Consider the following 114,273-nt stretch of genomic DNA (forward strand, 5'->3'; position numbering starts at 1 on the left):
ATATATTCACATAGCATACAATCATCCGTGGTGTACAATCAGCCATTCACATCACCATCATATAGTCATGCATTCATCACCCCAATCCATTTCTGAGCATTTTCCTTACATCAGAAAGAATCAGAATAAGAATAAAAAATAAAAGTAAAAAAAGACACCCAAATCATTCCCTCCATCCCACCCTATTTTTCAGTTAGTTTCTGTCCCGATATTTCTACTCATCCTTCCATACGTTAGATAAAGGGAGTGTGATCCAACAATATTCAGTTTTAATGTTGATATTTAATATTCAACATTTAATAGAGCTGCTTTGTAGTCAATATTTGATATTGATACCATGATAATAAAAACAACATTTCTGAGTGCTTATTAAATGTCAGGCTCAAAGCCTTTGCACACGGCAGCTCCATAAATTAGAGATAGACTGTTTTTTCATGACTAATATGTTACCGGGACTCAGCACAGAACCTGGCACTGGAAGACAATAAATATCTGGTATACCTTTTGTCAACCCTAGGGGTGCTATCATCTCCCCCACTTTACACGTGAGAAATCCAGGAGCCCAGAGAGGTGAAGCCCCTGGCTTGGAATCACTCTAAGAATCGTGCTGAAATCAATGCTATTTATTGTGTTAAAAATAATTGTGCTGTTGTTAATAATGAATAATGGTGGGTTTACTAATGAGCCAGTGAGCCAATCAGGTGGATATCCACACTGATGTCATGATTTGGGTATTAATAAACTTTGCTATTTTTCCATTATGAATGATTCTGTTGGGGGCAGGTGGGGGTGTCAGGCCTCCTGGTTAGAAAGGAGAGGAATCAGGAATTTTTTCCAGGTCTGCCTGATCCCAGAGAATGTGCCGCTCCCGGCCTGGGGAGGGAGATCCCCCCAAACAGAAATTCCACACCCATTTAGCACTAACTCCCCAATCCTCGCACCCCCAGCCCCTGTAATCTCGAATCTGCTTTCCGTCTCTATGAATTTGCACAGTCTCCTTATTTTATAAGTGAAGTCAGACGGTATCTGTCCTTTTGTGTCTGGCTTCTTTCACTCAACATCACATGTTCAAGGCTCATCTATGTTGTTGTGTGTTCAGAGCTCCATTCCTTTTTTATGGCTGAATAATATTCCATCGTCTGGATGGAGCACATTTTGTTGATTCCTTCTTCTGGCAATGGACACTTCGGTTGCTTCCACCTTTTGGCTATTAGGAATCACAGCGCAACAAACGTGGGTATTCAAACATCCATCCAAGTCCCTGCTTTCAATTCTTAGGTGTGGGATCAGGCTGGGTGGTGTGGTAATTCTATGTTTAACTCTTTTTTTTTTCTCCCCTTGGGCCCAAAGTGTCTGGAGGACTTTTCTTTTTAATCATATTTTTTTATTTTAGAATATAACATATATTCATAAAAGTGATAACTTTCCAAGTGCAACTTAACAAGTAGTTAAAGAGCAAATTTCAAAGAATATTATAGGTTACATTTCCATAGTTCCAGTTATTTCCTTATTATAAGACATATCATATGTACAAAAAGGTACTATCTTCCAAAACATGATTTAACTGGTAGATATATCGGAAATTTGCAAAGTTATCATGAGTTACAGTACCACAGTTTCAGTCCTTTCCTTATTGTGAAATCTAACATATATACAAAAAGGTAGAGCTTTCAAATTACAGTTTAACAAGTAGCAATAAAGCAAATTTCAAAAGATATTATCGGCTGCAGTTCCACCATTCCTATTTTTTCCCTTCCAACTATTCTAATACCCTATATGTTTAACTCTTTGAGGAACGGCCAAATTGTCTTTCCCAGAGGCTGACATGCTTGGGTTTTGTCTTGAGATTCCTTGAGAATTCCCAGCAACCAGAAAGCCGGGGCAAGTCACAATTGGAAAGATGTGTCTGCAACACGCTCCATCAAAACAAGGAAGCAAGTCTAGGAAGGAGAAGTCATCAGGTACAGGACCCAGGGGAGGGCAGAGGGAACCCCCAGATTGTCTGTGAAAGATGATTCTGGAAGACAGCTGGATGGGGAATAGAGGGTGCCCAGACAAAAGGGACTAATCCAGAGACTCCAGGGAGAGTTCTTTGGGAAAGCGAAATGGATGGAACTCTTGCGCCATCTTGAATTGCCTTGAGAGGAAAGTTAGACCAGAGGTCCTCAAACCAGGGTCCCTCCGGCAGCAGCAGCATCACCCACAAGCTTGTTAGAAATGTCGATTGTCCCATCCAACCACCCCAGACCCCCTGAGTCAGAAATCTGTGGGTGCAGCCCCCAAATGTGGCTTTTAATGGGATCGCCCCACATCCCACCAGGAGATTCCAGTGCCCCCTGGAGTTTGAGAACCAGCGACTTGGACAACTGGAGAAGGGCTGGGGGTGTGGGTGGATGAGGACAATGAAAATGAAGCCACGGTGGGGACAAAGAACCATCTTCAGGGTTGATTCCGAATCTCTCCTGGTGGGAACTCCATGCTGAAACGAGAACATTAAGAAATGGTGGGAAAGGGCACGTTGTTTGGAGACGTGGAAGTAAATGTCAAAATAATCAGCTACAGGAAGGGAGTGAACAAATGAATGAATGAATGAATGAATGGACTTGGGAAAACGGGAGTTGATGTCACTCTACTGATTTTTCTCCTCTCTGAAAGGCATGCAGGTTGAACTTTAATAAAAAGTGGGGACTTAAAAGAAAGAGCTGGTGGTGGTGTTGGGCGGCAGGGGGATGGGGCCGGGAGGAAAGGAGGGGGGGCGTCTCCTTGTCCCCCTCGCTCCATCCCCCGTTCCGGGGATCGAACCCGCGGCGTTGTCTGGTTTCCGGCGCCCCCTGGTGGCCAGAGCGGCCGCTACCGCCGGCGCAGGTGCAGCCCGCGGGTGGGCGGGGTTTGGCGCGTTTTGTCCCCGCCCCTCCCCATAGTCCAGCCTTTCATTCATTCTTTCATTCTTTCGTTCGTTGGTTCATTAATTCGCTTCTTCATTCCATGAGAGTTTATGAAGCGCCTACTGTGTACCTGGCACGACAAGAGAAAATCCCTGATCTCAACCAGGTTACCTTTCAGAAGGGGAAACAAATGGCAAGCAAACGCCCTAAGACATACCTAAAATATATGTGTGTATATATATGTATGTATATATATATAAAATATATATATTTATAAATATCTTATATACATATATACATATATTATATAATATATGGTATGTAGTATATAGTATACAGTATATAATATATGATATATAATATATAATATAAAACAAAATATATACAATCTAATATATAATTATATATATTATAATATATAATATTATATAATACATAGAACATATAAGGCAGTTTCCACGGCTAATAAACACTTACAAAAATAAGACAAATATTGTGAAGGTAACTAATGTCCCACTAATTAATTTGTAATTAACTGCGCACTTAAAATGATTAGAATGATGAATTTCAAGTTATGTGTATTTTAACACAGTTAAAGAAATAAAGACTAATGTGATAGAAAAAGGCAGGGCTCAGGGGGTAATATGTATCGAATGTCTACTCCATCGCCTCCAATAGCACAATAGCCTATAATGTAAGACACAGATATCATTAAAATTTTTTCTAGTAGCTATCATAAAAAAAAAACTAAACAAAACACACACACACACAAGTGAAGTCAACTTTAATACCATTTCATTTAACCCAATAGGTCCAAAATACTATCATTTCATCGTGAAATCCATATTAAATAAATCAGTGAGCTATTTTATGTTCTTTTTTGCATGCTAAGCTTTCAAACTCCATTGTGTATTTGCCACTCACAGAACGTCTCGTTTATTCGGACCAGCCACGGTGGGTAGTAGCTACCTTACCCTACGGAGCGGGCCTACTGCGTGCCCAGCACAAATTCTAAGCACTTTATAGCTATTCATTCATTTAGTGCCTGAAACAACCCTAGGAAGTAGGTACTAATATTTTGTTTTGTTTCGTTTTACTTTTTCCAATGAGGCAACTGAAGCCCAGAGAGGCTGAGTGATTTACCCAAAGTCACACAGCTTGGAAGGGGTAGAAAGTTCTTGATGCAGGAATCTGTCTTTTCCCGGCAGAGCAGCAGGATGCGAGTTCAGCTCTGGAAGCGGAAGGAGCCAACTCTGCCAAGATGGGAGCGGAGAACATACCTGGGGGAAGACGCAGCAAGTGCCAAAGCTTGGCCACCCAAGGACAAGGGGAACAGTGAGGGCAGTGGAAGCCAGGAGAGACATGAACCATTCATCCCATCATCGATTCAACAAATGTCCCCTGAGTACCTACTATGCACCAGGCTTTTGGTTGACACCGAGGGCCTGGCTGTGAGCACCAGGGCTTAGTGTTCCTGGCCTCTGGGCAAGCAGGGGTTAAGGCCAGCTGCTCCCAGGTTGCGACAGAGCCACACACCCAATGGGCCAGCTCACTCACTCACTGGCCTGCTCTCCTGCGCCAGGCCCCCTCCTGCCTGGTGCCTCCACAAGGGAGGAGAAAGTGGCAAACAGGTGGGACGTCAGAGCGGAGGCCTCGGGTCACCAACCCACCCCTCGTGCCAAGCGGACATCTGGGCCCTGGCTCCTGCCACGTGCCCAGAGGCCGCCCAGCTCCCCAGCCAGGTAAGACCCCCTCGATCTGCCTACCGTCTCCCCAGCCGGGTCCTGGGACATCCACCCCCCCCACCCCCAATCACCTCCCCCACCCAGCTCCCCGGAAAGCAGGAAGCTGACACTGCTGTGTGGGCATCTGACATAGTTTCCAAAGGATTATCTGGCTGGCGGTGGCAGCCCCTGGCAGCCTGCCCAGGCCCCGCAGCCAGAGACGTGAAAGACTCATTGTTGTCCCAGGTGGGCACAGGTAGGCCTCTGACCCCGCAAGCTGGGGGAAGTGATAGTGCCCCCCACCTGCCAAGGCCCAAGTTGGCCTCCTGCTGCACCCCAAAGCCACAGTGGGGACGTAGGATGGCTCCTGGAACTTCTCAAAGAGGTCCCCAAGCTTTCAGAAAATCTCATCTCCTCTTTCCTTGCTTTGGAAACCTCCAGGACTTGGAGGGGTGCCGGGGGTGGGGGTGGGTGGATTATCTCGACCCCTTTCTCGAGGCAAAGTCTCCAAACTCAGAAATGTGGGCTGGCATTCACATCTGTCCCCTCTGCAGACAAGGAGCTGGTATTTTCTCTGGGCATTAGGGAGGGGGAAGAGAGAAGGAAGCACAAAGCCTAGAGAACAGCGGGGTCCACAGGCGACAGTTTTCTGGGTCATTTGCTCCCGATCGGGCAGGACAAAGGAACCTTCCCGGTGAGCTGAGTATCCGATGGCAGCTTCCAGGCTCTGTGTCCCCCTGGGGCCCCGGGAGGCCTGGGTGTCTGAGCCAAGGGTCACAGATTATCTGAGCCAAGCAAGGGTGACAGAGTCAACTCACTGGTCAGGGACATCCCGGGGAGCGGGCAAGCTTTCAGTTCTGGGGGGATGCACCAGGGAATGAGGGACACACAGTTGTCAGATCCCACCCTGCCTGGGAGTTGGAGACAAAAGTCATGACTCCCTGCATCTCAGTTTTTGTTTTTTGCTCTGAAAATGTCACCAAGTTCTAGGGTGTTGAGAGCAGCAAATGATAGGGTGGGTGACGGGTTCTCCATCAGGAAGGGGACAGGATAAAGCCTCCCACTCAACCTCAGAACTCCAAACCAGAGGCTGGTGGCACTTCCCATTTTATTAAAGAACCCGGGCTCAGAGAGGGTGGGCGCTGGCCCAGGGCTGCACAGCAATTTGGGAGGCAAAATGCAAGAAGGAGGGTGTGTGTTGGGGGGGCTGCCCCTACTTGGTGCCCAGACTCAGGCTCGAACCTGGGCCAGGACTGGGGCCAGGGCCTGGGAGCTTCCGCGAGGCCCCAGATCAGGGGAAAGTCCACGGTGAGGGGATTTGGGGCCCTTTCTTCCGCCTCGGGCCTGGCGGGGCGCCACGGGGAGCAGTGTTTGCCCAGGGCGGTGTGTGACATCCTTTGGAATGAGCTGAGGTCAGGGGGAGCCATGGCCGGGAGGAGGGGCTGGTGGGGGGCTGCATTTATTGAGCGCCTACTGTGTACGTGGTACTTTTCTAGCCCTTGGGTGAGGGTGTGTGTGAATTCAGCCCGGGATGGGATAGAGAAAGATTCCTACCCGTGGAGAGCTTCTATGTTTTGGGGAAGGCAGACCTGAAACAATAAACAGAATAAGCTGTATTGTAAATTGTATCCTGGGTAAGAGGGTGGTAGGTGTGACAGAGGAAAGAAAAAGAAATGCAAGAGGTAAGAGAGAATGGGGGTGTCCAAGACAGGTTGGGAGCAGAGGAGGAACTTTACAGTTTTAAACAGAAACATCAATGAGAAGGTGGCATTGGAGCAAAGACTTGAATGAAGTGAGTTCTCAGCAAACTGATCTCTGGGGAAAGAGCTTTCCAGGCAGAGGACACTGATGTGTGCAAAGGCCCTGAGGCAGGATCTATCAGATGTGTTGGAGGAACCATGGGGAAACCTGTGGGGCTGGAGCGGAGGGAGCGAGGGGGAGAGCGGGAGGAGGGGAGGGCAGGGAGGGGACGGGGCAGGGTGTGCAGGGCCTGGTGGGCCGCGGGGAGGACTTGGCTTTTTCCCCTGAGGAAGGTGGGAGCCACGGAGGGTTGTAGGCAGAGGAGGGACGGGCCCTGACTCAGTTTCACAGGCACCCTCTGGCGGCTGCAGGGAGGACAGACTGTGAGGGTGAGGATGGGGACTGGGAGCACATGGAGGCAGAGGAGGGGGAAGAAGTGGTCAGATACTGGCAAGATTTTGGTGGAACTAACAACATTTGCTGATGTATGAGAACTAGAAAGAGGGCAGGAAAATGAAGTGGGAGGAATATTCTGGGATCTGGAGATTACAGTGGGTGGAGGGACAGGTAGCTGGGAGGTCAGCTGAGACCAGCTGAAGGAGAATGAGGCATTTTGGTTTTGTGATATTAAAGGATAATTTTGCCCCAAAAGGTAAAACCATGTCTGTCATACAAATATAAAACAGATAGGTATCTTAGGAGTTTATTTAACTCATTCATTGTTGTGGGAACCAGTAAGATTAAACACACTCAACAGAGGCAATCAAGAATGAGGAAATGAATTTACAAACAGATGCAACACTATAGCAACTGTGCAATAATCAATTACGCCTTCTCCACAGCACAGAGTCCATTTTTATTTCTATGGAAATTTGCAAGATTCCTTTGCTATAGCATCACTTGCCTACAATTTACGGAGTTGTAAAATCATTCAAAGACAATGAGAAACATTGATAACCTGCAAGAGTGTGGCCAGAGCCTAGCAGGGAGCGTTGAAGAAATGCTGGGGAGCTATTGAGTGTTCTTGAGCTGAAGCCACTGCTTGTTCACCGTATATTTTTTTTGGGTGGGACTATTTGTTTAATGTCTGTTCCCTCTGTCGGACTGTGAACTCCAGAAGGGCAGCACCTGCAGTGCTGAGAGCAGTGTTTGTAAACAGCAGGTGCATAATAAATACATAAATAACTCATGGGGGGGGTCACCTAACATTCTGAACGGAGAGTAGGAAGACCAGAGCTGTGTGTTTTGTATTGGGGGGTCGGCAGTGGGGGCATCCTGGGGGCGATTTAGGGAGATGTAGGAAACTGAGGCTATAGCAAAGGAATCTTGCAAATTTCCATAGAAATGAAAATGGATTCTGTGCTATGGAGGGCTGTCTCCACTCCTTTCCTCCTCCATCTCCCCCAGGACCCCCGCATTGCCACCCCTCAGTCTTCATCTGCTTGGTGGTTGAGCCGCCGCACCCAGAATCTGTCCTTGAAACTCTTTATTTGGCTCCAAGGACTTTATCCTTCGCCTCGGCCCTCCACCGTCTGCTCTGGCTCATCCTCTCCCCACACTCGCCTTGAAACCTTGCAGGACCCCTGCTCACCCTGAGCGCTCCCTCTTGTCTACACTGCTGGCTGTGGGGCCCCCTCCTGTCTACACTGCTCACCCTGAGCCCTCCCTCTTGTCTACACTGCTTACCCTGGGTCGTCCCCCACCCCCCGTCTACACTGCTTGCCCTATCCCCGCTCCTGTCTACACTGCTCTGGACCAACTCCACTCCTGACTACACTGCTCCCCCTGGCCCATTTCAACTCCTGTCTGCACTGCTCACTCTGCCCCCCTCCTTCCTGTCCACACTGCTTGCTGCGGGTAGGCCTTCCCTCCTATCTATATGGCTCGCTGTGCGGGCCCCTCCTGTCTACACTGCTCACCCTGGGTTCCCCTCTCTGTCTATACTGCTTGCCCTGCGCCCCCTCCTGTCTACACTGCTCGCCCTGGCCCATCCCAACTCCTGTCTACACTGCTCACTCTGCCCCCCTCCTTCCTGTCTACACTGCTTGCCATGGGTAGGCCCTCCCTCCTGTCTACATGGCTCACTGTGGGGGCCCCTCCTGTCTACACTGCTCACCTGGGTCCCCCCTCTGTTGACATTGCTTGCCCGGCCCCCTCTTCCTGTCTACACTGCTTGCCCTGGCCCATCCCAACTCCTGTCTACACTGCTTGCCCTGCCTCCTCGCCCCCCCCCCACCCCCCACTCCCTTTTACATTGCTCACCCTGGCCCATCTCAACTCCTGCCTGTCTACACTGTTCACCCTGGCCTCCACCCTGTCTACACTGCTTGACCTGGCGCATCTCAACTTCTGTCTCCACTACTCACCCTGTCCCACCTCCCCTCCTGTCGACACTGCTCGCCCTGGCTACCCCTTCGTGTCTACACCCACTCCCCTGGTGACCTCACCGTCCCGTGACTGAAATCACCCGCCAATGCTGGGTGACTCAGGAACTTCTGGGTCCAGCCCCGCGGCACCAGCAGCCTCCTCCCATCTCCTGCCCACTCCTCCTTCCCCCACCCGTCCCCATCCCAAAAAGCATCAGCTCCCCCCTGCAGAGGCCCAGGCCGAACCTACAACCTGCCGGTGGGCTTGACTCCTCCCCTCCAGCCCCACTTCATGTCTTTCAGCCAGTCCCGGAGGCTGCGAATTCAAATGTTTTCGGAATCTGCCCACTTATTCTCCCAGGCCTGGACCGGGGCGATCGCCTCCGCCCTCGCCCCTGGCTCCGCCCTCGCCCCTGGCCCCGCCCCGTCGCCCGACCCCGCCTCAACCCCAAGCCCCGCCCACCACTGGCTCTGCCCCCGCCCCAAAGCCCCACCCTGTTCCCCTGACACCGCCCCACCCAAACCCCTCCCACTTTCCCTGGCTCCGCCCCCGCGCTAAGCCCCGCCCTGTTCCCGGGCACCGCCCTGGTTCCAAACCCTGCCTTTGTCCCCAGCTCTGCCCTCGTCCCAAGCTCCGCCCTGTTCCCTGGCTCCGCCCTCACCCACCTACAGTGAGTTCTCCCCATAGCAGCCAGAGGGCGCCTGTGAGCACCGAGTCAGGGCCTGTCCCTCCTCTGCCCACAGCCCTCCATGGCTCCCACCTTCCTCAGGGGAAAAGCCCAAGTCCTCCCCGCGGCCCACCAGGCCCTGCACGCCCTGCCCCGTCCCCTCCCTGCCCTCCCCTCCTCCCGCTCTCCCCCTCGCTCCCTCCGCTCCAGCCCCACGGGCCTCCTCGCTGCTCCTCCAGCACCCCAGGTCCGTCCTGCTTCAGGTTTGCACTGGCTGTTCCCCTGCCCAGAAAGTTCTTCCCCTAGATATCAACATAGCTTCTCCCTCAGCTCCCTCAGGTTTTTAGGACCCGTCTTCACCCCAGTCACCCCTCTTCAAACTCAGTTCTTATGTCTAGGGTCACCTCCTCAGGGAAGCCCTTCCTGAGCCCCCAGCCCTGGTGGCATCTTCTACGTGGAGGCTCCTGGAACTCGGTTGTCCCTTTTACTGACGTGTGTGATTGTTGGATTACTGTCGGTCTCCCCAGAGGACCCCAGCTTCATGAGGGCAGGGATGGGGTCCATCTCATCAGTCCCGCGACCCCTCCACTGTGTACACACTGGGCGCTTAGTAAATGCTGAGCAAACGAGCCAATGTGCCCAGCCTTGGCCATGGGGTGGCTGCAGTGCATTCCTGGGTTCCGGTCAGACCTGTTAGGCCAGCCCCACAGAGCCCAGGTCCCTCCTGGCCCTCCCCTGACACCCCCTCCCCCAGACCAGCAAAGTTTCTGGCAGGGAGCCCCCAAGCCCCCCCAGGTGGCCAGGACTCCCTGGGTGACTTCAGCCCAGTCCCTGATGCTCTGGGCCTCAGTTTCCCCACAGGGTCACCACCCTGGAGGGGGCTTCTGGATCTCGCGTTCTGAAAGACCGCCCTTTCCCTTCATCCTCCTTCCCCCCACCCCTCCTGCCCCACCCAGACTGACCCCGTCCAGCTGAGGTTGGCTTTGCAAGCCCAGGAAGTCTGTCTTTCCCTCATCTCATCCCACTATGAGCCTGGCACACACAGCAGGTGCTTAAAACATTTTGTGTTGAGCGAATGAATGGTTGGAAAGATGGCTGCATGGAGGAAGTGGACTGAGGAACACAAAGTCCTGGCTTTGAGAACAAAGTTGTTCGACGGGTACTAGGGAGCCATTGAATGTTCTTGAGCAGGGCAAGAATATGTGAGAGCAGAGTCGTGGGTGGCTGGAGGAAGACAGTGTGTTTTGGGGTCCTGGGACAGGTGCCCCCATTCCTCTCTTAGGAAGGGCTTGGTATGGGATTTCTCTGCTTCCAAGTATTGACATTTGGGGCCAGTAGCCGGGGGCTGTCACTGAGCAGCAGGCCCGGTCTCTACCCACTTGATGCCAAATAAATTCCTGTCTCCTAGGGGTTGGGGAGCACTGATTTAGGGTGAAGCCATGGGGCCAGAGCTCTACGGTCTCGAGCTTACCCGTCAATCCCTCTGGCCTCGGTATTCCCACCTGCAAAATGGGCATGTGGATATCGTGTGTTGCAGTGCCTGGCACGAAGTAAATGCTCAGTAAACATTAACCAGGCACGTTGTTACCACGGGTTCAACCCCTTATTCGGTTGGTGTTGAGGTCCCAGCCCCGAGTGTAGGAAAGCTGGATTTTTGCCAGACCTGCTCCCTCCACCAGCAGTCCTTTAAATGTGCAGGCCAGTGGGGACTCTAATTTTCTCTGCAACTCATTAAGACAAGTACACAGCCACTCAAAAAACATTTGACCGTGTTTTACCCAAAACCGCTTTGTGTGGGGTGTCATATGGATATACAGGGTATACAGAAAGCACCCAACAAGCCTTTTTCTGAGTTAATGGTGTTTCTACTTGGGGATATCATGGGGTCCTGGGGCTGTTAGGCACCAAACTTGCTGTGTGACCCCCAGTAGGTTCAGGCTCTCTCTGGACCTCATTTCATTTATAAAACACTTGTCAGATTTGCTGATAACAAGAATAGGATTAAGTGGCCAACATTTAGTGGGTGCTTTCTAAGCAACTTGTGATGAGTATCTACTCATTTAATCCTTGAAGGGTTATCTCCATTTATATATTATCCCCATTTACAGATTGGGAAACTGAGGCATAGAGAGGGAATGCAACTTGCACAGGATCACATAGCTGGAAAGGAGCAGCAGCTCATATTTACATTGTATTCTAGGCCCCCTATTAAGCCTTCTGACCACTTGGTGATATAAGGGCTATTTCCCCCATTTACAGATGGGGAAACTGAGGCACAGAGAGGGGAAGTGACTTGTCTGAGGCCACACAGCAAACAGGTGACAGAGCTGGGCTTTGAACCCTCCCAGCTCTGATGTTCCAAGTGGGTGGACTAGAAGGGGCTTCAGAAAAGGTTTTTTGTCTTGGGAGGAGTTAGCTGTCTTTGGGGGCCCTTGAGGAGTCAACTCTGCCTGGCTATGGCCTCCAGACTACTGTTTTGAGCACAATTGCAGTGGCAAGAGGTGAGGAATCATCTTTGTGAGCTTCAGAGATGTTGATGATTCTATCTGCTTTGCTTCCTTGGCAAACTCTTATTCAACCTTCAAAGCCCCAGCTGCATTGCCCCCTCCTTTGGGAAGCCTTCCTTAACCCCCCAGAGTTTCTTCTGTGCCCCACCCTCTCCTGCTGGGCTGGGGTTTCCTCTTTTTGACCAGCTCTGATGACTGGAGGTTGGGAAAGGGTGTTGGCCCCTAATCTTGGGGGCCAGGTAGTGCAGATACCGTTGGGCCTCAGAGCGTATTTTTTAAAAGCTTGAAGGAATGTGTGAGTGGAGCCACTGCTAGCTCCACCCATCCAGGTGACTTCCTCTCCCCACCCCAGTAGAGGATTTCCTTTCCTGTATCTTACCTGCTGACAGGGCTGGGTGGGAGGGGGAAGCCCGACCTTTAACCCTCAGCAGACTAAAGAATTTTCTCCTCCCAGTCCCTCCCTTCCTGGGCTGGGGCCCAGCCCAGGGCTGGGTGTGAAGACAGAGCCCGGGTCCCCGGGTTCTGGTAAGGGCTGGGCCGCAGTGGCAGCAGCTATGAGTCTTTAGAAAGTCCAGGCGTCTTTCTGGGCCTCAGTTTCCCCTGAGTGAAATAAAAGTTGATCTCCCAGAGTTGGGGTGTATCTGAGAAGGAGCAACTTCATGCTCCGGGTGTCTTGCCCCTCCACCAGCTCCTGATCCAAGAGGCTTCCTCGCTGAACCTCGGAACGTTCCCATTTCTCGGATGGAAAAATCTTACCACTCGCGGACTCCGTTCCGACAGCGGCTGTGATACTTGCCGGGTCTTCTCTGCAACCCAGCTTGGCCGGTCTCCGGCCCCGGCCGCCGGCAGGTGCCTGGCTGGGAGGAAAACGCGGCGTGGATTTTTCCGTCCCGGAGCCTGGATCCTGTGGTGGGGGCGCGGCGAGGGCGGCCTTCGCGGCGTCCCCGAAGGCGTGTCGGGGCGAGGGCGGGCCCAGGCGGGGAGGAGGAGGAGGAGGAAGAGGGGCAGGTGCAGCGGAGAGGCGGAGTAGGCGGGAAGAGGCCGAGAGCCGAGGGGTCCCCCACCCCTCACCCCGCTTCGACCCTCTTCAGCCTCCTCCCAGGCTCCGGATTGAGGGTTTCCAGGCCCCCCTCGGGCCGGGGCGCTGGGAGAGCCCCGGGGTGGGCCATGGCGGTGAGATTCCAGGCGAGTAGCTGGCCGCGGGCGGCAGGGGGAGGGGATCGGGCTGGATGGGCGGGGGCTGGAAGTCAGACCCGAGACCTCCTAACAAAAGGGGAAACTGAGGCCCAGAGCGGCGCGGTGGCTAGCCCGAGGCTGCCCAGCCAGGCCCGTCTGCTCCCCCCGGACCCCAAAAGCTGCTCCCCGGGGGCTCCCTCTGATTCAAATTCTGACTTTTCTCTGCCAAGGGTGCTATGCAACTTTTGAGCCAGTGTCCCCAGACCTCTCCGTCTCCGCAGCTCATCTGTGAAATGGGTGGTCGTCATTTTAAAGGAAGGTGTAGGGAGGATTCCAAGAGAAAAATGGGTTTTCAGCGCCCCAAGCCCAGCAAAGGTGTTCACTGCCTCTTCCCAGGAGGCTTGGGACGGGTCAAGCTCGAGTGCTAATGGAGGAACGGGGGGTGGGATGTTCGGTGAGGCCGCGGGAGAGGGCATCGGAATCGCCACTTATTGGGCGCCTACTGTGTACCGAGCAGAAACACGCGTTACCCGGCCCAGGTAGGGGGTCGGGAGCCCCCCCCCCCCACAATCACTGTGTCCCCGCTTGGAGAGACTTTCACTGTCCAGGAATGGAGCCCGAAGGGGCCCTTTCACGGCCTAAGCCACCCGGGGGCTGAGATCCGACCCTGGAAGGACAGACTGAGGCCGCCAGGGCGGGTCCCCTGCCCCAGGCCACCCGCCAGAGGCCCCAGGGCCAGGCAGTTCCAGTTGCCGCCGCCTGCTTCCTCCCCAATCCCCACCCTGACTCCAGCATTTGTATCCCTGAGTTTCCCCAGAGGTGGTGGTGGGGAGGGAGCCAGGTGCCCCGGGTTCTGTGCGACCTGGTACGGCCAGTCCCCTCTGGGCCGCCTCCTTCGACGTTTGCGCCCCGCGCGTGGCAGGGGGCGGGCATCGGGCCAAGGCCCCGCCCTCTGAGCGCACCTTGAAGGGGGCGGGGCTCCGAAGGCTAGAAACTCAGGTGGCACCTTGGTGAAGCCACCGCCAGCTCGGCCTTTCATTCTGCAATTCCTCAAACTCTCCCTGGGGGCCTGGGCCTGTGGGGCCCCAAGCCCTGTCTCCCAAGGGGCCCCCAGGCTCTAGGGGGGTGGGGGAGACAGTGGGATGCAGACCTCCAGGCCCCAGTAATCACGTTTGGGCCAGGAGAGGTGGGAGGAAGGGGCAGTGGCTCTGGGGTTCTAAGGGGTGAATAGGAGTTTGCCAGCGACTACAGCATGTGCAAAAGTGTAGTAAGGAGGCTGCATTGGAGCACCCGGAAGGTGCCAATGGCTGATCACCAGGGCCTTGAGTGTCCAGATAGATGCGGCGTCACCTTCAAAGCCTAACAGGAAAGACCAGAAACTCACAAACCAATGATTAAATAGGATAATTCCAGATGATTCTAAATGCCGGGGAAAAGAAATAAAATAAAACAGGGAGGAGTGCTGGGGTGGAGGAAGATTGGTTAGCCAAGCTAGTAAAGGAGGGCCTCCTGAGGAGGTGGCCTTTGAGCTGAGACCTGATTGACAGGGGCCAGCCATGCGGAAACCCTAGGGAAAGGTGTCCCAGGCAGAAGGAACAGCATGGCAAAGGTTCAGAGGCAGACTGGGCTCAGGTGGGCTGTGGGATTAAGCTGGAGCCCCAGGGCCTTGGGGAGCTCCTGAGGGTTTTAGACAAAGCTTCTGGTATCCATGGAGACACACAAGCTGGGGCAAGCCTGGGCCACCTGCATCCCTGCCTCCCCAGGGGCTGTTTCTTAAAATAAGGCCAGGAAGTCAAAATTCCAGGGGCCATCTAAGGATGCAAAGTATAAAATCAAAGCCAGTAAAAAAGGACATCGTTTTGAAAAAATAAGCACAGAAGGAGAAAGCAAAATAAGGAAAAGGCAGTAAGCTGTAGCCTCAGTGCTGAGTGACCTCAGGAAGGTTCCTGAACCTCTCTGGGCCTCTGCTTCCTCTTCTGTAAAATGGGAATGGTAGTGGGGCCACTTTTGAAGGTTGTTCTGAGGCTTAAATGAGTAGGCATGCATACAGCAAGCGCTCACTCATAGCCAGCATGGAGGAAGTGTTTTTTAGGAATATTATGTGAAGAAGAAAAATCGTTATTATTGTTATATTTCTAACAACAGCAATTACCATCTCTGGAGGCTGGCTCTGCTTTTCGGGTATCCAGGAGGCTATCTGCGCCCCCTCCCATACCACAGCCAAGGAAGACAGGGCGGGGTGTCCGTTTTACAGATGGGGAAACTGAGGCTGGGGGCAATACTGCCCTTCTCCCCCCAGTGAACAAGTGGCAGAGGCACGATTCGAGGGTTGACCCTGAGCACTGGACTTGCCTCCCTGGTAACCGTGGAGTGGGGAGTGGGGTCTGGGTCCATGTCCCCCACTCCCGCCCCCTGAGCCCCCTGGAGCCTGATGTTCTCATCCTTACCCTGGATGTGAAAATCCCCATGTACTGCAGAACTTGCAGCCAGACCTCCCTGGCTCCACCCACCACCCGCTCTAGCCAGTGACTTCGTCACTCCGTGCCTCAGTTTCCCCCTCTGTAGCACGGGATCGACAGAAACGCCCCCTTCGCTGAGTGGATGAAATGAGATGGTGTGTGTGAAGTGCCTGGCACAAAGGCAGCACTGCATTCATTCATTCATTCATTCATGCGTGCAGCAAATCTTTATTGAGCAGCCACTGTGACACCTACAAGTACCCGCTGTGGGCGCTGGGTACTTGGCCATGAACAAGACAGACAAAAATTCCTGCCCTCCAGAGCTGTTTTTCTGGAGGGAGGTAAAAAAAAATTTAGAGCATGTGAAATGGTCACATGTTTTACGAAAGGAAACGGAGCAGAAGAAGGTGGATGAAAGGGACTGTGGAGGGGTGGGGGGTGAGTTGCAGTTTTGAATTGGATGTTCAAGGGAGGACTCGCTGAGGAGGTGACGTTTGAGCAAAGACCTGAAGGAGAGGAGGGAATGAACTGGGTGGAGATGGGGGAAGGGCTTTCCAGGCAGAGGGAACAGCCCGTGCAAAGGCCCTGAGGCAGGCCCGGGCCTGGTGAGTTGCAGGAGCAGCGAGGAGGCCCATGGGGCTGGAGTGGAGGGAGCGAGGGGGAGAGCCGGAAGAGGGGAGGGTGGGGAGGGGACGGGGCAGGGCGTGCAGGGCCTGGTGGGCCTCGGGGAGGACTTGGGCTTTTCCCCCGAGGAAGGTGGGAGCCATGGAGGGTTGTAGGCAGAGGAGGACAGTACTCACAGGCGCCTTCTTGTGGCTACAGGGAGGACAGACTGCAGAGGTTGAGGGTGGGAGCCCGGGGCCTCCCATGGGACCAAACTGGCCGTGATGGGGACAAAGGACCAGCTGCTGTCATTACCTGGGCCTTGATTTCCCCATTGGTCCCACAGCCTGATGTGCCTTCTCCCGGCTCTCAGTGAGGGTCAGGCAGGGGCCTCATTTGGAGAATGGACAGAAGTCCCCCGCCTAGGCCGCGCGGCCCTCTTACATCCAATCAGCACCCGCCTGGGCCTTCCCTGGGGAGGAAACTCTCTGACCCCAGGACGAAGGTGGGATTTGGATCTACTTTCCCCTTTCCCCCTGCCTGCCTGGATGCTCCCCAGGGGCCTGAACTGGACTTTCAGGAGGATGTGGACTAAGAACTCGCCTCTTCTCTTCTCCCCCACAGTTTGGTCCCCTAAGGCCACAGATTTTCAGCTTCAGTACTGTTCACATCGAGGCCGGGTTGTTCTCTGGGGTGAGGGCTGTCCTGGGCACTGGGGGGTGCTGGGCAGCCTCCCCGGGCTTCCCCCACTCAATGCCAAGAGCACCCCCTTCCCCAGTCATGACAACTGAAAATGTCCCCAACATCACCCAGAGTCCCCTGGGAGCAGAATCTCCCTCGGGTGAGAACCTCTGGTTTTAGACCCATTTTGCAGACGGACAAACCAAGGTCCTGAGAGAGGTAACAACTCGCCTGCAAGCTCGGACCACAGGGGACTCAGCGCTGGGTTTCCCACCTCAAAGACACTTTTAGAACCTGCTATGGTCTCACGTCACCTTCCCTGTCCCCTCCAACCAGGTGGCGGACATGGAGGAGCTGACCATCTGGGAACAGCACACGGCCACACTGAGCAAGGTGAGACTGACTTCTCTCTGTGCCCACCAGGAGGGGAAACCCTGTGTCTTGGGGGGAACCCAGAGCTCTTCCTGTCTCCTTTCCCGTTAGGACCCCCGCCGGGGCTTCGGGATCGCCATCTCCGGAGGCCGAGACCGGCCTGGTGGGTCTGTGGTGGTGTCTGATGTCGTGCCTGGGGGGCCGGCGGAGGGCAGGCTACAGTGAGTAACAGGGTGGCATGGTGGGCCCAGCTGGGGGTGGGAGGCCCCCATGTAGGCCAAAACTGGCAGGCTGGAAAAAGCCCGGCACCTTCCAGCTCTGTCAACATGTGGCTCTGTGCTGGCAGCAGGATCAAGTGCAGGATGTATTCCTCGCTCTCCCAGAGGCACTTCCTGGTCTCTTGAAGAGGATCTTGGGGTCATAGTGGCCCCAGTACCCTCATGGAACATGAAGTCTCAGAAATGTCTTTTGAGTAGGACCCAGTGTTCTCAACTCCTGTTGGTAATAAGGTTCTGGGCCCCGAGGGGTTGCCGGGTGAGAGAGAGAAAGAAAGAGTGAATTTAAACAGAATCAGGGAGAGAAAAGCAAAAACGGATGAGGGGGATTTGGAGCGAAAAGCAAGGGGGTTATGTAGAGACCAGGTGCCATTTTATTTTCTGTTCTATGATTGCATTTTATTATTCTGGTGGGTTCTCCAACTGGCCCCGTTCTACCTCTGACTCCGTCCTCTTCCCTCAGGACAGGGGATCACATTGTCATGGTGAACGGGGTCTCCGTGGAAAATGTCACCTCCTCCTTCGCCATCCAGATCCTCAAGACTTGCACCAAGTTGGCGAACGTTGTGAGTTGGGAGTGGGCCACACCTCTGACCTCCAGCTGAGGCCCCAACCTCGGACCTGCTGCCCGTGCAAATTATAAGCATAAACTTCGACGACCAAGTGGAATCTTATTCCCATCTCACAGCTCAGACGTGGAAGCCAAGAGAGGGGCCAGGGGCTCGGGCCCCCTGCCTCGCACCGACCCCCCTCTCTGCCTCCCCTCACAGACGGTGAAGCGGCCCCGGAAGATCCAGCTGCCCGCCACCAAGGCCAGCCCCCCGGGCCGGGGACGCCAGGACTCGGATGATGACGAAGACCCCCAGCCGCTTGAGGAGGCTGACCACGGCCGGGGCTATGAGGGTGACTCGTCCAGCGGCTCCGGCCGCTCCTGGGGTGAGCCCTCCCGCCGGCCGCGGGCTGGCCGCAGGAGCCGGGCAGGCAGCCACGGGCGCAGGAGCCTGGGTGGCGGCTCTGAGGCCAACGGGCTGGCCCTGGTGTCCGGCTTCAAGCGGCTGCCACAGCAAGACGTACAGATGCGGCCGGTGAAGTCGGTGCTGGTGCGGCGGACGGAGAGCGAAGGTGAGTGGGGACAGGGGACAGTGCGGTGGCCTGGCCTCCAGAACCTTCTCCCGTGTGGCAGGAAGGATATCGGTCCCCCAGTGACATCCTGGGACCCGTGACGGGGGATTTTCCAGATGAGATTAGGTTAAGGGTCTTGAGATGGGAAAATTATCTTGGATTATCCAACGTTCCATGGCACTGGAAGTCCGTCACCTCCCTGTCGCCCATCGGAATTCACGATCGACTCGAACCGTGACTTCATCAGTGGTGTGATGTTGTCAGCCCGCTCACTGTGATGTCAGTGAATGGCCCGGGGTCTGAGACCCCCCGCCACGGTGATGTCACTCACACCATTGGACCCCAGACCCACGGCGTGACGTCATTAACAGCGAGGACAGCCTTCTGTGTCCTGGGGCAGCTGTGGCAAAGAACCATAAACCGGGGGACTTAAAATGACAGATATGTGTTGTCTCATGGTTGCCAAGGATGGAAAGTCCAAAGTCAAGGAGCCATCAGGGACTCGCTCCTTCCAGAAGCTTTTAGGGGCGGCTCCTTCCCGGCCTCTTCCGGCTTGTGGGAGTGGCTATCCCGGGCTTGGAGATGTAGCCCTGAGCCTCCACTTACCCTGTTGTCACTTGGCCTTCTCACTTCTGGGTGTCCCTGGGTCCAGGCCTTGCCTTCTTGTAAGGACACCTGTCATATTGGATTAAAGGCCCAGCCTGCTCCAGAAAGATGTCATCTTAGATTTAACTCACTCCGTCTGCAACCATCCTATTTTCAAATCAGGTTGCAGCCCCAGGGTGATTTGGAGGGACCCTCGCTCACCCCCTCCCCATGGGGCAGCAGCCGGGAAGGCGGAAAGGGAGAAGACAGGACAGGCAACAAGGCTGAGCTCCCTGAAGTCTGACAGGGGGTTGGCAGCCCAGACCCCAGGCCCTGCCTCAGTTTCCCTCTTGCCCCCACAGAGTTCGGGGTGAAACTGGGCAGTCAGATCTTCATCAAGCACATCACAGATTCGAGCCTAGCTGCCCAGAATCGCGGACTGCAGGAGGGAGACCTCATCTTACAGGTGAGTCCAGGCTGAGCCCTTGGGTAGACAGGGAAACTGAGGCTGGGAGGGTACGTAGCACAAAGTCACAGCTCAGTCAGCTGAGCTTCTGTGTTGTCTGTCCTCCAAAGATGGGAGATGGCCATGCATAATGCCCTCACCCCCATTCCCGCCCCAAATCTGCTGCTAATCCATTGCTGAATGTCAGTTTCTAGTATCCCCTTGGGGTTGTCGGTTTCTAGTGTCCCCAGACCTTGCATTAGACTTGTGTTGAGTTGACAATAGACCTCATTCCTGGGCCCTCCCTAATGGTTCTGATGCTAATAGCTCAGTGACTGGTCTCTGAGGAGCTGCCCTGCCTGAAGGAGAAAGGAAACTTTCTTTCTAGACTCTTCCCCCAGAAGTCTATTTCTAGTGATTCCTGATGTTAGTTTCCAAATCATTTCCAGTTAATTTATTTTCTAATGTCTCTCGGGAATTATCTGTTTCTAGTGACCCTGAGGGATTTTTTGTTTCTAGTGGCCCAGGGCAGTGTTTTGGGGAAGACTGCTGGAAACACAGATTCCCCAGGGGTTGCTGAAAACAGATACTCTCTAGGAAAAATGTTTGGAATGGATTCTGGCCGTGAATGGTGACATCCATCCTAGGAAATGTCTGTTTCGAATCCACCCACAGATTCTGTTTTAGTGCCTCCTGGGGACTGTCTTTTTCTAGTATCTTTAAAATATCTCATCGGCCTCTGCCCCAGTTAGATCTAATATCCCCTTAGATCTGTTCCTGTATCTGTTTCCTTCTAGAGAGAAGGAAGAGTCAATCTGTTTCTATCTTTTCCCCAGTGACCCCCACCTTCTCAGAAAATTGTTTGTTTCTAGAATTCTTGTGGAGAGTCACTTCTTAGCATGGGCTCCACTCAGCAGGGATTCATTGCTAACATTTTTCCCTAGGGAGTGTCTTGTTTTTAGTAACCCCTGGGGATTGTGTGTTTCTAGTCCCCCTACTCCCCACCAAGCTATCAGTTTCTAGTGTCCCCATTGTCTCATTAACTCTCTACTTTTTCTTCCTGGCCTCGTCAGATCAACGGGGTGTCCAGCAAGAATCTGTCACTGAGCGACACGCGACGGCTGATTGAGAAGTCGAAAGGGAGGCTGACCCTGCTGGTACTCAGGGATCGGGGGCAGTTTTTGGTGAACATCCCGCCGGCGGTCAGCGACAGTGACAGCTCCCTGCTGGAGGGTGAGGGGCTAGGAGGCCAGCCCTTGCAGGGGGTTGGATGGAGGGCAGGGGAGGTGGGAAAGCGAGTCAGGGCCGAGTGGAACTGGTGAGCCTGGCCCGTGGGGGAATAGGTCTCTTTGTCTCCGAGGAGCTCAGAGAGGGACGGGAACTTGCTCAGGGCCACACAGCAAGCCAGGGCCAGAGCCTCCCAAAGCTGTCTCCTCACTGAGCCCCTGATTTGGGTCCTGGCTCTTTTGCTTAAAGGGGCCTTGATCTTCCCCTCTGTAAAATGGGTCCAGTCTAGAGGGTTCGACCACAGCTGAGACACTCTTTTCCTCACAGACATCTCAGACCTCGGCTCAGAATTGTCGCAGGCACCGCCCTCCCACATCCCGCCACCGCCCCAGCAAGGACATCAAAGTCCGGATGGCAGCCAAACCGACTCCCCTGAGTATGTACCCCTGTCGGCCTGAATAGGCAGAGTGAGAAGGCTCGGAGGCATATCATCCCAGATGGGGTGCAGTCCCGGCAGCCTGCCTGGAAGAGGTCCTCCCTGGTTTAGACAGGCTTTATTGCTCCCCCCTTCCAACCCAGTATAGTATTTGCGTTGGGTTTTTAGGCTCTGAGAGAATCTAATAAGGATCTGCTTAAATCAGAAGGGGTTGAATTTTTACAACACACCCCAGAAGACTTCAAAATGCATACACCCTTTGGCCCAGCCAGGCCCCATTTAGGAATTTATCTTGACAGGGGAAATAGCTATGGATTTGTACAGAGATTTAGCTCGGGGGAAATCTGTTCATCACAGTGATGCTTATAAAAGGGAAAAATTGTTCAAAATGTAGGGCCCAACATTTGGGAATCGGATAACAGGCATTTTGCTTAGGTAAGGGGTTGTATCAGACAGCTATTGCTGCGTAACAAATTATCCCAACACCTACCAGCTGAAAACAACAGTAAGCGTTTTTTATCATACACATTTATGATCTTACATTTTCTTGAGGTCATGAATCTGGGGGTAGCTCAGCTGGGTGGCTCTTTCTCAGGGGCTCACATGAGGTTGCAGCTAAGACATTGTCTGAGTTTGAAGGCTCGTCAGGGGCTGGAGGATTCTCTTGCAAACTCTTGTGCCTGGCCGTGGATGGGAGGCCTCAGTTCCTCGCTGCTTAGGGGGTCCCCAGAGGGCATGAGCTGGGGGAGATGGAGCATATGCAATGCCAGAGAGTCAATAAGGCAGGAGCCATAATCTTTTTTTAGAATCTAATCTCAGACACAACCAACCATCACTCCCACCATACTCTTTTGGTCACACAGACCAATCCTGGTATAATACGAGGGGACCAGCCAAGGTTGGGACTACCAGGAGGTGGCAGTCAGGGGGGCCTGCTCGGAAGCTGGTGACACCGTCACTGAGCTATTTTCTTGGGAACGCCCACCCCAAACTCCAACTCTTAGGCCTTCCTCTTTTGCTTCTTTTGGGAACTAATAATTGACACGGACGGAAGACAGTGTGGCAGTGACCTGTTATCCCATAGCAAGTGCACGTGATGCAAGTTTCTGTTTCTTTTTATTATGATCATTATAATACATCTTTGTTCTGGAATACTATACAGCCATGAAAAAGGAGGCCCTGAAGCGTATATTTCAAAGGCCTGGGAAAACGCATCTGGCATCGTGGGAGGTGAACAAAGTGGGTGGTGGCATTTTGTGGGATTTTCCATGCTCTCACTGGGCATCCCGTCACCCGGAAGGATTCCGTAGGCTGAGAAGTTCAAGTCGCTTGACGGTTCTCTCTAATAAGAGCCTTTTCCTCTACTCACCTGCTCAAAGCGGGATGGAGCCGGGGGTGTAGTAGTTTCAAATTCCTTTCTTTACTCCCAACTCACCCAACACTAGAGTTTTCCAAGATAAACTTCGGAAATGCTAATATATGGCCCAATCCTGATTTTCATTCGAAAGTATATGTTTATGCCCGTGTTGATTTCAGACACACACGAGAACGTCTGGAAGGAAATGCCTTCCTGCTAACAGTGGGTTGATTTTGTGGGTTACTTTCTTTCCTTGTTTATCTGTACAACTTTTTTAGTTTTTGTGTGCTTTTAAAATTTTGGTAACATCTACAGAACACAGTTTGCCATTTTAACCATTTTTAAGCCAACAGTTCAGTGGCATCAGTTACTTTTACAATGCTGTGCTTTCATCACCATCATCTGGTACCAAATCTTTGTCGTCACTTCCAACAGAAACCCCACCCTTGGAGCACATTCCCTTTTCCCCCAGGCCCCTAGGAACCTCAGATCTATTTTCTGTCTCTCCAAGTTTGCTTATTTTAGGTATTTCATATAGGAGGAATCAATCAGACAATAAGTGGCCTTTGTATCTGACTTTTCTCACTGAGCAACATGTTTTTCCAAGCTCATCCGTGTTGTAGCATGGATAAGAACTTCATTCCTTTTTATAGCTGAATAATATTCCATTGTCTGGTGGACCACATTTTGTTTCTCCATTTGTCTGTCAATGGACCCTTGGGTTGCTTTCACCTTTTGGCGACTGTGAATAATTCTGCGATAAACATCGGGGAACAAGTGTCTGTCCGAGTCTCTGCTTTCAGTCCTTTGGGGTCTCTACCTAGGAGCGAGATGGCTGAGTCTTATGGTAATTCTACTTTTAAGTTTTTGAGCCACTGCCAAGCTCTTTCTCTGCCAACTTGTTGATAATATTAAAATAAACATTGCCGTGTGCCATGGGCTCATCGCATTTTGAGCCAGGCCTAATCGGGGTGGACTCGACTCCACCACCCTGGGGGTCAGGGCCCCGGCTGGACCCCACTGTACGGACAAGGAGACAGAGGCTCAGAGAGGGTGAGTCATTTGCCTGTGGTCACACAGCTAGAGAGGGGCAGAATCAGGCCTTGGCTCGGAGTGCAGATAAATTGAGATTATTTATAAAACCTCTCCCTGTCCCCCAACATCTGCTCCCACTTGACCCTGAATCTTATTTCCACCAGTGAGAGGCCCCAGCTTTGGCAGGAGAGGTCAGTGGACTTGACAACTCTCTCGGAACCAGGTGAGCGACGAGTGAGTAGGGCCCCCGGGACCCCTGTCTCTCCCACTGCTAATTCCACCTGGCGAAGCTGTGCAGGGCAGATGGTGGGGGGACAGGTTGGCTTGTGATGACTTCATTCCAGGGGGTGGGACCCCCCAAAAGGAAAGTTCCAGAGGCCAGACAGAGCTGGTGTGCTCGGGAAATCCACAGTGTTTCCCTTTCAGACTCCCCCGGGAGAGGCAGCTACGATGTCCACCGGGTGCCGAGCCGTCAGAGCCTGGGGGACCGTGGGTATGTCTCCCAGAAAGGAGCCCCCCAACTCGGGACACTCCCCTCCCTCAACCGGGCACGATCTTGCCTTCTCGTCCTGGTGTGTTGAATGTGACGGCCGTGCGGAGCTGTTGGGGAAACTGAGGCCCGGGGCAGCAGGGGCTCTTGCAGGGACACCTGGTGCCACCTGACTGTGGCCCCATTTCCTCTCCAGGTACAGCCCGGACACACGGGTGGTTTGTTTCCCCAAGGGCGCCAGCATCGGGCTGCGGCTGGCGGGGGGCAACGACGTGGGCATCTTCGTGTCGGGGGTGCAGGCGGGCAGCCCGGCGGATGGACAGGGCATCCAGGAGGGAGACGAGATCCTGCAGGTGACGGGGGGGGCTGCCAAGTTTGGTTTTATTCATGCAATTTTATTTTTATTGAGATACATGCACCCACCATGCAATCCATCCAGAGTACACAATCGCTGGCTCCCAGTATCATCGGAGCTGTGCATTCATCACCACAACCAATTTTAGAACATTCCCATTACTCCAAAAAGAAAAAGAGAATCCAAAACATCCCATACCCCATATCCCCACCCTGTGATTGTCCCCTTGCATTGGTGTGGGACGTTTGTGACTTTTGAAGAAAGAATATTAAGATACTACCGTTAACTCTAGTTCACGGTTTACACTAGGTACATTTTTTCCCGTAACCCCCTCTCTTATTAATTCCTTGTAATAGTGTCGTGCATTTGTTCTAGTTCATGAAGTAACTCTTTTGTATTTGTACAGTTAATCACAGTCATCATCCACCCCAAGGTTCACTTGTTATACGTCCCCGTGTTTTAACCTCCAGCTTTCCTTCTGGTGACATCCGTGACTCTAAACTTCCCCTTTCCACCACACTCACCTACAATTAAGCACAGTTAATTATACGCACAATAACGTGCTACCCTCACCTCTATCCGCTTCTAAACGTTTAAGTTCACCTAGTTAAACATTCCGCACATATTAAGCAACCGCTCCCCATTCTCTAGCCTCATTCTATCTCCTGGTAATCTGCATTCTAGATTCTGTGTCTATGAGTTGATATGTTATAATTAGTTCATCTCAGTGAGATCTTACAATGTTTGTCCTTTTGTGTCTGACTTATTTCACTCAACGTAATGTCCTCAAGTCTCGTCCATGTTGCCACGTGCTTCAGGACTTTGTTCCTTCTTAACAGCTGAGTAATATTCCATCGTATGTATACACCAGGTTTTGTTTCTCCATTCATCGGTTGATGGACTCTTGGGTTGTTTACATCTCTTGGCAGTTGTGGATAATGCCGCTACGAACATCTGTGTACAAATGTCTGTTTGCGTCCCTGCTGTCAGATCCTCTGGGTATAAACCTAGTAGTGGGATTTCTGGATCATTCAGCAGCTGTATACTGAGCTTCCTGAGGAACCTCCAAACCATCTTCCACAGCGGCTGCACCATCTTACACTCCCACTGGCAGTGAATAGCATTCCAATTTCTCTGCATCCTCCCGACACATGTAGTTACCTGTTTTTTAAATAGCGGACATTCTGGAAGATGTGAAGTGGTATTTTCACTGTGGTTTTGATTTGTGTTTCCCCAGTAGCCAGTGATGTTGAGCATCTTTTCATGTGCTTTTTAGCTATTTGTATTTCCTCTTTGGAAAAATGTCTGTTCAATTCTTCTGCCCATTTTTTGCATTGGCTTTTTCGTCTTTATATTGTTGTGTTGCAGGATTTCTTTATGTATTTCTGGCGATCAAACCCTTATCTGATATGTGGTTTCCAAATATTTTCTCCCACTGAGTCGACTGCCTTTTCACCTTTTTGACGAAGCTCTTTGAGGCACTAAAGACTTCAGTTTTGAGGAGGTCCCGTTTATCTATTTTTTCTTTTGCTGCTTATGCTCACGGTCATTTTAAACATGTTAATGTCTTGTGGTCTGGGTTGTGACCTTGTGGTCTGGGTCATGGCCTTCTGGTCTGGGTCATGACCTTGCTGTCCAGGTCACAACCTCTCTGTCTGGGTCATGACCTCACTTTCCATGTCATGACCTTGTTGTCAAGGTCATGACCTCTCTGTCTGGGTCATGACCTTGCTGTCCAGGTCATGACCTTATTGTCCAGGTCACGACCTTGTTGTCCAGGTCACGACCTTATTGTCCAGGTCATGACCTCACTGGGGCATGACCTCACTTTCCATGGCATGACCTTATTGTCCAGGTCACGACCTCTCTGTCTGGGTCATGACCTTGCTCTCCTAGTCCAGCCTTGGCATCAGTGTCGTGATCCCCGTTCACCTCCCAGTCAGCGTAGACCCCGTCGTGGCCTCGTGTGCGGCCCATGGCTGCGCTGTCCCTGGTTCCCCTCTGCTTCCGGTTGTCATCCCACCTTGACATCCACACCTGGCCCAGGTGGGGGATGCCCGAGACCCCTGTCCCTGCTCCTCTGAGCTGTCCCTGTGCCGACACAGCCACCGGAGAATTTGCAGAATTCCCACCACGGCCCCGAGCTGGCTCCCGCTCGGGGTTGTGACCTCCGGCCCAGGTCCCGAGGTTGGTGACCCTTCCCGACGTGGGGTCAGGGCCCGGGTCCTGTGTCCCGGCCTCCGGGTGTCTTTGTTCGCCGGGGGTGCTGTGACGAGTGCAGCACTGTGGGTCGGCTTAAACCTTGGGAACCCACCGTCTCCCCGTTCCGGAGGCCGGATGCCCCCCCGTGGCCTGCGTCTCTGTGCCCTCACGTGGCCACCTGCCTCCCCTTCTCTCCTCCTCGGCTTTTCCTCCCGCTCGGTCCTGTGTGTCTGTCTAGACGTCATCCACTTACGAGGACCACGGTCACAGTGGGCGAAGCCCCCCGGTGCGGTGTGGCCTCATCTTCACAGGGTCCACGAAGGGCATGTCCACACCCACAGGACCAAGTCAGGACTCCAACATCCTCGGGGGCACAATTCAGCCCCTGGACCCTCGGATCTCCACAATGCCGACAGCTGCCCCAAGCGGCCATCCCCAAGCCCCGTCCTGACTCCCTCGGGGGCCTCGACAGCAGCTCCGTGAACAGTGGGGGGTGGGCTACACTCAGAGGCAGGGCTGGGATCTCCTGCCCAGCTGGGGGTGAGAGCGGGTGTTACCCGGACCCCCGTCCCATCACTGCTCCCAATTCCCGGCAGGTGAATGACGTGCCCTTCCGGAACCTGACGCGGGAGGAGGCTGTGCAGTTTCTGCTGGGGCTGCCGCCAGGGGAGGACGTGGAGCTAGTGACACAGCGGAAGCAGGACAGTGAGTGTGTGTCTATGTGTGTGCACGTGTGCACGTGAGGGCCACAGTGTGAGCACACCCAGCAGTGAGCATGGAAGGAGTGTGAGCCTGTGTGGGTGCCTCTGCACACCCCCTCCCTCTCCCCGAGCACCCCATACAGGCTCCCCAGGCTCTGGGTCCCAGGGCCGCTCCCGGAGCCTCCCTCTCCACCCACAGTCTTCCGGAAGATGGTGCAGTCCCACGTGGGCGACTCCTTCTACATCCGCACACACTTCGAGCTGGAGCCCAGCCCCCCGTCCGGCCTGGGCTTCACCCGCGGTGACGTCTTCCACGTGCTGGACACGCTGTACCAGGGCCCGGGGCTGAGCCCTGCCCGCCGGGGCCACTGGCTGGTGGCACGCGTCGGCCGCGACTTCCGGGAGCAGGAGCGGGGGATCATCCCCAACCAGAGCAGGTGGGGACCGTCCGCCTGCTGCCCGGCCTTGCCCCCACCTCCAGCCTCAGTTTCCCCATCTGACACAGGCACCATGTCAACACTTAGCAGTGTTGACAAGGTGCGATTGGGGGAGCGCAGGGTGGTATACAGTCGGCGCTTTAATGAATGACTGCGGGTGCTGTAACAAATCACACAATCCCGGTGGCTTCGATAGATAACAGATTTATTCTCTGATGATCCTGGAGGCCAGAAGTCCTAAATGAGTTTTGCTGGGCTGGAGGCAAGAAGCCAGCAGGGTTGGTTCCCTCCGGAAGCTTCTGGAAGAATCTGTTTCTTTGCCTCTTCTAGAGACGGCTGCATTCCTTGGCTTGTGGCCCCTTGTGGCCCCTTCCTCCATTTGCAAAGTGATGGAGATTCTCCCCATCACTTACCCCCACCTGCAAACTCCCTTTTGTCATGTGAGGTCCTGTAGTCACGGGCTCTGGGATTGGGACGCGGGCGTCTTTTGGGGGCCTTTATGCTGACCCCCACCCCGATCCTCCTTTCTCCCCAGGGCCGAGCAGCTGGCAAGCCTGGAGGCCGCCCAGCGGGCCGTGGGGGCCGGACCCAGCTCCTCCGCCAGCTCCCGCGCACGGGCCGAGTTCTGGCGGCTCCGGGGCCTTCGTCGGGGAGCCAAGAAGTCCAGCCACCGGAGCCGCGAGGACCTGTCCACGCTGACCAGTCAGGGTCACTACCCACCCTACGAGCGGGTGGTCCTGAGAGAAGGTGGGGCCATGGGTGGAGGGATCCCGCCCCGCCTCAAAACCCACCATCCTTACATCCGTCCTTCAACCCCAAATATCCACTTATTTTAAGGGGCGGGGGACAAGAACGGGGCTAATCCCTTAATATTAATTCCTATTTCCCAAAGAAAAATAATGTGAGCTACGATATCACGTTTTTTTTTCAAAATTGTGGGAAAACATATATGACATGAAATTTGTCATTTAACCATCTCTAAGTGTATGTAGTTCAGTGGCGTGAATTACATTTGCCATATTGGGCCACCATCACCACCATCTGTGACCAAAACTTTTCCACCACCCCAAAAAGAAACTTTCGAGAAAGAACTTTCCCTTCTCCCAGCCCCTGATAACCACAAATCTACTTTCTGTCTCTATGGATTTGTTTATTCTAGATGTTTCTCTAAGTGGAATCATACAATATGTGTCCTTTTGTGTCTGGCTTATTTCACCGAGCATCATGTCTTCACGTCCATCTTGTTGCAGCATGTTTCAGAGCTTTGTTCCTTTTCATGGCTGAATAATATTCCTTTGTCTGGTTGGACCACATTTAGTTTCTCCATCCATCTGTCAAAGGCTATTTTGAATTTTTTAGCTATTGTGAATCAAGCTGCAGGAAACATCAGTGTGCACATATCTCTCCGAGTCCCTGTTTTCAATTCTTCCGGATATATAACTTAGGAGTGGAATTGTCGGCTCACAGGACAATTCTATTGTTAACTTTTTAAGAACCATCAGACCGTCCCACACACAGCGGCCGCACCATTTTGCACTCCCGCCAGCAACGCGCAAGCATTCCTGTTTCTCTGTGTCCTCACCCACACTTTCTGATTTCACATACGTAATCTTCAAAAAAGGAAGAAGAAACAGCTGAAATCAATTTTAACAATTTATTGAACACACTAAAACCAATATTTTAATAGATAATCAATTTAAAAATGAATAATGAGGTATTTGATGTTCTTTTTTTTTTTTTTTTTTTTTTACCAAGTCTTTGAGATCTGGGGGTGGTTGTTTTGCCCTTACAGCCAACCTCAGTTTGGATCGGCCACGTTTTGTGTGTCCCACAGCCCCACGTCGCCAGTGGCTCGTGTAGTGAGAGGGTCACACATTCAGCGAGTGATGCTCTTTCTAGGCTGTTACTCGAGGTAAAGCAGGTATCTTTAAAAACCCATGCGTACTGAAAACAGGTTCAAGCAGAAACCCATACGTGAGGGTTCATAGCAGCACAATTCACAATAGCCAAGAGCTGGGGACGATCCGAATGTCCATCAAAAGATGAATGGAAAAACAAACTGTATCTACATGTGATGGAATATTATTCAGCCGTAAAAAGGAAAGAAGTAGCGATACATGCGACAACATGGATGAACCTCGAAAGCAGGATGCTGGGTGAAAGAAGGCTCACATATTGGCATGGTTCCATTGCTACAGAATGTCCAGAATAGGCAAATCCAGAGAGAGAGGAAGTCGATTAGTGATCGCCAGGGGTTGGGGGAGAGAAGATGAGAACGAGGCTAAGGGTTTCTTTTGAAAAAGTTCTAGAACTGGTATGGGTGCTGGTTGCCTAACTTTGTGAATGTAATTAATGTCACTGAGTTGTCTCCTTTAAAATGGCTAAAATGGTAAATTTTATGTTATGTGTATTTTACCACAATTAAACAAACAGACAAATGTGCATACAAAACCCAGCACATAAATCTTTTTCCTGTCTGAGAACTGGGAAGGGAGTGGGGGAACCACTTCCTCCAGTTTTCAGGAAGAGAAGAAATTAAGCGCTTGACAACAGTCTCCGGGGCAAAGGGATTAAAAAGCAGGTGCAGAGGCTTTAGAAAACCACAGAAATGATAGGAAAGCAGATCGCCCCAGACCAGAATGGGCTGAACTAGAAGAAACCCTGGAAAGCTGGCGTCCTGCTGCAGACAAGAGAGATTTAAGACATAAAATGCTGCCATGCTTAATTTCTACTCCTAGGCAATGAACGGGCAGACTTTGGAACATATCTAGCTTTTAAGAGAGGGAGAGAGGCTTGGAAGGAAGAAGGAAAAAGAGAAGGTTAGGGTGTGAAGAGGGGACTGGAATCTGTTTTCCTCCTGCCAAGATGCCTTCCACATCTGGACAGGTGTTTGCAAACTTTCCCTGTAAAAGGCCAGCGGTAAATGTTTTCAGTTTTGCAGGCCACGGCTTTGCATGTCTCTGTCGCAACCATGCAACTCTGTGTGCAAACAGCCGTAGGCGGTGTGTAAACAACCGGACGTGGCCGTGTGCCAATAAAACTATTTACAACAGGCAGGGGGCTGGGTTTGGCCTGTGTGATTGTAGTTGACTGACTCCTGGGTTAGGAGGTTCAAGGACTGTAGGAGAGACCCAAAATAACAGCGGCCAAAGCAAAAAATAAGTTTCTTTTTCAAGTAACAGGCTCTAGGGTGAGTTGCTTCATGGTTTTGGGGGTCCAGACACCTGCCATCTTGTTTTTCTACCTTGGATGAGTGGTTCAAGATGGTGCCCTCGTGTCCTCATTCCATTCAGGGGAAACGGGAAAGAAGGGGATGGTACACCCCTTCCTTTGAAGGACACAGCTCAGAATTGCACACAGCTATTCTGTGTACATCCCACCAGTCAGAACTTAGCCACATACAAGACCTAGCCGCAAGGGAGGCTGAGAGATGTAGTCCTCAGTCACATGGCTATGCCTAGCTGCAAGGGAGGCTGGGAAATGTAGTCCTTAGTTACATGGCTATGCCTAGCTGCAAGGGAAGCTGAGAGATGTAGTCCTTAGTTACATGGCCATGCCTAGCTGCAAGGGACGCTGGGATACGCAGTCCTTAGATAGCCTAGCAGTCTCTGCTGCAAATGGGACCCTGATTTTCTCCTCCGTTTTCTCTGCCCTTCAGCCAGTTTCAAGCGCCCGGTGGTGATCCTGGGACCTGTGGCCGACATCGCTATGCAGAAGCTTACTGCCGACATGCCTGACCAGTTTGAGATCGCAGGTGAGAACCCAGGTCCCAGAGGAAACTCATTTGTTGATCATTTCACAACTCTTTCCCAAACCCCAGGGGCTGAGGGAGCTTGACAAGGGGGCAGCTAATGATGCTGTTTTGAGGGAAGAGAGTTAGAATAAGGATGACAAGCCTGAGGCAGGTGGCACCAGTCCCCACTCCATTGCCTGAGCCACATATCACCAGTCAATCTTGGCACTCCTTCTGCCTGGACACAGCCTCAGAATCCTTCTTAACACAGCTCACCAGGCAGCTGTTGTCAATGGAACAAAAGGTGCAACCTGATCATTTATTGAAGAGATGTTCATTGAGCAAGGGCTGCTGTAACAAAGTGTCAAAAACTGGGTGGGTTAAAACAACAAAAATTTATTGTCTCCAAATTCCAGAAGCTAGAAGACTGAAATCAGGATGTCAGCAGGGCCACGCTTCCTCTGAGGTCCGTAGGGAAGAATCTGTTCTGCGTCTCTCTTGGTTTTCTGGCCATCCATGGTGTTCTCTGCCTCACTTGCCACGTGGCCCTCTCCCCTCCATCCCTAAGACCTAGCCTCAAGGGAGGCTGGGAGACGTAGTCCTTAGTCACATGGCAATGCCTAGCTGCAAGGGAGGCTGGGGAATGTAGTCCTTAGTTACATGGCAATGCCTGGCTGCAAGGGAGGCTGGGAGATGTAGTCTTTAGTCACATGGCAATGCCTGGCTGCAAGGGAGGCTGGGAGATGTAGTCCTTAGTCACATGGCAATGCCTAGCTTCAAGGGAGGCTGGGAAATGTAGTCCCTTATCAGGACGTCAGTCAGATTGGGCCAGGGCCCACCCTTTCCAAATGAGGTCACACACACAGGACTGGGGGTTCAGATGTGAGCACATCTCTTTGGGGGACACAGTTCCACCCAGAACAGCAGGGGTCAGCAAACTATGACCCGTGGCATAGTTTTTGCACAGGCCGTGAGCTAAAAATGGTTTTTACATTTCTAAATGGTTGCAAAGAAATTGAAACGATCATAGTTGGCAACATGTGAAAATGAAATTCAAATTTCAGCATCTAGAAATAAAGCGTTATGGGCCCACAGCCATGCCCGTCCATCAACATGTCGTCTACGGCTGCTTTTGCGCTGAGTGGTTGTGACAGTAGTGCAAAGCTGTGGGGCCCGCAAAGCCGAAAACATTTACCATTTGCCCTCTACAGGAAAAGTTTGCCAACCCCCAAGCCAGAGGAAAATGGGCGAGCCCTGAAAAAAACCCTCTGAGAAGGAAAATAAAATGGACTTAGGAGGCATTTAGCTGGTCAGGGAGGGCTTCTTGGAGGAGGTGACATTTCAGCTGGGCCTTCGAGTCTGGGAAGGAGCCCAGGAAAAGGGTTCCAGGCAGAGGAAGTGGCAAATGTTAAGGCCCCGAGGGTGGGATGAGCTCATGGGTTCCAGGGACAGAAAGGTGGGAGAAGACGGACAAAGGGACAATGGGATCGGGTTGGGCAGCACCTTGGGATTTCTACTAAGTGGGAGATTTTGATTCTGAGGTGTGATGGGGAGCCATAGAGGGTTGTATTCTGGAGAAGGAGGGAGCTGCTAGTCACCAAGCGAATGCAGTTAACAAATGAAGGTCAGATAGAAGCTCCAAGGCGTCGAGCTCTTGGTCAGGTAGCCCCAAAAGGTGGGGACTTTTTCAGGAGCCACATCTACTTGCCAAAGTGTCCCCCACCCTGTGGTTTTTCAAGTGAGGCCACTCTGTGGGCTGTCTCTCCCTCCTCACACCACCCTAGGGCAGGGCTTTGTCTCCTCCCTCAGACTCCAAGCTCTCCAGGAGGGCTTCCTGGAGGAGGCAGTGCTTCATCGAAGTTCCTAAAGGACAGATGGGGAGGGCTGGAGAGGCTCTTCCTGGGGGGACCACAGCCCGAGCAAAGGCCCCGAGGGAGCGAGCAGCTGAGAGCACGGCCCCTGCCCCTCGTTGGCCGAGACCCTGAGCCAGTGGCCTTGTGTCTCTGCAGCCTGCTCTTCCCATCAGGCGGAGATGAGGGCTGAGGTCAGGCAGGGACACCCCACAAAGCCTCAGGCACGGGGCCAATGGGTGCTGCTGCTGCTGTTCGGATTTCTTTCCAGGGCACTGGGGAGCCATGGGGGGTTCCTGAGCAGGGGAGGTTTGGGCAGATGTGAATTTGATGGCCTGGGGGACTGTCCCCTGAGGCTGCTGGTCACCCTTCCCTCCCCAACAGAGAGCGTGACAAGGACCGAAGGCCCCTCCAAGATTATCAAACTGGACACCGTGCGGGTGATTGCCGAGAAGGTAAGCCGGGCCCCGCCACAGGTCCCATGTCACAAATGAGGAAACTGAGGCCTGGGCAGCCAACCACATGGTCTGGTCTGTCCCACCCATGGCAGCAAGCACCATTTCCCAAAGACACCCCCTACTCTTCCAGGCTCTGTGATGTGGGGGGCCCGAGAGGGTCAGAGGTTACCCAGAGTCCCACACAGCAACGTGACCTGGGCAGAGGCGGAGAAACTAAAACTTGGTGCCCAAGACACCAGGGCCTGGGCTTGTCCTACCCTCACCCCTAACATGCTGGCCTGTGGATGAGAGGCTGGGGTCCACTCTGACCTCAGACTCTTCTTCTCTCCATCCTTTTCTCTCTGGTCCTCCCTCCCTGTCTCCCTTCCCCACTGTCCCAGAACAAGCATGCGCTTCTGGACGTGACCCCCTCGGCAGTCGAGCGCCTCAACTACGTGCAGTACTACCCCATCGTGGTCTTCTGCACCCCCGAGAGCCGGGCGGCCCTCAAGGCCCTGCGCCAGTGGCTGGCGCCTGCCTCCCGCCGCAGCTCCCGCCGCCTCTACGCGCAGGCCCAGAAGCTGCGGAAGCACAGCGACCACCTCTTCACAGGTAGGGCGAGAGCCGGGGCTCCTAGCGGGGGGACGGGGGTGGCACGGAGGGTCCCGGCCACGCTGATGCCCACCCCGTCCCCGCAGCCACCATCCCTCTCCACGGCACGAGCGACGCCTGGTATCAGGAACTCAAGTCTGTCATTCAAGAGCAGCAGCTGCAGCCCATCTGGACAGCTGAGGACCAGGTACCGCCATGTTGGGGGGCAGGAGCCTCTGTCTGAAGTTGGGGTCTGGGGCGTGGCCAGAGGGCAAGTTTCAACCTGAGATTCTGGTTCTGACCCGGGTTTGGTTCACCAGGGCTGTTGGGACAAACGCCGCCCAACGGATTGGCTTAAACCACAGGAATTTATCGTCTCACGGTTTTGGGGGTCGGAGGTCCAATGTTGGGGTCTCATCGGGGCCGGCTTTGCGTAAGGGCTGACGCATTCTGGTGGTGGCTTCCCGGCAATTCCCTTGTCACATGGCACGGCCCTTGATTTTCTGTGGCTTTCTCGGACTTCTGTCTTTTACTGAGTATCCGAATTTCCTCTTTTTATAAATCCTCATGTGGGTTAAGACCCACCCGGTTCGATTTGTCTACACCTTAACTGACAGTTACAAATGGGTCCACACCCTGGGGGACGTCAATCAACACTTGGGCATGGCTTTTGTGGGGGACACATTCAACCCCCAACAAATGTGGCACAGGGGGTGAGGTGGGATTGGGGAACTCAGTTTTGGGGTTCGGAGTCTCCTCAGATCTAAGGGCTCAGCTTGGGGTCAGGGGTCAGCTTAGGGTCAAGGCTCAAGACTCCCCCAGGGGGGTCAAAGGACAGGGGTCTTTGCCTGGACTGGGGCCTTAGACTGGGGTAGAGGGTTCATTTGAGACTTGGGTCAAGGTCAAGGGTTTTGGCCTCGGTTCAGGGGTCAGAGGACTCAGCTCAGGTTTGCAGACTCAGCTTCGGGTCAAGGGTCAGTGCCCATGACCCAACCTGGGGTTAAAGGTCAGGAGTCTTTGTCTGGCTTGGGACGGGAGTTTGAAGGCTGGCGTCACCAGAGGTGGGCATTGGTCTGGGGCTGGGGATGGCCCTCGGCTCGGCCAGGGGTCAGTGTGTCCTGCCCCACAGCTGGACAATTCCTCGGAAGACAACCTGGACCTCCCGCTCCGAGACCTGGCCGACAGCTCCGCCGACCTGAGCTGCGACAGCCGGGCCAACAGCGACTACGAGACGGACGGCGAGGGCTACACGGACGGCGAGGGCGGGCCCCACACAGACGTGGAAGAGGGGCCCCCGGCGCCAGCCCTGGCCCGGTCCTCAGAGCCCGCGCTAGCAGACGAGCCCCAGAGCCTGGGGGATTATGGGAGATCCTCCACTCCCCGGAGGGCCCAGGTGAGCAGGACGAGGGGGTGGCCCGGGCAAGGGTCTGGGGACACCAGTGCAGGGCAGAGAACACACCCCGGGGAGCCTCTGGGCTGAGGATTGGAAAGGCTGCCAGAAGGAAGGGACATCGGAGCTGGGGCTTTGAAGAATGCATAGGAGTTCATGGGATAGACACTTCGCTGATCGGGTAACAACAGTCCTTGGGACTCAGACCTGGGGTATTTGAACCACTGAGTCACAGAGCAACTTCAAGCGAATGTTTAACCTCTTTTGTACATCAGTTTCCTCATCTGGGACATGGAGATAGATGATAATAGTTCAATGTGATGGTGTGTTAGAAGGTACCCCTTCCTCCAGGCACTTTCCTAACCTCACTAGGAAAATGCTATGACAAATGCACAAATCTAGGATGCCTCTAATTGGAATAGACTGTTGTTGGGGTTGTCCAGTGCTCAACCTGCTCAACTGTCCCTGGCAGCCTGCGTGAACTCACTGATTAACTCGCTGGAAAATTTTAAACTGATGAGAAACTGGATTTCCCCTTTGCTGCCAGGCTACAAGATCTCAGTCAAGTCCTTCCCTTATCCCAGTTTCCTCATTTAACTTTGGGGATGCCCTGCAGACTGGGGGTGAAGAAAGCTTGTGGGTGCTACTGCCTGGGTGCAGGTGGGGAGGTGGGGTGAGGGTAGCCAGCCCCCTTTTTTGTACTTCGAGGGGAAGCATTAAAAACTCCTGACCTCTCTCTCCCAAGGTGGACAGCCGGCACCCCCAGGGTCAGTGGCGACAGGACAGCATGAGGTAAATGCCCCCACAGTCCAGACTGGGGCCTCTTGTCCCTTTCTCTGGGACTCATACTTTGTGGGGTGTGGAAGAGACCTAGAATCGAGCTGTGCTTTCGTGGCAGTGTTAGACTATGGACAAGATGAATCCTTGTCTTGGGAGAAGTGGGAAGGCTTCCTGAAGGAGGAGACATTGGAGCTGGGGCTTTGAAGGATGCGTAGGAGTTCATCCACAAGAACTTGTTCCTGGAATGCTTGGTCTTTCCTCTCCCCAACCCCATTCTCCATAGCAGAATCAGCCGGACATAATGGTAGGTAAATCCCACAGCCGCCCCACTTGCAGACTCTAGTCCGTCTCCCCATCCCAGGACATACGAGCGGGAGGCCCTGAGGAAGAAGTTTACACGAGCCCGAGACATGGAGTCCTCTGATGAAGACGGCTACGACTGGGGCCCGGCCACTGACCTGTGACCCCTGCACTGCTGACAGCTGGCCCGTCCTCTCTTTTCCCTCCCTGGAGCCAGGACTCGGTTTCCCCTAGGGAACCCAAAACCCTGCCTCCTTCCCCCTGGGCTTTCATAAACAGTATTTTCACACTTTGGCTTCTAGTAGCTTCTAGAAAGGACAGGGTGTGAGAGGGCTGGGTTCTGTCTGTCCTCTCTCAGCTCCACTGACATCATTCTGAGACCTCGGCCCCAGTCGATAAAATTTTTTAATTTTGTACATTAGAAAATAACAAGGGGCTGAGGACGCTTGGGGGCCCCTGGCCGGCCGAGGAGGGGCCGGTGGGGACCAAGGCACAGCGGCGGGCGGCGAGGGCCACGGTGGCCGATCACAGGTACACGGGCTGCTCCTGGCCCGTGAGCAGGCGGTACGTGGCGGCCGGCATCGTCTTGATGTGGACCTGGCGGTGGGAGAGGAGACGGGCGGCTCCGGCCAGGCTGGGGCAGGCGGACGGGCCTCCCCCGACCCCACTGCCCCCCCGTGAGCCCCCCATACCTCACTGTGGGCCTCGGTGAGCAGCTCGATGATGCGGGCATGGGGCATGGCTACCACGCTCTGCCCGTTGATCTCGATGATGCGGTGTCCCACGCGGACGCCCCCACGCTCGGCAATGCCGCCACGGAGCAGGCTGCAGATCTGGGGCCGCAGAGGAGAGGGGGACCGTGCTGTTTATGGGGGGCTCTGCTCGAGCTGCCCGCTCCCCCTCCCCGCCCGGCAAGCCCCCATCGCCGGGGCCTCACCACACCGTCCTCCACGCAGAAGCCCAGCTGCTCGTGGGCATGGGGCCGGCGGATGATGGCTGTGGTCACCGGCGGGCAGTGGACGATGCTAAGGGTCACTGACGTCTGAGACTTCACTTCCTGCACAGACGGATGCCCAGGGGGTGGTGGGGAAAAGCTTGGACCCCTGGGCGAGTGGATGCCCCCTCCGGGCCTCAGTTTCCCCGCCTGTTAAGTGGAGGGCTGGAACCAAGTGCCCAGGTTCTAGAAGAGCCCTCACGAAGCGGTTAAGAACACTCATGAGTGGTGGGCCTCGGTTTCCAGCCGTGCCCCCCACCCAGGGTTGTGAACATTCAATAAAATGCCACCCAGAACGGGCCAGACCGGCCCCTCCAAATGGGGCAGGTCCCTCCGCCCTTCTCAGGACCTCAGTTTCCCCATCTGGGCAACAAGTGTTACAACTTGGAAACCTTTCCCCGCTCCAAGCCTCAGTTTCCCCAGGAGGGATCTACCTTCCCAGGAGGCCCCAGATCAGCAGGCCCCCCATGCCCCCCGCCGCCCCAGACACTCACGCGGACGGCGGCCTGGCAGGCGGCCAGTGGCAGCCCCACCAGGCTGGCGCCATTGACGGCGGTGAGGCGGTCCCCGATGCTCAGGGTCCCCGAGCGCTCGGCCGGGCCGCCGTGCAGCAGGTTGGCGATGACGGCCGTGGGCAGCAGGGAGCCCCAGCCCGACTCCACCAGGGCCACACCCAGGCCCTCACCACGGCGCTTCTCGATGCATACCTGGGTGTCGGGGAAGGAGACGGGGGGGACGGGGCGTGAGAGCCACTGGGCGAGGACGGGGGCGGCCATGTGGGCTGGGGTGCAGCAGCCCTGGCCTCACTCACGTCCCTGCAGTTCTCGCTGTTGGAGAAGTGGTCCAGGTCGCCATTGTGGAGGTGGCCGGGGGTCTCCTGGTTCTGCCGAGCGGCCACCTGGCTGGGGTCAATGCCGCTGTCCTGCAGGAACTGGCTGTAGGCTGCGGCAAAGGCCTGACCGATGGCCTGGGCGATGAGCTGGGCCTGTGGGGGGAAAGGGGGAAGTGGCCTCTTTCTGGGGGTCCCCCGTCTGTCTCCTCAGAGTCCTCTGACACCCCCAGAGCAGGTCCTGAGCCCTCCAGCCTCCACCCAAGATAGGATTTCCAGGAGGCGGCCTCCTGTGGAAAGAAATGGGGTTTTCGGGAAAGACTCGGGGAGTCAGCTCCCTGCACCAAAGGCTCATGGGAAAACGGGATAACAGATGCTAGACGGGCAGGTGGGAGGTCAGCCCAGCGCAGGGGAGGTTTGAGTTCATGGGAAGTACTAGAATATACAGGAGGCAGCTCTGAGAAATGGTAGAAAGAAAAGGGGGGTTCCGTCCCCTGCCCCCCACCAGGACGCCCGCTCACGTCGTCCGCGTAGAACACGTGGCAGATCATCTTGTACAGCCGGCGTGCCCTGTCCCTGGCCGCAGGCCTCCGCGCCGGGGGTCCCCGGGCCATCAGAACCAGCACGCAGCCAATGTCTGCGATGTAGGAGATGGTCTGGAGGGCGTGGTCCATCATGGCCTCCTGGGGGTGGGGGGACACCGGGCTGGGTGGGCCGCGGGGGGCCGAGGCTGCCTGTGCCCATGGGCCCCCTGGGAACTGGAGCCCGATGCCATACCTGGTTGTCCGCTGTCAGCACCTTGATCCTCTTGGTGGATATGAAGAGGTCCACGTCGGTCATGGGTTGGGTCTCCCCGTCGGGTGCCTGGGGTGGCAGTGGTGGTGGGGGGAGGTGGAGACCCCCAAACACCCAGGTTGAACCCGTCTGCACCCCCGACCCTTTGCCTCCCACCACCCTGGCCCTGGCTTCACCTTAACGCGGTCCATCGCCTCCCGGGCCTGCGCCATGCGTGTGCTGGGGGCTGGGTTCCGTTCTGATACCAGCTGGGTAGAGCCCAAGTACTTGGCCCCGAAAATGATACCATCGAGGAGGTCTTCGTGATCACAAGGCCCGGGCGCTGGGGGGCAAGAGCGGGGAGCAGGCTCAGCCCTCGGGGACCCCACCCCACCCCCATCAAGCTTGCCCTCACATGACTTAGTGCTCTAGAGCCACCCCCAGCTCTGCCCACTACAGATCTAGAGCTCTGTTCATGGCTCGAGGACTCCAGCAGAGTGCCCGGTTCTAGAAGCCCCCTGTGAGGCAAAAACCATGGCCAAAGTCAACCACAGCTCTACCACTCACGGGCGTGTCACCCTGGGTTTCTAGAACTCTGTGATCCGGCTACAATCAGATAGCTCCCACACATGTTTCTAAAACCTGCAGTGTTCTAGAACCATTATCCACCCTGCTTGACGATTCTGGAAACACCTTCCCCTACCATCTATCTAGAACCAGACAACTATGCCCTTTGTTCTAGAATTCTCCCCACTAAGCCCAGGACCACAGGAGACTACTCTGTGGTCACAGAACTGCCCAAAGCCAATAGAGACAATGTCCTCATATCTAAAACTCTCAGATCATCTAGAAGCCCAGATGGCTTCTCCTCATGGTTCTAGAACTTCCTGACGCATCTCAACCTACAGAACTCTGTCAACAATTCTGGAAACTCCTCATTACACATCCTCTCCCTGGTTCTAGAGCTTCTTAATTATGATAGCTTCGGGTCTAGAATCCCCAGAAATATAGCTCATGGCCCCAGCTGCACCCTGAGAGTCTAAGAATTATTGGAACGGTCTAGAAACAAACAGCTCTGCACACGGTTCTATATTCCCCCAATCCACCCCAGAACCACATGAAGCTTCATCCCATGGTTCTAGAATTCCCTGTGCAACTCAAACCAGATATGCCTGTCAGCAGTTCTAGAATGTTCTAATCAATAGCTATTGCTCTTTGGTTTAGAATCAGAAGCACCAGTTCTAGATTCACCTAATGAATTCAAAGCAAGCCAGTTCTGCTCATTGTCTTTCATGATCGAATCATTCCAGAACCACAGACAAAGACCCGCTCCTGGGTTCTAGAACTACGTAGTCCAATGTGGTAGCTGCCAGCCATAGGTAGCTATTGTGCACCTGACATGTAGCTGGTCCAAACTGAGACACGCTTAAGTACAAAATACACACTGGGGCTTCAAAGACTTAGTGTGGAAAACAGTAAACTAATTTTAAAACATTGATTTCATGTTGAAGTAACAGTGTTTTAGATAGACTGATTTAATTACAATATATTAAAATTAATTTTACCTGTTTCTTTACCTTTTAAGTGGACAACAAGAAAATTTAAAAGCAAACATGGCTCACGTTATATTTCTATGGTGTAGCACTGCTCTAGAACTGATTTTACTAGGAAGGGATAGGTCTGCACACGGTTCTACAATACTCTCTTATCAGTCTAGAACTAGGGATAAAGTCTATTTGTCCCGTTGTTCTAGAATTCCCCAGTCTGAGTAGAACCAAATAGCTCTGTTCAACATTCCAGAACATTCTCACCAGCCCAGTTTCCTTTATTCGAGAACCAGAGGCAAAGTACCAAGTTCTGGAACTTCCTAAGTGAGTCATGGACAGCCCTAGCCATGATTCCGGAACCTTCTTGGACCTACAGGTCCAAACCAGCTCCCCTCAATTATGGAACTTGCTCTTTGATCTAGAACCTCAAGTAATTTGGGAAAATTCTAGAACAACCTATGCGGCTAAAAATCGTTCTCTCTGTGCCTCTAGATCAGGGGTAGGCAAACAGATAGTAAATAATTTCGGCTTTGTGAGCCAGTATCTATTGCAACCACTCAACTTTGCCATACAATTAAGTAAACAAATGGGGTGATTGTGTTCCGATACAACCTTACTTATGGACACTGAAATTTAAATTTCACGGCATTTTCATGCATCATGAAATACCACTCTTTCGATTTTTTCCAACTGCTTGGGAGTGCAAAAGCCATCCTTAGCTTACAAGACAGACAGGAGCCAGATTTGGGGGGCTGGATTCGGACTTCCAACGGTCATTTGCCAACCCCTGCTCCAGAACCCGGAGCGCTACAAAATGTCAAGCTGCTCTACCACCACCTACTCATTCTAGAACATTCTCAAGACTGCCTCCCCTCTCCCAGGCCATCCGAATCAACTCAAAACCAATCTCTGATCCTCTCTAGAACCTTCTTCCTTACTCGCAAAGTTCGTGGCAGATTTGGGGAGCCTGATTCTGGCTGTTCTGGAGAACCCTACATCCCCGGGGGCAGGGTAGGTGGGACACTCACCCTCCTGGAGGGCAGGGTATGAAGCCAGGGTCTTGGGGTTCTGGAAGGAGATAGAAGAGGGCCACGACTGAGTCCCCCTGTTGGCCGCTGGGCCATGGAGGAAACCTGGGAGGAGGCACAGGTGCTCACCTGGGCACTGGCAGGGGGCTCTCCAGGCCCAATCAGGGGCACCGTCTCCAGCCAGGGCTCGGGGGAGCTGCTGGAGCTCCTGCTGCCGCCCTGCTCGGCGGAGGCACCCTCTGCCCATTCTGGGGGGTCCGTATCCCCGTCTGGGTCCTCGGGGGGCTGCAACAGGCGGGGAGCAGGCTCCGGAGACTCCTCGGGACACGGCTGTGATGACAGGCAGCTCTTGCTGTGCAAAAGACTAAGCAGATCATCCCGTCCAGCCTCGGCGGATAAGAGCCCATGGGCATCGGCGATGTCCTGGGCAGCCAGGCCGTGGCCCGTGGCAATGTGCAAGGGGCAGGGGGGTCCGTCTGGGGACGGGCCCACCAGATTGCCCGGCAGAGTGTCGAACTCTTGCACCAGATCCTGGATACTTGGCCCGTCCTGTTCCATCTGACTCGGGCTGCTGGGGCCTCCTGACACAGGGTCCCACTGGTGGGCAGGGACAAGGTGCGGAGAAGGGGTGCGAGTGTCCCTGGGCTCCTCCAGATCCATGGCTGGAGGCCCTGGGGGGTTTCGGGGGGTCGTCAGGAAATCTATACCCAGATGCCAGGCTCAGACCAGCACCTTCTTGTGGCTAAAAGAGAGAAATTCAAAGATGAGATTTCCTGGGTACCAGACTTGGTCCACACTCCAGCTAGATAGATGCTGTTCATACATAACACAATTTAATCCCTACCAAGGAAGGTAAGATCTGTCATGATCCCATTTTACAGATGAGAACACGGGCTCAGAGCAGGAAGTTGTGAGGCCATAGCTTCCTGGGCTCAAACCCCCAGGTATTCTCCTTTACCTGCCACCGGAGACCTTTCCCCCTCTGGAACCCTGTTCTCTCCAGCTCTGGTTCTTCCAAGTCCTCCCCCACCAAGGCGGGAGTTCAAGCTCAAGTTAGACACTCAAGACCCCAAACCCACGACTGGAAGAAGCCATACGGCAGACGCTTATCTTGGAACTTCCGGGGCCACACTCAGGACTAAATTCCAGACCCAGACTCAGAACCCAGCCTCAGACTCGATCCCACATCCGGACTCGGAACCCAGCCTTCAAGACCCGATCCCGGATCCGGACTTGGAACCCAGCCTCAGACCCGATCCCGGATCCGGACTCGGAACCCAGCCTTCAAGACCCGATCCCGGATCCGGACTCGGAACCCAGCCTCAGACCCGATCCCACATCCGGACTCGGAACCCAGACTTCAAGACCCGATCCCGGATCCGGACTTGGAACCCAGCCTCAGACCCGATCCCGGATCCGGACTCGGAACCCAGCCTTCAAGACCCGATCCCAGATCCGGACTCGGAACCCAGCCTCAGACCCGATCCCAAATCCGGACTCGGAACCCAGCCTTCAAGACCTGACCCCGGATCCGGACTAGGAACCCAGCCTCAGACCCGATCCCGGATCCGGACTCGGAACCCAGCCTCAGACCCGATCCCAGATCCGGACTCGGAACCCAGCCTTCAAGACCTGACCCCGGATCCGGACTAGGAACCCAGCCTCAGACCCGACCCCGGATCCGGACTAGGAACCCAGCCTCAGACCCGATCCCGGATCCGGACTCGGAACCCAGCCTCAGACCCGATCCCAGATCCGGACTCGGAACCCAGCCTTCAAGACCCGACCCCAGCCCCAGACCCGACCCCAGACCCGGACTCGGACCCCAGCCTCAAGTTTTAACTCAAGCCTAAAGCTAAGAGGTGACACCCCAGTTTGCCCTCAGATCCCAGACTCAAGACCTCAGACCTCTGACCTCAGGCGCCGGCCCCAGACCCGCCCTGTCCCACGGGACACTCACTTCCCAAACCGAGGTCGCCGGAGCCCCGCACGGGGTCCCGGGACCCCGCGCCCCCGGGCCGCCCTCCGCATATCCGAGGCCGCCCTCCCAGCAGCGGTGGCCGGCTGATTCCAGCCAGGACGAGGGCTGATCTGTCCGAGCCCTGCTCCTGGCACAGCGCGCATGCGTACTCTTGCGGGCCTTCCTGGGAAATGTAGTTCTCCCGGCGGGCGTGGCCTCGCGGGGGCGCTAGGGCTGAGGCAGGTGTCGGAAGCGCGGGTTCGAATCCCGGGCCTCCGTTCACTCCGCGTGGGAGCCCGGGGCGCCCTCTGGGAATGTTTCCTCAACTGCAAACGGGGCTAATGCAAACTGCCTGCTTCCTACAGCTGTGATCATTATTCCAGGGAACGGCAGATGGGAAGAAATCGGGGCTGGTGGTGATGGGGACCCTTTTGAAGGTGCACTTCCTGTTTGACTCTCAGCAGTGAGGCGTGATGGTGCGTCCCAGCTTTGGAACCAGCTTCCCTTAGTTGCTGGGTGACTGAGTTTCCCCAGTTGAGGCTCCTAATTATGAGGATTCAACGAGCCCGAGCGGGTTAAGGATTTAGCAATGGGGCTGGAATACAGCAAAAGTTCAATCATAGCTTCTCTTACTTTGAATAGAATCAGGAATATGTAAAGTGTCATCTTTAAAGTAAATAACGGATCGACAAAGGGCAAGAAGTCAAGGAAATACCCTTTGAAAATCCCCTTCAGACATGTTTGAATAAATGACAATGAATGGGTGTCTAAGCCTAGGAATACTACATTTCCCAGAAATCGCTAAGAGCTTAGAACTCCCAAGCACCCCCTGGGCTGTGACGTCTCCCGGAAACGTGCACGTGCAGGCAACCGGCGTACGTCATGGCGGCCAGACGCCTCTTTGGGGCTACGCGGATCTGGGCCGGCTGGCGGGTCCGTGAGCTCCTGGACCCTGCTGCCCTCGGAAGACTTCTGGTCCGGGATTATGCCAAGAAGCCGGGTGAGCTGGTTTAAGAAGAACCAAGATCGGGACGATGAGGATACCGGGGAGCTTGTAGTGCGCAAGCGCTGGTTCGGGACGCAAGCGTAGAGCTACACTTGCGCAAGCGCAATTTGAGGGACGTAGCGCCGCTTCGGGCGCGCGTGCCAGTCTCCCGAAACGCTTCGGGCAGTGGTTTGACTCGGTGCGCAGGCGCGCGCCTTGCCCCCCGATCTCTGCTAGTGCGCAGGCGCCAGCGTGGAACCCTTGGGTCCAGTGACAGAGGGCGGAGGGGAGGGGAAGCGGGAACAAGCGCGTTTCACTGCGCAGGCGCGAGTTGGTTGGCTATGGGGGTGGAGTGGGGTAATGAACTTGGGTTCCGAATCTGTTTCTGCCTCCCAGTTTCTGTGTGACCTTGGGCAAGTCACCACCAGAAACTCGAGGACGAGATGGCGTTCATCTGGGGACTGATCATTTAATGAAAAACAAAAACAATGTGATTAAACTTTAGCTGGATACAGCCTTTCCTGATCTCCTTTCCTGAAAGGGGGAAATTGGCACATTGTAGATCTTAAGGACACATAGCAGCCAGTGGAGACTTTCTCCATGAGATAAACAGAAGAGATAAAGTAGAACTTAAAAGGGAGTGATGTCAATATTATTTATGCTTTATTCATGTCCCACTTAAAAACTTTGTAAAAGGAGTATTGTGGTGGTATATATATAGCATAGAATTTGCCCTTCTAATTGGTTTTAGGTGACAGTTCATTTGCAGTGTTGTGCAGCCCTCACCACTGTACCCAAACTGTTTTATCACCTGTACCCATAAAGCAGTAACTCCCCATTTCCGCTCTCCCAGCTCCTGATCACCTTGGATCTACTTCTGGTCTCTATGAATCTTCTTATTCTGGGTATTTCATGTGAAGGGGGTCATACAATATCCGCCTTTCCACACCTGGTTTCTTTCACTCAGCGTAGCGTTTCCAGTGTTCATCCACGTTGTAGCAGGAATTGGAATGGTGGTCCTTTTTCACAGCTGAATAATACTCCATGCATGGATGGACCACATTTTGTGTATCTATCTTCTGTCAGAGGACACTTGTGGCTGCAAGTGTCCACCTATCCACCACGATCCCTGGGGTACCAGGATCTGTTTGAGCCCCTGATTTCAGTTCTTTGGGGTCTGTACCCAGGAGTGGCCACTCAGAATCATTTTGGGTGCAGCAGACAAAGCCCGGCCAGGGCCTGAGGCCAGGTGAGGAGGAAAGGGGCAAGGGGGATGTTGGTCTCCTGGGGCGAGCTGAGCCAACACTTCTCTCCTGCTCCCCACCCCCACCCCCCAGGTATGAAGGGCGGCCGAGCCGGCAAAGGAGCTGTGGCCGGCGAGGCCCTAAGGGACCCCGATGTGTGCACAGATCCTGTCCGGCTCACCACACATGCCATGGGCGTCAACATCTACAAGGAAGGCCAAGATGTGGTCCTGAAGCCGGACGCCGAGTACCCCGAGTGGTGAGTGGCCCGGGCCCGAGGGGGGGACGTCAGAGACGCCTTCGGGGGAGGTGGGTTGCCACGGCTGCGTTCCTGTTGCAGAGCTAGCTGGTGACCCCACGACCCACGTGCCTCGGTTGCCCCATCTGTAAATGGGGAACGTGGTAATGGCCCTCCCTCAGTGGCTGTATGCTTAATGGTGAGTGTTTCAAGTGATGCCTTTTTACCCTTAACAAATGTTTATTGAGCACTGACTGTATACCAGGCCCTGTACTATGCTCTGGTGATGCCACAGGGCGTACGCACAAAAAAAACTGGCAAAAATTCCCACCCTTCAGAGCGGGTCGGGGAGGCAAACAATAAATAAATCACCAGGAAAATTGCTGGTGGCGCTCCCAGTTAGCGCTGAGGAGCCAGGAGAGTGAGTGACGGGGTGAGGGGTGATGGGCTGATGGGGTCTGAGTTTGAAGCAGAGCTTCCCCCACCCTGACCCTTCCCCAGCTTTGAGGATCAGCACCCAACACTGACTTCCGCGTGCTGCCACTGTCCTCGGGGAGAAGAGCAAAACCCTCCCCAGTGCCCGCCAGCCCGTGTGGTCTGGGCCCCCTCACTCCCTGCCCCCTCTCCCCAGCCCTGACTCTCCTCCTCCAGCCCCACAGGCCTCCTTGCTGCTCCTCCAAAATCCCAGGCACACTCCAGCCTCAGGGCCTTTGCACATGCTGTTCCCTCTGCCTGCAAAGCCCCTTCCACGCCCTCGGGGCTGGGCTCACGAGTCATCCCCCCAGGGCGACTCCCCAGCCTTGCTGACATGTCCGCCCAAGGTGCCTGGGGTGCGAGCGCCAGGGAGCCGGGGTGGGGGTTGCTGAGCCACCCTGATGCTTGCCCCCCACCCCTCCAGGCTGTTCCAGATGAACGTGGGTCCCCCCAAGACGCTGGAGGAGCTGAACCCCGAGACACGGGAATACTGGAGGCTGCTGCGGAAACAGAACATCTGGCGCCACAACAGGCTGAGCAAGGACAAGAAGTTCTAGCCCACGGAGCACCCCGACCCTCGCCTCGCTTCGCCCATGCTGAGGGCTTTTGATCTTCCTGGATAATGGACGTTTCCGGAAGCCAAGCAGCCCCCTGGTCTGGGTGTCTGTGCCCCCATGGCAAGGCTGCACCGGGGCCCTGGGGGCAATAAAGACTTTGGGGCTGTGGCTGGCAGCCCCCGTGTGCCGCTGGTGGTGTCTGAGGTCAGGGCCGGGAGGTGGCCACCCCTTCTCCACCCCAGCAATTGGCAGCTCCGCTTCCCCTCCAGGCCTCCCTGATTTCCAGAATTCCCTAGCACAGCCTGAGAGGCCCAATCCTAGACCTCCAGGGGGACAAGGCTCTCATGGTTGCCGGGGCCTCAAACCCAACCTGAGCCTCGTGAAGCAGGAGAGCCTTTGCGAGCTTTGGGAGCTGAGCCGTACAAGGGTAGGGAGTGGCTTCAGGCGCGGCTGGATCCAGGCGCTTCAGTCTACCGTCAGCTGTGTGGCTCTGTTTGTCTCTGGGTCCTTCTCTCCCCCAGTGAGTGGCACTTCCTGGCAGGGAGAGCTCCAGCAGCCCACCACGCAGCCCAGCAAGCCCACCAGACGGAAGGGACTTCCCTGTCCTGCCTGCCTTCCAGGGTCGCTGGAAGGTTCTCACTGGCCTGTCCCCGAGCCGGTCACCTATCTCAGTAGTCCTTGGCCCGGCAGGCAGAAAGAGCATGTGCTGCTGCCTCCCGTCCCCTACCCCCTGGGAAGTCCTCCCTCTCATCTACCCCCCTGCCAGCCCATAGCCCGTGTCACCCCCAGGGAAAGCTGATCCACAGCCTGAGCGAGGACCCGGGTCTAACCAGGCAGACTGGGCTGTGAGGGAGGGGTGCTGGGGCAAGGCCATAGCCCACCAAGATTGGAGGAAGCTGAGGGGGCTGGGGGTCCCTTTCTGGAGTGATGAGGACTGGGGCGGCTGGGGGCAAGGCCTCTTGGGAGCAGGGAGCCACCCAGGCCTGCAGGCTTTGGGCCGGGCCCATCTGCCCTCCATGTGCTCCTCTCTGCCCGTGGAGTCCTGCCTCAGGGCCTTGGCACGGGCTGTTCCCTCTGCCTGGAACTCTCTTCCCCCGGGAGTCCCCGTGGCTCCCCCATCGCCCCTTTCTCATCTCTGCTCAGTGTCACCAAGGGGCCTCCCGACAGCTGTTAAAATTGCAGTCCCTGCCATGCACCTCCTGTCACCCTTCCCAGCCTGGTTTTCCTCCCTAACAAATAACCAGCACTTGACGTTCCAGGTTTTTGTTTTTATAAAATCTCGTTCCTTGTCTTTCTCTCTCACTGGAATGTCAATTCCATGAGAAAGATTTTTGTCCTCTTTTTCATGGCTGCTTTCCCAGTACTTGCCAAACAGTGGGTGCTCTGGTAGTTTATTGGGGGGATGGGATGGATGGATGGATAGCGTGTGGATGAGTGGGCCCCAGGCCCCGCACAGAGGCTGCTCCCCTGATTTGGGCAACTGTGCACGTGTGTGTGCATTGCACTGGGGGGGAGGAGTTGTGAGCACAGGTGTGAAGCTCAGGTGTACACAGGACATGGGGTGCAGGGCACGGGTGTGAGGTGCCCCCGTGGGCAGGTGGCCGGGTGGGCCCCCAAATATGGTCGCCCAGGAGGGAGCCCCCGGGGGTGTGGTTCCTTGGGCATTTGCAGCTTCTGCCCTTGCCCCACCCCCTGTGCTGGAGGTGGGGGACAGATAGCAGACACCCAGGTGTAGGCCACCCATCCCCTGGCGAGGTGCCCCCCTCATCGGCATTGGGGCACCCGAGCCCTGGGGAGGCCTGACCCAGGTCATCTGAGCAGACAGCGGCCTCGTCACCAGCTTCGCTGGCCTGGGAGACGCACACGGGGCCTGGGGACAGCGGGGACGGACATCAGGCAGCCCCCAGCACCAGCCTGCCTCAGCTGGGGGCCTCCTGTCACCCCACCCTGCCTGGGCGACCGCAGGAAACTGGCTTCCCGGCCCCGGGTCTCTGTTTCCGGCCCTGAGAGGGGCGAGCCGGCAACGAGAGGAAGCCATGCTGTCTGTACTGCAGCCACAGCTCCTCCTGGGGGGCAGGAGGGAGGTTAGGAGGAGGGAAGGAGATTAGATGCCTCAACTCACAGAATTAATGTCTGGGGGGCTCCTGATGGCAGCCATGTGGTCCAGGAACCCCTGAATGCAGCCCTTCCCTGCCCATTTGACAGATGGGGAAACTGAGGCCTCGAGGGCCTGGGAGTTCTTGGGCCACCTCCTCAAGATGGGGCCTCAGTTTCCCTGTTGTTAGAGGTGGGGACTGGGGTGTGGGTGGACAGGGAGGGGCCGGGGTCCCCAGCAGCCTTGGCCTTTGGCTTATTCCCCGGTGACCCTGGGTCAGGGGTCAGGCCAGGGAGGGAGGGGCAGGCGGGCACCCGGCTCAGGCTGGCGGCCAGGGCCTGTCCAGGGCCTGTGCGTGCTCCTTGGCCAGAAGCCGCAGGGACGCCTGGTCTAGGGTGAAGGCGTCGGGGAAGGCGGGACCCAAAGCGTGTGGCCCGAAGGGGGGCTGCAGCCCGGGGCCCAGGAGGCACGGGAGGCCCGGCATGGCGGGGGGCCCCGGGCCCAGCCAGGGCTCCAGGGGCAGCGGCATGGCCGGAGGGCGGGCAAAAGGGGCCTCGGGGAGCCTCGGAGCTGCCACCGCCCCCGAGCCCGACTCCACGCGCTCCTGGCGACGCCACTTGGCCCGACGGTTCTGGAACCACACCTGGAGGGCAGCAAGAGGGAGCTCAGGGCACGGTGGCTGGGAAAGAGGCCGGCCCACTCCTCCATTCTCTGGGCCTCCCAGCCTCCCACGGTTCTGCCTGTTGTCTGACCTGACTCCTGCTTGCTGCAGTGCTGGTGTGCTTTATTGTTCTGCTTCAGGGAGATGGCTGTCTGAAGAGACGATCGCTAGTCTCGGGGCCCCCCTGTCATATCAGCCCTGAAGTCTTTTTGAATTAATTCCCGCCTTGCTGGCCCCCAACCCCCTTCCTGTTCTCCCTTTGCGTTAGTATGAAAGGCGAAGCTGCCCAACTGGGTATCCCAGGCCCTTCACAAGCTCTCTGATCTGCTTCATTCTCTGCCCCTCCTTGCCAACCCTCCTCACACACAGCTGGTTCGAAAGGCCCTTTCTCTTTCCCAGCTGGCAAACTCCTACTTGAACGTCAAGGCCCCATCTCCCACATCCCCTCCTCCAGGAAGCCTCCCTGGTTTCTCCTTCTGCTCGGGCACTAGGAGGGTCCGTGTCTGGCTCTAGCTCTCTCCCCAGGTGGGGGTGGGGTGGGGTTCCCTCACCTGCACACGCACCTCTGGCAGGTGCACCTTGGCCGCCAGCTCCTCACGGCTGTACACATCCGGGTAGTGGGAGGCCTCAAACGCCTGCTCCAGCTGGTGCAGCTGGTACGTGGTGAAGGTTGTGCGGTTCCGCCGGTGCTTCTTCTTGGGGGCCTCCTCGCCCGGCCCCGGCGCCCCACCCTCGGCAGTGGGCCCCTCACTCGGGCTCAGGAACATGGTTCCTGCTCACCGCTGCCTGGTGGGACAGCAGCAGGACAGATGGTGGTGAGACAGCAGGAGGGACTGCCAGCTGGGAAGAGGGCAGGGGTTCCAAGCGCCTGCTGGGCCTGGGGCTGGGTCTGCCGGCTTCCGGGGAAGCCCTTTCTGTCTCTGGGTCCAGGACCCAGGAAAGCAGGAGGCCGGGGAGCTGCTCCTGCAGGAGACCCCAGTACCTGGGGCGCCCTCTGCACCCCCCTGCCCACCATGCCCACCTGCCCAGTGCTCACGGCCCGTCGCAGCCCCTCCGTTGGCCCAGATATCCCCGGGACACCCGTCCCAGCGGGCCCAGCGCCACATCTGCTGCTGGCCTGGCCCTTCCAGACCCACGTGGGGTGGGGGCCTGGGGGAGGATTAGTGGTGGTGATTAATTGAGGCTGCCCCTCCCGCCTGGGCATTGAGGGCAGGGGATCGCGGAGTGTCCCAGGGGACCGTCCGCCTGGCTCCACTGCTCCTCACCGTGGGACACAGACCGGAGCCTCCCCACTCTCTGGGCCTCAGTTTCCCCAGCTGTAAAACGACAGCCTGAGGACCCACCTCCTGGGGCTGTCTCAGGGACTCAGTGAGGTGATGGAAGTGAAATACTTCGCCCACTCACTGGCATTCAGAAAGCGCTCAATGGATGCTCACCGTGACTATCTTGTCACCTGGGACCCCAAACAGGCCCTCCCATCACCGACATCAGAGGGTGGGAGAAGCTGAGGGCCCTGGAGATGAAAGCACTTCCAGCTGCTTCCCCTGGCTGCCGACCAGGGCAAGGAGGAGTGGGCATTTTAGGTGGGGTCTTGAGGTATGAATAGAAGTTCACCATTCATTCATTCATCAACAAAGATTTATTGAGTGCTTACTGCATACCAGGCACTGTTCACAGCTGTGAACAAAACGGACAAAAACCCCTGCCCTCATGGAACTGAGATTTGGCCGGGGAAAACAGACAGCAACGAATTAAACAAAATGTTGAGTGTGTTCAGGCAATGACAGCCTGGTAAGAAAGCTCAGGCAGGGTAGGGAAGGGGTTGCACGGGTGGGCCTCTACTTAAAGAAGGTGGTGGGAATTGGAGATGGGAGGCCAGACTGTGATTGGGTGCCAAGGGGCAGGTACTGGGGAGCCACAGGAGGTTGCGGAGCAGGGGAGGGACACGGTCAGGTGGCATTTTGGACACATATCTGTGGTGGGCAAGATGGGAGGCCAGGAGGAGGCGGAGGATGGCTCCCAAGTAGGATGGGGGGAATAAGCAACTCCAAGCGATATTTTTTTTGAGAGACAGGACATGGGAAGGGGGTAAACGAAGGAGGCAAAGGTGACGCCTGGGCCCCTGTTCTGGGTGCAATTGTCCCAGAGGCAGTGGCCTTGGGGATGGAGAAGTTTCCATGGGAAGATGCTGAGTCTGGGGGCCCCCCACTGAGCCTGAGGGGCCTGGGGGCATCCAGGGGAGTCACCCAGAGAGAGGAGTGGGCCCTTCGGGGGGCTGGGGCCACAACGGGGGGCAGATGAGGCCTGGAAAATGGACTTAGCAACACCAAGGAGGGACGTGGAGATGGCTGGAGGGACGCGGGGTGGGGGGAGCTAATGCCCCTAATTGCTTCATCACATTAAAACGCTAACGAGCCGCTTCTGTGCTCAGGCCCCAATTAGCTAATTGGCCCCGGGCTGGTTAAGAGGCCGCAGGGGGGCTTTGGGCGACTTAGCGATGGGGCCACAGGCGCTCCAGACGCTGTGTCAGCTTAAGAGGGGCCGGATTAGGGGTGGGGGTGGGGCTGCTCAGGGCCCAGGGACAGGTGGGCCCCCCCAGCTTTGATTAGGGGGGGACCCTGGGCTAGTCTCCACCCTTCCAGCCTCCCCACGCTTCATCTGTCCCCCAGAAAGAATCACAAAAGCCCTTTGGGTGCCGGTGGGGAAACTGAGGCCAGAGGGTGGGCAGGGCTTCAGATGGCAACACTAGAGGTCGGCATGACCTTGGGACATTTCCCTGGTTCAGGGTCAGCTCGGGCAGCGGCGGGTCAGATGAGGGGGGATAGGCTGAGGCCTGGGGTTCCCTCCCCAGTTTGGGGGTTCCGGGGATGGGTGGCAGCGTCCACCCTGGCCCTGAGACCCCTCTCCCAGCATCCTAAAGGCTGGCTGCTCCAGAAAGCTCACTGATGAGGGGGGCGGTTGGTGATCACAGCAATAATTGAGCACCGGCTGTATGCCAGGCCTGTGTGGGCCCAGCCCTTCACTGCCGGGAAGCCCCGGGAGAAGGTGTCCCCTTTACAGAAGAGGCGGCCTTGGCCCGGAGAGGACTGTGGCTACCCAGTGTTGGGCATCAGCTTGCCTCAGTTTACCTGGAACTTTACCACTTTTAGCAACCGAAAGTCCCACATCCCCACAAAATGGGGCAACTGGTGGCCCTGGGCCAGGCCCAACGAATGGGTGGTTATGAGGGTGTGAACCCCAAAAGGGGCTGGGCCCAGGCACTGGCTGCTCGGCCAGCGTTTCTCGGAGCTTCTCTCCCCTGGGGCAGCTCTTAAGCCCCCACACACTTTTGGAGGTCACCTGTGAGGTCGGTCACAGCAGGGGCCCGGCACACATGGGTGCTCAATAAGGGTTTGCCGAGTGAATGGATGGGTGGGTGGAGGGATGGATAGACGATGGGTGGGAGAAGGGGGATGGGTGCTGGGGGGAACACCCCAACTCTCGAAGGTGTCCCCTCCCTCCCTGGAGGCCCAGTGGCCTTTCCAGGATTCCCGACAGCGGGGGCCCCCAAAGTCGGAGGAGCAAACGGACTCCCCCACGGGGTGCCATCACCTTGGCAGACCCCCTTGCTCCACGCCGAGGTGGGTCCCCAGGACTGGGTCACCACCAGGCGGGGCATGGTGGGTGCCACAAAGTGTGAAAAGGGGCCTTGGGGTGCACAGAGCTGACTGCCACGGGGACCTCTGTGGGTGGGTCCCCAAAGCAGATCGGCCGTGGGGAAGGCTGAGTGCAGCCCCCCTCGGGGTGCCGGGATGCCGGGGGTCCCAGACAGACACACAGATGCCGACTGTCCTTGGAACCACAGTCTTTATCGGGCACACGGGCCTGCCCCTGTCCCTGAGCCGGGAGGGCCTTCGAGCCGGCCCTGACCACCTGGGGCATGGCCTGGGCGCCCCCCACCTGCCCGGTGCCCCCACTCTCTCTCGGTCCTCTGGGGCCCGCAGCCCCCGCCAGTGCCATCAGGTGTCCTGGCAGCCGGGCGAGGGGGAGCCCTCAGCGTCCTGCCCCCCAGCGGAGACTGGGGTGCCCGCAGCACGCAGCTCCCGTGCCAGCTTCTCCACCAGCTTCCGGAAGGGCGGCCGACGGGCGGGTTCTGCCTCCCAGCAGCTGCCCATGAGGGCGTGGACGGGGCCCGGGCAGCCTTCAGGGGGCTCCATGCGGTAACCCCTCCCCACGGCCTCGGACACCTCCTTCAGTGACTGCTCACAGAGAGCACACGGTGGTGTGGGCCAGGGGTTCAAGGCCACGCCCCCCCAGGACCACCCAGGCCCCAGGTGGGCCCCCCTCCCCTCCCCAGACCCCTGCTCACCATCTTGGGGTACGGAGCCCGGCCGTACGAGAACACCTCCCACAGCAGGACCCCGAAACTCCAGACATCCGACTTGCTGGAGAACTTCTGTGGGGCCCAAGACTGGGGTGAGGTGGGGGGCGCCCCTCAGGCCTTCTGCTCCTGCCCCTGCTTGGTCCAGGAAGCCCCCCCTGGGTTGACCCTCATTCTCGAGTCTCCTTCCCCCCGAAACCCCCAATAGAGTCGTGCTGAGACTCCACGCAGGGAGGGGGCCCAGCCAGTCTTCCCCTCAGCACTGAGCTCTGAAAGATCAAGAAATGCCTAAGTCCATTTCAGAGATGGGGAAACTGAGGCCCAGAGCGGGTCACACAAGCCCGGGGCCAGAGAGGGGCTAAAAAGCACAGTGATGTGCCAAGTGCTTCCTGGGGGAGGCAGGGCCTCTTCCAATCCCCATTTCCCTTGGAGGTTCAGAGAGGTTAGGGGACAGGCCCAGGGTCACACAGCAGAGCCGGAACCCCAAGCTGCACCCGACCCCACCCAGGAGTGCAGAGGGGGCTCACCCCGAGCCTCAGAGCCTCGGGCGCCGTCCACTTGACAGGCAACCGGCTGGAGTCCAGCCCCTTCCTCTCGGCTTTGGCCAGGCCGAAGTCGCTGACCTTGGCCACGAGGTCCTTGGAGACGAGGATATTGCGGGCCGCGAGGTCGCGGTGGACCAGCTTCTTGCTTTCCAGGTACTCCATGCCTTCAGCCACGTGCCTGGCAGGGAGAGAGGCGGCCATCAGGGAGGAAGGAAAGAGCTCGGCTGTCCGGGGCTGCTGCCCTGTGCCTCAGTTTCCCCTCGCACTAGGCAGACCCCCCCACTCCAGCCTCCCAGCAACCGCCACTCACAGGGAGAACTGGAGGAGCTGGGCCGTGTTGACCAGGGCCCGGCCCCGTGTCCGCAGGAAGTTGACCAGGTTGCCCTGCAATGGGGGGACTCAGGCTGGACAGTATTCCCGCCCACGGCCCCCCCCCCACCCACGCCCGGCCCCGCCCACCAGCAGCCCCGCCCTCCCCTGGCCCCGCCTTGTGGGGGCCGCCCAACCACAGCCCCGCCCCCACCCGCGGCCCTGCTCCTCCCCTGGCCCCGCCCACGAGGCCCGCCCCAGCCGCGCCCCTCCTGGACCCGCCCACCCGCAGCCACGCCCCACCGCAGCCCTAGCCCCTCCCCCTGACCCCGCCCACCCGGCCCCGCCCACCTTGCTCACGTGCTCCATGACGATGTAGAGTCCCTGGTGCAGGATCACGCCCAGGAGACGCACCAGGTTCTTATGCTGCAGCTTCCTGGGGTGTGGGAGGCGGCAGGGATGGGGGTGAGGGCGTGGCCGGGACCCCCGACCCCCCCTGGCCCCAGGGGAGTGGGGGGAGCTCACGTCATGACCGCCGTCTCGTCCAGGAAGGCCTGGGCCGTCACGTCACACTTGATGTTCTTCACCGCCACCTTCTGCCCCAGATACTCGCCCTGCAGGACGGCTGGGGGCGAGGGTGGGGGCGGGCACAGCTCAGGAGCCCGGACAGAAGCACGGACGGACACGCCCGTGCACACCGGTCCCCGTGGGCGCCAGCACGTCTGCGGGTCCCCAGACCTCCAAGCCACACCCCACTCCCGTCCCCCGGAGCTCCAGGTCTCCAGTCAGAGAATCCCCTAAGCCAAGGGGTCTGCAGAGTCCGGCCCCCGGGCCGAATCCACCTGCCACCTGTTCTGTACAACTCCTGAGCCAAGGATGGCTTTTAAATTTTTAAATGGTTGGGAAAAAAATCAAAGAAGACTGTTTTGTGGCATGTGAAAATAGGAAAAAATTCAAATTCCGGTGTCCATAAATAAAGTTTTATTGGTACATGGCCACGCCCATGCATTTACGTGTTGTCTCTGGCTGCTTTCACGCTACAAGGCAGGGCTGAGTGGCTGTGGTAGAGGCTGTCCCACCCTCAAGCCCGAAAGTATTTACTCTCAGGCCCTTTATGGGAAAAGTTGCCGACCCACCCCCCAATCTAAGCCCCAGAATCTTCCGGAATAATAATTTCAGGGAAGACATGGGCAAAAGCATGCGGTGCAAAGGCGTAACATTTCCTGCAGCCAGCTTCCAACCAGGCTCAGCGCTTGCGTTAATTAACTCCTCATGACAGCGGCTGTTACACCCCTTTTACAGAAGGGGAAACTGAGGCTCAGAGAGAGGCGTCGCTTCTCGGTAGCACAGCTAGCAGGTGGTTAGGTTTGGATTTGGATTCAGCTCTGGATGCCTCCCAAGCTTCCATACCCACCCGCTCCCCCTTCCTGCAGCGTCCCCCCACCCCCACCCCCCAAACTACCCCAACTCACCTCCAAACTCCCCCTCTCCGATCTGGGCTCCCAAGGTTAGATGCTGCAGATTCAGTAACCAGCCAGCTGAGGACGGAGACCCGGTCAGTGGGGTGCACGGCATCAAGCAACAGAGCCCACCTCTGGCTGACTTGAGCAAAAAGGAGTTTCCCAGAGGGCTGGTGGTAGAGTTGTCGGCTCCCTGGGGACCTCCTCCAGCTTTGTGTCCCTCCAAATACCCCCAGAGGCCCTGGCCTTTACAGGTCTTTATCTCTGACAACCCCCCCCACCCCAGGAACACAGACAGAGCAACGAATACAACAAACATGGAGACCGGGAAAGTTTCCAGAACCTTCCAGGGTTCCAAGTCCCCATCTCTGCTCTGGCTCCTTGCCCCCTTCTCTGAAGCCCTCCTTCCCTCCCCTCTCCTCTGTAGGCCTCCCTAAAGCTCCTCCAAACCCTGAGCCCTGGGGGTACCATCAGGCATGGTGAGGCTAGTCTCCAGCCAGATGGCAACCCCAGGACACCCCAATTTCCTGGGGAGGGGCCTGTGCTTCCAAAGAGATAGATTCAATAATTAGGTTCAAAAGACAGCAAGAACGGCTGCTGTCGGGGCATTTTGTTTGGTCTTTGGACATCAAGCATTTCATTCTTTGGGGGCTGGAAAAAGCATTCCAGGAGGAGGGAACAGAATGCACGAGGCACGGAGGCGTGAGAGAAAATGTGGGGCCATGTAACGAACCCAGCAGGGCATGGAGGAAGGCCCTTGCAGACCCCATGGGGGGCCCCGGGAGGTGCTCAGGCCCCATGGGGGGCTTTGGAAGGTGGTGGATTTCCGGGCCTCCCAGAAATGGGCACATTTTCATGGTAAAGATGCTTGTGGAGTCCTGTGTAGGGGTGGGGCTGGGAGGGGGGGAGCATCCCCCCAGGAAGAAGTGGTCTCTTCGGAAGGCTTGAGGCTGCAGGGGTGGGGAGGGGGTCAGATTTAAATGTTGCTAAGAACTTGTTAAGGGAGGGGGTCTGTAGTGGGGACGGGTGCGGTTTCCCAGGTTTCTGGTTCCCAAGGACACCCAGACCTTATTGTTCTGGCCCTAAGTGCCAGGCACAAGTGGGGGGCTCAGGTGAGCAGGGCCCTAGAGGCTCAAAGATGAACGGTGACATCCTGGGACCCCAGGACCCTGCCCCACCCACAGGCTGGGTTAAAGTGGGCAGACAGGGGTGATCTACCACATTTTGGGGGCTTGGGGGCTCCCTACCCTTGGCCAGCTCCTCCTCCGCCGACTTGGTGCCCTGTTTCCGCTTGGGTCTGATGAGCCTCGTGCAAATGGCCCCCTTGTCTTTGCTGTAATGCTGCAGGGGCGGGAGGCAAAGGTGGCTGTGAGCTTGATCCTGGGATGTGGGGGTCTCCGGGGATCTCTGGGCAGGGGTGGGTGGGAGCTGGGGCGGAGGAGAGGGGTTTGGTTCCATGGGAAGAGGAAAGAATTTGGGGTAAGAGGGGAGGAACTGGAGGCTTCTGGTGGGGGGGGAAGTTTCTGGGTTGCTGTCAATGTGGAGATGCCTGGGGGTCCCCACAGCTGTCACCCCAGTCCCTGAGGGTGGAGCCCAGAGGTCAGAGGCTCCCAGGGATCATCTCTGCATCGGGAGAAGGTCCTGCTCCAGGGCTCCCACCTCCACCATGTCCATGAGGTTGCAGAAGCAGACGGCCTCGTCGATGGTGAGGTGACCGTCGCGGTGCAGCACGCGGTAGTGGACGACGTCGCGGCCGAAGCTGACGCACAGCACATAGTCCCCGGCGTGTCGTGCGGACTCTCGCACCAGAAACAGCCCATCCTCGGGCGGCTGCAGCTGCTGCACGGCCTCGTGGCCCGAGATCTTCCCGTGGAACCAGGGCATGAGGCTGAGCCGGGGGTCGGCGGGCAGGGCCTCGCGCTCGCGCAGGGCGCCGGCCGCCAGCAGCCCCTCCTGCCCGCTGGCGTGGTGCTTGGCGCGGTACCAGCCCTTGGTCTGCCAGGGAGGGAGGCAGGCAGGGGGGCTGGGGTCCGGGCAGAGCCGCGGGGTCGTCCTCCGTCCCCCACCCACCCCCAGGCCCGTTGCCCTCCTGCCACCGCTCTCACCTCGCAGGCCTCCAGGACGGTGACCACGTCACCCTTGTGGAAAGCCAGCTCGCCCGTCTTGGGGCGCGTGTGCTCACACTTGGTGATGCATTGGGTGCCCGGGGCCCAGCGCCTCTGGGAGTGGAGGAGAGGGGTGCAAAAGAGGGGGGGCATCAGGGAGACCCCAGGAAAAGGGGATGGAGGGGAGGACAGGAGGGAGAGATGAAGGCAGAGAGAAAAACAGCCAACCACAGAGAGACAGAGAGAAAAGGCAGATAACAGGATTAAAGAGACAGAGAAAATAGCAGAGAAGCAGACAGACAGCCAGCCAGCAAGAGGGGGCCCAGAACAGAGGGTCAGAAAGCAAAGGGGCACCGAGCGTAACTGAGAACCACTAAGCAGGGAGCAGCAGAAGGGGGGCATGGGTCAGAGCGCGGAGCCCCCCGGGAATGGAGCTGAGGAAGGGATGGGGGCCGAGACACCCAGGCTGGGGAACTCACCATCGGCATCCTGGCTGAGATGGGTGGGGGGTGCCACGCAAGGAAGAAGTGGGGTCTTCCCTGGGGAAGGGAGACAAGCTGCAGAGCCCGGACCCCAGGCAGACTGGGGTTGCCTCTGGGGTTCAGTGCCTACCACTTGCAGCCCACACCAGGGAGGGGGGAGAGTCCCCCAAAAGGCATCCCCAAGGGCTCCCGAAGCCCATGTGGGTAACTGATCTTAGTTTACCCAAGGGGGGCCTCTTAGCAGAGTCAGAGCCATGCAATGCCAGCGAGGAAACCACTCTCCTGGCCATCGTCCCAAGAGGGAAACTGAGGCACAGAGAGTGGCCGCGGGGTGGGGAGGGGGAAGAGTGGCCGGGTCAGACGCGGGCAGCTGGCACAGTGGGTAGGGAGCCCCCACGGCCACCTGACGGAGCCTGGCTCTTCCTCTTTTGGGGGAGGCAGGCAGGGACCGGGCCGGGAAATTGGAGATGAGTCAAGGTCACCCTCCGTCTGTGACCCTGGTGTGGGCGGGGGCGGGGGCGGCGCGGCCCTGCTGGGCTCCTCCCCCTGACCTCACCCCTCCTCAACCCAAGATGGACACACAAAGTCACCCAGTGTTGCTGGGGGGCGGTGGCCCGCTTCCCCAGGTCACCCACGGCAGGGGTGCGGTGGCGGGGTTGGGGTTTGGGTGGGGTGCATCTCCGTACCCCTAATATGTGGCCCCCCCCAGTGCTCCCTCAGGTAGTCACACGCATACTGATCCATGTACACACGCGCACACACAGAAACACACGGGCTGGGAGGCAAGCAAAGGCTGTCCACCTAGAGACAGGTGTGCACACGTGGAGACGTGTGCACACACGCTCAGATGCTCGGACAGGGAGAACGGGGGTCCCTGCCTCCCACCCCCCCACGCCCCCACCCCCGGCCCCGACACACACAGCTCCACACTTGAACAACACCCGGGCTCCAGATGCGGGGCCACCCGGGTACCCCGGCACGCAAAGCCAAACGCAGGGCCGCGCACACGCATCTCGACCAAAACGCGCACATCTCTCCACGTGGACGCGCGGGCTCACACACCCGGGGGCTCGCAGACGCGCACACCCGCACCAGCAACATATCCCTCCCCCCCTACACACACGCGCACACACACACACACACACACACCCCGCGCCTGGGAAGGCTCTGATCACCTCCCCGTGCGCCCGGGACGCGCACAATCGCGTGCACTCCGGGACCCCCCCCCACCGCCACCAGGAGCCCCCACCCACCTACCCCCGCAGCCGCGCTCACCTGCTCAGGGGGGACCCTGCGCGCCCGTTGCGTACCCCAAGGCGGCTCCGGCTGTACAACTTGGAGCAAGTTGCTCGGTTTCCTCATTTTGGGGAGGGAGGGACGGGAGAAAAGCGGGGGGGAGCGTCGCGGCCGGGGTGTCCCCGGCGGGTCCTAGCGCCGGCCGCACTGCGGGCAGTGCCGCGCGCCGCCCGCCGCCGCCGCCGCCGCCGCCGCCGGCCCCCTCCTCGCTCCGCCCCGCGGCCCCGGCGCCTCCCGTGCGAGCCTGGGGGCGCACGCGGGTCCAGGAGGGTCCCTGGCTGGGCGCTGCGGGCCGTGCACCCCCACCCACCCCGGAAAGTGTTGGGTTGGGAGCCGGGAGCCGGCTGCAGCGGGCTGTGGCGGGCTGCCTTCCGCGTGGGCGCGGGGGTGAGCTGCCCGTCGGGGGAGGTGAGCAAGCCGCAGAGTGCTGACGACCCAGACGACCCTTCCGAATCTGCGACTTGAACAGCCTCAGCCTCCTCATCTGTAAACGGGGCAGTCTGATCCGCCAGCTTCCTGCTCAGGTGTCCCCAAATCAGATGTCCCCACATCTGGCTGCCACACCCCACCTGCCTGCCTTCCAGGTTTAGAAGGCTCTGTTGTGGGCACATTCTCTTTGGGGGTTCTGTCAGGATCCCCTGTCTTTCCACCTGCCCTGCAGGCAGTGGGGTGCAACCCAAAGCACAGCCCCACCCCTGCCCGTGTTTGGGGGCCAAGTCTCTGACTCGGTGAGCCTCACTTTCCTCCAGGAAATGGGGGCAGGAGAGGACCCACCTCCAGGGGACAGACGCCGCTGATGACTCCCCAATAATCACTGGCTTAAAAACCACACCTGAGCACCTACGATGCCTCAGGCGGGAGCTCAGAGCCCCTGACAACACAGCCCCAAATCCCCACCCGCCCCTGGGGAGTGACACTCCAGAGAGAACACAGCCAGGAAACCAGATAAGTGGGTGAAATATGGAGCAGCTCCGACAGCCCAGCTCCACAGAGAAAAAGTGCACGGGGAGGGGGATGGGAGAAGTCAGAGAGCTGGAATTTTCGATGGGGGTGTGGGAAGGCGCCAATGAGAAGGGCTCCTTGGGGTAGAGGCCAGAAGGAAGTGAGGGGTGAAAGCTGGCACAAAGAAAGTGCTCAGAGACACCAGCTGGGATTATTACTTTCATCATCATCATCGTCATTAAGGGGAAATCGAGGCAGCGGAAAAACCCATCCGGAGCTGGAGGCCTGGTGCGTGTGTGTGGGGTCTCTCCAGGGAGGTGACAGCAGTGGAACACGTTCTGCCCCTCTCCTGCCTGGGGGTCCTGCTTTGCAGATGGGGCAGCCCCAGCTTTATCAAGGATTTGGGGGGTCGCAGCTCTGTGTCTCCCCACCTTCCCCAGCAATGCAGTGATCACGCCAGGAAGGCAGCTCCATTATCGTCATTCCCAGTGGGTGCCTCCCCCTCCACCACGATGAAGCTGATTTTATCAGGGCGACGGACCCAGATATCCAGGTAACAGATGCCCAAGACTGACTAATTTTCTGTTACCCCAAGAGGCTGAGCGTTTGTGACTTGAAGGTGCCGTGATATTCGGGAGCAGAATTATGGGACATCTGTATTATGGAATATTCTACGACACAGATCAGGAGGCTCTGTCTGAAAATGCTAACCTCTCCGGTTGTTACAAACCACCACCAGGACACCTGCCGTACAATACCGAAGGCTATACCCCATTCCTGTTATATATGAGGGAATAAATCCGATGGAAAGTTCTGGAAGGGTTATCCCCAGGGAAGGAGGAGCAGCGGGAGAGGCCACCTGTCCTGCGTGGTGTTGAGATTTCTTGTTATCATTGCTACTTTGCAGCAAGGATGCCTGTTAGCCCGCTCTGGGTTGCACTGTGTCCCCCCAAAAGCCAGGCTCACCCCAGCTCTGGGAACATGACCCTATTTGGAAATAGGATCTGTGGAGGTGGTGTACCTTGTTTAAATGAGGCCAAACTGGGTTCAGGTGGGTCCTGATCCTATGTGACTGGTGGTCTTAAAGGAGAGGGAAATTTGCACACGCACATGTATGCACAGGGAGGGGACGGGCTGAGAAGATGGAGAGAACAGAGTGATGTGGCCGCAAGCCAAGGAACGCAAGGCCAGCCGGCTGTGGTCAGGAGACACAAGAGGATAGGAAGGAAGTTTCCCTATCACTCTCAGAGTCAGTGGCCCTGAGGACACCCCTCAATTTTGGACTTCTGGGCTCCAGAACGGGGAGATAATAAATTTCTGTTGCTGCAAACCTCCCCCCCTTGCCCCCGGTTAGCGCTGGGAAGCTAAGACCTCCCTGCATGAGGCTTCCTGTATCTAAGACCCCAGCGCCCCCCGGCTCCATGGCTCTGTCCCGTTCTCCCCTCTTCACCCCCAGCCATGGGACCGCTTGCATTTGAAGGGCTGGACACCCCACCACCCTCCTTCAGACCTGGCCACCGGGGCTTCACCGATACGGAAAACCACCACCGCTTGCAGGAATGGAAAGAAAGGAAGTGTAAAAATAACTGCGCGGAAACCCAACTGCATGATTAGATTCTCACCAGTGCCCTGGTCCCTGGACACCTTCCTCGATGTGGCCAGAAAGGAGAGAGGAGAACTAAAAAGGGCCAAACTTCTCCGCCTGCCCATCAGTGGTAGAAAGGTCCTGAGTAGTGTCTACAGTCATTCCCAGGACCCCAGGGATCTTGTCCCCAGAAGGAATGGCCGGAGGAGCTGAGGGTGTTGAGCTGGGAGAAGGACAGATATAAGGAGACAGCAGCGGGTTCCCTGATCTCCAAGGGATGTCTTGGGGTGCTCTGGCATCGTGTCTGCCTATGGGGTGCAGATTTCAGCCTGTGGTTTATTCAGGCCAGAGCTAAGGAAGGGGCAGTCTCAGAAGGGGATGAGCTCCCCATCCTTGGAGGAGTCCAAGGGTTTGTCCACTTTGAATTACAAAGACTCAGTGGCTGTTCTAGTGCCCAGAGGCAGAGCTGTCTGCCACCCCAGGTCACCACTTGTCCGGACTCCAAGCTCCCCCCATCCGAGACTCCTCCTGCTCCACGTTTCCTCTTTCATGATGTCCTTGTTGACTTGATTTCAGAAATTCCCTGATCCCCAGGCCACCTGGCTGCCCCTGGCTTTGCTCTTTGCTTCCACTCACCTTCCACTGCGTAGCCAATGGATGAAATATAACTGTGGCCCTCTCCTGCTCTAAATCCTTCCATAGCTCCCCAGTGCCTTCAGGACAGAGCCTAACTTTCCACATGGCATGCTGGGCTCTTTGCGTTCAGCCTCCGACTGACCTCCTTGGCTTCATCAACTTTTGTTTCCACCAAGCATCCAGCACTCTAGCAACCCTGAATTCTGGAAGCTTCCATGATTTTGCTCAGGCCAATCCCTCTGCCTGGAATTTCCTTCCCTCCTAATTTGACCCATCAATTCCACATGTTATAGCCTGTCACTTTCAGTACCCACTTCGGGTACCATTTTGAGCATCAGGCATCCTTTGGGTCACAAGTGACAGAAACCTCTTCCTCACACAAACACAGAAACAAAGATCATCTTCCAGAATTAAGTTGGCGTGAAAATCAGCCCTGAAGGGTGGGGGCGCCGGGGTGTGTGTGTGTGCCGATTTGGATATATTATGTCCCCCAGAAAAAGCCATGTTCTTTAGTGTAATCTTGTGGGGGCAGATGTATTAGTGTTGATTAGGTTGGAATCTTTTGACTGTTTCCATGGAGATGTGACTCAATCAACTGTGGGCGAGAACTTTGATTACATTATTTCCATGGAGATATAGACCCCGCCCATTTAGGGTGGGTCTTGATTTAATCACTGGAGTCCTGTAAAAGAGCTCACAAACTGAAGGAGCTCAGAGCAGCTGAGGGAGACATTTTGAAGAGAAGCTAAGAGCTGACACTTGGAGATGCTTGGAGACGTTTGGAGATGCTAGGTCAGAGTTTGCTCCAGAGAAGCTAAGAGAGGACCCCGATGCTTAGATGCACAGGAGCTGAAGAAGCTAAGAGAGACCCAGAGACATTTTGGAGAAAGCCATTTTGAAACCAGAACCCAGGAGCAAAGGACCAGCAGACACCAGCCACGTGCCTTCCCAGCTGACAGAGGTGTTCCGGATGCCATCAGACTTTCTTCAGTGAAGGTATCCTCTTGTTGATACCTTAGTTTGGACACTTTTATGGCCTCAGAGCTGTAAATTTGTAACCTAATAAATCCCCTTTATAAAAACCAATCCACTTCTGGTATTTTGCATAACAGCAGCTCTAGCAAACAGGAACAGGGGGCTTCACAGGAACCTGAGTTGGTTGCGGAAAGGAGACCTTGGGATTCCAATGGGATAAGAGGGAAGGGAATTCCAGGCACAAGGAACAGCCTGAGCAAAATCCTGGAAGCTGGAGCTGGCGGCCTGATGTGTCTGCTCCAATGGTCACATCTTTAAATTTAGCTTTTCAACCAGAGTTGCGTCCTCCAGACCATTCTCAAGTGGCTGAACGAGAAAGGGCTTTGGGGGATGACATACTTTGGGGTTCTGGGAGTGGGGGAGAGGTTGTCTATCCCCCCCAGATCCCTTCTGCCTTCCTGGTACTAAAGATGGAGCTGGGTGTGTGTGGCTGCCCAGCCAGGGCCCCGTTTCCCAGCCACGCTCATGGATTTATGTGTGTAGCAGGGATCGGTGCTGTTTTCTGTGCTCAGGAAGAAACCCAAGCTCCTTGCTCATCGCGGGGTTCATGAAGACCCTGCCCAGTTCTGTCCCTGTCACTTTTTTGCTCTCAGCTCCCTGCCGTGCCCCCGGCTTGCTCTGCTCTCCGTACCCCGCAACACACCGCCTCCTCCTTGCTGTTGTCCTTCAAGGGCCCCAGGCACCCTCCAGCCCCAGGGCCTTTGCACACGTTGCACCCACCACCCCTGCACCCGTCCCCCAGCTCTTTCCAAGGCCGGCTCCAGAGTTCTTGGAGTTTATAGCTCCACTGTGGGACCCTTCTGCCCACCCACCATCACTTTCCATCATCACAGCCTGAATCTTTACCTGGGACGTGTCGTGCCCATTTTGGTCCATTGCTTTCCTGTCTGCCTGCCTTCCGAGCATGAGGGCAGGGTCCGGCTTGGCCTGGGCATCAGTATGTCCTGCAGCCTGGCATGCAATGGGCCCTCCCAGGACAAATGAACATGGATGGATGAAAGAGACAAGATGGAGGAAGGAACCAGAAGGCATCAAACATCTCCTTCCAAGACCTGTCCGTGTGCCCCTCCCCCAGAGTCCCCTCGGCCCGCCCCCTCCCCTGTGACCCCCATCCTCTAATTCAAGGGGTGGCAAACTCTCTGTAAAAGGCCAGAGAGTCTGTATTTCCCTGTTGTGACTACTCAGCTTTGTCTTTACAGTGCAAAAGCAGCTGTAGAAAATATGTAAATGAAGAGGCGGGGCCATGTGCCAATAAAACTTTATCGATAGAAACTGAAGCGTCACATGTCACGTGTCATAAAATATTCTTATTCTCATTTTTTCAACTACTTAAGCATGTAAAATGTATTTATATATTTTTTGCTCACAGGCCGTACAAAAACTTAGATGCATTCCTTAACTGATTTGACCTTGTAGCTGCATTTCTTGTCTATTAAATTAAGTGTGTTAATATTTATGGCATGTTGTAAACTCTCAAAAAGTGTTTCCAGAAATAAAACCCAAAATATATAAAGAAAGCTCCCCAACTCAGCAACAAGCCCCTCAAGGATAGGTAGGTATATCTTTTCATCGTTAATAGGAACAGTAGCTGATATTTATAGACTGTTTGTATGCTGAAGACTGGGTTAAACTTAAAAAAAAAGTTAGCAATATATGTACCGAACCCCAAGTCACTTTCCTTCACTTCTATTGGATGTTTCTCTGGGTGTTTTCCTCCATATTTCAAAATAACGTATTTTACCCAAATCTTGATTTATCTGTTGGACATTTCCGATTGATTTCCTACTCTCAAAAGTAGAGATTTGGCTCTTTTAGGCATACTGCTCCCCCAATAGTTATATCCAATTTTGGGTTACTTGAATAGTCAGCGTCTGTGTTTTTAGATATAAACAGCATTCATAGCGGCGCAGTGTACACTAAGGAACAATTTTATTTCCTAGGATACGACTTTTGATTTTCCTGGAGTTGGTGATTGCCGTGGGTTTGTGTGTCTGACACTCTGTCCTCCCGACCTCCCCAACAGAACCGGCTGCTCCTCTCGGGGCTGGATGTTTCCTTGACCACTGCCCGGCTGAGGCCCTGGTCCCCGCCTCTTCTCCAGCACCCTGGGGTTCCTGGGATGGAACCCCTGTTTTCCAGGCCCCCATCTTCTTGCTTCCAGTGTCGGACAGTCAAACAATCTGAAGCCGTCCTGCTTCCCTGTCCGCCACTTGTCACATGTTTTCTTCTCTCTGGAAGCTTCCGGAACCCTCTCCTCAATCTCTGCATCCTGCACCTCTACAATCAATGACAGGTTTGGTTGGGGTCTGTTTTCACCAGTTGTGCCGGGGGGTTCTGTTCTGCGGGATACTGATTACGTGCTTCGACTTGGCGTGCAGATAGACGATTACCCATAGCGAAGGGGAAAGAAGGGGGGGTTGTCTACCGAGCAAGGAGAATGAGGTAAACCGTGGCCGCGAGGCCGAAGGAGACGGCGAGAGCAGAAAGCAGGACCCTCTGGTAGCGGGAGCAGTGGGGGGGGGGCGGTCGCAAAGAGGCACACCGCGCCAAACAAAGAAACAAAGACACAGAGGACTACAGCAAAGTAATGGAGGGGAAGAGGGAGAGTGTTAGGAGGAATGGGGGACATAGGAAGAGAGGACGAAAGGTAGTCGGGGGCAATAGCCGGGTTAATTCGGGAAGGGAGGAGCGGCCCGGACGTGGAGCGGCGAGGGAGAGGCGGCTCCGGACGTGGAGCGGCGAGGGAGAGGCGGCCCTTACCTTGCAGGCGAGGAGAAGGGGAGTTGGAGAGGCGTCCGGGCGAGCGGGTGATTGTACTGGACCGTTGTGTGGAGAGGACCAGCCTCACACGGGGCACCAGTTGCGGTCGCAGTTAAATCGTCTGGGGGGATGGCGGCCGGTTGCTGAACCCTCGGCTCTCGGCATTGCTCGGAAGGTACCGGCGGCGGGGGCTCTTTCCCGGAGGCGAGGGCGAGGCGGGGGACTTGGCCAGGTCCCCGGCGGTGGCGTGCAAGGTGTGGAGGGCGGCGAGAAGGGAAAGGCAAGACACTCTTCCTCCAGTGGGGGTAGAACAAAAGGGGCTTTATTCAGGGGTGAGCACAGGTTATATAGGCTGGCAAGAAGGGCGGGGTTGGAGTAGGGGTGTAAGGGCCTTAAATGGTAATGCTGAGGGGAGAAAGGCTAGGATTGGTTCTGAGAGGACGCGGAAGCTGCTGCAGCGGGCGGGAGTTGCTCTGGCAACGGTGCATGCGCACTGGCGGTTGTGGGAGTTGCACTGGCAACGGGGGGTGTGCGGGCAAGATAAGGGGGTGGGGAAAAGGCGGTTCCCTCCGGCAAGCCTCCCCTAACGGTTGTATTTTGGGTGAGGAAATGGGGCCTGCCTCCAGCCTCACTTTCCCAGGCCTGGGGGGCTGTGGAGGGCGCTGTCGCCCGTGCCCACCACCCTCCCCAGGGGCTGATCAGGTCCCCCGGCCCAGGCCCGCCAAGTCGAAGCACGTAATCAGTGTCCCGCACTGTTCAGTCTTCCATTCCTGGCACATTTACTTGAATGATTTCACTGTTGATTTTTTTTCCACTGCAGTGACTCTGTTCTCTTTTTCTGGAAATTTCTCTTTGTCATAGGTTAGACTTCCGGGCTGCCCCTCTGATTTTCTTTCCTACCCGTTTTTCTTTTTGTCTTTGCATGTTACCTTCCAGGACATGTCCTTGACTTTTTCTTCTCACCCTTCAGTTGAGATTTTGATTTTGGCTGTCGGATTTTAAATCTCGAAGGGCTCTTTCTGGTTCTTTGATTGTTCTTTTTTTTGAAAAACAAACTACACATGTTTCCTGGCTGCTATGTTTTCTGTTATCTCTCTGATGATATTATATATGTATGCATATGAAGGTTTTTCTAGAACTATTTCCTTCTGCTCTCTTGGTCTCTTTCCTCCAAGTTACTTTTCTTTTTCTCTTTGAGGGCTTTGGTCCCTTCATCAGCTAACACTTATCAGGTGAGTGCTATGGGGAGCCAGACTCGTGGTGGTGGTGGGGTTCTGGGGGTGGGGAAGGGGCACCTGCGGAGTTTTTCTCCTTACCTGGAAGCCAGAGTTCTGGAAGCCAAGAGACAGACAGGGTCTGGTGCGGTCGCAGTTGATTCGTCTGAGGGGGGGGGTGGCCGGTTGTTGAACCCTCGGCTATCGGCGTTGCTTGGAGGGTATCGGCGGCGGGGGCTCTTTCCCGGAGGCGAGGGCGAGGCGGGGGACTTGGCCAGGTCCCCGGCGGGAGGCGTGCAAGGTGTGGAGGGCGGCGAGAAGGGAAAGATAAGACACTCTTCCTCCAGTAAGGGTAGAACAAAAGGACCTTTATTCCGGGGTGAGCACAGGTTATATGGGCTGGCATAGAGGGCGGGGGTTGTTACAAGCCAATGCTGAGGGGATAAAGGCTAGGATTGGTTCTGAGAGGGTGCGGAGGTTAGGATTGGTTCTAAGAGGGCACGGAGGTTGTTTTAAAAGGTGCAGGAGTTGCTCTGGCAACGGTGTCTGGCAACAATGTATGCGCACTGGTGGTGATGGGAGTTGCATTGGCAACGGGGAGTGTACGGGCAAGATAAGGAAGTGGGGGAAAGGGCGGTTGGGGGAAGGGCGGTTTCCTCCGGCAAGCCTCCCCCACCGGTGGTATTTTGGGTGAGGAAATGGGGCCTGCCTTCGACCTCGCTTCCTTAGGTCCGGGGGGCTGTGGAGGACACTGACCGCCCGTACCCACTACCCTCCGTAGGGGTTGCGCAGGTCCCCTAGCCCAGACCTGGTAAGTCGAGGTATATGCTCAGTAACCCGCAGTCTGGAGTTACTGTTCTGTGTGTGACTTTCATTTTCATCCACTGGTTTCCGCTACAACCCCTCACCCCTGCCCTCTATGTGCCGGCGTCCCTGAGGCTGAATCTTTCTGGGTAGCAGAGGTCTAAAATGCATTTTCCTACTCAGTTCTCCCCGCATCTCAGCAAAGTGGGCGTTGCTAGTTTTACCTGGTTTTATAGAGGCTCAGGGAGGTGAAATAAGCTGAATGAACACCCACAGCTAATAATGCTAAAGGGTGTGCTGGTTTGGATGTATTATGCCCCCACAAAAGTCATGTTCTTTAAATGCAATCTTGTGGGGGCTGACTTATTAGTCTTTTTATTAGGATGAGACCTTTTGATTAGATTATTTCCATGGAGGTGTGGCCCTGCCCATTCAAGGTGGGTCTTGATTAGTTTACTGGAGTCCTTAAGAGAGCTCAGAGAGAGAGAGAGAGAGCTCAGAGCTGACACAGACCCAGATGCTTGGAAATGCAGGCAGAAAGATGTTTGGAGAGGCTAAGCTAAGAGATGAAGCCCAGAGTTTGCCCCAGAGAAGCTAAGTGAGAACCCACAGATGCTTAGAGAGAAATGCCCTGGGAGAAAGAAACAGGGATGCACAGGAGCTGAGAGAGACAGAAGCCCAGAGACATTTTGGAGAAAGCCATTTTGAAACCAGAACCCAGGAGCAAAAGACCAGCAGACGCCAGCCACGTGCCTTCCCAGCTGACAGAGGTGTTCCAGACGCCATCAGCCTTTCTTCAGTGAAGGTATCCTCTTGTTGATGCCTTAGTTTGGACACTTTTATGGCCTCAGAACTGTAAATTTGTAACCTAAAAAATCCCCTTTATAGAAGCCAATCCATTTCAGGTATTTTGCATCACGGCAGCTTTAGCAAACCAGAAAGAGGGGAAAGCTGGGACCAGAGCCCGGGGTCACCCTCACCACACAGAGTGACAACCCCTGGTTCATCTTTGGTTGCCCCCAAGGAAGGCAGTCAGTGGTTGCTGATGGCATTAATGAATTTCCACATTCTTAGCAGTAAAAGAACACCAGTGGAGGCTGTGCAGGGTGCAAGGCATCACAAAATGACCGCAACTGTGAAACTTGCATCTGTCCACAGAAAAGGATTTTTATTTTTTAAGGAGACATCGCAGAGCTGACTTTGACCATGGTGAGGTATACGCCCTCATCTACAATGAGCAGGATACTGGCAGAGCTCTTGGGGAATGTGGTTTTGCAGATGTTAGTTTTTCAAACACCTTGAAATTTCATATCCCTTTATGGAGAAATTCCATTCTGAAGAGTTTCTCTGAGGGACAGAACCTCCAGCATTACAGGAGCACATTTGCCATGATGCGATTTATAATTTGAATCTACAGTTTGAAAATGATCTAAATGCACAACAGCCGCGAAATGGTTACGCAAATTCAGGTATGTCCATTTGATGGAATATTACACAGCGGCTAAAAATGACGTGTCTCATCAGGTTGCCAGAGGAATTAAATTAGACACAATGTTTATTTAAAGCTCTCAGTCAATACTGGATAACTCCGCACCCCCATTGCCCCGAAAAAATAAAAATAAAAAAATAAAAAAAAACAAAAAAAAAACAAAAAAGAAAAAGTAAAAAAAAAAAGAAAAAAAAAATACTGGATAATTCAAAGTGATTATAATGGCAAGACCAATGGTGCATAAAAAGAAAATCCCAGAAGGAAATATGGCGGATAGCAGTTGAGGATTTTTTTTTCCCTCCGTGCATTTTTCTGAAATTTCCATATTTTTCATAATGTGAAAAAATCCAATGAAGTTTATTTAAAAAAAGGTTTTTTTAATTCAATAAACATACACAGGAAGCAACAAGGAAATCATGGTCCTCTGGCTTGTTTGCTCGGCACAGCCTTAATCTGCTTACTTGAAACATCTTCCCAACCCCAGGATTCCAACGAGGAAGGCAATCAGGAAAAGACTGAACCAACCTATCCCAAAAAAAACCTCTGGAAACCGGCCAACCCTCGGCAATGTTTCCCGTGGCCCCTTTCAGAGCAGGGGACGTGGGGCAATTTAATAGTGACCTTCCTGCTTCACCGATGACCTTGAAGATGCGACTGACACATCTCCCTGCCCGTTACTGCCTTTTCTTGACCATCTTCCAGATTCTGCACGGGCCAGCGTCACCCATCCCACACACTCTGCCGTTGCCTAGCAACCAGGGAAGCATCCGATCTCTCGGGTTCTCTCCAATGTTTCTCCTCCAGTATTTTTTTGGGGGGGGGGTGAGATGGGGCAAGGGTCTGGCCCAAAGTCTTCTGGCCACCCCCCCATCCCCACTGCCTGGTGAGAAGAATCTTTTTATACCTTTGGGGGGCTCAGTTGCCCAGATGCTTGGTTTTTTGGATTTATTATTATTATTATTTTTTGAGTTCTTGGGAGGGAAGGCAGACGTAAGTCTTTGACAGCAGGGTTGCTTTTAAAGCACCTGATGGTGAATTAGATCTCTGGCTTCTCCGAGGGCCTGGATGGAAACGGTGAACTGTGCATTGCAAGGTGTGAGGGACGACGTATGTCTGCAAATTCAGCACGTGGTTTGTAGCAGGGACAACACGTTGTGTTGCATCAAGGGGTAGCTGTAACAAACCTGCCTCACCCCTGAGATGGCAGCTCACCTGTTCTCTCTTCTCTTCCACCTATCCCTGCTGCCTTCGGTTAAGTCTTTAGCTCTCACTCCAATCGTTGCAATAATCTCCTGCAACGTGACGGGGCAAAAATAGCGTTCTCTTGGCTCTGAAGCAAGTTCCTCTTATGGAGAGCCTCGTCTTGGCGTGCCAGAACACGGCATCATGCTTTTAGCAGATACGTATTGCATTCTGAGGGTGTACCTGGCCCATTTTAGATCTGAGGATACCTGGTCTCTAAGCCAGACACACTCCCAGCCCACAGAGAGAATTCAAATTCTCCTGGCAAAGGCAGATACATAATTTTAGTCAGTGATATGTGTGTCCCCCCAAAAAAGAGTAGGGTAATGTGACAGGTCAAGGTGGTTGGGGGACTCGTGAGCCAAGACCCAAAGGGCTCTGGAGAGAAGGCACCGGACACACAGACTGGGGGAAGAGCTCACGAGGCAGCGGAAACAGCATGTGCAAAGGCCCTGAGGCAGGGACAAGCTTTGCTCGTCAGAGGCTCTGCAGAGCTTGGTGGGACTGCAGTGGAGAGATCGAGAGAGACAGTGGCAGATGGGTTCTTGGGGGGCTTTGCTGGGATTCGGGGTTTTATCCTGGGTGCTCTGGGGCTGCTGGGAAGTTTAAGCAGCCGAGTGCTGCTGAGGATGGAGAGTGGTTGGGCACGGAACTGATAGAGCTCCTGATGGGATCCAGGAGGACTTCCTGGTGGTGGTGATTGGCCTGGGAAGCTGGGTGAAGGGCAGTGCTGAGCTTGGGGCAGCGAGCTTACGAAAGGGGGTGAAGCTCCCCTGCTGATGCACCCTGACAACTCCGTATGCCCTGGGACGGGCAGGCAGCACCCACAGAAAGTGAGGCTTTCCTCCCTGTGGCCTGGGTTTTGGGGCTCACTGCCCGGTCTGCGAAAGGGGGTCCGACTGGCTCCCCCCGCCTGGGTCTGTCAGCACTGACTAATGTGTATCACACACACACGCACACACACACACACACCCTCCCCAGGGTCCATCGCTACCTTGCTCCTGCCCACCTCTCCCACATTCTCCCCTCCCCACCTCTGGAACCCTGTGATGCTCGCCGGCTGCCACCAGGTCTCCCCACCTGAAGCCCCCTCTGCCCTCCAAGGTTTGCAATGAGGATTTGGCATCACTGAGCGTGGGAAGCTCTTGGTGTGGGGCCTCCGTGCAGAGCGATCCAAATGCAGTTGAGCCACCGCCTCCTCCAGGAAGCCTTCTCAGGCTGCAGTGTGTGAATCCCTTGGAAATGGGACAAAATGAGCCATGTCGCTGTTCTGAGGGGTCCGGCTCAGGCCATGCAAGCCCCAGAACCGCCGAGAGGCTGTTTCCAGCTGGGGAGCAGGCTGTGCAGGAGCCAGTGTGGGCTCATCCTGTACCCCCATCTTGGGGACATTGAACTGATCTGCTGGCCCGGCAGGGCCCCCCTCCCCAACAGCTCTCCCTGGCCTGTCCTCCTGCGGCCTCTTCCTGCCAGCTTTCCTGACATTTGTCCCTCAGTGGGCCCACCCCCTGATTCCACGGCCACAGCTGGGGCATCCGAAGAAGAGGACTTTAAAATCCACACCCGAGAGCTGGTGTTGCCTTTGATGGGCTGTGGGATGAGTTTAAAGCCAGCTGGAAACGCCAGAGTTGAAAATCCTGGGACCTGCACTTTCTACCCACAGGGCTGTGCGTGGGGGGAGGGGTCCCTGGGCCTGGGGGGAGGGGTGCACTGCAGGGCCACGTGCCTCGTGGGAGGATGCAATGTCTTTAATGATCCAAGCATGAGGGTTTCTAAAAGAAACCTATAGGATGCGGTGCAAAAGGAAAACAGCAATTGTAACACATTGCGAAGAACAGTGAGTTGTTTGCACACTCAGGTATGTATACAGGAGTGTGTGCAGGTGCATATACAGGTATGTATACATGTGCATGTACAGGTGCATATACAGGTATATATAGGTGTACGTGCAGGTCCATGTACAGGTGTGTGTGTGCAGGTGCATGTACAGGTGCATATGCAGGTGTGTATAGAGGTGTGTGTGCAAGTGTGTGTACAGGTCCACATACAGGTGTGTGTTCAGGTCTATGTGCAGGTGTGTGCAGGTACATGTACAGATATATATATAGGTGTATGTACAGGTGCAGATGCATGCACAGGTGCATATACAGATGTGTATACAGGTGCATGTGCAGGTGTGTACAGGTACATGTGCAGGTGTGTGTACAGGTGTGTATACAGGTGCATGTATAGGTGCATGTACAGGTACATGTACTGGTACGTATACAGGTGTGTATACAAGTGTATGTGCAGGCGTGTACAGGTGCATGTACAGGTGCTTGTGCAGGCTCATGTACAGGTGTGTATACAGGTGTGTATACAGGTGCATATGTAGGTGCGTGTACAGGTACATGTACAGGTGTGTATACAGTGCATGTACAGGTGCATGTGCAGTTGCATGCACAGGTGTGTGCACAGGTGCATGTACAGGTACATATACAGGTGTGTGTGCTGACATGTGAGAGCCCATCTGACGGGAGGCCGAGGTGGGTCAGGCCAGCCCCTCAGGGTGAGGACAGGCAGGCTTGCTGGGATCTTGGGCCCCCCACCCTGGGGTGAGAGTGAGGGAAGCACGTCTGGGGTGCCAGTGGAGGGCCGGGCCTATTTCGTGCCCTTCACGATGACCTTTTTGGCCCCACTGGGCTCAAGTCACCTTTGAGCATGAAGAATGTGCCGGAAGCCGAGCGGTGCGGCTGATGGGGAGACTTTCCTGGGCAGGCCTGCCCTGCCCGCCCCACAGAGGGCCCCTGAGCCCACAGAGCCCGGCTCGGCCCTGGTCGCGTTCAATCCCACGCACCCCATTCCAGGAGGCTCAACAACGTCAGGCCAGAAGTGACTTGACGGGGGGCCGCTGGGAGACGCACTTGGGCGTAATGCGATCCTCTTCGTCCGCTGTCCCTGCGATGACACTTTGCAGTTTTCCTTTGGGTCTTTGTTATTCACATGTGTGTGCATTTGTGCACACGTGTGTGCATGGTTACATAAAGGACACACACCACTGACCCAGTGCTTCCTCTCCTTTTTCACTTATTACGATATCATCCCGTGTCACTAGAAGTTACTTGAAAACACACCTTGTGTACCTGATGGCATCTTCTTGCATGAATGCTCAGCTGGTATCAAAATACCCTGCAGAGGACAACTTCGTCCACAAACCCCCCACCCAAGTTTCCGGTCATTTCCTTCAGAAGCAGACATGGAGGAAACAGCCGGGGTGACGGGACGTGAGATGGGTGGCAGCCGGGTGGCCAGGCTGTTTGCCCACGGGGTTGGCGTGCCCCAGCCAAGCTGTCATCAGGCCCACTGCGGGCTGGGTGCCGTGGCTGCTTGCGTTTGCGTTTCTCTGCTGTCCTCCGAGGGTGACCGTTCTCCATGTCACCATGTTCTGTGAATCTGCATCCAGGTCCTCTGTCTTTTCACTTGGGTCCTACCCTGGTTGAAGAATGTGGAAAAGAATCCGTGCCCTCGGTCCCTCCCTGCTAGCAGTATTTTGGGTTTTCCATCAGGGATATCGTGACCAAGAGCATGCCTGTGGCCAAGCACGGGGTCCCCGGGGGGCTCGGGGACCGGGCCTGGCTGCTTAGAACCTTCTCCATCGGCAGCACCCCACCCCCCAGCCTTTCCCCTAATTCCCACCCACCCTTTGGGCTTTCACGGAGAGGGAGGTCTGCGTGGCCTCTGCCACCCCCTGGCACAACCATGGACAAGTTTCTTCACCTAGCCGAGCCTCGGTCTCTCCATCTATAAAATGAAGTTGTCGGTGACATTGTAAACCACTGTGCCAAGAATTAAGTCGGTGTTTGTTCACCACAGCCCGTCGTGCAGCGGGAGACTGGGCACCCACAGTTTCAGAGACGGCTATCCTGGAAAACGCCAAGGGCAGGTGGGAGACGGTAGACTGGCTTCTGCTTTCCAAAACCCGGGGCTTGGGCAGGCAGGAACCGACTGGCAGCAGAAACTTTTTGGGGAGCAGAAGCCTGCACAGAAAATGCAGAATCCTGTCAAATTTCGGGGTGCAGAAGGCTCAGCCACCTGCTTCAAAGGTGACGTGGAAGTTGAAGGACTTGTAAATAAACCCCCACTATGTACTTTGTTCCAGATCTGGGGTGCTGGTGGGGATCAGGCCAGGGAGCTGGGGGCTTGAGGGTCTCCCAGCTCGAAGCCCTCATCTCACAGATCCAGGGGTGTAAAGGCCGCCAGGGTCTCCCCTCTCGGAGAAGTGGGTCTGGACAAGACCACCCAGAGGTCAGAGAAGGAGCCGGAAGGAGGGGCCGGGCCCCACGCCCCAGTGCCACCAAATCTGAGCACACACTGCACATTTTATTTTGTCCCCCAGATGGACAGAATGCTGGAGGAGGCTCAGGGCACCTCCTGTGTCAGCCTGAGACGCTTCCATTCCTTCTAGAACAAATCTGAACCATGCCAGCAAAGGAGGAGTTGAACATGAAGACCGTTTTATTCGGAACTGACTTGCCTGGTGAGTAGCAAGTTAAAATTAATATGGAAACCCACAAGTTGAGCCAGATTTCCAGAAACTTCCAAATGCATAACGGAAAGGGAGAAAGTGGGCTGAGTTTCAATACATCCTGTCGTTGATCAACAAAGCTGCGGGGTCTGGGAGAAATTCAGATCCATTTCAAAAAATAAAAAGATGATTATTATTTCAAGAACACTCCTCTGAAACAAGGCCATGCCGTAAAATACTGGGCACGACGTTGGTTTTATTTAGGCCGCGTCATGAAGCACAGTTTTTTCCTGGTTCGGAAATATTCCCGCTGACCCCTGTCCACCGGACACAGGTCACTCCCTGCCAAGTGAAAATGGACCAGGTAGGGACGTGAGAAAAAGTGGTTTCCAAAACAAACCAGCCGGAGCAGCAGCCACGTCAGAAAATGGCTGAGAGGAAACCCAGCTTCCTGGCAGCCAGTCACCGCACGAAAGAATGTTCTAGCACAGAAAGGGACCTGGCTCTCTCTCTTTTATGTGTGTTTGTCGGCTCTCTTTTAATCCTTCCAATTAGCCAAGGAGAGTCTCCTATTAGGGGACATGAAGCTTTAACACCTTCTAGCACATTCTCATCTCCCTCCTCGTCTGCTGTTTGAACCAAGAGCCAGTTCGGGGTCTCCACCAGGCAACGGCTTCTAGCTTAAGACTCCATAGCACCAGTTTTTTCTCGACTGCATTTATTTTTTTACGTGGGTCTCTGTTTGTGACAGCTGTAATGGTTTTCTATTCTCAGTTCAAAGACTTCCCTTTTAAAACAATTTGGAGTTTTAAAAGTGAATTGATTTTTAGAAAAGCACTAGTGGTCCGTGGCCCTCACTATGATGAAAAGTCCTGAAGGGGGTTGAGGAATGGCTGATGTTTGGAAAACCGTCCTAGAGACGACCCTGAGACTCAGTGGCAGGGAGGGCATGCACGGACCCCTGCCCTCTGAGCTGCCCCCTGGCCCCTCGGCTGGTTTCTCAGCCCCCTGAGTTGTCAGCTTGTTTCCTCCACAGCTCAAGCCCAAGCTCTTGTCTAACCAGTGGCATCCGGGATTGTGGGGACAGAAGGGACAGATGCTGTCAGGAGGAGAGGGCAGTGCTGGCTTTGGTATCAGAGGACTGCTCATTCTTGTCCTCGGGCACCATCGAGGAGGAGTAAACACCACCCAAGGCCACGTGACTCCAGCCAAGAGTCCCGTCTAAACAGACAAGGATGTGGGTAGTGTGTGCATTCACGCAGCCCTCCCTCGGGGGTCCTGGGCTGGGGGTCTGGAGCCTCCAAACAACCGAGACACAGCTCCCACCCCCTCCAGGAGTGTACACGTGCAGATATGTGTACCTGCCACCAACTCTGTGATCTCTGGCACAAAAGGGCAAATCTCCTTCATATGTAAAGAGCTTCCGTAACTCAATAAGAAAAACGCCAACAATCTAATGCTATCACGGACAGCTGGCAGAAAGAGAAACACACGTGGCCCTTAAACATATGAAATGAGACTGCAGCACGCAGACGAGAAGAGAGAAGCACATGAAAATTATGGGATGCTGTTTTCCATCTGTGAGGATGGCGAAGCTCAGAGTTGAGAAGCAGCTGGGTTGGCAAGTCTGGGCTTCTATGAATCTGTTGGTGGGGGCTCCCTGTATCCCAGTGCCAAGGCTGGTGTCTTTGGTCCTGGGTCCTAACCTCCCTCACATACACACGGACGGTGTGAGTACAAGGTTGGCTACTGCAGCTGGGCTTGTGCTGACACACCTGGAAACAACCTAACATCCAGCTGCAGGGAAGGACTCATTCGATTAGGGAGCCTCTGTCCAACGAGACACTCGGCAGCTACGAGGAAAGAATGGATATCCTTAAGAAGGTGCGACAAGAGCCAAGAAATGGGCTTGTACATGGTGGTGTCACCGGAAACAGGGCAGGGAGATATGGGGGCTGCCTCTGGGCAAGATCGGAGGACGCTGCCCATCTGACTGTCTCCAGTTCCCCACTAGCCCCCCACACCTCTCCTGCCGAGGAGGCTGAGGGTTTGGCTTGGTTCCCATCACAGCTGTGTTATAGTGCTCAGGGGCCCCCGTTTATGGCACAAGGGTGGGTAACTGCCAGCTCTTCTGCAGCACCCCACAGCTTGTCTTCACAACTGGGGTGCAGGCTTCTGGGAGACAGGGCCTGCATCCAATCCATGTCTATACCCCTAAGATAGTGGGTGGAAACCGGTTGTGTTATAGGTGCTCAGGAAATGAATGGGCAAATAACTGAAGGCAGAGCACATCGCTCCCCTGCTATCCCCTTCCGCCAGTCTCCCACATCACTGAGAATGCACTATATCTCCTCATATGGGCTTCAGGCATGGCTTGATCCAGCCTCTCACCACCGTCTCCCCCCGTCTCATTCTACTGACAATGCAAACTATTTCCTCATATGAGCTTCAGGCACAGCTTGATCCAGCACCTCATCACCTTCTCCCCCCATATCCCATTCCACTGACAATGCAATCTATCTCCTCGTATGGGCTTCAGGCACTGCTTGCTCCAGCCTCTCACCACCATCTCTCCCCATGCTCCCATGTCACTGAGAATGCACTTTCTCTCCTCATATGGGCTTCAGGCATGGCTTGATCCAGACTCTCATGACTGTCTCCCCCCAGTCTCATTCCACTGACAATGCAAACTATTTCCTCATATGAGCTTCAGGCACAGGTTGACCCAGCCCCTCATCACCTTCTCCCCCCGTCTCCCATTTCACTGACAATGCAATCTATCTCCTCGTATGGGCTTCAGGCACTGCTTGCTCCAGCCTCTCACCACCGTCTCCCCCCATTCTCCCATTCCACTGACAATGCAAACCATTTCCTAGGATGGGCACAGATCGACCCAGTCGTTTCCCCCATCCCACCCCACTGCTCTTCCATGCCTGGCCTCTTGCCTCTTGGCCTCTGGTTCTTTTATGTGGAAGAGTCCCCCCCGCCCTTTGAAAGCTGCTCCTTGACTCTCAGGGCTTCCCTCCCATGTCCCACGCTCCATGAGGGACACACCCCTGCTCCTGCCCTCCTGGCTGAAGTACCCTGCTTTCCTCAGGTGTGCTCTACCTGGCTTCCTGCTTTAACTTCTTCAGAGAAGATAACTCTGACTTTCTCTTGCCTCCACGTGATTTTATTCTGTCTCTCCAACCAGAGTGGGAGACCCTGAAGGCAGACTCTGGGCCCACCTGGCCTCCCAGAGGTGAGTGCTCATTAAATGAGCCGGAGAAGCAATGCTGAATGCTTCCAGAAGCCACGAAAGACACGGCAAGGAGAAGAAACTGGGTGTCGTGAGCTGAATCATGTCCTTCGAGAAGACACGTCCAAGACCTAACCCTGGTCCAGTGCCCGGGACCTTGTCTGGAAATGGGGTCTTTAGAGATGGGCTCAGTTAAGATGAGGCCAAACCACATCAGGTCAGGGGTCTTAATTCAATATGACCGGAGGCCTGATAAGGAAAGGAGAAGTGGGTACAGACACATGGACTCACAGAAAGAAGACAGCCACGTGAAAATGGAGGCAGGGGCTGGAGTGATGTGTCCACGAGCCACTGAAGGCCGCAGAAGGCCATGGAAGGCCACGGAAGGCCAGCCACTGCCAGAAGCTGCAAGAGGCCACGAAGGCATCTCCCTGTGACCCCTTAGCTTTGGACTTCTGGCTTCCGGAATGGGGAGAGAATAAATTTCTGCCATTTTAAGCCACCTGATATTTGTGGTACTTTCTTTCGGCAGCCCTGGGGGACTGCGTCACTGCATTCTGAACTGATTTTTTTAACCTAAGACGATTGATTTAAATCATGCTGTGATCTCTTTTCTCTCCCAGTTGTCACTCAGCATTAGAAAAGTACATCGATGCCGTAAAAGAATCACTCTGGAGCAGAAAATTTGACCTCATCCCACAGGCAGGGGCCAATTGGAAATTTGTACACAGACTGTATCCTCGATTATATTAAAGAATTAGTGTTCATTTTTTCCGGCATGAAAGTGGCATTGTGTTTTGTTCAACCAGAAAAGAATCTTTATGCTTTAGACGCAGCTACTGAAATATTTACTAAATGAATGATTTGATTTACTTTAAACCGCTGTGGGAGGGAGCACAGAAAAGGAACGATGGATGAAATAAAATTGGCCATGAGGTGACAATTGTCGAGGCTAAGTGTGCCAGTTTGAATGTACTGTGTCCCCCAAAATGTCATTATCTTTGATGCAATCTTGTGTGGGCAGATGTATTAGTGTTGATTAGATTGGAATTTTTTGAGTGTTTCCATGGAGATGTGCCCCACCCAACTGTGGGTGATGACTCTGATTGGATAGTTTCCATGGAGATGTGCCCCACCCAGCTGTGGGTGATGACTCTGATTGGATAATTTCCATGGAGGTGTGGTCCTGCCCATTCAGCATGGGCCGTGATTGGTTCACTGGAGCCCTATATAAGCTCAGACAGAAGGAGTGAGCTGGCTACAGCCAAGAGGAACACTTTGAAGAACGCACAGGAGCTGAGAGAGGAGCTGCAGATGAGAGACACTTTGAAAACAGACTTTTGCTCCAGAGAAGCTAAGAGAGAACAAACGCCCCAGAGAGCAACTAAGAGTGACAGTTTTGAGGAACTTCAGCCTAGAGAGGAACATTCTGGGAGAAAGCCATTTTGAAACCACAACTTTGGAGCAGACGCCAGCCACGTGCCTTCCCAGCTAACAGAGGTTTTCCGGACGCCAATGGCCATCCTCCAGTGAAGGTACCCAACTGCTGATGACTTACCTTGGACAGTTTATGGCCTTAAGGCTGTAACTGTGTAACCAAATAAACCCCCTTTATAAAAGCCAATCCATCTCTGGTGTATTGCATCCCAGCAGCATTAGCAAACCAGAACACCAAGTGAAGTCTCTGTAAGTTTCATTAGACTGTTCTGGATGTTTGAAATTTTCCATAGTAAAAAGCTTTTTTTAAAAAAAAACTAAACTAACACCATCTTTCAACAGTTACGTTCATATGAATCATCGGAAGGATGGTTTATGAAGTTCTTGTTAAAATTTTCTAAAAAGCTATTTGCAGGTTTTGGAAAAATAACTTAAGGATGTGACAAAAGTAGACGGGAGAGAATGTTAGGTGTGAAAAAGCAAAACCAACTGAAATCACTTTTGTCTTTAAAAAACATACAGTGGTTTTCCGAAGCACATAACAATGTGGGTGAACCCTGAGGATGTTACATTGAACAAAATTGTCCAGAAACAAAAGGACAAATACCGTATGGTCTCAATAATATGAAATAATATGCCCCCTCCACTCCCACTGGCACTGCATCCCGAGGCTGCCCAGGCCTGCACCCCGGAACCAATACTCTGTTAAAAAGAAGCTACTATTAGGGAGATGAAAATCAAAACCACAATGAGATACCATCTCATACCAATTAGAATGGCTGCCATGAAACAAACAGGAAACTACAAATGCTGGAGAGGATGTGGAGAAATTGGAACTCTTATCCATTGCTGGTGGGACTATATAATGGTTCAGCCACTCTGGAAGTCAGTCTGGCTGTTCCTTAGAAAACTAGATATAGAGTTACCATTCGATCCAGCAATTGCACTTCTCGGTATATACCCGGAAGATCGGAAAGCAGTGACACAAACAGATATTTGCACATGGATGTTCATAACGGCATTATTCACAATTGGCAAGAGACGGAAACAATCCAAATGTCCTTCAACAGATAAGTGGATAAACAATGTGTGGTCCGCCCACACAACGGAGTAATATTCAGCCCTGAAAAAGGAACAGGGTTCTGAGTCGGGCTGCAACGTGGATGAACCTTGAAAACACGATGCTGAGTGAAAGAAGCCAGACACAAAAGGGCACATATTGTCTGATTGCATTGATGGGAAAGTTCAGGAGCAGCGGATCCGTAGAGAAAGGAAGAAGGTTAGTTGCCAGGGGCTGGGAGAGGGGAGATGGGGGGCGACCGCTAATGGGACAGGGTTCCTTTTGGGGGCTGATGGAAAGGTCCCAGAACCAGTTAGTGGTGACGGCTGTACAGCTCTGTGAACATACTAAGAATCATCGAGCCGTGCACTTTAAATGGGTGAATTTTATGGTATGTGAATTACATCTCAGCAAAGCTATTAAAATAAAAAGAATATTCATTGTGGTATTGTTTATAGCAGCAGAAAAAGAAAGAAAAAAACATTTGAGGGTGTTTATTTTTAGACACACATGCGAAGCAGATTCATAACTGCATAAACGGTTTTATGATCTGTGTTTTAAATGTACTAAATTGGGAATGTTTTCTCCACTCTTTAGAGCTTCAATTACCACCTACTGTCTGTTTGGCTGTGATGTACTCTGTGATGGGAATCACTATACTTTATTTACATTTAGGATTTGTTTTTTTTTTTCTTTTGGTTGGAGGAAATCTAAATGTTTTTTTTTTTTTTTTGCAATTTAACAAGTAGTTAGAAAGCAAATTTCAAAGCATATTATGGGTTACATTTCCAGTTTCAGTTATTTCCTTATTGTGAAATACGACAAATGTACAAAAAGGTATAGCTGACAAATTACAATTTAACAAGTAGCTATAGAACAAATTTCAAAGGATGCTATAGGTTACAAGTCCATCATTTCAGTTCTTTCCTTCTAGCTATTCTAGTACCCCAGCAACTAAGAGAAGGAAAATTATTTAGAGATTCAGTATTCATAATCTCGAAGTGATTTCGATATTCTGGCTTCCAGAACCATCCGACCTCTTTGAGGCAAACGTGTGCTATATGGTAACAAGTACGGGAAACATTTTACAGAAACTTCTCCAACATCTGCTCCACAGTCTTGCCCTTATTTCGGGGCAGCAATGGCTCAGCAAGCTCTTGGCACCAGCTCTGGGGTCCTGGGTGGCTTCTGAGCCCTGTTGTCCCTGCAGATCCCCGGGATTTGGTGAACCTTGCTCAGAAAAGGGTGTGTATGTGCACACACAGGTCTGCCCACAGTTTCAGCAGGAGGTGGCTGCAGTTGTGTATTCCGGGGCCCTCCGGGAAACTCTTCTAGAGCCAGAATGGAATGGTGGGTCTGAAAGCAAAGAGCAGACGAAGGGTGTGTCCCCTTTCTGCTCTGCTGTCAACCAGCACACACACAGGTGCAGTTGCACACAGTTGCAATGTACACGTGTGTGCATGCACAGAATGCACCCGTACGTGCACACGTGTGTGCACACACTCACAACAGATGTGTACACGCCACAGCACGCAACATGTTTGCACACGAACACACTTGCACACATGCTCACCCAGTGTGCACAGACTTGCAAAATACTGCAATGCAAACATACTCGTGCACCCACTCTGTCATGCACACATGTGCTCGCACAACATGCCATGACACACACACTTAGGCACACATGTAGGCAGCTGCTCTTGCACACACACTTGCACCCATGCTGCACGTGCACATTTGCACCCCTGCTTGCAATGCACAAGTACACACCAGCACACACTTGCACTCACACTCATGCTTGCACATGCATGTGGAAGCTTCTCCTGAAAGCACTTGGACAGCCTGTATCAGGAGCCTTCAAAACCATCAGCTGCCTTCAACGTCACCACTACCTCTGCGGGCAATGATGCCAAGGAAACAGGAAGCCAGAAAAACTCAGTGGACAGCGGCCAATACTTAGACATCAGCTAAATGCTCCACAAAGGCTCAAGAGCAACGTAAATTGTGGTAGAACCATACGCCAGACTGTGAAATCCATCATTTCTAAGAACTGGGGGCATAAAACAAGAAAACATTAAGTGAAACATACGACATAACCATGCAAACCGTGAACTATGTAAAAATAAAAATAAGTAGGTATAAAAGTCCAAAGAAAGATACCAAAATGTTTAATAGTAGCCATCTCTGGTTGGCTTTCTTCCATTATTTTCTTCTTTTATATTCTTCGATCTTTGCAAATTTTCTCCATCGGCCAGTATTACTTTCATAATAAGAAAAAAAATCTTTGGAATATACTTTCAGTTTGTGCAAATATACTTATCGCACATGCACGTAAACCAGGCATCAAAGGGGAATACAGGAGTTGAAGAAGGTGGCTACAAATGGCCACATATTGTCTGATCGCATTTATATGAAATGTCTAGAACAGACGATCCACATACACAGGAAGCCAATGGTGGGGGCGGGGGGTGCCAGGGGCTGGGGGAGGGGAGAAGTGGGGGTGATGGTGAAGGGGTATAAGGCTTTATTTGCAAGTGAGAAAAAGTTCTAAAATTGGCTGTGGTGATGGTTGCCACTACTCTGTGAATACACCCAAAGCCACTGAACTGTACACCTCAAATGGGTGACTTGCAAGGCGTGTGAATTGTGTTTCAATAAGGCTGTTTTAAAAAAAGCAGAGAGTGAATGCAGAGTGGCCATCATTTTTCACCCCGAGGCTGGGCCCCCCATGCTGAGGGTCCCATGTGGATTTCCCAGCACACAGCACGGCTCCTTTGGGTGGGAAATGGAGCTCCTCTCCGAAGCCCCCCCGCTGGTGCTGCAACCTCAGAGCCCCTGCCACCCCCCCAGGACTGTCCCCCTGGGACGGCTCAGCCCTGATGACCGGGTGCCACCTTCAGAACTTCCTGCACCCCCACACGCCCCCACCAAGGCTCCATCGCAGCGGGGCTCTGTCCCTCAGCACAGGGGCACCCCAGGGCTCCAGTGCACCCCGTGCTAGCACCCCCATACCCCCATGTGAGTGCAAAGCATCTCCCCTGCCAGCTTCCGAGGGAATCCCTGGCTCGGTTCAGGACATCGGTCAGGGATGCCAGCCAGAGGGAAAGAAAACCAGGGGCAGCCATAGCTGTGTACCTCAGTGCCAAGTGACAAACAGTGGGGGTCTCGGCAGCTCGAGCAGCATGGCCGGCTCCACTCCTGGCGCAGCTTGAGCTCTTCCCCCTGCAGCAAGTGGGCACAGAGTCTGAAAACCAGACCAATGTTACCAGGAAAGGAAGAATGCAATAACAGATCAACTCGGTGCTTTTTCCTCTGGTTCCCAAACCCCCTCGTTTTACTGACCTGCCTGCAAACCAACTGCGTGACTGAAACTGAAGACGTTACCCAAAATGATGTGTGAGGGTCCCTGATTTCTGTTCAGCCATCCATCTATCCACCCATCTGTCTGTCCGTCCATCCATCCATGCCTGTTTCTCTCCATCTGTCCATCCACCGTCCATCCATCCACCCATCTGTCTGTCCATCCATCCATGCATGTTTCCCTCCATCTGTCCATCCACCATCCATCCATCCACCCATCTGTCTGTCCGTCCATCCATCCATGCCTGTTTCTCTCCATGTGTCCATCCACCGTCCATCCATCCACCCATCTGTCTGTCCATCCATCCATGCATGTTTCCCTCCATCTGTCCATCCACCATCCATCCATCCACCCATCTGTCTGTCCGTCCATCCATCCATGCCTGTTTCTCTCCATCTGTCCATCCACCGTCCATCCATCCACCCATCTGTCTGTCCATCCATCCATGCATGTTTCCATCTGTCCATCCACCATTCATCCATCTGCCCATGCATGCTTCTGTCCATCTGTCCATCAATCTACCATCCATTTGTCCGTCCATGCATGTTTCTGTCCATCTGTTCATCTGTCCATCCATCTACCATCCATCCATCCATCCATGCTTCTATCTGTCCATCCATCCATCCATGCATGTTTCCCTCCATCTGGCCATCCACCATTCATCCATCTGTCAGTCCATGCATGTTTCTGTCCACCCGTTCATCTGTCCATCTATCTACCATCCATCCATATGTCCATCTGTCCATCTGTCCATCCACCAGCCATCCAGCCATCCGTACTTCTATCTGTTCATCCATCCATCATCAACCATCCGTCTGTGTATCTGTCCATCCATGCATGCTTCTGCCCATCTGTCCATCAATCCACCATCCATCCATCCATGCATGCGTGCTTCTGTCAATCTATCTGTGACCATCATCCATCCATCCATCCTTCCATCCATCTGTCCATCTGTCCATCCATCCAGCTGTCCATCTGTCCATGCATGCTTCCATCTGTTTGTCCATCCATCTACCCATCCCCTGGCTCCTAAGTCCCGTCTAAGGACACTTGTGGCTCAGTGAAGCAGATGACATATAAACCATGAGCCGACGCAGCAGCGCAGATGTCCCTGACTCCAAGAAAGTGGGAAAGGAGAGGGAGACAGAGCCACGGCCGAGAGCGCAGGCAGGTCCGTGGAAGGGGATCTGCAGCTGAGCCTGAAATGCACCGGCGACCGCTGGCCGGGCAGCACCGCGGAGTCCAGCCCCTCCATGGGGCAGATCTGGGGGATCACAGGAGGCCACGGTCAGAGGTGGGGTGGTGGGTGGGACTCGAGTCCCCCGAGGTCACGGGCTTTTCCCACGTGGCAGCACGGTTTGGCGGGCTTGGGGTCTGCGAGAGGTTTCATTCAAAGGGGCAGAGTTCCCAGGCTCCAGCATGTTCCCAAGACCCCCTCCCAAGCCCAGGCTTACTTCTTATACCCCTTCTAGGGGCCCCAAACCCCATTTGTCAGAAGGGAAGACGCTGCGCCGGCCGGACAGACCCCGGTGCGAGGCAGGTGCTGTGGGGGCAGGTTGCTTCCTTGAGACACAGGCGGTCTCTGGGGGTCCGGCTCTGGCCATTGGGGGGCCATCTGGAGGGGAGGCTGGGGGCTGCCGGCCGGGCTGTAGCAAAGGCTTCAGATCTGGGTTTGGAGAGCGGCTCCCCAGGGCCCCAGGCTCCAGCTTGAGGGGCTGGGGGGACAGTGGGGGGGCAGCGGGTCCTTAATCACCAGCCGCGGACCAGGATTTGGAATGACATGCTCTGTGAGGGGTGGGGGGCTCTGTCTGGGGGTGTCTGTCCCTGGGGGTCCTGTCTGGTTCTCCCCCTGGACCGGGCCCAGCTCGCACCTTCTGGTACTGGCTGCCCAGCTTTGGGCCGCGTAGGCGCCACCCCAGAGCACCCCAGACAGGCTGCCATTCGCCTGCCCCCCATCTCCTGGGCCACCTCCTTCTCTCTTGCTTCTGCCCTTCCAGCTGCTCCCAGCAGGTCTGTTGGCAAAGACCCAGCCACTGCCCAAGCGGAGCCTTGACCCCATGGACCCACAGCCCGAGCCCTCTCTGCAGGCCACCTGCTCAGCCTGCGTGACCAACCGTGGGGGACACAGGCCACGGCCCCCACCCCTCCACCCACGGGGGCCCCAAGTTCACCTGTTGCTTTGCCAACCCCGGCGGACAGACTCGGATGCCTGGGCTAAAGCACACACAATTTCCAACCTTTTCTAAGAACAAACCAGCTTCTTAGGAACCCTTAATGGAAGGAGCGTACATTCAGTCTTGGGGGTTGTGTGAAAAGAAAGTTCGGCTTTTCAGAATCTGACGTCGGAAACCAAGCAAGTGCCCAGGCCACGGGCAGGACGTGGGGGCCACTTCCTTCTCCGAAACCGGCCGAGCTGCCCTGAGCCCCAGACCCCCGGGGGTTGCTCTCTCTGCCTGATGGCACTTGGCAAACGCTTGCCAAACCCTTCCTTGGAACCCCAGCTCACTTCCTGGCATCTAACACCAGCTGGGCCAGGGCACACTCCTTTTACGAGGCCGCACTAGAGCCATACACCTATAACCAGGCCAAGAAGTAATATTCTGTAGAATAAAAATACCTCCTGGAAATACAAGAGAGAACCAGAACATCAGTTGATTTTAGGGAAAGAAAATGGGGGACGGGGTGGGAGGCTGATGTTTTAATGTCCATTTGTGGGAATGTCTGAATTTTTTAAAATATAATTTATTTTTGTGATTAGGGAAGTTGTAGGTTTGCAGCAAAATTGGGCTGAAAATCCAGAGTTCCTGTATATCCCCCATTACCCACAGCTTACGTGAGTGTGGTACATTTGTTATAGTTGACAAAAGATTAGTTTTATAATTGTACTATTGACTCTCTTCTGTGGTTTACATCAGGGTTCATTGTGTTGTACAGTCCTATGTTGTTTTTTAAATTTGATTAGATTTCCATCTTCGATACAAAAACCAGCTGTGAGCTCTTGGGCAAGTTACTAAACCTCTCTGAGCCTGCCGCCTTCCACCTGCCCCATGGAGCCAATGACACAGTGGTTCAGAGAATTAAACAAAGACTCTCTGTAACACACTTATAGAGTTCCAGGTAATAGCTGGATAAGTTCAAGAAGTACTCAATATAATTCTTCAGCTGGAAAATGCTTGGTATAGTCTTCAGTAGCAAACAAAAAACAAAAAACCATTTATTAAGACCACTTCACTCAAGCATCCGTGAGTTATTCTAAGCATAAAAAGCCCTTGTTAAAATAACTTGCTGCTGCTCTAATCTCAACAACAACAAAAAACTTACTCTCCGTTCCCACGAACTTTCCCAGCATTGCCTGAAAGAAAATGCAAGGGATAATCACCACATGGTCTGATGTCTACTGCCTTTTCTTGAAAAACAAGCCTGAATGAGGGGAGGACTTAAAGATAACAGGAGAACCTGACCAAAAGCTTTCTCTTATCTTTTTTTTTTCCCCCTTCTGCTTTCTTCTGGATTCTGGCCATTTCTTTGTCTGTTTGGGTTATCAAAGCCCAAACCACTCTTCTCACTCTGAACCAGTCTTGGAAACCTTTTTTTCCTCCAGTTTCTTGTTGATGCATCTTCAATAAACTCACCCTCTCACCAAAACAAAGAGACTTGTTTCCGTGTTTGATGTGGGATCAGGAAGGCCTGACTATTTAGGACCGTGTTTTCTGACGGTGACACAAGCACACGTGGGGAGTGAGGATTTGCCGTCAGCATGTATGATAAGAAAAAATAAGGGGGGGCTTTTGAAACAAGGTAGATCCAGCACCCCTTCCCCCTTTGGCAACAGCCGCTCGACGTGGAGACCGCGTTAGAAACTGTGTCATGTTTGATAGAGAAAACCTGCTCAGACAGAAAACAGGCATCACCGATACCTTCCAGGCACGGCGAGGTCCCATCGACTCAACTCCCTAACAGACAGGGATCCCGGCTGCATCAGCGTGTTTAAAGCAGCATTAGGGTGCTGGGATGGGATTGGGGGGCAGCCCAAGGGATCCCGTGTTACTGGAACAATGCAGCCCCCTCGCAGTGGTGGTATCCACATGGGTGATAAAAGCAGAGCTCCATATACACACGTGCAAAGGAGCATGAGCCAAAAGGGGGCATCTGAATAAGATTGGGGGGTCATCACTGCACCCACAGTTCTGCAAAATGTCACCCGTAGGGGACCCGGGAGGTGGTCAGCCAGGAGTTCTGAGCTTCAGGGAACCTGTTCTTCTCTCGACGTGAATTTCAATGTAAAAAACAGGCACTATCGATGTTAGCAACAAGCTGGAGAGTGGAGTCATGTGCTAGATGCAAGGCTGAGCGTGTTGACTCTCGCTGGCACCCCCTTCCCAGTGGGGAGACTGAGGCTCAGAGAGGCCCCCCATGACGTGCACAGTGGGGCTGCTGGAATATTGCACACTCGCTGGGAACGGCGAAGCATCCGGAATTTTATGAGGAAAGGCTTGTGCCTGGCTAGGAAGAAGGTCCAGAAAGGGCACACGATTTTCTACTCAGCCAGATGCCAACAACACAAAATAAAACGATGCGTAGAAATAAAGATGAGAAAAAGCGAAGCCAACCTTTCGCCAAGGAGCGCACATTGGTTTTGCAATGGGACAAAGCTAAAAATGGTTCAAGCGGAGCCGTCTGCAAAGGAGATAAAGTCTCCAAGTGGCGGGAGGCCCCGAGGGAAGGGGCCCCAGACTGGGAGAGGGCATTTGGGGGGTCCCCAGCTGGCACTGCTGATGCCAGGGGTGGAGGGCCCAAGCACACACAGCCAGCCCCTCGGCCCTTGGCTGTAGAAGTGGGGCTAGATGACATCATGAGCCATTGGGGAAAGCAAATCAAAACCACTGAGACATACCACTCCGCACGGTTGTCATTTTAAAAAAAGAAAATAGCAGGTGTCAGCAAGGATGTGGAGAAAAAGGAGCCCTTGTGCGTTGCTGGTGGGGATGTCAAATGGTGCAGCCACTGCAGAAGACAGTTTGGTGGCTCCTTGGAAAATCAGAGCTAGAATTACCATCAGGAAGTAGAACAGATGGGCTGGGGGAGAGGGGATGGGGAGTTAGTGCTTAATGGGTGCAGAGTTTCTGTCTGGGGGATAGAAAACTTTTGGTGATGTGTGGTGGGGATGGTGATACAATCTTGTGTCACTGATGTCACTGAATTGCTTACTTGAAAGTGGTTAAAACAGGAAATGTTGTGTTGTATATATGTTACCACAACATAATTTATTTTTTTTAAGGGGGTGCTAAGTGGGCTGGTTGGAGGCTCAAAACCCATCTACAGTCTGATTCTGGGGTCCGTGCATTTCTCTAGAACCAGTTGCTTTCTCTCCAGCTATTGAAAACAAAATCAGACAAAATCAGGATGCAGTCTTTTGCAAAGACAGCTGGATTGTTTGGTGATTTCCCAGAGAACGAACCTGCAATTTCCACTGGGTTTTTTGTGCATTTGCATCAAGTTCATGTGTATTTGCAGAGGAGATCTGTTCCTTACATGTTCCCAACAAACAGAGAAAACAACACATACACACACACACTTTAGGCTCAGGAGAGCACCGAACTCGTCTTCATCCGCTTGTGGTCTTGCTTCAACAGCCCCTCGAGTCAAGGGTGGCCACAACTCATGGCCCAAGGAGGGTGCTGACCCCCTCTTCCCTGGGGGCAGGTGTCCCCAGCAGCCCCCCAGAGCAGCGCCCCCCCCCCCAGTGGGGTCACTTTGAGGTTGAGCTGGACCCAAACCGTAGCTGGGCCGACTGAAACTTCTTTTTGTACCTGGAGAACACACACGCTTCCTGTGAGAGCCACCCCTTCCCTGCCACCCTGGAGTGACCAGCAATCCTGAAGGAAACCCCAGCCCCATGCCCACCCCTGGAGAGAGGCCCTGGCTTCAGCTGGCCACAGGCTTCTGGAATGTTCTGTTCGAGCTGGGACTGGGGCAGGAGCTGTGCTAAAGCAAGTTTCTTCCTGTTGCCCCCCTCCACCAGCACTGTAAATAGTTTCAGGCTTGCAAAATGGCAAATAAGACATGATTGCATTTTTTCAAGCAAAAAAAAAATTTAGTTTTCAATAATTTTGATTAAAAATTTGATGTTCATTAGCTATAATGTCTATTTTGCCTTTTTTTTAAAAAATAGTGACTTCATTGAGGTATAATCTACATGCCATACAATTCACCCACTTATGGTGTACAGTTTGGGGGGAGGGTTGGTGTATCCACAGAGCTGTGCAACTATCGTCACTAACTTTTAGAACACTTCCTATCAATCAAAAAAACAAAACAAAACAAAACCCGTAGCTATTAGCAACCATCTCATTTCCCCGTCTATTTTGCCTTTTAATGGTAAAAGAAAGTTTTGAATATCTGAGAAAAGTAGCTCTTTAAAAACACACGAAGAATGAAGTCCAGTTTTCAGGGTTTTACATTTAATTTGTGTTTTTGACAAAAGCATATTTAAGAATTGCATCCTCTGAGTTCAAGAGCATCTTACAATTTAACCCTTTTATATGGGTCTTTTTCAGCAGGGTTCCTCCAGAGAAAAAAAGATTTACCCCCTAGGGCATCCCTGTCTCTGCAAAATTCCTTTCTCTCCTCCACCCCTGGAATGGCTGTTCCCTGTGGCTCAGCCCCGAAGCCATCTCTTCATCCGCCTTCTGTGTCCTGAAGGTCAGAGTGGACCCCGGATTGAGAAGGACAGCTTTAGGTCGTTATGGGAACATCTTGATGATAGGAACATAATTCATGATGCGAATAAGGTGAGTAAAATAAATTTAATGGAATAAATAATCATTTATGCATTCGTGTGTTTTAATTTTATTTAAGGTAGCCACACGTCACTAACCTACTCACAGAAAATCCAGAGATATACAAAATGACAATTAAATTCAGTCATCTTGTGTCTTTGGCCAGCTTATAAAAACCACAGCAGCATGCTTTTGTGGTGATGGTGTTGTTAGAAAGGTATGTTTGTCAAGGTAGGAGAGACAGACCATGCTGTATTAAATTGCTTGCCAACTTGGTTTATATCATTAAAATATTTAGGTTTTCCATTTGGATTTTCTCCCTGGGCCTCCTGAATATAACAGCTGATTATTTACTTGTTTGAATATTTCGCCATTCATTCACCTATTTTGCTATTGGAGGACATTTATATTATGTATCAGCTATCTGTTGCTGAGTAACAAATGATCCCCAAAGAACAATGTGGCTTAATAAATATTTGTTATCCCCACAGTCTCTGAGGACCCAGCTCGGCTGGGTCTGGTTCAGGGACTTTTATGAGGTTGCTGACAAGATGTTGGTCGGGGCTGCCTCTGTCTGATGGCTCCACTAGGGCCACAGGATCTTCTTCCATGATGGCTTGCTCCCATGGTTGGCAGGACGGGCCTTTTCCAGGACTGCCTGAGACTGGTCTCCCCCAGAGTGAGGGATCCAAGAGAGAGACAGAGAGCCCAGTGGGAGCTGCTCTTTTCTTGACCCAGCCTTGGAAATCACCTACCATCCCTTCTGCCACATTCCATTAACTAGAGGTGAATCACTAAATCTGACCAGCAATCAAGGGGAGGGAAATCAGGCTCCGCCTTTTGAAAGAAGCAGAGTTGAAGACTCTGCAGACGTAATGTTGAAACCACACGTTATTTCCAATTTTCTGCCATTAGAACAATGTTAAAAGCCATCCTTCCACGTGTGTCTTCTTGTGCACAGGTATATCCAAGCACACCTCGGAGATATTGCGGGTTTGGATCCAGACCACTGGAATAAAGCAAATACTGCACTAAAGGTAGTAACTCAAAGTTTTTGGTTTTGCTGTGCATATAAAAGTTATGTTTACACTACACTGTAGTCTATTAAACATATGTGGTGGTTTGAAGCTGTGTGTACCCCAGAAAAAACATGTTCTTAATCTTAACCCATTCCTGTGGGCATGAACCCATTGTAAGTAGGACCTTTCGATGAGGCGACTTCAGTTAAGGTGTGGCCCAGCTCAACCAGGATGGGACTTAATCCTGCTACTGGAGTCCTTCATAAGAGGCATGAAATTCAGACAGATGGAGAGAAAACCACAGAGGAAGCTGCCAGAAGCTGAAATCAACAGAATCTGGAAGAGACGGGAGAAGTTGTCGTGTGTTTTCCCATGTGACAGAAAGGCTAAGGACCAAGGATCACCAGCAGTCAGCCCCAATGACAGTCTTCAGGAAGAAAGCATTGCCTTGTGATGCCTTGATTTGGACTTTCTCCTAGCCTCCAAACCATGAGATGATAAATTCCCATTTTTTTTAAATGTCAAAGCATTGCATGGTATTTGCTTGAGGAGGCAAGGAAACTAATCAGCATGTATTCCAGTTTGCTAATGCTGCCATTATTCAAAATACCAGAAATGGATTGGTTTTTATAAAGGGGGTGTATTTGGTTACAAATTTACAGTCTGAAGGCCATTAAGTGTCCAAATTAATGCTTCAACACAAGTATACCCTCACCAAAGGAAGGCCGATGGCATCCGGAAAACCTCTGTTATCTGGGAAGGCATGTGGCTGGTGTCTGCTGATCCCGGGTTGTGTTCTAGCTCCTCTCTCAGCTCCTGTGCATTCTTTAAAATGTTGCTCTTGGGGCATTTTGTCCTGTCTCAGCTTCTCCAGAGCAAACTCTGTGCTAGGATCTCCAAAGCATCAGCAAAAGTCTGCTTTCAATGGCTGTCTTCACAATGTCTCTCTCAACTGCTCTCAAAAATGTCACTTACAGCTGCTCTGAGCTCCTTCTGTCTGAGCTCTCTTATAGGACTCCAGTGATTAAATCAAGACCCACCCTGAATGGATGGGGTCCACACCTCCATGGAAACAATTTAATCAAATGTTTCCCCCACAGTTGATTGAGTCACATCTCCATGGAAACACTCAATCAAAGGATTCCAGCCTAATCAACACTAATACTTCTGCCCCCACAAAATTGCATATGGTGGGACATAATATATCCAAACTAGCACAGCAAGCAATAGCTTTATATCTAAAAAAGCAATGCACATACCTGAATTAAAATGTGGCACAGGGACATGAAGTGGAATAACTGGGTTGTGGGTGAATGCATTTGAAATTCTACCAGTTGCAGACGTGCTTCTGTGGTACAAGTTCCTCAACCAACAAACAGTCAAAACCAAAAGGCAGATTATTCAAATCCACCAACTTGGCCTCCGCTTCCAAAGCCTGACCACTTCTCTCCTTGGGCGGACAGGCCATTCTTGTCTTCAGCTCCATCAGCATCAGCAAGTGGCTGCCTGATTCTGGAACCTTCCACCCAGCCTCCTGGCTTTCATCTTGGCCCCCGTACACTTTCCCACACTGTAACCACAGGAAAAAGAGCAGACCCCGAATAAATCTAGCAAGGTGGAAGGAGGGGATGGATGCGGGGCTACAGCTGAAAGCCACGTCACCCCCTCAAGGTCACCTAAATCCAAGGCCATGGCAGCTCTGGGCTCCCTGCACCAAGACGTGTTTCCTCTGTTGCATGAAAAGCTTCTGGTGCTACCAAAGTAATGCACGAGAAGCTCGACGTGGGGAGGAAATTTCTACCGAGCCACCCCACCGGCTGCTGACTCCTACCTCCAGCCGTGTCACCCTCCCAACCGTGCAGCCCTGGCCTGCATGTGTTTTGGAACATGCCTTAAACCTGAATGTCTGTAGCCAAAAGCTGTTTGCAAATTAAAGCCAGCAGCTTTGGAACATTCTGGAAATGTTAAATGCCCAACTGAGAACCCCTGGTCTAGGACAAGCTCCATCTCAGGGTGCCCAGCTTTGCAGCCTGGATCCCAAGTGCAGAGAGTCTTAGCCTGGTTCATGCCTGGACCATTCTGGAATCTGGGAGGATAGTGCAGGGCATGGACTGGCCACTGCCTTGGAGTCGGGTTCTGGGCAGCACCCTGGGGGTCATAAACGAAGAAGCACCCATTTTTGTTGTGCCCAACCCTGAGCAGTAGCTCTCGTGTCCACCGAAGCTCACAGCCAGGCTGGAGGGGGAACAAAAAGAGTGTCTGGGTGCAGACGACTGGGCAGCCCACCCTGACCTGCCTTTGGTGATGATTCTGAGGTGGGAATTCTTGGATGTTCCTGCTTGAGGCAGGTGAGTCTGTCTGTCCATGTTTGTTCTATCCGTCTGGGTTTATTATTAAGCCCTAAAAGGAGAGGCTGTTTGCTATGTGTCCGTGAGATCGGGTTCTGTGTCAGCTCTGAGGTTCCGTGGGACCTCAGGGGACAGGGCTGTCCTCGTCGTCCCCCGTCACACTGTCATCAAGTCAGATGGTGTTTAGGGAGCGTGACTTCCCTGCAAACCACTGAGATGCTGGGGACAGGCAAGGAAGATCACAACGTGGCATCCAGAGGACAGACGGCTGAGCTGACAGCTGGTCAGGCAGTAGTGAGGGGCTGGGGGAGCACACCCTGAAGGCTGATGGGGATTTCAAAGAGAAGGGGGTCAGGGGGAGCCCGTCGGACCCAGGCGAGAACGTGAGCTCAGACACCAGAATGGGAGCTGGCCAGGAGGTCTTGGGTGCTGCGGGTAAAGGGTGTGGGTGCAGGGTGGAAGCTGGGTTTTACCCAACCAGAGTGACCGAGGGGTCTCCTGGACAGGATGCACGAGACATCATCTCTCCTGCAAAGCCAGCTGCCCAGGGCCTGGGGCTCCACAAAACACCTACGCGGGCTTTGCAGGGCAGGTGTGCGGAATACAAGCCGATAAGGATCAGAGCGGTAGTGTGACCCCAAAAAGGAACGCGCCTCCCTTCTTATCTCGAATCATCTCAGATGTCACCACAAACCCACCAGCACACACGCGAGCCGTCTGTGGCCGGGGAGGAGAAAATGAGTAATTGGGGGCTGGTGTGGGGGAGACAGTGTCTTTAGCCAGGTTTTATGAGGAAATGGAGCACAAGGTTTCCCGGGAAGGAGGCGAGGGTGTGTCGTTCCAGGATTAGGGGGGTCATGCCCCGTTCTCAGAAGAGGGCCTGGTGTGGCAAGAAGCCAGGGGGAGAGGAGTAAAGGGGAAAATGGGTTTTGTGGCTTCTCTGAATTTGGCAGATTTCGAAACAAGCTTAATCCCACACGTCGCTAGAACTCACTGTCTTTCACTCCCAGATAAAGATTGTGGACTCCTCACCCCCTGAGTTTTCTAAAGAGGTTCTGGATGATGCACCAGACTTGGCTGGAGGTCCCCCTCTGTGAGAAATTGTGGCAGCGGGAAAATGTCCAGGTTCTTTCTACCTGCGGATCCAGGTGAGCAAGTGGGCAGCCAGCACCGGACACTGGCAGGATTTAGGGAGGTAGAGCAGGGTGAGGCAAATTTTTCTTTACAGGGCCAGAGAGTAGATACCTTTAGCTCTGCAGTCCACGTGATCACTGTGGCAACTCCTCATGGCTGCACAGCCACAGAGGATGTGGAGATGAATGGGTGTGGCCGTGTGCCAATAAAACTTTATTGACCAGGAGCTAAGATGGCGGCATAGAGAGGAGTGAAGACTGTTAGTTCCCCACTGGAACAATTCATAAACCACCAAAAAACTAGTAAATAACCTGTAATAACTGTTGGGGAGACAAACGTGACTGTCCACTCATCATCCACCATCCTGAATTGGGAGGAATGCCTGAGATCACAGCATAAAATCTGTAAGTAAAACTGTGGACCCGCGCTGAGAGCCGAGAGCCGAGAGCCCCCTCCGCACGGAAGCCTCGTGGTGCTAGAGAGCAGCACTCTCTCAGCCCAGCTCCAACTGGGGTTTTAATGTTAACTGCTCAATACAGACAGTGAATCCTCAACAAGCAGACTGAGGTTTTTCATGACAACTGACCTTGGGAGAGTCGGGGGACATATCTGTCTCAGGATGGGGAGCCCAGAGGATCAGGTGCTATCTCTGGCTGACGGGTGAATCTGGGAGCTTTTCTGTCCCTTTCTCTCTCTGTGGAGAAAACCTCAGCCATTTTCAGCCCGCAGCACTTTGCAGTAAAGACAGCCTCAGCCATTTTAAAATCAAAACACTTTGATCAGCAGAGTCAGAAAAACAAAGAACTTCTTGATATGCAGATGACCTCTCTGGAGGGGGCACAGCTTCCCAAGAGGAAAGGGAGGGGCCCAGCTCTACTGCCTGCTTTTCCGGAATCAGACCCCAAAGCCTAGGGGAGGAGAGCCACAGGCCACACCCTCATACACCAGCCAGCGACAGGCTGACAGGTGCACCTGCCAGGCAGAAAAGCACAGGTGTATCAGTCCTCTAAGAAAAACCATCAGGGAAACCAGATACTGAAAATTTCCTCCTTCTGTGACCCGAGCCTGTTCTCATTTGGGAAAACCTGATTGGGGTGGCCTGGGAGGTCAGATGCCTAGACAACAGAAAACTACAACCTACACTAAGAAAAACGAAGTTATGGCCCAAAGGAACAAACGTACACTTCAACCGAGATACAGGGATTTAAACAACTAATGCTAAATCAATTCAAAAAGTTTAGAGAATATTTCGCAAAAGAGATAGAGGCTGTAAAGAAAACACTGGGCATACATAAGGCAGAAATTGAAAGTTCAAAAAAACAACTAGTAGAATCTATGGAAATGAAAGGCACAACACAAGAGACAAAAGATACAATGGAAACATACAACAGCAGATCTCAAGAGGCAGAAGAAAACACTCAAGAACTGGAGAACAAACCCCCTGAAAGCCTACATGCAAAGGAGCAGATGGAGAAAAGAATGAAAAAATATGAGCAACGTCTCCGGGAACTTAAAGATGAAACAAAGTACAAGAATGTATGTATCATTGGTGTCCCAGAAAGAGAAGAGAAGGGAAAAGGCGCAGAAGCAATAATAGAGGAAATAATCAATGAAAATTTCCCATCTCTTATGAAAGACATAAAATTACAGATCCAAGAAGCGCAGCGTACTCCAAACAGAAGAGATCTGAATAGGCCTACGCCAAGACACTTAATAATCAGATTATCAAATGTCAAAGACAAAGAGCGAATCCTGAAAGCAGCAAGAGAAAAGCGATTCATCACATACAAAGGAAGCTTAATAAGACTATGTGCGGATCTCTCAGCAGAAACCATGGAGGCAAGAAGGAAGTGGGGTGATATATTTAAGATACTGAAAGAGAAAAACTGCCAACCAAGAATCCTATATCCAGCAAAGCTGTCCTTCAAATATGAGGGAGAGCTCAAAATATTTTCCGACAGACAACGAGAGACTTTGTGAACAAGACACCTGCCCTACAGGAAATACTAAAGGGAGCACTACAGGGTGATAGAAGACAGGAGTGCGTGGTTTGGAACACAATTTCGGGAGATGGTAGCACAGCAATGTAAGTACACTGAACAAAGATATCTATGAATACGCTGAGTGAGGAAGGTTGGGAGCATGTGACACACCAGAAGAAAGGAGGAAAGATAAAGACTGGGACTGTGAAACTAGGCGAAATCTAGAGTGTTCAACAATTGTCATAAAATGTACAAATACGTTCTTTTCCGAGGGAGAACAAGCAAATGTCAACCTTGCAAGGTGTTAAAAATGGGGAGGCATTGGGGGAGGGATGCAATCAAAGTAAACTAGAGACTGTAACTAACAGAATCATTGTATTATGCTTCCTTTAATGTAACAAAGACGATATACCAAGGTGAATGCAGATAAGAGGGGGGATGGGGAGGCATGTTAGACGCTTGACATTGGTGGTGGTGTCTGACTCTTTACCCTGCTTCAATTTAAGGTTACTTTTCCTTTTGCTACTTCCTAGCTGTCATTTTTTTTTCCTCTTTCTTTTGCCTCTCTACCTTCTTTGACTCTCCCTCCCGCCTTGTAGAAATATAGATGCCCTTATATAGATAGTGGTGAAGGTGGTGAACACATAAATATGTGACCATACAGAGAACCACCGACTGTTTACTTAGGATGGAATGTATGGTGTGTGAACAAAACCAGCTTAAAAAAAAAAATGGGTTGATGACAAAACCTCAAGGGCAATATACTGAGTGAAATAAGCCAGACACATAAGGACAAATATTGCAGGGTCTCACTGTTAGGAACTAATTATAATATGTAAACTCATAGACGTGAAATATAATGTACCAAAATATAGGACAAGACTTAAGAACGGGGAGTGGTTGCTTAGTATGAGCAGAATGTTCAACCAGGATGAACTTAAATGTTTGGAAATGAACAGAGGTGTCAGTAGCAAGATGTAAGAATAACTAACAGTGGCGAATGGTGCATGAATGAGGTGGAAAGGGGAAGCTCAGAGTCATATATGTCACCAGAAGGAAAGTTGGAGGTCAAAAGATGGGAATGTATAAAACTGAATCCTATGGTGGGCAATGTCCATGATTAACTGTACAAATATTAGAAATCTCTTCAGTGAACCAGAACAAATGTATGATACTACAACTAGAAGTTAATAATAGAGGGGCATATAGGGAAGAAATAAATACCTATTGCAAACTATATACTACAGTTAGTAGTATTTCCATATTCTTTCATAAACAGTAACAAATGTACTATACCAACACTACGAGTCAACAATTGAGGGGGGTTGGTTAGGGATACGGGAGGATTCGAGTGTCCGCTCCTTTTTTTTTTTCTTTTTACATCTTTCACTTTATTTTTTGTCTGGAGTAATGAAAAGTTTCCAAAAATTGAACAAAAATTAAGTACAGTGATGGATGCACAGCTGTATGAGGGTGCCAGGGGCAACTGATTGTACACTTTGGATCTTTGGATAATTGTATGGTATCTGAACAATCCCAATAAAAATTAAAAAAAACAAAACTTTATTGACGAGAACAGGCAGTGGGTCGGATTTGGGTCCCGGGCCACAGCTTGCCACCCAGATTTGGAGGGAAGAGATAGTGTGGTGGTTTGGAGCTGTGTGTGCCCCAGAAAAAGGTTCTCAAACCTAACCCATTCCTGTGGGTGTGAACACATGGTAAGTAGGACTTTTTCATGAGATGACTTCAGCTAAGTTTTGGTCCAGCTCCACTAGGATGGGGCTTCAGCTTGTTACTGGAGTCCTTTATAAGGAGAGTGACATTCAGACAGAGATAAAAAGAAAGCCACAGGAAGCAAGAAGTGGAAATTCAAGGGAACCCGGAAGAGAAAGGAGAGACCAGAAGCCACCGCCGTATGCTTTGCCACGTGGCAGGGGAGCCAAGGATCACCGGCAGCCAGCCCCAGAACGCCACAGCCTTTGGGGAGAAAGCATCGCCTGGATGACGTCTTGATTTGGACTTTCTTTTGGCCTCAACAGTGTAATCTAATAAATTCCCGTTGTTTAAGCCAACCCACTCCATGATATCAGGAAACTAATAACAGAAAACACCATGAAGTGGTCCTTCCAGCCTCCAAGATTCTTGGCTTACACATCCTGAGTATGCTAGATGTAAATAGGGCGGTCTCCTGGATGTGGCGAAGAGCTTCTAGAGAGACAGGCAGAGTCCACAGCAGAAGCTTGAGAGGATGGGGGCAAGTGCAGAGGGCCTGAGGGTCCCCTCTGTACGAGGACAGCGCCAAGGCCACGGCCAGTGGCCTCCGTGAGCCACAGAGCACAGCAAACAACCCCAAGGCTTAGTGGCCGGGGACAGACAGACAGACAAAGCCCTGTGGTCCACGTCCAGCCCACTGCCGACTTTTATAGGGCTGGACAGCTAAGGACACTTTTTGTATTTTTTTAACGGTTGGACAAAGATTGAAAGAGAAACAGTTCATGACATGGGAAGAGTATGTGTTTTGGGGTCCATCAATAAAGTTTTATTGACACACAGCCACGCCCATTTGTTCACGTATTACCTAGGTTTGGCCGGCATGACGGAAACCATTACACAAGACATGAAATGACAGTCATTTCTTTGGCTCGGTGTCTGTGGCCATCAGAGGCTACGGCAGGTGGCAGAAGTGGCTTCATGTGTGTCCTCCCTGACGCATCTCACCCTGCAGCCAGGCGTCCATGGGTCCTTCCCAAACAGGGTCCCCCAAGATGGAGCTGACACGGCTGAGGACGCTCAAGGCTGGGGACACGCAGTGTCGCATCTGCTGCATCCTGTCATCCAAAGCCAGGTGCCAGGGGGCCCAGTGTGAAGAGGCAGGGATGGAGACTCCATTGCCAGATGGAGGGGCTGCAAAGTCACACTGGCAAAGGATATCAGACAGAATAACAGATGGGCTCTTTTTTTTAAAAAAATTAAATTGAATTTTATTGAGATATATTCACATACAATACAATCATCCATGGTGTACAATCAGCTGTTCACAGTACCATCCTATAGTTGTGCATTCATCACCCCAATCTATTTTTGAACATTTTCCTTACACCAGAAAGAATAAAAATAAGAATAAAAAATAAAAGTTAAAAAGAGCACCCACATGACTCCCCACCATCCCACCCTATTTTTCATTTAGTTTTTGTCCCCATTTTTCTACTCATCCATCCATACACTGGATAAAGGGAGTGTGATCCACAAAGTTTTCACAATCTCACCGTCACCTCTTGTAAGCTACATAGTTATACAATCGTCTTCAAGAGTCAAGGCTACTGGGTTGCAGTTTGATAGTTTCAGGTATTTACTTCTAGCTATTCCAATGCATTAAAACCTAAGAAGGGTTATCTATATAGTGTGTAAGAATGTCCTCCAGAGTGACCTCTCGACTCCACTTGAAATCTCTCAGCCACTGAAGCTTTATTTCATTTCATTTCACATATCCCCCTTTTGGTCCAAGAAGGTGTTCTCAATCCCAGGATGCCGGGTCCAGATTCAGCCCCGGGAGTCATATCCTGCATTGCCAGGGAGATTTACACCTCTGGGAGTCAGGTCCAAAGTGGTGAGGAGGGCAGGAAGATCACCTGCCGAGTTGGCTTAGCTAGAGAGAGAGGGTGGGGCCCTTTTTTGACTGTCAATCTACCACATCATGGTTTTAGGGATCAAGCAAGGAAAAAAGGCAAAAAAATAGGTGATCTTGAGTGGCGGGTCCCCCCTGTGGGTGACTGGCCCTAGGGGAAATTGGGCAGTGCCTGTAGACACTTCTGGGTGTCGACTGGAGAGGAGCTTCCAAGAGCTAGTGGGGGGAGCTCAGGGACGCCGCCCAACCTCCTCCAGCGCCCAGGACGGGCCTCACCTTGGAGAACGAGCCAGCCCCGAGCGTCGACAGTGCTGCTGCCGAGAAACCCCACTGGGGGAGCCAGGGTTGGGGTCCCCCAGTCTGTGGGGTGGGTCTTTGGAGCCTGGCAGCCTGTCGGGAAAAGCAGCTGAGTTCCGGGAGCAGACGGTCACTCCGGCCCAGGTCTGAAGGGGCTTCCCACAGTGGGGGACACTGCCCATCACCTCTTGGGCCAAACGATAGCTCGATTTCAAAGGGCCCTTTTCTGGGTCCTTCTAAGAGTCAAATGAAAGCGGTGACCTCCTGCCCAGCCCCGATTCCCGGAAACTACAGACGGTTTTGCATCTGATGTCCTTGGGTTTTGGACCCCAGCTTTAAAATCCCTGCTGGAATGGGCGGCTCAGAAAGCAGGTGCCGAAAGAGCTCACCACCCCCAATGGCGAAAGCCCAGCGTGTAGCTGCTAAGAGCACACAAGGCTGTAAAAAATATTAAGCTGGGCCTTCCTTCTAGAGCTCATATTTAAGAGCTAACCAACGTGGGAGACAAAGGGTAACCTTTAGATTTTAATCAGTAGCTCTTACTGGACTCCGGAGACCACTGAAAGTCAAGTCAACACCAGGAAGAGAGAACCACTGAGAGGCCATAACATGCTCTTTTCAGGCTTTTCTCGCCACCGGCACACAGCAACAAGTATCAAGGACCCTTGTGGCAGCTGGTTCCACTGAACGTGCCAGCTCACCCACCCCTGGCCAAAGGTGAAAGTCGGCTGTGACAAAAGTGGGGAGAACTCGGAAGAAACTAAGATACCTTGGTCCAAGAATGAAACCACTCAGGAGATGAAGAATGAAATAAAAGATGCCCGGCAACCGGCCCTCAGGGATCATAAAGTAAAGCACGATAAGGAAAACAAGGCAATTTTCGAAATCTGTATGGAGAACACGAGTCAGGACACTTCTGCTAGTGTGCCTTATTTCAAGCAAAAAGACGTGATTTTTACTTTGATTTTAAATCTCACTTTGAGTGACGTTGTCAGTGGCTTTGAAATCAAGGGGTGGCCCTCTCCCAGCCGAGTAAGATATTTGTTGTGGCCTTTTGAGGTGCCAAGGGACCTGAGGAATTTTAGGGCTGATTTGGCTTTTGCTGGCTGCTCTGGGAGAAATGTTGTTTGCACAAACATCTGGAAGGAATCCTTGGTTATCTGCGACTGAATTCGTTCACTCTTGGAGATCCTTCGTGGGGGGTCAGGTGCTGCTCTAGAAGCTGGGGGTACAGCAGGGAGACACAAAAGACGAAGAAGAAAACGGGCCAGACAACTGGGAAAATGGTTACGTGCAATCCATAGATGGTTCTAGAAGCTGTGGGGAAAAAGGGAGCAGAGAAGGCGGCTGGGGTGTGTGGGGTGGGTTGGATTTTTCTGTGGGGTGATCGGGAGTAAAGGTTAAAAGGAGGGGAGGGTGAGGTGTGCAGGCACCTAGGGAAAGAAGCTTCTGGGAAGGAACTCTGCATATGAAGGGTCTACGGCACAAGTGCCTCGTGTGTGCGAAGAATATTCCAGAAGCTGGTGAGGCTGGAGCGGGGTGATGAGGGGAGGTGAGGTCAGAGAATATCTCGGGATGGGTGTGTGTTTGTTGGGGGGGGGGTTCCGGAAGGTTTGGGCTCTCCCAGGCCACCGGGGGGTTGGTTTTGACTGGGCCATGGGACCCAGGTGGGGGGCTTGAGCAGGGGAGGGGCTGTGCCTCATGTTTTCAGGGTCCCTTTGGCTGCAGCGGCTGAGGACGGACTGGAGTGGGGTGAGCACAGCAGCAGGGAGGCCTGAAATCAGAGGCTGGGGGCTCGGAGCTGGGAGAGGGGAGGCAGTCTGGACAGATGCTGAAGGGAGAGGCCACGCATGGGAGACAGAGGGGACCCCCAGGCCTGGGTCTGTGTGGCCTGAGCCGGGCAAGGCAGGGGGCCTGCAGGCTTTGGAGAGAGGGTGGGCACTTGGTCTTGGGTCTGCTGACTCCCAGAGGCCGGTGAGACCCCCACAGGCTCTCCTGGACAGGGAGCTGGACGGAGCAGGCGAGACGAGAGTTTCAGAGAAAGCCTGATTTGGAGTCATAAATTGGGTGTCATCCATCTACCGATTTGTTTTTTAGATATACTCCACCTACCATAAAATCCACCTTTTTCAAACGTACAGTTCAGTGTTTTTCGTATTTCCACAGGGCTGTGCTACCATCACCACCATCTAATTCCAGAATATTTTCACTGCACCCCAAAAGAGGTGCACCAGCAGGCACTCCCCTAGCCCCTGCACCCACTAAACTGTTCCCATCTCCGTGGATCGGCCTCTTCTGGACATTTCCTATCAGCGGAATCATACAGTATGGGGACTTTTCTTTCTGGCTTTGGACGATGTCTTAAAGCCTCAAGACTGGATGGGGTTGCCCAGGAAGGGCGAGGCCAGAAGACAGAAGAGCTTCTGGGCCTCTTGATGGGACCGGGCTGCAGGGGGTCCCTTTTTCCCCACAGCTTCTAGAACCATCTATGGATTGCACGTAACCATTTTCCCAGTTGTCTGGGAGGGGAAGGGGCCAGCGTGGGTGCTGGTGGCTGGGTGGGGCCCAGGGAGGCCAGGAGGAGCCGACTCTGCCGGTTGGCCCTGGGCGTGGAGACGTGACCACAGGGCATCACGGAAGACGGTGGTGACCATGACATCCGTGGAACGGTGAGCAGAAGCCCAGCTGGAGTGGGCTGAAGAGAGAGCGGGAGAGGGGCTGCAGGCAGCGAGGAGAGGCAACCCTTCCAGGTTTTGGTATGGAAAGAAGACAAAGAGATGGCGTAGGCCGAGAGCGTGAGATGTGGGAAATTCTCACCAGCATCCCAACTTTTAGAGACCTAAGGGAACATCCCTCAGCCAACAGAACTGAATTTCCAAGACCAAACAATGCTCCAGAGTCAAAGCAAAGCAATTGTCAATTCTTAGTCAACAGTGACAAATGACTTGGAACATTTCACAAAAAAAAGGCAAATGGACAGTGGTCAGCCACAGATGTAGCTGCCCGAAGGGTGAAAAGCTGTCAAAAAGCAAAATATCTGCCAAAGAGAGAAGTCCCCCTTTCCAAAACATTTATGAACGAGGCTTCTGGCTAGAAGGAATTTGGCAGCCTTAATTCCTTAGAGTGGACAGGGCGGGGGAGGGAATCTCCGTCCCCAGCTGGTGGCCTAGACACCCACCCCAGGTGACAATGACCTCTTGTGATGCTGGAAATCACAGTGTTGGAAACTGGTTCCTACTTCATGAAAAGGAAGTATGTTTCAGTTACACCAAAGCCTTTTTCTTACCAAGATCCTGACGAATATTTTATGAGTAAACAACACACTTCAGATTTAAGCTGTCGTTCACATCTAAAAAGACGTGCAAAATTAAAGCAATGAAAAGGACAGGCTAAACCTGCTTATAATTGTGCCTAAGAGTCTCCCCGAGTGCCTCTTTGTTGCTCAGATGTGGCCTCTCTCTCTCTCTCTGAGCCACCTCGGCAGGTGAACTCACTGCCCTCCCCCCTACGTGGGACCTGACTCCCAGGGGTGTAAATCTCTCTGGCAACGCAGGACATGACTCCCAGGGATGAATCTGGACCTGGCCAAGTGGGACTGAGAACATCTTCTTGACCAAAAGAGGGATGCGAAATGAAAGGAAATAAAGCTTCAGTGGCTGAGAGATTTCAAGTGGAGTTGAGAGGTCACTCTGGTGGACATTCTTACGCACTATATAGATGACCCTTTATGGGATTTAATGTATTGGAATACCTAGAAGTAAATACCTGAAACTATCAAACTCCAACCCAGTAGTCTTGACTCTTGAAGACGATTGTATAACAATGTAGCTCACAAGGGGTGACAGTGTGACTGTGAAAACCTTGTGGATCACACTCCCTTTATCCAGTGTATGGATGGATGGACTGCAAAATGGGGACAAAAACTGAATGAAAGATAGAGTGGGATGGAGGGGATGACTTGGGTGTTCTCGTTTACTTTTATTTTTTATTCTTTCTGGTATAAGGAAAATGTTCAAAAATAGATTGGGGTGATGAATGCACAACTATATGATGGTATTGTGAACAGTTGATTGTACACCATGGATGACTGTATGGTATGTGACTGGATCTCAATAAAACTGAATTTAATTGAAAAAAAAAAACAACAAAAACCAGTGAGCTCTGGGCTTTGTTAAAGCTTACTGGGCTTAGTCCGAGTTAGAGTCCCCTGGCTTAGACAAACGAGCTACCTCAACAACACTGAGCTGCGATGAAAGCAAAACTTAGAGGGAACTTCTGAACACAAATAAAAAAACTCCCAGACTGTTCTTAAGCAACTAAAACCAGTCCAATTGGAGGGCTCCTCCTAGCTGTGACACTACTTAATTTTTCAAATTATCAGATGTAGCCATAATACCATCTACATTATCCTTCCGTGATTAAACTTTTTTAAAACGTAAAGTAGAGGTCACAGAGTGTGATGGTGTGTCTCCTTTATCCTGCAATTTTAATACGGTGCTAGAATTTAAAAATTGGGGCACTGTGGGTTGTCCGGAAAATTGGGAAGACTTGCCCTTCTGGGTCCTGATCCCACATGTCGCTGACAGCTGGGAGGTGAATGCAGCACCCCCAGTTAGATGATGGGGAGAGGTGCAAGCTCAGTTTTGACACCCCTCCCACACACACACTATTTTACTCTCATGCCACTTTATTCATTTACGTACTTGTCTAGCCCTCAGAGGGCTGTCTGCAATCCTTGAAGTTTCACAAACATTCAATTTACTAAACATAAACATAAAATTAAAAGAGAATGACCATGAGGTTGATGAACACTCTTTCCACTCGTTTTCCTCAGTTTCCCAGCATGACTTATTTATCCAGATCAGGGAACTGTCATTCTCTTACCTCCGTAACCACACAAAAGAACACACTCCCATGAGCAAAGAATGTTAAAGGATCACCTGCAAGTCCTTTTTAAACGGATGTATTTGTTCTAAAAATTCTAAATATACACGTTTGGGGGACCCAGACACAAATCAAAATATCAAACGTTACAAGTTCAGAAGCAGAGAATATGTTTAGGAAAAAACACAGTCTCTATTGGGAGCCTCCTTGTGCCCTAATGTTTATGACTTAACTTTCGGTTCTAAAATGGATAAAATGAAAATGCAAAATACATAAGTCAAACATTTCTAATTTACCATCTTACTTGTGATAGGATCTAACACAGGAGAGTTCTTTCATTTGACAAGTTTTCCTTAAGATAAACTTAACCAAGTTTTCATTTGCAGCTGACATTAACCTTCTAAGGAATTCTTGCAATCAATCCCCCAAATAGATGTTAACGCTGAGAGGGGCCTTTAAAAAAGAAACAACAACACTCTAACAGGGAAAAATTCACCTGCCCTGCTATTCCAGGATCAGAAACCAGTCAATGGTGCCCTGGATTAGATGGTGAGGATTTGGTGCAGATTTCTGAGGCGCGTTTCCCGTGACGTTACTTTTGGACGTGGATTTGGAGGTGGGGTCCACTTAGGTCCCCGGCACTTCCACGGCAGGCCGCGTCCTGTGGCCTGAGCTCCAGCAGACAAGGCTGCTTTGGTGTATTAAGTTCATGTGGAAGAGTCTGGAGACCCTGGGGAGGCAGACAACAGAGGCAGGGCTGGGCATGACCAGGAGGGTTTAAAACCGGTTGTAGTCATACATGTAGGGGCCGGGGCTCTGCAGGCTCCGGCACCTTCCAGGAGCTTCTCTGTTGCCTCTGGGAGGGATTTTTGAGACATGGGTTGGGTTTTCATTCCTCTCCCGACACCTGCCACATATTTTCTTGGCTTGCCCACTCAGGGGAGGGTTTTTTGGGTGGTGGTGGTTGTTTTAATGTCCAAAGAATGTCATCCTAATCCACAATCTGCCTGAGTCCCCAAACTAGCAGTCCAGGCTCCAGATGACGGCGTCAAGAATGGTGATAAGGTGGCCTCCGCTAGCTGCAAGGCCACGAAGCAGCCATGCTAAGGCGAGCTCTGCCACCTCAGCTGTCCCCTGGGCTCTGACGTGCCCTGCTGCGGGGCGAGGGCACCGGTGTGCGAGCCAGGCGCCCCGATTCCCGCCCTCGAGACCCTATGCTAGTTCCTGCACCTCAGAGCCTCATTTTCCAAACAAGGAAAATGGGCATCATAATACCTGCCACAAAGGATCACTGGGAGGATTCAGTGGGACTTCAGGTGCCCAGGTTGTCCCTAATCCGAAGGTTCCATAACCAGCAATTATGCTTCTCCAGGACAGAGCTCGGTGGGGTTCCCACCAGGCTTCCAATCCCCCGGCATTTTTTAGAGGCAGGAATTCAGCTTATTAAATTGGTGCCCAAAGTTTAGGAAGACAGAGCTTCTCATTGTGGCAAATCAAGTATTACCCCAGAATCCAGCAGCTGTCATATTTCGTCTTAACAAGAACGCAGAGACACAAACAGTGGAATTGTGACACAACTGCTAAACAAAGATATGGCCGGCCTGTCATCTTCCACTGGTGTGGACTTCCATAGTCCAGCTTTGAGATGGTTTGAGCACCAAAGTGATTTAAACACATGCAGAATCTCGTTGGATTTCCTTAGCTGTTCTGGTCTCACGGCTAAAACCCACTCTCAGTGCTAAGCAAAAGCACCGTGAAATTCAACTTTCCAGTGGGGATGATCCCAACTCTGAACATCCGAAGCCCCAATGCTTTCACTCTAAAAAAGACTCATCAGTTTTTAAGACCATATGAAATAAAATAAATGACAATCAACGTGAGTTGACTACAAACTTTTCTTATGCCTTCCAGGGTGAACATGCATCTGATCCTCACTGAACAAAAATTAAAAACTGTTCAGACCCTCGCCCCATTTATGGATGGATGGAACACTCCTGTCTAGGGGGCTACAGTTATCAGTTTTAAAAGCCAAGAAAACCTACCCAAAAACCTGACAAAATAAACTGTCGGCTTTGCTTTGGCAGTTCACAAATTGGGCTTTATAAACATCGTTGCTCAAATGCTACCAGAAAGTTGGTATTCACTAAGTCTGTCACCTAATCCGTTTTTCCATGGTAGGTTATAGAAAAATAAATACTTGAAAAGCAGCTGTTTGCCTCCCCCAAAAAAGAAAGTCTGATTAACTTAAAAATCATTCAGATACTGCAGAGTGCCTCGTTTCAAGGTTCTGTGAAAATGGCATTTATTTTGCTATGATGCTCATGTTATTTTTAGACTTAGTTAAAAATACTCTTTTCTTGAGAAATATCACACACTCTTGGGGACAATTTTAAAGATGCAAGACTATTTCGACGTTCAGTTCATGGTGGTTTCACACCTTTAGTTACACATATATTGTGTGAGAATAAAGAAAAAAGCTGCCCTAAAATGTGTAAGTACATAGATTCACAGAATGGTGTACACAGCTCCACTTCTGCTCTGAAGGTAATCTTAATAGAAAGCAAAACAGTCAAGTTATCCTCCACATCTGACTGAGGAAGTCACAAGAGAAGGAAAGAAAAGAGGCAGAAAAGAAAGAGAGAGAAAAGAAAGCTAGCAAGCAAGCAGAGGTGTGTGTGAATAGATCCTCTAATGGAGCAGACAACTGGGAGAGTGTTGTTTCTTTAAGTAAACCCTGGCAATCAGACCATCACGAAGGACGATGGAAATAGACCTGAAGACAAAATAAAAATTAAATGCTCCGTTCCAGGAAAACGGAAGGGCACTCCTTCTTTTCCTGATAGAAAATCCATTACTGGCCAAATAGGACACTTTAGAAGCCACTCCGAGTGCAGGAAACATTAGATGTAGCCCCGATTTCCACAATCCTGGGTTCCAGCCATGGTTTGTTTCTCTTGATGATTCCAGAAGATCGAACACAGCAATATCACGATGACTGGCCTGTGGGGAGGGCACTAACTGCCCATTGTGTGGAACTGGAGGACGTCGGCCTCCCTCTGCTTCTAAGGCACTGAAATGAGTAGCAAAGGCCTCCACGGCAGCAGATACCCGTCCATCAGCTGTCCAAGGCACTGCTGCCATCTGCGATGGGCTCAGCGGGGTCTGTGTGACAACCTAGCCCAGGCTACCAGCTGGAAAGTGACACAAGGGGATGAAGGACAATTTCTGGAGGCTGGGAGTGGGGAGCCTTAGCCCCCTGTGTCCCTAACGGGGCCAGGGGACTTGGGTGACAAGCCAAAGGACACTGCAGAGCTGCTCGGAGGAGCAGACCTCGGAGAACGACGGGGTGCGTGTGTGCAGTTTGGGGTGCGTGCCTGTCCCCATCACTCTTGCCCAGGCAGGTTCCCACTCCCTGCCCCACCTGCCATCTCCTCTCTAAGCTCCTTCTCTCGCTCCCACCCCTCCCAAACGACAAGGTCCCCTTCCTTCACTAGCTCTTTTTTCTTTTTAATTTTAAAATTATTTTATCAAATTAAAAAAAAAAGACATTTTAAAAAACTTTGTTTTTCCCATTGCTTTGCTTTGTTGTTTGGAAATGCTTTCACTAGCTTTTAAATATCCAAATACCACCTACTCCATTTAGTTTCAAGGTCTGGAATCTCTCTCCCTCTCCTCATGTCCCAGCAGGGACCCCATATCAAGTCTCTGTCCCCCACTGTGAGAATGAGATTAAGTTCAGCTTTCACACAGGATAGGTGTGCCTGGCAGGGTGGGGCAGTTCAGGAATTGGCAGAATGTTAAAAAGACAAACTGTAGTCCATGGTCAGTCCCCCTGTTTATCCGCCCACTATCCACGGTCAGTCCCCCCGTTTATCTGCCCACTATCTACTATCTTTGCAAGGTGGAGACTCCGGGTAGATTCCCAAATAGCCTCATAACTTGTTACCAAACTAGCCCAGACTGGCTCTAAAGAGGCGTGGGCATAACCATTACAGTCAGGGGTGGAGATTTGTTCCAATGGTTCCTAATGTTGCAAATTTGCCAGGGAAACCTATTTCAAATGTTTCCAATTTGGGCAGGCTGCATGTTTCAAATTTGCTGGGCTAGTTAGGCTTGTCAAATAGAATGTAACCTCGGAAGTATCCAGCCAATGGAGAAACAGGGGAGGGACTTGCGAGTTAAGTACAGGGAATAAATACTGCTGGGTCTATTGTTCCGCACGCCTAACCCCACATTTTGGTTGGGCACCTGTTCTTGCAAGATCGTGAATAAATTCTTTTCTTCTCCACAATCGGGTGAGCGTTTATTCCTTTCAGGAATAGTGCTTGTTTCTCACATCCCCATCATGCCTTAGCCCCCACCCCCACCCCCAGGTATTTGCCCTTCTCCCCCCACTGCCAGTGACCTTCCCCTCTGTCTTCTGCCGCCCCCACCCCAATCAAAGGGCAGTTCTCGCCCCTGCACCCCCAACCAGCTCTGCCCCTCTCCAGGTACAGCCACGGACCATCCCCCAGGTCTCCTGTCTTCCCGCCCCTACACCCCCCCCAGCTCTGCCCCTCTCCCTGCCTAGCCACGGAATCTCTTCACCCCCCGCCGCAGCTGCCGGTACCCCTCGGGCTCGATCCCCTCCCCAGGTCAGATCTCGGAGCCCCCCTCAGGGACTGACCCCCTCCCCCAGCCCGGCTCCGCCTCCATCCCCCCCACAGGCCCGGGCCGCCCTCCGCGCCAGACGCCCCCTCTCCCCTCGACAGACACAGTTCGCGGGGGCGGCCTCCCCGGCTCCACGGCCGCCTTCATCCCGGCCGGAGCAGGCTGCCCAGCCCGCCGCCCGCGCCGTTCCCACGAAACCCGCCGACCCCCTGGCTCCTCTCGTCACCTGCACTGCGGGCGGCGCCCACGCGGAGATATAAGAGCCGAAGCCGCCATCTTGGCGTCGCCACTGGGCTGGCCGGGACGCAGGGAGGGGCGAAGGGCGGGGTTACCGCCCAGGTCCCGCCTCTTACGCAGAGTTCCACCTCCCTTCAACCACTCAGCTCCGAGGAGCTCAGCCCAATGCCCGCCCCGCGCCAGGCCCCGCCCCTTATGCAGAGTTCCACCTCCCATCAACCACTCAGCTCTCGGGAGCTCGGCCCAGCGCCCCAGGCCCCGCCCCTTACGCAGAGTTCCGCCTCTCTTCAGCCAGTCAGCTCCGGGATCTCAGCCCAGCGCCCGCCCCGCATCAGGCCCCGCCTCTTACGCAGAGCCTCGCCCGCCTTCTACCCCTCAGCTCTCAGGAGCTCGGCCCCGCGTCTCAGGCCCCGCCCCTTACGCAGAGCTTCGCCTCCCTTCAGCCACTCAGCGATGGGACTCATGGCCCTGCCTCCGCCCCGCGCTCCAGGCCCCGCCCCGGAAGCGAGCCTCGCGGCGTCCCGCGCTCCAGCAGGCGCTTCCGGGGGTCTATTGAGGCTTAGGGCGCCATTCTTAGCGAGGAGATTTTACTTTGTCCCAATTCCGTGGGTTTGGGACCCCCGCTACCCACCTTCCGGCTGGGGGGGGGGGCAGCCCTGGGGAGGACATTGCCAAATCCTACTTGCGGCTTCAGCAGCCCGTGCGAGCCAGCACCTCCGTGGGTCTTGCAAAGACCCCTCCGCCGTCACCAGCCCTGGCTCTAAGTTAGCCCTTGGTCCCCAGAGGACACTTGCCAGTGTCCGAAGACGTTTTCGGTTGTCCCGACTTGGGGGTGCTCCTGGCATGGAGTGGGCAGAGGCAGCTTAACACCCCCCAGTGCACAGGAATCCCCCACTGCAGTGGACCACCTGGCCACAAGTGTCATTCATTTTGTCACAGAGTTCTAGAACCATCAATAAAAACGCAGGGTCATTTGGAGGGTGCAGCAGTTAGCAAAACGGGCATCAGCCAGCCCTTGGGGAACTTGAAATCAGGGGAGAAGACCTGAGAAAGCTATGCATTACAATTATGGTCCTTATTTTTGTTAATATCAGCTCTGTTGAGATACAGTGCACATGCCATACATTGCACCCATTTAAAGT

General features: G+C 53.4%; 5 protein-coding genes across 10 annotated transcripts; 2 read left to right on the forward strand and 3 right to left on the reverse strand.

Moving 5' to 3' along the window:
* The first annotated feature begins 4,505 nt into the window (after positions 1 to 4,505).
* Positions 4,506 to 37,218, forward strand: TJP3 (tight junction protein 3). Of its 4 annotated transcripts, none has more exons than XM_037824090.1 (22): positions 4,508 to 4,627; positions 12,579 to 12,799; positions 17,146 to 17,202; positions 17,293 to 17,402; positions 17,920 to 18,022; positions 18,227 to 18,578; positions 19,526 to 19,629; positions 20,682 to 20,841; positions 21,163 to 21,271; positions 23,828 to 23,886; positions 24,090 to 24,156; positions 24,350 to 24,506; positions 27,307 to 27,415; positions 27,611 to 27,848; positions 28,384 to 28,595; positions 31,507 to 31,602; positions 33,816 to 33,886; positions 34,270 to 34,480; positions 34,567 to 34,667; positions 35,589 to 35,852; positions 36,595 to 36,641; positions 36,991 to 37,218. In XM_037824090.1, the coding sequence occupies exons 3-22, from the start codon at positions 17,155 to 17,157 to the stop codon at positions 37,091 to 37,093; spliced, it is 2,721 nt and encodes a 906-aa protein (XP_037680018.1). In that variant the 5' UTR covers positions 4,508 to 4,627; positions 12,579 to 12,799; positions 17,146 to 17,154; the 3' UTR covers positions 37,094 to 37,218. The 4 variants fall into 4 exon arrangements, with proteins under 4 accessions (XP_037680016.1, XP_037680018.1, XP_037680017.1 ...); XM_037824089.1 differs by having other exon boundaries at positions 12,579 to 12,739; XM_037824088.1 differs by lacking the exon at positions 12,579 to 12,799 and having other exon boundaries at positions 4,506 to 4,627.
* A 98-nt stretch (positions 37,219 to 37,316) lies between these two features.
* Positions 37,317 to 44,214, reverse strand: APBA3 (amyloid beta precursor protein binding family A member 3). Its single transcript, XM_037824091.1, has 11 exons — positions 44,062 to 44,214; positions 42,231 to 42,843; positions 42,102 to 42,141; positions 39,724 to 39,869; positions 39,530 to 39,616; positions 39,274 to 39,435; positions 38,735 to 38,908; positions 38,418 to 38,630; positions 37,867 to 37,986; positions 37,622 to 37,762; positions 37,317 to 37,526 (listed from the first exon to the last, which is right to left on the reverse strand). The coding sequence occupies exons 2-11, from the start codon at positions 42,759 to 42,761 to the stop codon at positions 37,455 to 37,457; spliced, it is 1,686 nt and encodes a 561-aa protein (XP_037680019.1). The 5' UTR covers positions 42,762 to 42,843; positions 44,062 to 44,214; the 3' UTR covers positions 37,317 to 37,454.
* Positions 44,215 to 44,916: 702 nt separating this feature from the next.
* On the forward strand, positions 44,917 to 47,747 carry MRPL54 (mitochondrial ribosomal protein L54). The gene is made up of 3 exons (XM_037824171.1): positions 44,917 to 45,061; positions 46,384 to 46,549; positions 47,427 to 47,747. The coding sequence occupies exons 1-3, from the start codon at positions 44,944 to 44,946 to the stop codon at positions 47,557 to 47,559; spliced, it is 417 nt and encodes a 138-aa protein (XP_037680099.1). The 5' UTR covers positions 44,917 to 44,943; the 3' UTR covers positions 47,560 to 47,747.
* A 1,072-nt stretch (positions 47,748 to 48,819) lies between these two features.
* RAX2 (retina and anterior neural fold homeobox 2) lies at positions 48,820 to 55,254 on the reverse strand. Its single transcript, XM_037824168.1, has 4 exons — positions 55,203 to 55,254; positions 54,664 to 54,750; positions 50,867 to 51,101; positions 48,820 to 50,297 (listed from the first exon to the last, which is right to left on the reverse strand). The coding sequence occupies exons 3-4, from the start codon at positions 51,080 to 51,082 to the stop codon at positions 49,974 to 49,976; spliced, it is 540 nt and encodes a 179-aa protein (XP_037680096.1). The 5' UTR covers positions 51,083 to 51,101; positions 54,664 to 54,750; positions 55,203 to 55,254; the 3' UTR covers positions 48,820 to 49,973.
* Positions 54,177 to 60,991, reverse strand: MATK (megakaryocyte-associated tyrosine kinase). 3 transcript variants are annotated; one of them, XM_037824166.1, is made up of 12 exons: positions 60,852 to 60,991; positions 59,574 to 59,633; positions 59,095 to 59,208; positions 58,649 to 58,852; positions 58,237 to 58,330; positions 57,002 to 57,067; positions 56,055 to 56,154; positions 55,881 to 55,965; positions 55,531 to 55,604; positions 55,203 to 55,398; positions 54,664 to 54,750; positions 54,177 to 54,553 (listed from the first exon to the last, which is right to left on the reverse strand). In XM_037824166.1, the coding sequence occupies exons 1-12, from the start codon at positions 60,936 to 60,938 to the stop codon at positions 54,314 to 54,316; spliced, it is 1,407 nt and encodes a 468-aa protein (XP_037680094.1). In that variant the 5' UTR covers positions 60,939 to 60,991; the 3' UTR covers positions 54,177 to 54,313. The 3 variants fall into 3 exon arrangements, with proteins under 3 accessions (XP_037680094.1, XP_037680093.1, XP_037680095.1); XM_037824165.1 differs by having other exon boundaries at positions 58,649 to 58,984; XM_037824167.1 differs by lacking the exons at positions 59,574 to 59,633; positions 60,852 to 60,991 and having other exon boundaries at positions 58,649 to 59,012; positions 59,095 to 59,203.
* Positions 60,992 to 114,273: the final 53,282 nt, after the last annotated feature.

The sequence above is a fragment of the Choloepus didactylus genome (genome assembly GCF_015220235.1).
Source record: "Choloepus didactylus isolate mChoDid1 chromosome 25 unlocalized genomic scaffold, mChoDid1.pri SUPER_25_unloc1, whole genome shotgun sequence".
Classification (NCBI taxonomy): Eukaryota; Metazoa; Chordata; class Mammalia; order Pilosa; family Megalonychidae; genus Choloepus; species Choloepus didactylus.

Coding starts and splice junctions, on each gene's coding strand:
- MRPL54 (XM_037824171.1), top strand. CDS start 44,944: ATGGCGGCCAGACGCCTCTTTGGGGCTACGCGGATCTGGGCCGGCTGG. Junction 45,062..46,383: donor GGATTATGCCAAGAAGCCGG/GTGAGCTGGTTT, acceptor CCCACCCCCCAG/GTATGAAGGGCGGCCGAGCC. Junction 46,550..47,426: donor GACGCCGAGTACCCCGAGTG/GTGAGTGGCCCG, acceptor CCACCCCTCCAG/GCTGTTCCAGATGAACGTGG.
- APBA3 (XM_037824091.1), bottom strand. CDS start 42,761: ATGGATCTGGAGGAGCCCAGGGACACTCGCACCCCTTCTCCGCACCTT. Junction 38,909..39,273: donor ACGTGTTCTACGCGGACGAC/GTGAGCGGGCGT, acceptor TTCCCCCCACAG/GCCCAGCTCATCGCCCAGGC. Junction 37,987..38,417: donor CCTGCCAGGCCGCCGTCCGC/GTGAGTGTCTGG, acceptor CCGTCTGTGCAG/GAAGTGAAGTCTCAGACGTC.
- RAX2 (XM_037824168.1), bottom strand. CDS start 51,082: ATGTTCCTGAGCCCGAGTGAGGGGCCCACTGCCGAGGGTGGGGCGCCG. Junction 50,298..50,866: donor TGCCAGAGGTGCGTGTGCAG/GTGAGGGAACCC, acceptor GCTGCCCTCCAG/GTGTGGTTCCAGAACCGTCG.
- MATK (XM_037824165.1), bottom strand. CDS start 60,938: ATGAGGAAACCGAGCAACTTGCTCCAAGTTGTACAGCCGGAGCCGCCT. Junction 59,209..59,573: donor TCTCAGCCAGGATGCCGATG/GTGAGTTCCCCA, acceptor CTCCACTCCCAG/AGGCGCTGGGCCCCGGGCAC. Junction 58,331..58,648: donor ACCTCATGGACATGGTGGAG/GTGGGAGCCCTG, acceptor CCGCCCCTGCAG/CATTACAGCAAAGACAAGGG.
- TJP3 (XM_037824087.1), top strand. Junction 27,849..28,383: donor ATCATCCCCAACCAGAGCAG/GTGGGGACCGTC, acceptor CTTTCTCCCCAG/GGCCGAGCAGCTGGCAAGCC. Junction 36,642..36,990: donor TGGCGACAGGACAGCATGAG/GTAAATGCCCCC, acceptor TCCCCATCCCAG/GACATACGAGCGGGAGGCCC.